This window comes from Acipenser ruthenus, chromosome 2 (genome assembly GCF_902713425.1).
Source record: "Acipenser ruthenus chromosome 2, fAciRut3.2 maternal haplotype, whole genome shotgun sequence".
In the NCBI taxonomy this organism is placed as follows: domain Eukaryota; kingdom Metazoa; phylum Chordata; class Actinopteri; order Acipenseriformes; family Acipenseridae; genus Acipenser; species Acipenser ruthenus.
The window spans coordinates 110,263,598-110,407,776 of NC_081190.1; the positions used below are offsets into that span (position 1 = coordinate 110,263,598).

At 38.6% G+C, this 144,179-nt stretch overlaps 2 protein-coding genes and 1 pseudogene across 2 annotated transcripts; 2 read left to right on the forward strand and 1 right to left on the reverse strand.

Annotated features, from left to right (window-relative positions):
• Positions 1-23,564: 23,564 nt before the first annotated feature.
• Positions 23,565-31,743, reverse strand: LOC117408342 (glucosamine-6-phosphate isomerase 2-like; annotated as a pseudogene).
• A 6,157-nt stretch (positions 31,744-37,900) lies between these two features.
• Positions 37,901-53,990, forward strand: LOC117409686 (protein YIPF7-like). Its single transcript, XM_034016009.3, has 6 exons — positions 37,901-38,448; positions 39,822-39,935; positions 42,905-43,059; positions 43,892-44,037; positions 49,971-50,152; positions 52,800-53,990. The coding sequence occupies exons 2-6, from the start codon at positions 39,823-39,825 to the stop codon at positions 52,960-52,962; spliced, it is 759 nt and encodes a 252-aa protein (XP_033871900.3). The 5' UTR covers positions 37,901-38,448; position 39,822; the 3' UTR covers positions 52,963-53,990.
• Positions 53,991-57,873: 3,883 nt separating this feature from the next.
• Positions 57,874-95,189, forward strand: LOC117408331 (BTB/POZ domain-containing protein KCTD8-like). Its single transcript, XM_034013236.3, has 2 exons — positions 57,874-58,929; positions 92,540-95,189. Exons 1-2 carry the CDS (start codon positions 58,131-58,133, stop codon positions 92,998-93,000), a joined length of 1,260 nt encoding a protein of 419 aa, XP_033869127.3. The 5' UTR covers positions 57,874-58,130; the 3' UTR covers positions 93,001-95,189.
• Positions 95,190-144,179: the final 48,990 nt, after the last annotated feature.

Below are 144,179 nucleotides of genomic sequence, written 5' to 3' on the forward strand. Positions count from 1 at the left end.
AAGGCCCAGAAAGCCTACAGTGGAATGGACATTCAAGATGCCAAAAACTATGCCAAAGTAAAGGATACCATATTGAAAAGATATGATATTAACTCTGAAACATATCGGCAGAGGTTCCGCAAATTCCGCTACAGAGATGCAGAGAGTCCTCGAGAGGTTTGCAATCGTCTGAAGGAGCTCTTCAATAAATGGATCAAACCTGAAACTCGGACTACAGTGCAGATGACGGAGATCCTCGTCTTGGAGCAGTTTTTGACAGTCCTTCCCGATGACTTACAGACCTGGGTTAAAGAGCACCGTCCCGAGACCTTGGAGAAAGCCATCTCTCTAGCAGAGGATTACACTTTGGCTCGGAAGGAATCGGATCGACGGCGACCTATGGTAAGACCCATCCAAAATACTGTTTTTTCGGAAAGAAAAGTAGTTGATCAGAGGGTACGGGAAGGGACTCATGAGAGACTGTGTTATAATTGTGGTAAATCTGGACACTTGTACCGTTTTTGCCCAAAGAACCAGACTTCTTTTAAAGGGAAACCAGATGACCTGTCCTTATTGGCAGGGAACTTTATGTTTAAAACTGTGAAATTAGACGGAAAATCAATAGAAGGCTTAGTAGACTCTGGAAGTCGCCAGACTTTGGTTAAAACGAACCTGCTCAGGAACAAAAAACCAGTAGGGGTCACCCCTATCACTTGTGTCCATGGGGATACTAGGGAATATCCTGTGACAAATGTAAAGATGAAAATTAATGAGCAGGAGTTACAGATGAACGTGGGGTTGGTTAAAAACCTACCCTACCCAGTAATACTGGGTCAAGACATTCCCATCTTTACTGACTTGCTGAATAATCCTCAGGCGAGACCTTCTGTTTCAGTTATCACACGCAGTCAGTCTCGTGCATGTAAAGACTCAGACCTGGAAGAGGATGAACTTTTTCCCTTTTCTCCAGATATCTTTGAGGGAGGTGGGAAAAAACATCTCACAAAGGGAGAAAAGAAAAGGGCTAAAAGGTTGAGATCCGCAGGATTACCATTAAGACAGGAAATAAAAAAGGTGGACATTGCTAAGCATCAACGAGAGGACACTACACTAACAAGTCTGTACAAGGGTCTGTATGATGGTGATGTTGAAAATGTTAAATTCCCTTTTTACACGATACAACATGAGATATTGTATAGAAATTGTGAACATCCCAAAACTGGGAAAAGGGTAAAACAGCTGTTGGTCCCAAAGCCTTTTAGAAAGGACATTTTGAAGGTTGCCCACCAAATTCCCCTAGCTGGTCACATGGGGAGAGACAAAACACTGGCAAAAATTTTACAAAGATTCTTTTGTCCAAACATCCATCAGGATGTGGCAGAGTATTGTCAGTCCTGTCCAGAATGTCAATTGGTTGCGCCTGATCTGCTCAGAAACAGACACAAATTGATCTCCATTCCAGTTGTAGACACCCCTTTTGAGAGGATTGCTATGGATATTGTGGGTCCATTAATATGCAGCTCCAAGGGTAACAGGTATATTTTGGTAATAAGCGATTACATGACCAGGTATCCAGAAGCAGTACCTCTAAGAAGTGCTACAGCTAAAAGAATTGCAGATGAGTTAGTCAAATTGTTCAGTCGTGTGGGAATACCCAAAGAAATACTGACTGATCAGGGCACTAATTTTACATCATCTTTGTTAAAGGAGTTATATCACCTCCTGGGTATCACTGCAATAAGAACCAGTCCCTATCATCCTCAAACGGATGGGTTGGTTGAAAGAATGAATCAGACCCTAAAACGTATGTTAAAGAAATACGTACAGTCAGAGCCTAAAGAGTGGGACAGAATGCTGCCATATCTTCTTTTTGCATATCGAGAGGTTCCCCAGGCCTCAACAGGGTTCTCACCCTTTGAGATGCTATATGGACGACAGCCTCGAGGCCCATTAGACCTCATTAAAGAGAGTTGGGAGGGGCAAACTGCTGATTCCACCAACATAATTGATTACATCGTAAATATGAGGGAAAAACTTGCTAACTTTGCAAAATTGGCAAAAGAGAATGTAATGGAAGCCCAAATCAAGCAGGGGAACTGGTATAACAAACATGCCAAAGAAAGACAGCTCAAGGTGGGGAGTAAAGTTTTGTTGTTGTTGCCTACCACAGAGAATAAGTTAATGGCAAGGTGGCAGGGTCCCTTTACTGTGCTCAGACAAATAGGTCCTGTAGATTATGAAATTGCTCTATCTGAATGAAAGAAAAAGATTTTTCACATTAACCTATTGAAACCTTGGTTTGATAGGGCACAAAGTAATCTTTCTCTCACTATCCTGCCTGAGCTAGGTAAGGATATGGCAGAAGAGGCCTATTCTAGACTAAAAGATCCTGAAACCAAGTGTGATATCCCGAGGGGTTGTAATTTGTCAATAGATCAGCATGCTGATCTGGATAAATTGTTGGAAATGTTTGAGAATGTTTTCATAGGTCTGCCTGGCAAGACCGATGTAATTCAGCATGTGATTGATACTGAACAGCATGTCCCTATCAGACAAAGACCATATCGAGTTCCCGAGAAACTAAAAGCTAAAGTGGCAGAGGAAATAGAGCAAATGCTAGCTTTAGGGGTAATTGAGCCATCAACCAGTCCGTGGTGCTCACCAGTAGTCATTGTACCCAAGAAGGATGGGCAAATTAGGTTTTGCATCGACTTTCGAAAATTGAATGCAATATCCAAATTTGATACTTACCCGATGCCAAGAGTAGATGAGCTGCTAGATCTGTTAGGGGGTGCTAAGTTTATAACCACTTTAGATTTAACCAAAGGTTATTGGCAGATTCCCTTAGAGGAAGGTTCTAGAAGTAAGATTGCTTTTTCTACTTCCCATGGCCTCTATCAGTTCCGCACAATGCCTTTTGGTTTACATGGGGCACCAGCAACGTTTCAACGTCTGATGGACCGGCTACTACAAGGTCATCTAGGCTACGCTGCTGCATACCTTGATGATGTAATTATTTACAGTCCAAACTGGGAGAGTCACCTGAAACATATAGAACTAGTGGTGAGGGAAATAGCTAAAGCAGGTTTGACCATCAATCCTCAAAAGTGTGTATTGGGCAGCTCTGAGACAAAGTATCTGGGATACATAGTGGGGAATGGACAGGTGAAGCCAGAGGTGTCAAAGGTGGAAGCAGTAGCAGAGGCAGCCATACCGACCACAAAGAAAGAAGTCAGATCTTTCCTTGGGTTAGCTGGCTACTACCGTAGATTTATCCCAAAGTTTTCACAAATTGCAGCACCTTTGACTGAGTTAATCAAGAAGTCCAAAAAGAACCAGGTAAATTGGACAGATGAATGTCAAGTAGGGTTTGAGACACTGAAAAAGGCACTATGTTCTGAACCTGTGTTAACTAGCCCTGATTTTACCAAACCCTTCATTGTGCAAACAGATGCATCGGAGGTGGGTTTACGAGCAGTACTATGTCAAGGAACTGGAGGGGAGGAACATCCAATCCTTCACATAAGTCGGAAACTATTCCCCCGAGAAACGCGATACAGTACAATTGAGAAGGAGTGCCTGGCAATCAAATGGGCCTTGGAGACTTTAAGGTACTACCTCTTAGGCAGTACATTCACACTGGTTACTGATCACCAGCCACTTACTTGGATCAATAGGATGAAAGACAAAAATGCCCGCATAGCTAGGTGGTATCTAGCATTACAACCATATCAGTTCCAGGTGAACCACAGAGCGGGAAGTAAGCATCAGAATGCAGACCACCTCTCAAGGTATGGATTTGAGGTGGGTCAGGAAAAAGAAATGTTGGAAACTATGGTTCCCTCTTAAGGGGAAGGGTATGTGACAGGGTGGCTTTTTAATTTATTTTTGTACCAAGGTATTTTTGTTGACTCCAAGAACCTTTCCTACTTCCCTTCATGTCTGAATGTGTGTGTGCTTGTGATATGCATGATTAATGAATTCTGACTTACCATTTCCCCTATTTTCCCCAAATCACTGCAGTGTATCCCCATTCTTGGAGAACAACACAAGCAAAGAGAAAATATAATTAAAAAAACAAAGTTTGTATTATTCACACCTGTGTATAAAAATCCTTGTTGCTGGTAGTAGCTGATCAGCAGTGTATAAAAGATGGCCGCCAGTGATACCTCAGCATCTAAAGATGGCTGATAGTGCCATATCAGCAGAAACAAAATGGTTGCTGAGGTTAAAGGTCATAGCTAATATTTAAAAGTGCACTTTTCTTTATGTTGTTGTCTTATATATGTGTATGATTAACCTTATGTGTGTGGATCTGGACAAAATATTTTTTTGATGATGCTAATGAAGCATTTTTGCATCTGTATTTATTTTTATTTTTTTTAAAAAAATGAGAGCTGTATCTTTAAATGAGAGTTGCCTTATGGGAAATTCATTCTATATGTAAAGGCCTTGGAATGCTCAGGGGGGAGCTCTAACCTTAAAGGTGGGTACTGGAGAGACTCATGGCGTATTACTTTCTCTTGCTTTTCTTTTGTTTCATATAAATAAATCGTTTTTTTTGCAATTTAATTCTGGTGTTTTTATCATCCTATGTATCAGATGTATTTTCATCACCTTGTCTCTCATCACTTTCTTTTTAATTTCAGTATATCTACTGAAATTAACAAACAAAATGAAACAAAATTAGGCCACATATTTTTCCCCGTTCTATAGAAATAGTCATGCAATTGTCCAGACTTAAATGATTATTTCCAAATTCAATGCACTACAGGCTCGCAGTCCCAAATTAGAAAAATAAATAAATAAATAAATAACCCTGAACCTCTGAATCTGCAGTATCTGCTTCTCTTGTTTTGTTTTTTTTTTTTATCTGCCACGCAGACAGGTTTATTCACCATGACTCACATTTCACATTGCCTAATGAGAATTATTTTTAATTGGCTAATTCATTAATCACCATGTTCAATTATCATTGTATGCAATACAACTTGTGAGGCATGTAATGAGGAACTTTCAATTTTGAATGCCAAGCCATGCAGTGGAGTGCTAATGACTTATCAGCTACTCTGCCTGTGCTTCATACCAGCTACAAAATACACTGTTTTGGGAGTTGCTGCATTGGAGGAACATCACTGTACATTCTAAATCAGCAAAAGTAATAATTGCTGATCCCTTCAGTAAGTAAACATGCGTAAAAACAATGCTGACTGTGACTGATGTAAGATCAAACAGTGGTGAATATGACTGATGTAAGATCAAAAAACACTGAATGTGACTGGTGTAAGATCAAACAATGCTGAATGTGACTGGTGTAAGATCAAACAACGCTGAATGTGACTGATGTGAGATCAAACAACGCTGAATGTGACTGATGTGAGATCAAAGAATGCTGAATGTGACTGGTGTAAGATCAAACAACGCTGAATGTGACTGATGTGAGATCAAACAATGCTGAATGTGACTGATGTGAGATCAAACAATGCTGAATGTGACTGATGTGAGATCAAACAACACTGAATGTGACTGATGTGAGATCAAACAACGGTGAATATGACTGATGTGAGATCAAACAACGCTGAATGTGACTGATGTGAGATCAAACAACGCTGAATGTGACTGATGTGAGATCAAACAACGCTGAATGTGACTGATGTGAGATCAAACAATGCTGAATGTGACTGATGTGAGATCAAACAATGCTGAATGTGACTGATGTGAGATCAAACAACGCTGAATGTGACTGATGTGAGATCAAACAATGCTGAATGTGACTGATGTGAGAGCAAACAATGCTGAATGTGACTGGTGTAAGATCAAACAATGCTGAATGTGACTGATGTGAGATCAAACAACGCTGAATGTGACTGATGTGAGAGCAAAGAATGTTGAATGTGACTGGTGTAAGATCAAACAATGCTGAATGTGACTGATGTGAGATCAAACAACGCTGAATGTGACGGATGTGAGATCAAACAACGCTGAATGTGACTGATGTGAGATCAAACAACACTGAATGTGACTGATGTGAGATCAAACAACGGTGAATATGACTGATGTGAGATCAAACAACGCTGAATGTGACTGATGTGAGATCAAACAACGCTGAATGTGACTGATGTGAGATCAAACAACGCTGAATGTGACTGATGTGAGATCAAACAATGCTGAATGTGACTGATGTGAGATCAAACAATGCTGAATGTGACTGATGTGAGATCAAACAACGCTGAATGTGACTGATGTGAGATCAAACAATGCTGAATGTGACTGATGTGAGAGCAAACAATGCTGAATGTGACTGGTGTAAGATCAAACAATGCTGAATGTGACTGATGTGAGATCAAACAACGCTGAATGTGACTGATGTGAGAGCAAAGAATGTTGAATGTGACTGGTGTAAGATCAAACAATGCTGAATGTGACTGATGTGAGATCAAACAACGCTGAATGTGACGGATGTGAGATCAAACAACGCTGAATGTGACTGATGTGAGATCAAACAATGCTGAATGTGACTGGTGTAAGATCAAACAACGCTGAATGTGACTGATGTGAGATCAAACAACGCTGAATGTGACGGATGTGAGATTAAACAACGCTGAATGTGACTGATGTAAGATCAAACAACGCTGAATGTGACGGATGTGAGATCACGTCCATTTATATTACATTTTGTTACACTTTTTTACATGTTTTTAATTGAAAATACAGTTAATCTGACTTAAATGTTAATGGAAACTAACAAGGAATAATTGAACGTAAATTTAATATCAATTGCATATCTATTCAATATAAATTTAACATTAATTTAATATGCAATTGCATATCTATTTAATATTAATTTATGCCACACAATATAACGCGTTACCCAAAATGTTTGATCAATTACAAAAAGAATGATTAATACATATTAAATAAATACATAAACTGGTGGAGCCTATTGTTTTTGTAAATTATACTTTGTAATTGAAAGACTAATGTCGATAATTTGGCAGCGAGAAACTGAAGTCTCACCATAAATAATTCTGGTTTTGTTCTGGAGTAAATAAGGCAATTATAAGTTAATAAAAATGTTTTCTATTGTGAGGCCAATCCCTGTTTGTTTGTTGAAAAATGATGTGTTGAATATCCTCTGTGAGAGCAAACATACACAGCTCATTGAATAGCACATTTCATTTATACAGCAGGATTGCAATTGAAATGAATTGGAAATACAACAGTTAGGTTTTAACATAAATAGCAGTGGTCCTCTTTTCCTAATGATGTGTTTTTTTTTTTATATTGCTTTTTTTCAAGACAGGGAAATTATGCCTTAAAATTAAACCTTGCTGTTCACCCAATTACTCTTTCGTAGGTATAATTTTGGCATGGCAAAATAATATTATTTATTTACTAATAATAGCATTACATGATGAACTTGCATCCATTTCATACTGCAACTTCAGTCAATTCTGAATGAATCACTTTGCCTTCCTGAGCCTTCCTTAGTTCTGCTATTTTGGATCGCTTTTCCCCCTGCCTGCAAACATTTTTGGGACATTCCAAAGAAATAGCCTCCATATCCACCTTTTTATTGCCACCTGATACAGTATGCAGTAAATAATTAGTAGCTTATGTTTAAACATAAGTGCTTTTATAGCCCTCTAAACAAACCACATCTGACAGTAAAGACATATTTGTTGATATAATGTGATTAGTGACCTTGAAGAATACTGAGACCGGTAAGTGTCTGGAACTAAAACAAGATTGAAAAAGGGTATAATGAAATATTACGTATGTGCTTCAAACATTAAGTACTAGTGGGAGAACTGAGATAGTTCAATAATTGTTTGCCTCAATGTGGCAAGGCAAAAGCCCTGCTTGTGTAAATAGTGTGTGTGGGAATGTAAGGTTGGCAGGGATAGGGTTAATTCTGTCCCTGCCCACAATCACAGGTGTGGCCATTCTCCAATTAGGTAATTGAGATCTAATTGGAGAATGGCTGCTTGTAAAAAAGGAAGCAAAATCTTTAGTTTGCTGGAGGAGTTTGTGCTGTCATGTTTGTACTGTTTCATAACTTGATAGTGAAGACTGATGTCCAGCCTACAAGCGTGTTGTTCTTTTGTTTGAACCTTTTATTTTGGCCCTCGTGCCATGTTTTGTTTGTTCCTGTTTGTTTCATTTAATAAAGTGCGCAACAGCGCTTTAAAACTGCAGCTTTCTGTCTCTGGGTCTAATTCCTGCTGGATTTAAGGTTGCGCTACACTGCATAGTAGGGTACTGTACACTGAACCAATGTGCTTGAGTACTGTGGGGCCATTTGTACCCTGCAAAAGTTTACCATAGTATAAACAGTGGATTTATTTATTTTAAATTCAATATGTTAAATATACAGTGAGAATCATCGGTTGTGTGTTTATTGCTTCCAGCTCTTGCACATTTTACACTACTTTTTATTTTGAAGTGTGGATTTGCTGAATAAGTTGCTTTGTCAGTTTTAATATTATTTCTCCATTCTGTACTGTTGCAAAGCTTGGACCTCGGAAAGAGGGTAAGTGGTGTTTGGACATTATTTGCATTGAATTGAACCTTGACAAGGGATGGTTGTTTGTCCATAATTAAAACATTCATGAAATAGGGTTAAATGCATCTGATGTTTATAGGTCTTTGTGACAGAGAGCGAATGAATCCGAGTCAACAATCTCAACCCCAACCTGTGAGGGTGCTGTGTAACAGGAACAGTGTGCCCCGGACTGGATGGTTTGACAGTTCATTCCAGGGTCAGTTGGAAGTCGGCTATCCAGGAAGTGGGCGGAGCCACAATATCAGAAGTCATCACCCTAATGCGGTAGGCAATGTGTCAGTCATGGATTGGAGGAGACATGATTGCACTCGCTACCAAAGGGGGCGGGACTGAAGGTATATCAGGGGATGTGGCCAAGAGATCTGGTCCTCTGTTATGGTTATGGACTGACCGTGAGGAGTAAAAGAAACTGTGAGTGTTTAGTGTTGTACTGTTTGTCTATCAACTGTTCTTGTTTGTCACTGTAGACCACTAAAGATCTGGGAGCTGTCACAGTTAAGCCAGCATCAAACCCGGACTGCACTGTACCACTGTGAAGCACTTGTTTCACATTCACAACACCACTTGCACCCAGAGCACTCACTATTGGACTGGTGATCATGTAGTTGTTTTAAAGTCTTTATTATTATTATTATTATTATTATTATTATTATTATTATTATTATTATTATTATTATTATCATTATTATTATTATTATTATTATTATTTTGGGACTAAACTCTGTGGTTTTACTGACTTTACACATCATTGTGTATAGTCAGTGTTATTATTTAAAAGCCATAAATAAAGCTTTGTTATTTACTATTGAACTGTTATTGGACTGTTGTTTCTAATCACTGCATCACCTCTACACCTGTACACTACAAACCACTTTGCCACAGTCTTTCACCATTGTGCCTTTTTTGCTTTTAGTTACATAAAATATAATAATAATTTAAGGCCCATGAAGTCTCTCAGCAGCCCTGGGGGTAGTCCTTAGCCTTTTTCCAAACAGCCGGCAGCTCATTAGTTGAAGCAGATAGTAAATTCTGCAAGGGTTTAAATGTGGGAAGGTAATTTCAAGATTGTTGGCTTTAACTCATATGTCTCCAGAGCTTTTTATTAGTTATCTTGGTGAAAGCAGAGTCCAATATTACAGTAACACAAAGTAAATAACAGCTATTCTCATGTAATAAAAATCAGGAAGATCAGAAATAAAACCAGTGGCTGCTATGAATAGTGCAGCTGGCGACGAGGGAAAGACCATGTGACATCTTGGAAGGACAGCTGACGGGAGGAACAAGACTCCATTGGGGCTGGCTAGGGTTAGCCAATTTAACTAGCAGTATCCAGCTCTGCGTTTTCAGATTGAACAAGATGCTGGAGCCACCTGCTTGAGGTTTCTAATACAGTTTGTAAAGGAAATGGACACAAGAACAAATACTCATTTATAATGGACAACCCAATTGTGCAGCTCAAAATCTGCAGCTCTGGGACATGATGTGGCACTCCAGGTTTGTACCTGTGGATGGACCAAGGTGACAATGGTCAGGGGTCTGAAGATTCATCAAGGGAGAAAGATATACTTGAGGGAGAAGGGGCAGGTGATGCAGTTTAAACCATACCATTTCACTGTGGCTACCTGCCAGGTCATAGCTCTACAATGCATATTTTTGAGACTGTACCAGGGTGATGTGTTACGTGTGTGGGTAGTCACTGGAAAATACTGAGACAGACACAGAGCACTGGTGATTTAATTTTCAACACAGAGCTGACACTAGGTTACCAGCAATGGTAGCATTAGTGTAACATTTAATAAAGAAACAAAAACAAAACAAAGCTAAAAATAAAAGTTTGCCACACAAAATGGTGAGCGCTAGTCCCGCTCCAGGAACCTGCTACTCTACGTAACCCTCTCTATACTGTGTTGGGATCAACGGACCTACTTCTGTTCTGTTGCTCCTGAAGTCCCGGTCTCCGGGGCCTTCACAGGGTTCTGTAGTAGTAGTTCCTGCAAAGCAGGCACTCCTGCCTGGATGTAAAGAAACACTCGCTTCCGCTCAACTGGTCGCTTAGCAATGCGTCTCCTATTGCGCATCCCAGCTGCTTTCCTCAAGGCGCACATACAGTCCACAAACCAGCAACAGGGTTCCCTGTCACAGAGACCAACTTATATGCTGCACCTTTTTTAAGTGGGGCTTTGCTTTCTCTGGTTTTCCGGTCAGGTGTTCATATTGATTGAATGTAATGCTCTGCGCTGTGAACTGTGGTTTGAATCTTGTTTTTTATAGGTCAGACCATGTACTCCCCTTTTTAGACCACTAAGGTCAAATCTAAATGCTGTAGTGCAGGAAACTACTGTTACTTTGCGAAACCTTGAAATTGTATTGCAGACATGGACCCATATATTCAAGATACAAAAAAACTGGATGTCCCACCCATCAGATTACAACCCACAGATCCAGCAATCAGATTTCCAGACTGGTTGGGATTTGGGTCGAGTATAGACACTGAAGTAAAAAAAAAATAAAAACATATTTTCTATAAAAGACAGTATGTTGCAAAGTCTGCTTTGAGAGTTGAGTGTAAGGGCTGGTTCATACTTCTGTCGCAGATGAATGAGCTACGCCAGGTGCAGACAGCTATAAAAGCTGTGCAGCTTCACTATTTGCTGTACGAAGGACGCATCGTGTTGCAGCCCTTTTGACTGTGTAGCTGTCGTTTATACTTTAAATACAGACTTCATTCGCATAATTGGAAAAATTGACATTTTAGGAGATGTGCTAAGTTTGTACCTCTTATACAGGAGATTTTTAAAAAATCAAAAGCGACGTTGTTGGTACATCCATCCCTGTCAACCAACAAAGAACCCGAAAGGAAGAATTTTATATATTAATTAGAGCAGGGGTTGGCAATTCCGGTCCTGGACGGCCGGTGTCCCTCCTGGCTTTTGTTCCAACTTTGCCCTAAATTACTTAATTGGATCAATTATTACCAATTATTGGTCTAATTAAGTAATTTAGAGCACAGTTGGAACAAAAGCCAGGAGGGACACTGGCCCTCCAGGACTGGAATTGCCCACCCCTGAATTAGAGAGATGCAGGTATGTGTCAGTGAAAGACATTTTTAGAATGACAGGAACAAGGTTTGACGATCTGTTAAAAAGACCATCTTTTCAACACAAAAATACACAGCGATGCAGTGACACCTGCAGAAAGACTTGCACTCACACTGCACATAGCAATTGGTAATTCCCAGCAATGTGTGGCCATGAGCTTCTGACTCCACTCTTCTAGGTTGTGGTGCCGTGTGGAACGGCAGGGGAGCACATGGAGTATGGAAACCCCCGTGGCAGGGTCTCCATATAAATATTTTAGAACTGCAGGCAGTGTTTCTAGTATTGCAGAATTTTTTACAGGAGGTTCAAGGGACACACGTGCTTGTCCAGACGGACGACACTACCGTGGTGGCTTACATAAATCACCAGGGTGGCCTCAGGTCCCCCAGTCTCCATCAGGTAGCTTGCCAAAAAGCCGCAACCTGCTCAGTCAGGCGCGGGAGACATTGTGGCATCCCGACCTATCGAGCCTGCAGCTCTGGGTCTGGCCCCTGAACGGCAACATTTAAGCCATCTGGGGTTATCTAGTAAGGTCATTGACACCTTACAGAATGCCAGAGCGGTGTCCACATGTTCACAGTATGGGTACAAGTGGGGCGTTTTGCAAACGTGGTGCCTACCTAAGGGTTTTGACCCCACGACCTGTCCCATGGAAGTCATACTGCAATTTTTACAGGACCATTACAGGTCTATTTGGTCTCCACAGGAGTGCATTTCCTGGCGAGGCAGTTTTTAAAAGGAGCTTGCGGCTTCAGCCACCTATGAAGGACATTGTCTCTCGCTGGGACATTTGTGATGCAACAGTGTGGGCTACTCCCCATAATTTTACACGGTTATATAGCTGGTTTTGGAGCGAGAGTGTTAAGGGCGGCTTCAGGGTTGACCCTTACAACATAAAAATAGAGGTTATCTTTCAAATTTTGTAGCCCTAGCTACTTGTACTGGGGTTCCTCATGGTAACGTGCAAGGTGGCCATTGGTTTAGCCTTGTAGCATTCCAGTTGGTCTGCAATATTGCTTTGCGATAGCTTTGGTATTCGTACCCATTAGGCAATGGTTACATTTTGTATTTAATAGGGAACGTTAGGTTATTATCATAACCCTGGTTCCCTGAAATAGAAATGTAACCATTAGCCTTCAAGGACACTGCGTCTATGATTGCAGGAGGCTTGAAGGAAAAATGATGATGATGTTTGTGTCAGCAGTCTTTTTATGCCCTATTCAGTTTAGATGGTATTAAAGGTTAAATACCAATTAGGTAATGGTTACATTTCTATTTCAGAGAACCAGGGTTATGATAATAACCTAACGTTATGTGACTCCATTAGATAAGTTTATTTTGGTTTTCATGGTTTGCAAATACACATAAAAACAGGTCATACACCTTCCCTGAGGGCATGTTACATCAAAACTGCCCAAACACTGCACCCAGATGCACACTGTTTTATGCATAAACAATGATCTGACTGGAGGCTGTCTCTAGTCTAATACTTGGCTTTTGATTGTGTGCCAATCAACGATTCACTGCTCAATATTTCTGGTTTAGTGGTTGCACCTGGGTGTCCTTGTTTAACCCCTATATATTCTTTATTCACACATATTTAACTACAACAAATGTTTTTATCTTTAACTGGTGAAGGTCATCCTAAAATGTAGGTAAAAAACAACATGTTAATTGTGCAAATCTTGATTTACAGCTCACACCTTATTTTATTTATTCTTACCAGTCAGACTACAGCAATAGTGTGTTCATTTAAAATAGAAGAGAGTTGACAATGAAATGTTACTGACAGTGGTATTAGTGATCTGCCACATATGTGCAGTGTAACAAATAACATTGCAATACCACATTGTTGTGTATTTTGGCTTTTTAAGATGGACTTATTGAATTTAGAGGGTTTTTTTTTCTTGTTATAAAGTAGGTGCCACAGCTTGTCCTTTGATGATGAGGTCAATGTGCAGCACCAAACTCATCCTTTAGGGTTGTTGTGTGATGAAAGTAACAACAGCTACTGTGCATGCTTTGCTGTTGTGCAAAATCAACTACAGTGGACCTGTTTACAATGTATTGTGGCTGCTGCCAAATCAGCCGCCACAACTACAGTACAGTAAAAACCACAGGGGCCCAGAGAGAATCTGATTGTGAGGCATGTCATGGTTGTTTTTCTGTTTGATATTTTCCTTTTTAAAAGCAATTAGAAGGAGAAAGTGGAATAGTTGTATGCCTTTGTCTTATGTAGGTATTCACTTCAATTTAGTCCACTAAGATTTCAATTTACAAAACCTCCCTTATTTTGAAAACTCAGTGTTGACGGGTATGGAATGCCACGGTCTCGAGAACAAGCAAACGTTTCATGTGTTTTAGGCACACGCAGCCCATTATATTCATCTCAAATCTTCACCAGAATAAATGACTTCTTAGCCATTTTACCGTTTTTTTTTATTATTATTTTTTTATAAACAGAAAAAAACACATGTTGGGGTTTAAAGCCGTGCACAAGTTTATGTCAGTATGTGCCACGTAATCATGTCACCCATGACTTAAGCTAAAAACAGTGAGACATTTAAAAATTAACTCATTTAGACACACCGTGCCAGCAACCATAAGGATTTCGTTGTGGAAGACAGCAAAGGAAAGAAGGTACAACTTAAGTGTGCAAGTACTGTCGAGTTACTACTATACATATTTTGACACACAAAAAAATAATGCTCACGCATTTTGGAAAGTAACCGAGAACACTAATTTCTACAGTATATCAAAAACGAAAGCCCCGAAAAACACGATTTACATAAAACTCGAAAATAGCTAAAAATAAGTTGCGACGGGGTGCGACGACTCTGCTACCCCAGTCCATTTTGTCACGGCACGCCACTGCTGCCAGATGCATGGTGACTCAAATAAAAAGGCTACCCATTCGGTGCTCGAAAAAGAACAAAGGAACACCGCATAATCCAACTGTAGTTGTTGCATAGATCTTCTTGTCGAGTAGTACTGTATGTGGAAACAGAGAAAAAAACAAGACTGAATTCGAGTTAGATTTACATGAATCCGCACATTGTCAATATCAAGGGAACATCATTTTTTGATTTTGTCTCTGTTCTGGGAAAATTGTTTAAATATGCATTTCTAAATTCCAACAATTTACTTTGTAAACCAAAAATAAAAAAATAAAATCACCTCTTACTATCCAGCCATGCAAACCATTGGGCACAGCCATTTTGAAGGTAAAAGATCAACTTTCTTTCCGTCAACAAATGGTAAGGAGAAAAAAAAGTAAGACAATTAAATTCACATTGTGTTTCCTGTTTATTTATTTTAAATAATGTTATAGGCATAGGTGCAGAAAGACAAATGGAGAAAGAGAAATGTATATTCAAATTTATAAAAAGTATAGGGAAATGGGAGAAATATAAGGGAAGAAACTACTATATATACAGTATATATATATATATATATATATATATATGTTAGCCTTAAGCGTAATTCGGGGGGTGCCATAGAGGGCACTCTCCCGCTTTGCGCTGCTCTTCCCTATCCTAAATCCCTTTCTTTAGCCAGTCTTACCTTCCCTCTGCGGCGTCCTGCCCCGGGATGCGCCCACCGATCTCTTCCGGGTGGAAGATTCCCAGCCAACCACACAATGCAGCGCTCGCCTCGTAAATTATTAGGGCACGGCCAGCGCAGCTCCACATTTGTTGTTGGCTGCCCCTCCTGTCTATCGCTTTCTCTTTTCTACTTTAACCCAGCACTACTTCCGCCTCTTTGTCTGTGTTTTTTATTTTTTTTGTTTTTTTCCTCCTCCCCTCTGCTCCTTTCTATATTGCACTGTCCGCACAAGGGCTCCCTCAGGGGGGGAAGTGAGTCTCACTCCCCCGGCTGTCCATGTTGGCTTCTCGTCAACCACTGCCACCCGGCTGTTCCTCGCCGGCCTGAGGGGACCCCCGGCCACATCCTATTCTTCTGCTGCTTATGCACTAAGCCTTCCAGGCCTCAAACTTTATGACCCATCTCCTCTCTTCCATTTCAGGTCCAGGACCATTTCAGCCCCCTCATGCAGTAGGCCAAGCCTCCACCTGCTGAGCGGGAGGGAGGTTCTCTGTTTTCGTCTCTCCTAAACGGACCCGAGACACTTTTCCTACGCTCTCCATGCCGTCCAACTGCCTGAGGATGCTGCACTGAGTTGCGAAGGATCTGTCCTTTTGTCCTGTTCGCCCCCTTCCTGTCTCTTGCTCCACTAAACACCCAGCAGCCAGAGGATGCTGCCTGACCAGTCGGGAGTGAGTCAGATTTGTTTTATGTTATGTGTCTAAACTTTGCTCCTTTTCTCTCACTTTTACGTGACCCAGCAGTCAGAGGATGCTGCCTGACCCGGCGGAAAGTGTATATATCTAACCCTTTGCTCTTTTCGTGGCATGTTACCCTATCTCGTCCTGCTATCAGTATCTAACCTCAATGTTACTAAGCACCATTCCCAAACTCCATCCCTCAATCTCGCCATCCCTCTCAAACTCGTCTCACTCTCAATATCACACTCCCAATCTCACCTCCTCTCAAAGCCCTTGTAGGCAACCAGTGAAATATATATATATATATAAAGGTAGAGGTCGCTCATCATCTACATTTAGATGTCATGCGCCAACAAAGAACAAACCCTAAGAAGAAGAAGCTACAGACATAACCTTTTCATCACACACCACTCTATGTAAAAAGAAAGGCCTCCTATTTCCTTTTTAAGAAATTGAAAGATTTAATCATAAAATAATGTATTTATAAAAATTAAGTGAATAATAAAGAGCTGTTCAACAACAAAAGGCTATTCACATCACTGCTGTGCAAACCAATTCCTCCCTTATTTGCACCACTCACTCAGTCATCAATTGTCATGGTTTAGCCAATAATAACTGTTAAAAATAATTAGGTTAGGATTATGATTGAGGTCTGGGTTAGAGTTTCTTGGTTTCCACATAAAAACTGTTAACAATGAAAGATAAAGGTCAGGTTGAGGCTAGTAGCTTTTTCTTTACAAAATAAACACATTTTTCTAAAAAAAGAAAAAAAAATAGTGTCAGTAGGGTGCAGAGCCACCAATAAATCAGTAATTTGAGGATCAGTAATATAAATGTGTTTCTGTTTTACAGGTAAACCTTAACATGTCGAAATGATTGTATCATAACACATGTTGATCATGGGAAAAGCACCCTTGCCGACAGACTACTGGAAATAACAGGTACAGAAAACAAAACAAAACATATTTGCCATTGTTTCTGCCTACAGACAAATAGTGGCATACTAGCGATATATACAGACATGCTCAAATTTGTTGGTACCCCTCCACAAAAAACGAAGAATGCACAATTTTCTCTGAAATAACTTGAAACTGACAAAAGTAATTGGCATCCACCATTGTTTATTCCATATTTAACAGAAATCAGACTTTGCTTTTGATTTTTTATTCAACATAATATTGTAAATAATAAAACAAATGAAAATGGCATGGACAAAAATGATGGGACCGCTAACCTAATATTTTGTTGCACAACCTCCAGAGGCAATCACTGCAATCAAATGTTTTCTGTAGCTCTCAGTGAGACTTCTGCACCTATTAACAGGTAGTTTGGCCCACTCTTCCTGAACAAACTGCTCCTGCTGTCTCAGGTTTGATGGGTGCCTTCTCCAGACTGCAAGTTTCAGCTCTTTCCATAGATGTTCGATAGGATTCAGATCAGGACTCATAGAAGGCCACTTCAGAATAGTCCAATGTTTTGTTCTTATCCATTCTCCCAGAAGGATTGTGGCTTGTCAATATGCATTTTAGCAAATTCCAGTCTGGCTTTTTTATGTTTTTCTTTCAAAAGTGGAGTCCTCCTGGGTCTTCTTCCATGGAGCCCACTTTCGCTCAAAAAGCGAAAGATGGTGCGATCAGAAACTGACATACCTTCACCTTGGAGTTCAGCTTGTATCTCTTTGGCAGTTATCCTTGGTTCTTTTTCTACCATTCGCACTATCCTTCTGTTCAATCTGCGGTCGATTTTCCTCTTGCGGCCGCGCCCAGGGAGGTTGGCTACAGTTCCATGGACCTTAAACTTCTTAATAATATTTGCAACTGTTGTCACAGGAACATCAAGCTGCTTGGAGATGGTCTTGTAGCCTTTACCTTTACCATGCTTGTCTATTATTTTCTTTCTGATCTCCTCAGACAACTCTCTCCTTTGCTTTCTCTGGTCCATGTTCAGTGTGGTGCACACAATGATACCAAACAGCACAGTAACTACTTTTCTCCATTTAAATAGGCTGAATGACTGATTACAAGATTGGAGACATGTGTGATACTAATTAAAGAAACTAATTAGTTTGAAATATCACTATAATCCAATTATTTATTATCTTTTCTAAGGGGTACCAACAAATGTGTCCAGGCCATTTTAGAATATCTTTGTAGAATAAGCAATAATTCATCTCTTTTCACAGCTTCTTTGCTTTATTCTATGACATACCAAAGGCATGCAAGTATACATGATAAAATAGCTTTTAATTTCATCACTTTTCTGGAGGAATGAAGCATTATTTCAATGAGCTGTAAGGGTACCAACAAATTTGAGCACGTCTGTATATATATATATAAAAAAAAAAATATATATATATATATATATATATATATATATATATATATATATATATATATATTTCCTGGCAAACGTAGGCAGTAGACCATAACTCAGTGGTCAATTTACCCTTAAAACTGCTCAGTGTCTGTGAAATACAGTAAGTGGGGCATAATTCATATTGTTATGCAGTTCCTACAGTATCTTTCCTACATGGAAGCCTGATAAATGACCCGTCAGTTTTGATTTTGTATTTCTTTAGTAACCAACATGCAGGATATAGAATCAACTCTTTATACATTGTGACATCCAGTAATGGTTTATATCTGTATACATATATAGGGGCAATTGCTAAAGCAGAACGCAATAAACATGTCCTGGATAAGCTACAAGTGGAGCGGGAAAGATGAGTCACGGTGAAATCACAGACTGCATCTCACGAAACAAAACCACACCTCATTGGCACACCAGTAAGTTGAAAAAACAAAATCTCACCTGTGCCATTTTTGTGATATGCATACATCATCTTATTATTATTATTATTATTATTATTATTATTATTATTATTATTATTATTATTATTATTATGTAAAAAAATGAGGGAACCTTTCCCTAGAATTTTGTTGACTTGAGTTGGAATGACATCATTTTACAGTTATTATTGTAATACGGTAGTTATTAATAGCAATTAAATATATTTATTTTAGCTGGTATATGCAAACCATCTTTTTCTCTGTGCAGGATCATGTTGATTTTAGTTATCTGATCTTCAGGTTCATTTCAGCTTGTCAAGGTATGTACTGCTGGTGGTTGATGCAAGAGGTAAGTTTTTGATTAATTTTTTTTACAACAACAAAAAAAATCCTTGTTTTAAAATGGTGTTTTAAATGCTGCACAACCCAGTTATTGAATGTGTCTTATTATTTTAGTTAATTTTAATATTGAACCCTTTTGTTGTTTGAATCATTAACATTAACATAAACTCCCAGGTGTATTTATTCTCACATATATGGAAGCTAATGTAACATTTCAACCTGCCACTCGGACCATCTTAAAAATGTGATATCTTGTAACAATAGTAAGTCGCCCTGGATAAGGGTGTCTGCTAAGAAATGAATCATAATAATAAAAGAAAAGTGGAGTCTTTGTCTTGGGTACATTGATGGGCTCCTCTCCACAAAAACATAGATTAAAACTTGTTGTTTCGTGCTTAATCACATACACTATAATGACTGAATGCAAAATGTGTGATTTATCAAATTGTAGTGGCACTACAGAATGAAGTTCCATAAATGTATGGTATAACAGCAGGCACTGTACTTTATTTGATGGTAAATTGAAAAGACTGATTGTTGCCCACTATTTTTTATGACTAGAGGTCAGAGTTGTTTATGAATGAGTACAAAAAAATGCATTTGTTTAGGATTTTTTCATAATGGTAAGCCTTTGAGGCCGTTAAGCTTTATTCGTCATTGACAAGGCAAGAGTTGCAAGATGAATGGGTCTGACTCAGACTTGTGGCAGAGCTAACCCTTTAAGGTGTACAAGCCTTCTTGCAGTACATTATGATGGGATTTAAATCAATGGCTTTTGCTGGTAACCCTAAATAAGTTATTGTGTGGGTTAGTTTATTTGTCTTTTTATATTTGATCTTGTTTTATTTTTTGTTCCAGCATCAAAGCTTACAGGAAGAATGTACTAGCAAAACATGTACGTATAAAATCACCTTATTAATAACATATTTTTGTATAGGAATATGGATAGTATGTGAGTCTGACTACATTTCTGACCTGCTTTGATAATTATTTTTTTCATTCCAGTATGGTGGTGATAGAACACATCAAATGAAACTTCTTAAGAAACAAGCAGAGGGCAAAAAGATGAGTAGATTTGGCAACATAGAAGTACCAAAAGATATATTTATAAACGTTGTAAAAATAAATGATTACAGGCATTAGATAGATAGATAGATAGATAGATAGATAGATAGATAGATAGATAGATAGATAGAGTACATTTACAATTAGGCATGCTTAAAATTCAAAGGTAGAGCACAGAGCACAGTCACGCTAAAGAATCAAGAAGAGCAATCAACATATTTATTGACTGATGAAATACAATTCAGAGTTGCTGCAGCCTGTCCACTGTTTTGTTATTTCAAATATTTTCACAAAACAAACACTGCACTTTAAAGCTACAGTGTGCAGTGCAAAAGCACATCATGAAAAACACATTTGTAGGTGAAAAACGCTAGAATAAAAGTCACTATAGATAGATAGATAGATAGATAGATAGATAGATAGATAGATAGATAAATAGATGTAGTGACTTTTATTCTAGTAAACCCATTTATTTTAGTGGACCAAAAATGTCACGTTTATATATATACAGTGCCTTGCAAAAGTATTCAGACCCCTGACCAATTCTCTCATATTACTGAATTACAAATGGTACATTGAAATTTCATTCTGTTTGATATTTTATTTTAAAACACAGAAACTCAAAATCAATTATTGTAAGGTGACATTGGTTTTATGTTGGGAAATATTTTTAAGAAAAATAAAAAACTGAAATATCTTGCTTGCAAAAGTATTCAACCCCCACACATTAATATTTGGTAGAGCCATCTTTCACTGCAATAACAGCTTTAAGTCTTTTGGGATAAGTATGTACCAGCTTTGCACACAGTGTCGGAGTGATTTTGGCCCATTCTTCTTAGCAGATTTGCTTCAGGTTGTTCAGATTGGTTGGACGACGCTTGTGGACCGCAATTTTCAAATAGTGCCACAGATTCTCAATGGGATTGAGATCAGGACTTTGACTGGGCCACTGTAGGACATTCACCTTTTTGTTCTTGAGCCACTTCAATGTTGCTTTGGCCTTGTGCTTGGGATCATTGTCCTGCTGAAAGGTGAATTTCCTCCCAAGCTTCAGTTTTTTAGCGGACTGAAGCAGGTTCTCTTGCAGTATTTCCCTGTATTTTGCTCCATCCATTCTTCCTTCAATTTTAACAAGATGCCCAGTCCCTGCTGATGAGAAGCATCCCCACAGCATGATGCTGCCACCACCATACTTCACTGTAGGGATGGTGTGTCTTGAGGCATGGGCAGTGTTAGGTTTGCGCAACACATAGCGCTTTGAGCTTTGGCCAAAAAGCTCTATCTTGGTCTCATCTGACCACAAAACCTTTTCCCACATCGCAGCTGGGTCACTCTCATGCTTTCTGGCAAACTCCAGATGTGCTTTCAGATGGTACTTTTTGAGTAACGGCTTCTTTCTTGCCACCCTCCCATATAGGTCAGTGTTATGCAGAGCTCTTGATATGGTTGACTGGTTCACCATTACTCCACTCCCAGCCACTGAACTCTGTAGCTCCTTCAAAGTGATTGTTGGCCTCTCTGTGGCTTCTCTCACAAGTCTCCTTCTTGTTTGAGCACTGAGTTTTGAGGGACGGCCTTTTCTTGGCAGTGCCTGGGTGATGTGATGCAGCTTCAACTTCCTGATTATTGAATTGTGCTCACTGGGATATTCACTGGGATATTCAAACACTTGGATATTATTTTGTACCCTTTCACTAATCTATGCATTTGTATTACTTTATCTCTAACTTCTGCAGAATGCTCTTTGGTCTTCATTTTCCTTCAGATTCACAGCCTGACCAATGATCCTTCAACAGTGGGGTTTTTATCCAGAAAATCTGACAGCAACTTTAATGGTTCACAGGTGGAGGCCAATGGTAAGGTAATTGTGTCCTCGTTAGGGCAATTTCTTTCATCGGTGTAAACTGGGAGCTTCCACAGCACAGGGGTTGAATACTTATGCAAGCAAGATTTTTCAGTTTTTTATTTTTCTTAAAAATATTTCCCAACATAAAACCAATGTCACCTTACAATAATTGATTTTGAGTTTCAGTGTTTTAAAATAAAATATCAAACAGAACAAAATTTCAATGTACCATTTGTAATTCAGTAATATGAGAGAATTGGTCAGGGGTCTGAATACTTTTGCAAGGCACTGTGTATATATATATATATATATATATATATATATATATATATATATATAAACATGTGACATTTTCGGTCCACTAAAATAAATGGCTTTACATAATCTCTGCAATTGAGAAATTGAAGTGCCCAGTGTGAAAACAACACGAAAAAATACATTAACGTAGAAAATGTTCAATACAAAAAAAATGGCTACGTTACAAGCACTTCCAGTGTCTAAATATATATATATATATATATATATATATATATATATATATATAAAATCCATAATATCAACTGTAGCGTAACAGGAACACGTAATCAATCAGACTGCAGTATGTATTATCTGATCCAAAACCGGCGAACTCCTTGTCTTCGTCATCGTAACCGTTCAAACCAGGACGTTGACTCGGCAGAATCCAGTATTTAAATAACTGGGCCAGATTCACAGTAAATGTAACAGCAGTTGTTTCATATTGAAATATATGGTACCAGCAATACAAAGGTGACTGACTGTGTTTTTTGCTTCTGTCGCCATGGTTTAATTCCATAAAAATATAAATGATATGAGCCACACATGCCGCACAAGGGTCAAACCAATGCTACTGTGAGGTGCAAAAATGTACAGATAATGGATCATACCTCAGATGGTTTTGACAGCTTTTGAAATGTTTTGTGAAACTGGGTGAATACTAGTTTTCAAACAGTTTTCACAATATATTCAAATGTGAAACTCAATGTCCAGCATATGACAATTCACAAAAACTAGTACAGTCATCTTTTTTTTTTTTTTTTTAAAAGAGAAAGAACAAAACACATTTATTTATTTCTGTTCACTACTCTTTAATAAAGTATAAGGAGATGCATCTCCAAGTACCAACATGCGACACAAATTTGGATCTGATGTATTCAAACAAAAGGCATAAATAATCACATTTTGGCACCACGTTAAGTATGATATATGATTAAGATACAGAGATTTTAATTACAAATAAGTTTTGAACATAAATGTTTGTAATGCAGTACAATTCCATAATAAGCAAATGAATAAAAAAAGAGCAGCAATTAATACATATTTAAAAACTATAGAAATAAGTTGTAAACAGAAACTTGGTCAGCGACCAATGATTTTAAAGAATTTAACAGTCTGCTAACGGTGTAACAATTTATCTTTGCATTCTGTTAACTGTGGCATATATTAAAAGGAGGCATTGCAGAAGTGCTTTGCACAGAAGTAACTGCTTCTACAAAACCAAAAAATACTGTGCAATTACATAAACAGTACTGTGACCGTATGTCCTACATGAAGATAGCAGGTTCACTGCTTGAGATTTCAACTGGAGCTGTATGCGAAAAAAAAAAAAAGACAGCTGAGCCATGAAATCTGGAACGTCTAGTTCATAAGGAAAGTCAAAGAAGTGTTTCATACTGGATACAGTACTAGACCTGTACAAGTGAAGTTTCCACAATATCAAGTTTCTCAGATTTTAAACTTGAGGTTCAGCAACTTCTTCAGTTTCTGTAGTCCTTCATACTGTGTACTGGGTCCACAAGTTTATTGTGTACATGCATTAAACCTTAAAAAAAACCCACATGTTTTACACATCAAATGACTTGATAAAACAAGACTTCGTACTGTACTTTTCTTGTGCCTGTGTTTTGCATTTGCATACAGCTTTAGCAGTAAATACTTCTGATATACAGGAGTTGGACAAAAAAATTACAAACATCTGCCGTGTAACACTAGTTGGGTGCCATTATAACCCTGATTTAACATTACAAATCTGTAAAGTTGTTGGAGGTGTAAATCAACATTAAAATATGTTCTCCGAAATGACACATACAGTATGTTTTGTGAGTCAGTGTGTTTAAAGATCAGAAAATACCCAGCTCACAACAGGGGGACGAGGAGGCTAAAAACAGTGTATTTCAGGTGGGCAGTGTATCACCATTATACCAGCAGGCAAATGGAGCAAGAACAGACCAACATAATATGTTCTATCTGCTTCTATTAAACATAGACACACTGGAAATTATAGATGGATGTATCGGTTGCAGCAAGATACATCTGGCCAGTGCTTAATTCAAAGTATTTAAAACTCACCTTTAAAGTACTTCACTGTCTTAACTCTCAGTTCTAATGTCGCATCTTCATCGCAGCCAAAGATTGTATGTGGATGCTGCTGGAATGCTGAAACTGTCCACATGTGATTGACCCCCTCCTCAATCGCCTTGTACAAAGCAAAGGCTTTATGGGCTCCTGTGATGAGAATCATCACCTGCAAGAGAGAGTAAATAAACACAAAAACACTTACAATAATGTACCTTGTTAAAGCTTTGAATGGTTTTGTTATAGTGAAACCATTTTACAAAAGATGCCTGAAGTGCTATAAACAATATTCTTGCAATAAATGTGCTAAAAATAACAAGTGACAGAGGTGTCATGGGAACAATAATATGTGACACAGATTCCAAAAATTATTAGTATTTACGCAAAACTTAACTGATGTTTAGATCCATGCAATAGACCGAGTCACATCTTGGTAGCTTAATACTGTAAACATAAATAATACAGTAATTCGTCTTGTATCCAACCGTCACATAGCCACCCTAACCGTTTAACCGCCATGATTTTAACGTGCATCTAAGAAGAAAAAAACTATCCTGTGCATTCCCTGTTGCACCTTGCACACTGAGTCCAGAATGGTAAAAAACGATCCTGTGCATTCCCTATTGCACCTTGCACACTGAGTCCAGAATGGTAAAAAAACGATCCTGTGCATTCCCTATTGCACCTTGCACACTGAGTCCAGAATGGTAAAAAACGATCCTGTGCATTCCCTATTGCACCTTGCACACTGAGTCCAGAATGGTAAAAAACGATCCTGTGCATTCCCTATTGCACCTTGCACACTGAGTCCAGAATGGTAAAAAAACGATCCTGTGCATTCCCTATTGCACCTTGCACACTGAGTCCAGAATGGTAAAAAACGATCCTGTGCATTCCCTATTGCACCTTGCACACTGAGTCCAGAATGGTAAAAAACGATCCTGTGCATTCCCTATTGCACCTTGCACACTGAGTCCAGAATGGTAAAAAACGATCCTGTGCATTCCCTATTGCACCTTGCACACTGAGTCCAGAATGGTAAAAAACGATCCTGTGCATTCCCTATTGCACCTTGCACACTGAGTCCAGAATGGTAAAAAACGATCCTGTGCATTCCCTATTGCACCTTACACACTGAGTCCGGAATTGTCGTACAGCGGTGATGCGTCAATTTTGGAATCGAAACGAGTTTGATTTGATCCGATTTAACGTGCGTTAAAAAATACATCAATGAAAAATGACTGGGAAGATTCTTAAGAATATAAGAAGAACATAAGAAAGTTTACAAACGAGAGGAGGCTATTCAGCCCATCTTGCTCGTTTGGTTGTTAGTAGCTTATTGATCCCAGAATCTCATCAAGCAGCTTCTTGAAGGATCCCAGGGTGTCAGCTTCAACAACATTACTGGGGAGATGGTTCCAAACCCTCACAATTCTCTGTGTAAAAAAGTGCCTCCTATTTCTGTTCTGAATCCCCCTTTATCTAATCTCCATTTGTGACCCCTGGTCCTTGTTTCTTTCTCAGGTCAAAAAAGTCCCCTGGGTCGACACTGTCTATACCTTTTAGGATTTTGAATGTTTGAATCAGATCGCCGCGTAGTCTTCTTTGTTCAAGACTGAATAGATTCAGTTCTTTTAGCCTGTCTGCATACGACATGCCTTTTAAACCCGGGATAATTCTGGTTGCTCTTCTTTGCACTCTTTCTAGAGCAGCAATATCCTTTTTGTAACGAGGTGACCAGAACTGAACACAATATTCTAGGTGAGGTCTTACTAATGCATTGTAAAGTTTTAACATTACTTCCCTTGATTTAAATTCAACACTTCTCACAATATATCCGAGCATCTTGTTGGCCTTTTTTATAGCTTCCCCACATTGTCTAGATGAAGACATTTCTGAATCAACATAAACTCCTAAGTCTTTTTCATAGTTCCCTTCTTCAATTTCAGTATCTCCCATATGATATTTATAATGCACATTTTTAGTGCCTGCATGCAATACACTTTTCTCTATTAAATGTCATTTGCCATGTGTCATTTGCCATGTGCAGTTCCCTGAACAAAATGGAAAAACTAATTGTGTCTGTCGTCAAACAAAAACGATGAACTAACAGCATATATAAACAAGTGGATTTTGTGCAGTATAGGTTATAACAAGCATATACTTTTTATTTCAATTGTATTTGAGGAAGTAAAGAAACAATGGCCTAACCTGGAGACACATACCAGAAACAGAAGCGTGACAGGGCAACCAAGAGCGTTCAGGGCTGAACATTCAGAAAAGAGGGGCAGTACATGAAAGGGATGGAATTTCTGGCTCCATACACAGAGAGCAGGTCATTATGATAAAGTATTTTCGGTAGCTCATTGCTAGCTTCCCAACTTTTAGATATATTTATTACAGGAGCGAGTGGTTTCTGATGCTATGACAACTGTATGCAGTTGTGTAATCATATTTTTTTTATGTATTACATAACAACATAATTATGGACCTAGTAGAAACATAATTTGGAAACATTTTAACTTCCATGTTAGTGCACTAAAGAATAAAGTGGTTTATGATCAGTGTTTGCTGATCATTAAGTTTATACTACATTTAACATTTTTTTGTGTTCAAAGTTATGTAAGAATTAACAGAATTGTATTTTTTTTTTTTTATTAAAAATACTGAAACTAGGTATATTTACTACAAAGCCTCCACTGCACACCAGCGCTCTGAAGTACGACATTAACGCATCTAGTGTGCAATGGATTGACGCACGACTTGTTCAGATGACGGATGCTAAATGACGGAGCAGATCCAGTGGGCACCAGCCTTTACTCTGGTCCCACCACAATCGGATACAGATTACTGTATTTCATAATGTGACAAAACATACCTCTCCAGCATCCATTACTGTTCCTACTCCGACTGTTAGAGCCATTGTTGGAACTTTTGACAGGTCATTACCAAAGAATCTAGCATTAGCCACAATGGTGTCCTTTGCTAAAGTTGTAAGTCTTGTCCTGGATACCAGACTGGACCCTGGTTCATTAAAAGCAATGTGTCCATCAGGGCCAATACCTGAAATGAGAATTCATAAAATAACACAGTAAATAGCCTTGTCCAAAAAAAAAAAAAAACGGCAAATGTGAACTTGGAATGATGTATACCAACTGTAAATTCTCTGAGGCTTAAGCAGGATTAGAAACTAACAATATTGTGCTACTAGTCCAAAGGACTAGTACCTTTTGAAACTTAGTCCTGATGTAAACTTACTAGACCTCATGTGAAGTGCCTAAGTTGGAATCAACAACAACAGTTGGGGTCCCAAAAAATAGGCTTAGATTTTATTTTGATAAAAAATAAACACTGTTATAAATTTGGATTTACTTTTTTTTTTAACAAAGCACCTTCACAAACGCTCGTACAGATCGATCAATCATCTGTTTGCACCTCGTTACTGAGCGATTACTGTACTGTGTGCTGAGAAACGGACACTGACAGCACCAGACAGGATGACAGAGGAAAACATTCTCTCAGCTGTGTCACCTTGCCGACCATGAAGCTGCGCCTGAAACTGACACCGATGACACAAATAAAATGTTTATTTTATTGTACATTACATGTGTTGCTATTTACAAAAATGCTTGTTGGCTATGAATTACTATCTACAATAATTAATGTACTCACGTACAGATGATTTAATATGTGCACTATGTGGGACCTTATTTTCCCCCATGCTTGAACCCCGGAGCTGTTATCGCCTGTGCACCTATTATCAGTGAATAAAGCCTGGTTTTCAAACGAACTGCTTATCGCTCACCAATACTGTATTGGTATAAGAAAAGTTTGTTTTAAAAAAGTAATTTCAGCTTCCAGTCACTTCAAATATGCTGATGATAATGTAAACAAGACCAAGCTACAGACAGCGAGTCCTAAGCTTTAAACGTGTTACTGTTTATAGATAAGAACTCAACTTTATTATGAATATATTGTGTTATTATGTTTTAAGCAACATACTACGATAATGTTCATTATGGTAATTGTTTGTTTATTAGTTTTAAAATGTTCAGTAAAATGTTGCCTGTTGTTTGACCTCGTTAGTACAACCGGCCCCCTTTGCTAATGATATCTTCAGTCAGGATCAGGGGCGGACTGGGACCAAAAATTGGCCCGGGAAGTTCGGGTCCACTGGCCCACATTTATGTCAAAATCAACATACCGAAATAATAATGAAGTCAGCGCACGCAGCGCGCCATCATGATGAAGTATCGGTAAAAAAAATAGAGTTTTAAATTGTTAGGGTAAAACTTCTTTGTACATTGTAGTCTATAGCTACTACCAGGTTTTCAAACATATTAGGGGCGATTTAGGTATGGCAAAGTGTAGGCTATGGCAGTTGCCATACCATGGCTTCATGATATAGAAGTCACAAATAATAAGCTATCCTATTGAAAATATCATAGATTTTTTCGTCTACGAAATATGTTTCTATTCATTATTCTTTGTCTCTGCACGTCTCTGTCTGCCACCGCTTTGTGGTCAGTGAATGCAACACGTAGAAAGAAACCATTCTCTGCACACCAAAACCAACCTCAGTAGGCCTAATAATAAACTGTAAAGTATAAACACATATTACACAGACTGTGGTCTCTCAATAGGCCTAATTAAAAAAAAAAAAAAATTCTGAACACATCGGCTCATATTTAGCAATTCTAGAAACCATTAGCAGCACTCAGCGCCAACAGCAACCCAAAATTACAATAGGGTTTCAGAACCCCTAATTATATCTCAAAATACAGTCAACTACTTCACCCAAATACAAGTAAACGAGACTGTCCTACCTTACGTCGCCAGCAGACGTCGCAGCAGTGCACACTTCTCTGCAATCCTGTCAATAACTCCATCACTGTCTAGGGCCATCAGTATCTCTTTCTCTGTATACATTGGCATGAACCCTTCCAAGTGGTTACTGACAAAGTCAGGAGGAATTTGTAGCCCAAAACAATTACATGATAGGCATCAGTCAATAAATTGTATCAGGATAGAATCAAATAGCAACACATTGCACAGTTTTTGCATGAAGTGCAAGTTTTGTTCTCTAGCTCCATCTCTTCTTCACATGCTCCACTGTTTCCATCCTCCTCAGGCACCTCACTTGTTGTGTTGACCCTGTATCTATCCAAAGCTGACATCTTCAGTCTGTCCCACTGTGTTTGGGTGGTAACAAAAATGTGTCCAGCTCTTTGGACTGAGGGCGTGTGAAGTAATCAAAGCTACCAGCTGACTCCCCTGCATTCACTTCATATGCCTGCATCTTGTCTCTCTCTCCTTCTCTTTCCTCAACTGTTGTTCTCTCTGCACTGGACTCTGCAACAGCATCCATTCTGTCCTTTTCTCGCTCCTCAAGCTCAGCATGTAATGGGGGAAAAAATATTAATAATAATTATAAATCAAACGTAGACAAGCGGCCCACGCAGGTCCAAACAGACCAGCCCACCGGGGAATCTCCCGCACTTCCCGATGGCCAGTCCGTGCCTGGTCAGGATCGTAACCCAGTATAAATCAACACATTTTTGAAAAATTACTTTACACTTACTTCAAAAGATGCAACGTGTTTCAGTAAATTCAAACGATAAACTTTGCATCCCGCGCAGAGGGAGAACACAAATGTAAAACGTCATTAAAGGGTTGGCATTGCAGGGGCGATGAAGGGAGGTTTCAGTTCCGAGTGAGTTTTCTAAGCATTATTTGTGAATGCTTATTCACCACTGCTACACCCCGTTAGAAAATTGACTTCCCTGCATTTTTTTAACAAGACTGAACGTGAGAGTATATGTGTACATTTGTTTTAAGTACTTGCCCAGAGGACTACCGAGACACAGACATCACTAGTCCTCATCAGATTTTAATTTGCCTCGGTGGAGCGGGCGAGCGTGAGTTTCTAACCTTGCGGCTTAAGCAATTTGAGGAACAGTTGCAATAATGTGTTAGAACTTCTTAGTCACAATGGTACAGATTTGCTTAGAAGTACAGTATATGAGAAGAGAGATTGTAGTGATAACTAAATAAGCATTTGGAATATAATTGCATATACAGGTCTTTAAAATGAGATTGTAACTGCTGACATACAAATCGCTGTTGAAAATGCACATACAGCAGTTTGCAAATATTTTGTTTAAAATGTAAAACATATTGTCATGGATCCTTGTGCTTACTGTACATTTTTTTCACTGTCTGCTTGGTTATACATTTATGTACAAATAGAGCCACGTTTTAAATAAAAAAAAACAACCGTATACAGATTTGAGATCTACAAGGGGGACAAATTATACAACATGGTGTAACTAGCGGACTCTCAATACTGTGTTTTGGAGATCTAATAAACAAATCAGTGCAATGTGCAGCTTCAGAAATGAGAATAAGCTGTCTCCCACCATATTTCACCAACCCTTTTAGAAATCTAAAACCAAAAAATTAAAATGGAATACAAGGGATTTGTTTAAAAATACATATATATTTCTGAGGTGTACAGCTGAGGTATTTGTGGAAAAACAGACCTGCTGGTCTGCCAAGAAAAAAGCTCTTTACTCACCTCCGACAAAAAGGTCAATTCCCCCAGCTTTAGCAATTTTCTGTTCAAAAGCTTCACATTCTTTCTGCAGATCGGGTGCATTGCCATCCAGAATCTAGGCATTGGCAGGATGTCAATGTGCTTGAAGAAACTGTTCCACATGTATGTGTGGTAGCTTTCAGGGTCTTTAACCATGCAAAGTTTTAAATTGCATATTGTAACCTTCCCGGTCACGTCACACATCCTGGAAAATGATGAAACTTCCTATGGAAGTAACACAGCCGATTGAGTTTCTGAACTACAACCTTCCTGTAGAAGTGCAGACTTGTTTTTTATTCTGGGAAGGAGGCATGCAGAGATTTTCAAACAGTAAATCACTCACCTATGTATTCATCCATGTTGAAGGTCTCAATCGCCACTTTTGTAGTATTCAATTAACTTTTTGTAACAACCCAAAGGTGTGCTTCCTAAATGAAAACAAAAGTAAAGATACTAGGGCAATAAATGTAATAAATGATTACAAGATCAATCAACACATTAAAGTACAGTATTATCTTTGAAATAATAATAACAATAATAATTTGCTAAAATGCATCCTGATCCAACCTTTTCAATGCTGAATTACATTTCTTTGTTTGCCTCCTTTGATTTTTGCACTTCAATTTCAGAAGAAAATGTTAAATAGATGCTGTAAGTGTATACAAAATGCACATACTTACCAGTGGTTATTCCTAATGTAAAGAACCTGTCTGGACCAGGCATAAACTCGATAATTCAATTGCGTATATATTTTGCTGCCCATTCACTGGCCAGATTATACTTATCAAGAATTACTAATCTCATTGTTCTGCAGTACTTTGGAAAATATGATGATAACTGTAAAAATAATTAGGAAAATTAATTAACTGCCCAATTTACCTATCTATCTATCATATATATATATATATATATATATATATATATATATATATATATATATATAGCTATTTATAATGCACATTTTTTTGCCTGCTTGCAGTACCTTACACTTTTCTCTATTAAATGTCATTTGCCATGTGTCTGTCCAGTTCTGAATGCTGTTTAGATCATTTTGAATGACCTTTGCTGCTGCAACAGTGTTTGCAACTCCTCCTATTTTTGTGTCGTCTGCAAATTGAAGTTTGCTTACTATACCAGTTCTTAGTTGAACTGGTGGGCATTGAATTCTAAAATTCTAATGACATGTATACACGTCAGTGATGCAACCCGCAACTCTCAAAAAATGAAGGCGACCTTTCGCCCAAACAAGCCTTTTATAAGTGGACTTGGCAACTGGTTGATCTGTACTGCTTGCAATATTGTCATCAATCAGCTGTTTCAACCAATTAGCATTGCTGTGTGAGGGCTGGCATTTAGCGTTCATCCAATTAGCACTAAGCATTGCCATGTGAGGATGGGTGCTTATTGTTTCAACCTACCAGCGTTTATTTTCTGAAAGTCTCATAGATCTGTGATAACTGAGCTCAGCAATGTCTTATGGCAAAACGTGAAAAACATTCTCTAGCATCCAACTATTAAAACAAAGCCGAGCAAGGAATATTTTAACTGTTAACACTTTTGGTACATTTTTATGAACGTTTAAATGCTATGCAGATGTGTGACAGGCTAGCTGCAGGGGTGACGTCAGGCCAGAATGAAACACACAGACAGGCAGTACTCGGTTTGAAACTGAAACGCAATGGCTGCGCTCAGAAGGTTTATTGCAAAATAAAAGGTTTAAACAGAAAACAGGACACGGGACTTGAGCCAAAAATAAATAGACAAACAAAACGGATTAACACTAAACAAACAGTGGAAACATACAAACAAACACGGTGAATACAAATCCTTATATTTTCCTTTGTTTTACTTTTTATTCTCTCCTCTCCACACCCGTTACATACTTTAAATGCACGTGAAGTGAAGTGCAATCCCCTTGCCTAAATATAATTATACACTTTAAACACTCGTGCTCATTACCCACATTATATCCTGTGTACCAACTACAATACACCAGCATTAACACATGCAACATACAACATATAACACACAAATGCACACAGGGGCGGGGCACATTGCAACAAGGTGTCAGCGTTTAAACATTTAAACCATATCTACACACACACACACACACACACTTTATATTACAGTCTGATGTATGACAGCCCTGGTTAGTATTTTCTAAGCAAAGAACCCCTAAATAAGCAAATGACATTTTAACATCACAAAGACTTAGCTACAAAGTAAAAGAAAAAAAAAGAAAAAACGTACACACCAATGTATATTGTAACAGCCGTGCGTGTGGGTCCCAGCAAGTGTAGAAGGAAAGACACTAGGCAGATTTCAAGTTGACGGCAGTTAGAATCACTGTTTATTTTCAGCTCTTTCAGGATAGAATCTCTAGCTCTTGGGAAAATGAATACTAGCTCTCACATTCACGCTCTCATTCACACAGTGCAGGATTGGCATGCTGCACTCTCTCTCGGGTCAGAGGGTCACTCTCTCTTTGGATAGGCATGTAGACTGAGAGGTAAAAGTAACAAAAAGTAAATAATATAACACAAACTCATCTAGTAACAAAAAATCTATCTATTAACAACAAAACAGCATAGCTTAAATTGAAATGCAATTCTTTATTTGAGCTGTGTACCAAAAAAACAGCTTCCCTTAAATGAAAATTTAATTCATGCAAGGGGGAGCAAGATATTAATTTGAGCTGTGTACTTTTGCTCCACAGTTTTTAAATAAATTGTACTTGAACTGTGCAAGCACAAAGTATCAATCATTCCCCTCAGCCTCGCCCACTTCCATCAAGGAAATCTGGGCTTGCTCTTGCTGTCTGCCGACACGTTCAGCCAATCACAGTTAACTTTAGTTGGAACCCAAAACTGACACTCAACAGACGAGTTTTGGATAGCTCTGTGAAGTTGGCCCCCCTACAAACAGCACAAACGTTGAGTCATCTATCATTCATTTGTGCTACATTTGTGCCGTTGAAAGAACATTTGTGCAGCTATGGTTTTTAAGATATTAGATTATTTTTTTAGGGGAGTGATGTCACTCAGGCCTCCTACAATAATGGAATTGAACCAAACTTGTTTCATTAGTTTGTGCTACATTTGTGCCGGTTTGTGCAGTTGAAAGTATATGCAGTTGAAACCGTGTCCACAATCCAATGGGACAATCGCTGCTTAGAGAGGGCATGACCTTGAGTCAGTATGCCATGACAAACGAAAGAGCTGGTCAGACTGACGCAGCGGTCTCGTTCTATTCACACAGCATCTCAATGCCCAAACTGGGCAGAGGGAATTTAATCTCCTATCTGACTCCTCCACAAAGGGAGGGGGATGGAAAGCCTCTAGTTCCACTGATTGATTCAAGTGAAACGCTGTAATCACCTTAGGGAGGTAAGCAGGGTTCATGCGCAACAATACCTTGTTTCCATCGTTCCAAACGTGCATACAGGAACAGTGCACGGACAGTGCCTGTAGCTCGCTGACCTGCTTAGCGAAGGTGATAGCTAATAGAAAGGCTGTCTTAACAGAGTGATATTTTCTGGTACCTCTGGGCTCAAACTGGGCCTTCATATGAGCCTCCAGAACCACGTCTAGACTCCATTCGGGGAGGACGTCCTTTATAGGAGGACGTAACCGCTGCTAGGTACACTTTCAATGTAGAGGGGGATTTACCCGCCTCTAGCAGACCTTGCAGAAACTGTAAAATAACTGCTGTAGGGTGCGAAATCAAGTGTTCAAGATTTAAATATATTTAATTGTAAGAATGTTAGCATGGATGAAACAGTATGTAATAAGAACATTTTCTATTCACCTACTTTATTTTATTTTGCGTACATCTTTACATCCAACACTACACTATTTTTTAATCATAAACAAACAGGTTTAATCACTAACCCTACCAGGATTCCCCAATTCTGCGATCACAGAAATTATTACAGAATTCACAATTCTGCACAGACATTTGCAGAAATTGTCTCATATAGGAAACCGTTTTTTTTTTTTAAATTATCATTATTATTTAAATCAGAAATACAGGCATGTTGATTTGTTGTAGTTTATTTTGGTACCCATAGCAGCACCCAACAGCTTCCGTCTAAACTACAGGAAGAATCGTGCACACAGAATATAACTGCAAATGTTTGTGCTGAATAGTACCCCAAAACATTCCATGAAGACGTGCTTCGTACCAGCCTCTGGGGGAAAAAAGTTTGGATAATTAAGACAATAGCGATACCTGTTGAAATGAGGGAGGATACAATCTGAATTATTGGCACCGCACACTGGCAACTACAGTTATACAAATGTGTAACATCTGCAAATATAAATATTTTTTTAACAATGATATTATCGTTGTTAAAAAAAAAATAAATCAATAAAAAAAATAAATTAAAAAAATAAAATAAAAAAAAACTTTCGAACTCCTCCGGGGCCCTCTGAGTGCGCCATGGGGATTGGAACCGTCCGGGTTACCGTGGTAACTGCCGGACGCCATCTCCTCCCCCTTCCCTGTGCCAAGGCATGGGAGGGAAGCATTGTCGTGATGCTTCTTGCTCTTTGTGAGAGCATTCCTCTACCGCTGGCCTGAAAGTATGGCAGGGGAGATCCAGTATGCACATCCAGTATTGAGGACTTGTCCGCAACCAGGACTCTCGCTTGAGACAGCCAATCCTGCCAGGCTTCTGCCCAGGGCTTGCCCTTGGAAACCCGAGATCTGTAACAGAGTGCCCAAGACAACGCGCAGCTCTGAAGCTAGCTGCTCGGGGAAGGTTATGGAGCACAGCATTCCATCAAGGTAGGCTGTTAAGAGGCCTCCTGTGTTTTCGCCAGACGCGTTACCTGGGCTTCAGTCGCGTAAACCTTTTTAAGGTGGGCTTCCGTGATCCTGCATTGGCCATTAGGGCATACAGGATCCTTGGACAGGCCTCCCACTGGAGGAGCTGGCACTAAGGCCTCTATGGTGGAGTCTACCGGAGGGAACTGTGCGAGCCCTACCGCCTCTGCTCCTTTCATGGAGGCAAGTGCGGCTGCCCTCTTGGACACACTGGGTGCTAAGGCCGGGTGTTGCCAAGAGGATTTTACCTCCTCCAGGAAGTCCGGGAACCCCGGAAAAGTCTGGGGGGTTGAAGTTTGCGCTAGTCTAAAAACCTGTGCTGCTCAGAAACTGCCTTCCAGGGCACCTGGAGGAAGTTGGTGTCCCTTTCCATCAGCGCCCGAACTGAGCTGAAGGGCGCTGGAATCTCAGGCTCTGAGGTGAGGACCGTTGCTGGGGACCGTTATCTGGGTAAAGTCTAGGTCCTGAGTCTCCGTCTGTAAGACAGACTCCTCATCCCAGGAAGCTGCTAGGGAAAGCGCATCCTGTTCCTCCTCACTCATCACCACGTACTGCTGCTGAACTGCTGCAGGAACCACTGGCGAAGCCGGGGTATGCTGTGGGGCAGACGTTGGTGGAGCTGGGGCAGGCGCGGGGGGGACCTGCTGCCTGCTTACGTGTTCGAGTATCTGGGCCATTTGGCCCTTTAACGCAGCAATATCCCTCGACTGGTCCGCGTTTCTCATTCTCTTTTTTCCCCTCGAGGGAGATCTAGAGCGATTGCGGGTGTGCTGTGGAGCCTGCGCAGAAGGAATATTTTGCATAGGGCTTGGAAGGAAGGGAGGGGAGGCCTGGGATCCTGGCTGTAAGAGTGCGCGGTCTGCTCAACAATAAGGCCAAGGCCTAAAGAAGGTAGCGCATGGTTGTCATATTCATTGTAGGGGCGCTAGGCCGCACACACCGAGTGGGCGTACCGAGGCTGCCCAAGATCTTCGAAACAACAGTGGATCACAGTACACCTGTGCCTCGCTGGAACCACGATCTACCTTCTAATATTGTTACACAGCTGCAAAGCAGAGGAAACAGAAGAAAACACATGCAGCAAGCTGCAGGGTTATAAACACTACAATCGCCGAGTGAGGTAGGCTGTTGAAGAATTTGTTTTCAATGTAACGCAGTTGCGTAGCATTAACTCCTTCGGTTGCTGAATTTCTGAAGTGGCGAGCCTACTTCCAGCAATTATGTGGAAGGGAACTCCAGAAAAACTCACAGATGGATCTCTGAAAGAGTCAATCACAACTGGAAAAAGGTTAGAGTTATACTCACCTTACCTACCTGAGACTGACGTCTCCACGCAGTGACTATTTATTACCTCGGCATTTGGTGCTACTTGTGTTTGTACTTAATAAATGCCTAGTCAGTAGTCTATATTTTATGCTGAAACACCTATCCAAAAACAGTAACTTGAAAAGGATTGAACAGTAAACATGAGGTTTACCAGAGCTTCTTAGCAAAAAATAAATGCTGATACTATTAAACAAAGTTATATATTGTGGCAGACTAGGGGGAGGAGGAGAGAAAAATGTAGTCCAGGAGGGGCTAAAGGACTACATCCCCCAGAATGCCACGGTACGGAGCCAGGATGAGGGTCACCTGACTCTAAAATTTAATGGGTGTCACCTGCCTGTAATGAGCAGGCAGGTATTTAACAAGAACAAAATGTTTGTTCAGGGCAGTCTGTCTGAAGGCAAGAGACTGTCAATAATAGAACAAGGTACTGTGTAACCTTTTGTTGTGCTGTAACAGAGTTTTGTGACTAGTACACGGCTTAGCCATCCAGTGTGACAGCTTAAGGAAAAGAAAAACAAAGTGTAGTATATATATATATATATATATATATATATATATATATATATATACTGTAACGACCCTGGGTCTGCAGTAACTGCATTTGGGGAGGTTCTGACCCAGGGTCAACAGTTCAGTGCAGCAGGTGTTCAGGGATGTAAGAGACGGGAGAATCGCCACCAATCAGGGTCTCGGCTTGCTGCTCGGGATTGGTGGCTGGTGCATCGGGGCATGCAGTGGACACAGAAATAAGTAGCGGACTGCTGTGCTGCTGAGCTGGGGAGAGAGAGAAACAGAGAGCAGAAGAAACCATGGGAAAGAGCAAGAGAGAAGCGGGACTAGAAAAGACCAGAGACTGCACTTAGTGGCTGTAGGGTCCAGGCTCAATAAACCTGGTAATCCTGTGTGAGCCTCCTTCATTTCCATGCAACACTAAATTGGTGTCAGGGTGGGATTATGGACCGTACACTGCTGGAAATGAATGGAGAAGAGAACACAGTAAACATATCCTGAGGCCTAGAATGATTACAGTTGAAGTCAGAATTCCAACATAATCACCAAATAAGAATTAAAATAATATGAATCAGGATTATTTAATTGTAAATAATACCATTTGTTATGTTATGACACGGCAGCTGGTGTCCCAGAAAAGCTGGGAGTCCTGCGATCAGGTCTATTGAAATGTAATATGGAGTGATGTGGAGTGATGGTGGTTATTGGCATCTGTGCTCAGAGCAAAATTAGAACTCTATAAATAGCACACGGTCTCACTGCTAACACATACTATCGTGGCTTAAATACAGCACCACTTCAGCTGAACAAACTCTAATAATCGACCCCTATATCCTTATGAAGGTATGGAAACAATTTATATACTTAAATAATGACTTAAATAATGACTAATGACATCTGATTGAACCTTGTTTTTGTTGTTATCATATGGTGTTTATTGACTACTGTATGTGCATCTGTTTTTATAAATAACAGTAACAGGAAAGTTTATGTAATGAATCTGAATTGCTGTATATATATATATATATATATATATATATATATATATATATATATATATATATATATATATAATATTCTTTATATTTTACTAACTTCTACAAATTGGAAATCTTAAAATGTATTTTAAGATGTAGACTAGGCCTACACAAAATCAAATGTTTCTGCATTTACAATCTGTGGTTCCAGGCTCAATGAATAAAAGACAAAATGGCCTGTCATTTTTTTAATTGTATTTTTAATGGTACTTTGTTAAATGCTTCCTACAAGGGTAATTGTATAAACAAAATAGAATAGGCATTTTACATATACATGATTTATTGATTCATTCATTCATTCTTTGGGCTACGGTGACATCAATGTAATAGAAAAATATCAGCCAACTCTGAAAAATGTCCCTAAAAATATCTTTCTGTATATTGTGGCAGCAAGAAATGAAATATTTCACTTTTCTTTTTTTTTTCTTCTTTTTTATAAGGTAAGGTAACATTGATTATAATTGAAAATAATGCATGTACAACATTATAAAAGTTAAACTATAAGACTGGGTCTTTACATCTGAATGAAAAAAAAAACAAGCACAAACAGAAAAAAAAAATGTTTCAGCTGTGTTTGTTATAAAATGAAAATACATTGTGCTATGTTTATATCAAAATGGCACATTTGAGAGACCTGTGACGCTAATGGCATGCAATGATCATTGGCACGAAATGCACTTTAATACAGATATGGTCAAATTTCACGAGACAAATTCATTTTATACAGTATGCTGCATTATACATTGAAATTCCTTATGATTTTTAACTGTACGCTATAATACATCTGCATTATGAATCCATATATTATACTCTTCCTGGGTAATGTGACCACCTACAGCAGCAGAAAGCACACCCAACATATAGCAGGACTGAGCCTTACATCTGGAGAACTGATAACTGACACCAATGTAAAATAAAAAATCACTTTAGTCCACAATGCCCATGTCTCCCCACAGAGGCTACAGAAAAGTGATATCCCTGTCTGAGCACAGTACACTATTTCACCAACAGAGGGCTCCAAGTACCTCTTTACACTGCATTAAATAACTCACTTGCATTTACATTGTGTGTATACAGCATGTCAAGTAATAATAAATAAAATGCTGGTTGCTCTGTTGGGTTTAACTTTTTTTATTTGTTATTTTTTATGCTTTGCATTTAATCAATACCTGTTTTCAGAATGGCAGGTTTTCCACAGTTTGATCAAGACTTTTACCAGTCAGGTTTTAACATTGGTGAACGAGGACATGAACCCGATAACTGCCAGACCCCAAGCCATCCCTATGAAAACATGTAAGCTATTGTCATATTCATTACATTGCTAGGTTTTACTGTTTATTATTGTGCTTCATACTGGATGCAAGTATATTTGTTCATTTTAGTGCAGTATGTCCTTGTCACAGGGACGTATTTACTTATCCATGATCTGTCTAGCAAGTCTAGTCTATTTCAGTGGTCATATTACAATTGTGTAGTAGTCGCTATATTTTACCATGTTTAAAATAAATACCATCAGGCGATTTTCTCGTTAAATACATTTCAGTAGTTCGGGACAAACACCAATCACAAAATGTTTTAGTACAAATATTTATTGTAGAGAATGCGGAGTATGCGATTTTACAGAAAAGTATGCTGTATATACACATTCATTTGGCATCAAACCTAACTTGGTTTGAGGGTTCGCTGCCTGGCCGACTGGACGAGGCTGAGACCCCCACTGATAAAACATAAAAACTGTTATTAAGAAAGGTGGAGATGGGGAGGTGGTGGGTTACGATGAAATCAAAACGCAACTGAGAGATAAGTGAAGAGGGTATTTATAGTGCTAACAATTTAAATTAGCTAATGTGTAAATTGAATGATTCAATTTGGTGATGCGGAGATTGGTGTCTGACCCTCATCCCGAACTTTAATTATAAATTTCATTTCGTGTAAGACTAGTGATTAGCGATTAGTGATATGATTAGTGTGTAGGAAACATCCCTACTGAAATTAAAAATGACAATTAATGAATGTATTATTAGAACAAAAGAACATAAGAAAAGTTAGGGCACGATAAGAAACGCTTGGGCACGAGAAGAGGCCATTCGTCAAATCAAGGCTCGTCCCTTGTTAGCACAGCATCCACCTCACCTAGGAGGATTTCATTTAACAAAAATATCGTCAAGAAAAAATTACAATTTAACCAAAATCCTAGATTCAACATTCCTATATTAACAGCAGTTCTGGCTCCTCAGAGGAGGCATGTTTCCGTTATAAACTCCCATCTGCTATAACCACACACAGTACAGTTTTAATTGGAGGAGCAACTCAAACCCTCCCGCCCCCTGCTGAAGCACTGCTGTAGGCCTGCTATGCGCGATTATGAGTGAATTGTTGAATAATTAAAATGGCATCATTCGGTTTCGAGATTTTAAAAAGTGACTAAAAAAAGAAATAAAGGTAGGAACATTTTAAAAACACTCTATATATTTAAAACAAGAAATACAGTATGTAATTGTAAAAATATTTGAAAAATATTTGTGACAGTCTGGCTCGCAGTGGTGAGGTTGATGACGTCACGGACCAGGAAGTAACTCAAACCAAAACAGTGCATGGGCGGGTGAAGCTGAATGCTATTGCACTCAGCGTGGATTTATTAAGTAAATAAACAGAAACAAAAGATTTAAACAAAACACAAAACAAAAAGGCGCGATGGCCAAACAAATAGAAACAAGTATATTTTTTGAAATATAGCAATTGTTAATTTTTTTTATGCTCTCACGCTCTCTCTCTCCGCTCTCCTGTACTCTCCTCTCTACACTTCCCTGAGTGCAGAGAGCTGCAGGTTTATATATTAATTATCTTATTACCCCTCGGCCAGAGTCTGCACGCGTTTGGTAAGGATGCATGACTGTCAGCTAGTTAAATAATCAGTAGCTGATCAGCCATGCATCCTCACGGGGTTTTTAAATATAATAATAAAAGACGCTACGCTTTTATCCGCGCCGGAAACAAAAATACAAATAATAATAAATAGGGGCGGGATACTCCGCCACAATATTACATTGAAATATACCTACGAATTCGTGCTACGTATACATGAGTCTGAGGCTAGATATAGCGCATATTTCAAAACAAATACATCAAGGAAAAGTAGGCAGAACGGAAAGTAATTCATTTAATTTCCACTTGATCTGTTTTGCGTTTTGGTGTTTTTATACTGTTTTGATGTCTAAAAAGTGCATATAATTTATAATACCGAAAGTTCACATTGAAACCATGGTAATGAATAAATTAGTATGCGCATATCTCAAAGTACACAGGCTCGATATTACTGCTCATGTGGAAATAAGGAACTGTATTTACTAACTATACAGAATGACCTGATTTCATCCATTTCATTTTCGGGTTTTATCTCAGTCAATCTGGAGCTTCATTGGTGCACTGTGAGTGTTTATGTAGTACTAGGCGTGGTATGGTAGCAATTCCACAGAGGGGTAATAACGTTAATGACAAGCATTTTTTTGCTATAGATTTGGCCGAACGGGGTGTGATCATGTTATCCCCTATGAGGACACAGTGTGTTAATCGTGAATGCAGCAGTTGCAATTACCACAGACTCGTGGACCCCATTCCCCAATCTTCCACCTCCATATAGGTGGAAGGCTTTTCTCACTTGAAATTGTTCTGTAAGCTTTTGGACCGAATGGCTGTTTATGTTTAGTACAGTTTTTATTTGTATGTTGGAACTACTGCACTAAAGTAAAGGCTTTGTGGCAATGTTTGGGAGGTTTATGTACACTAGTACAGTATGTAGAGGAGAGTGGCGTTTGATTTGAGTACTCGGAAATTGTAATGCTCAAGCACTCGTCTCGAGCAACAATAGATCTCATCCGCAAACTTTTAAATCTCTGAGGCAGACTTTTTAATATCAGTCACATTGGACAGACTGTTTTAGTTTGCTTAACTGCAACGATGTAAAGCACACAATGCTCCATCTAAGGTTTTGGTTAATTGAATAATTCTGTAACTTTAATTTGCCTCAGTCTGCTGGTCCATTTTTTGGCAACAAAATCTCATAGCCGTTTTAGCAGCAGAAGCTGTGTGCGTAATACACCACATGTAATTCATCACGTGATTACAGGTGCGTTCGGTTGATTAGACAGTAAGGTTGATTAAAGATAGGATAATTGACTCCACTGTGTGTGTGTGTATATATATATATATATATATATATATATATATATATATATATATATATATATATCCCCTCTGAACAGTGATACCAGTACAGCAAATCCAGGAGTTTATGCATCACCGGGCCAGGCCTACACAGAGCAGGCTTATACTGGACAGATCTTCCAGCCCACACACACCTCCAGCTCATCTTACACAGGAACGGACAGTTCTGATGCAGAACCACCGCTACTGGAAGGTAAAGAATCTGTATGTTCTTCACTTACAGAGAGGTGTTGAAAACATTGCACTGTCATTGGAAATTATGATTAATTCCCCTATCAAGGGATCAAAAAGTAATTACAGTGAAACCTCTATAGTACAAGGTACTGTGGACCTGAAGGTGCTGTGGAAATGTAAATATGACGTGGTTTGCCAAATTATCTTCAACAACAATGCAATGGCACTGTAATTACCATGCAATAACACACGAACAGCTACAATGTTATAAACCTATTGACACCCTGGGATCCTTCAAGAAGCTGCTTGATGAGATTCTGGGATCAATAAGCTACTAACAACCAAACGAGCAAGATGGGCCGAATGGCCTCCTCTCGTTTGTAAACTTTCTAATGTTCTTGATGAACCATGATGGCAACATTTTCAAATATTGACATACCACTGTTATCACAGTGGTATGACCATGATACTGCTTGTTAATCTAATTTAAAATGTGAAAAAGGAAAAATTGCTGTATACCAAAAGGTGCAAAGGTGAAAAAGGTAATGTAGGTAATTGATAAAAAAAAAAAAAACTATTATATCAGGATGTTTCAGACTACAAGTCCTTCAGCTGGAACAAGTGATGGTGATGGCATGATGTCTTCAGAATAGAATATGCATTCCAAGAGGTTCTAAAGTGCCTAATTTGAAAATGAATTTGCATTCTTTTTGCTTCATTCTTTTGATTCATCCCATACATTGTGATGTCTTCTGCAGTGTGGTCAATATGTGTGTGTCTTAGCTCAGCATTGAAATGGCTCTACTTGTTAATCATTATTTGTTTTGTAAAATCCTTTTTCTTTTTTGCAGAGTTGGGTATCAACTTTGATCATATCTGTCAAAAAACATTAACAGTGTTAAACCCATTCAAACCAGTAGATGGCAGCATCATGAATGAAACAGATCTTACAGGACCGGTCGTGTTTTGTTTGGCACTTGGAGCTACTCTGCTGCTGGTGGGTTCATACATCATACAGGTTTTTCTTTTTTGAGTCAAAATACCATTTTAATTTATTTTACACTGTTTAATTGTGTGCAGGACTAACTAAACAATTTTTAATCACAAGCTTTCAAGACCTCAAAGGTCTCTTCTTCAGGCGAAAGTAGGAAAGAGAGATTGATGTTTACATTCAAGAGGTGGCATCAGAACATTTTTAATCCCATTTTGAATCACTACAATTATAATGCAAGGACAAAAGCTGTGTTGAAAAAAAAGAGGAATGGCTGCATAATAAACAATGACAATAACAGACAGAATAAGTCAATAAATTATGAGAATAACAGTAAATAAGTACTAATATAGGGAAATAATAGTGAAAAAATATACAAAATAAAAAATGAATAAATAAATTAAAAAGAGTGTAAATAAATAATATAAATATATATATACATATATATACGCACACACACATACATACATATATATGCATAAACATAAACTATGCATACAGTATATAAATACATAAAAAAATAAAATAAAACAATATATATATATATATATATATATATATATATATATATATATATATATATATAATATATTGTAACACAGCAGGGAGGGGGTTAAATTCCCCCTGCAGGAAAACATGTGCATAGGCATATTTTGGGTTTGTATTGTTTAATTGTTTAATTGTTTTGTTAATTGTTTGATTGTTAATTATTACCTGCACCTGGCTATTATTGAAAATTAGAGCCAGGTGCAGGGTTTATAAGGAGAGCAGTCAGTCTGCTCTTGGCGGCTGCTGAAGAGGGTAGAAGCCCGACTGTGCTGGTGTGTGGGTACAGCCGTAATTAAAAGAAAAGGTAGTGTGAAGCCTTTTTTGTGTGTGCTGTTCTGTTTGTTTTTGTACAGGTAAACAGCTTAGCTGTCCTGTCTTTAGTTTAGGTTCCGGTTTTGTTTAGTTAGTGCTCATAAGAGAGCTAGGTGTTTGTTTTGTTATTTTTGTTTTTGTGTGTTTTCATTAAAAATAGCGCAGCTGCGCTTTCAATAATCCATTTCTGTGTGTTGGGTCGGTGTTTTTAAAGGGGCAACGAACCGCGGAGAGGGGCGATTCTTTTACAATATATATAATAATATTATATAATATATATATATATTTTTTATATATGTATGTGTGTGTGTGTGTGTGTGTGCGCGCAGTGGTCCCTCACTATAAGGCTCTTGGTTGTAACGCGCCGTGGATATGACGCTCCTACAGCATGTCCAATTCCCTATCAGGCCTGGCGGCAGCATGAACGCTGTGGGTGGGCAGCCACTTTTTTAGGACGGGCTCATTTTGGAAAAGACAAATCAATTCGCTCGTATTCTCTACTATTTTACTAAACTGTGATGACAATAAACAAACAAATAAATACATAAATCATATGGGGTACTCGGACCTAGAAAAGATACTAGGGAGAGTGATAGCAGGTTGTGGCCTCCATGAGGCTAGTGCATAAGCTGCGAAAGTATAGATGTGGTCGGGGGTCCCCTCTGACCAGCGAGGAACCACTGGGGACGACAGGGACTTGGGCAGGAGTCCGACCCGGTCATTCGGGGGAGTGAGACTCACTTTACCCCCAAAAGAAGGACCTCCGGCTCCCCGCAGAACCACACCATATAGATAGGAACGAGACTGCAGAGCTGCACACATAGATGATAGAAAAGGCTAGAAAGAGAAACAAAACAAAACAAAGAGAGGTTAGTATGATGAGCTATGGATTGAAGGCTATCCGCGCTGTGGAGAAGAACCCCCCCCCATTGGGAGGAAACCTCTGGTGGACCTGGCGGAGAGGGTGCTCCCACTCCGGGCATACTAACGAGGGACTGGTGAGCTGCTGCAACGTCCATGGGAGATGACCTGATATATGCCTCCACTGCTGAAGAGGACCAGAGCCCCAAGGTTTTAATCAGGTGCTGGTTGATTCCGGCGAGTGCTGCAGAAGTGGCTGCTCCGATCCGGAATGAGTGGGGAGAATAAAACTGAGGGGAGAGCCCGGACCAGGACAGAAGGGTGTTGAGATGGGAAGCAAATCAATGTCTTGTAATGACGGTTCTTGTAATGACGGTTCTTGTAATGACGAGTCGAAGAAGAGAGGATCTGAAGGGAGACACGAGTTCCTGGTGGCGAGTTACTTGGTTAGGGCAGAGCTGGGACAGAGAAGAGAGTCATTTTTTTGAGAACTGTACGCACTGATGTAACTGGTCTGTTTTTGAAGTCCTGATGAATAGGACAAAGTGATTTCCGAGGACTTGAGTGAGGTCGGAGCGTCGCGGGCCGATGGCTGGAAAGCTGGAGATTGAAGGGACTGAAAACTCGGAGCAGCGCAGGAACCCAAAGAAGACGACTAGGCACAGAGCTTCCATGGCTGCTATGGATTCAGAAACCGGCTGCAGGAGGGCCTTCATATCTTGAAGCATCCCCCGACAGATGCTGTCTAAGTCAGAGGCTGGTGACTGTGGAGGATGAGGCCTCTGGATCAGAGAAACCACAGCTGCTGCAGATAGTGGCTGCCTGGACCTGGTAGCTGGGCCTGGAGAGTCGAGGAGCTGGTCAGGAGGAATGAGCTCGAGGCTGAGGCGGATGGGCCTGGACGATGGGATTGGGTTGCTCTGCGCTTCCGTTTAGCAGGGAAGACAGGAACTGGTGTGGCAGTATAGCTTAAAGAGCTCTTTGCGCTCCACTCCTAGAGGAATCTGAATACCCCTATTGAACAAGGCCCTCAGAAGCTTAGGAAAAGGCCAATCCTTGAACAATTGTGTTTTGGGCCTCGGCTGAGAGGGTGTCTGCTTTGGCCTAGATGGTGCACCAATGAGCTGGGAAGATAGCAGGGGGGAGGCCTGGAGCGGGGTTAGACCACCCCGGAGGGGGGCATTCACAAAACGGCGTGGCTGCCCGGGCTGGAATTCCTCTGGATCGTCCGATTGAGGAGTGCGGCTGAGGAAAGCTAGAGTGGACTGCATAGAGAAATGAGGTAAACAGGGAAACGCAGTGAGAGGCGACCCTCTACGGCGTCCCCCGAATTACACATAAAGGCTAACATGTATAGAACTTAAAAGTGCAGCCTGTCACTTCTACACAGCTCCAAATCTCTGTCGACAGGGAGGTATTTTGGTTCATATCAATCAACATTAAAGCCTTTTCCTCACCCTTTTTTTAATTTCGTTCTGCTCACTAGATCTATCCATTTCTTTCTTATTTCGGCTACTGTTCTTTGCTGCTTCCCAACAGGGTTTACTGCAGCAGTGATCATCTGCAACTTTTTTTTTTTCTTTGTGATTTAAACTTCCAGAAAACTTGCCGAATAGAACTTATTTGTCTTGACCAGCCATTTCAATAATTGTATCTTTTTTTCTTTAAAAAAACTTGCTCTCCTTTGCAACCCTGCTGTGTATTTACCTAATTGGTCACTGTGCCTTAAAATGGATTACCGAGTTAGTGATTTCACTCATCGCAGATCGCAAAGATCGTAAGCGACGGCACTTGCGAACTGCTTTATGAAACACGCAGCGCCGACCCTCTGCATCCTCACAACCTCATCGCAAGCACATCGCAATCGCAGGGCTTTTGTGAAACAGGCTCCAGATCTCAGTTGTTTACTGTATGTAGAGCTTGACTTATTTAGGTATTTAAAACATATTAGTATCAACTAGGCTTATCATGTTTGTAGAGAGTAGCGTACTACACTTCTAAACTTTTCACACACTTTTAACACTGAACAACTTGCCATTCTTTGAGCCTGTAAATTTCTTTTAGACCATGTGACAGGGTGGCTGGGCGGTGACGTCAGGTCAGAAGCAGGAAGGTAAACACTGACACCAAGCAGTACTGCAGTTAAAGGCGACGTGCGCTGTTTTATTTTTAAATAACAAAAATAAATACAAAGTTCAAACACAAAAAGACTTGCTCACAGAGCAAAAATAAAAGGTCTAAATAAAACAAATCACGAACACAAAATAAACCATACAGGTCAGGCTGGGCAGTCGCTGTCACTGTTCCTGTATACTTAAGTTTAGTTTTCTCTCTCCTCGCTCTCTCCGCTCTCACTCCTCATACACCCACCACGAGTGCCGAGAGCTGCAGGCTTTTATATTAGTGACCGAGGGATTAACTACCTATCAATTGTTTAATAATCCCCCGGTCACATTCTGCACAGGTTTTCTAATTATTCCTGGCAGAGGACAAGTACCCACTCTCGCCTCTGCCAGAACACATTTTAAATAAAACAATAACAAAACCCATGGCGCTTCGCCATCACATAAATAAATACACTTTTTTTTTTTTTTTTTTTTTAATAAATTTAGTCGTTGCCAATTATTTTTTTATTATTTTCTCCCAATTTGGAATGGCCAATTATTTTATTATGCTCAGCTCACCGCTAACACCCCTGCGCTGACTCGGGAGGGCGAAGATGAACACACGTTGTCCTCCGAAGCGTGTGCCGACCGCTTTTTTTTCACACTGTGGACTCACCATGCAGCCACCCAAGAGCTACAGCGTCGGAGGACAACGCAGCTCTCGGGCAGCTTACAGGCAAGCCCGCAGGCGCCCGGCCAGACTACAGGGGTCGCTGGTGCGCGGTGAGCTGAGGACACCCTGGCTGACTTAACCCTCCCTCCACCCGGGCGGCGCTCGGCCAATTGAGGGCCGCCCCCTGGGAGCTCTCGTCCTCGGTCGGCAAAGGAATAGCCTGGACTCGAACTCGCGACGTCCAGACTATAGGGCGCACCCTGCACTCTACGCAAGTGCTTTTACTGGATGCGCCACTCGGGAGCCCCCATAAATACACTTCTAAATAAATACAACACCACACGGCGCCTCGCCGCCATGAATACAAATAAATCACAAAACAAACAAACACAAAACAATAATCTGCACAGGAGCGGAGGGGGAGACCCCATTCTAAAAATAAACAAATAAATACATACAGGGCTCCTCGCCCTGTTACAGACCATTTTATAATTTGAATTAGAAATAGTGCATTTTTCCCCAGCAAAAGACCCAGCAAATAATCAAAACTGATTGTAGTTTTATCCTCCTGGATGCCAAACAGTTTGAATAAATCATTACCTTCACATGTACCTGCATGCTTTGAATCATTTCAACAGAAATGGGAAAATGTTGTTCTCTTTCTTTATATGAAATTTTGCTTCACTTTTGCAAAGTTGGAATACAATAATTTGAATGGTATAAAACCTGCAAGAAACTACAATAATTGAACTGCTTATTCCTGCAAAGTGTTGCTTGTCAGTTTTATACCATTGCTGTTGTGGTATTCCACTCAGAAATTGCTTCAGGGAGGGCCCTTGATATTTATCCTTGGCAATGTGAGACTCCTGTCTCCTGTAACAGTGCTTCAAGAACTTAATCTTACAGAAAAGAGAAGGAAGTATCTCCTTGAATGCATAAATAATTCAGAAACTGTAACCTTTATTTTAGATAAAGGATTCACTTGATGTATGCAGCTTATTCTTTTTTTTACTTGATTTTCACTCTCACTTCAAAAACTAGCTCTGCATCAAAAGTGGGAATACAGAGCTAAAAATGATTCTTCTTTTTCCCTCTGGGAGGGGAATGGCATCTCTAATTGAAAGTTTGGAAAACAGTAATTCTAGTAGATATGTGGTGTATGATTTATTGGTATCATTACTATGAGCTACAATGTGGCAATGGAGAAAAGCATCTCATGTAACTGTATTGAGAATCAGAATATAACAACACATCTGTGGTGCACTGATGTTTGACCTTCTAATTACAAAAGGGTTTGCTCATTATCAAGCTTGACCGAGAGAATCATAGAATTCAGTTGTCTACAAGGCAATGTACAAGGCTGTCATTACACTTTTTAAAAGACTCCTTCCCCATCATGTTACTTTCATTAACAGTGTGATATTTATTTTGTATTGTAGGCTGGTAAAGTTCACTTCAGCTATGTGTATGGGATCAGCGTTATTGGGTGCTTTGCAATGCACGCATTGTTAAACCTGATGAGCATGTCAGAAGTCTCTTGTGGCTGTGTGGCCAGCGTCCTCGGTTACTGCCTTCTTCCAATGGTCACTCTGTCCAGCTGTGCTGTGTTCTTCTCACTGAAGTAAGTATTAATAAAACAGTCAGTGATTACTGTTGTTCAACTGTGGCGGGTGTAAATTCGTTATAGTTTGTTTTATTACTCAAAGAGCGAAGAAATAAAAAATAACTTGGCTGACTTAACTGTTATCTGTAGAGATAAGGCCCGAATGGTAACATATTAATTGACTACATTAACAAATGTATTGGCCAGTTTCTAGATGAAATAAATGAAGGCAAATATGCAAATATATATGCAGCACCTCTAAACATAATTAATTAAATATAACTGTTTAAATGACTACACTGCAGTTAATGTGCTTACTCAACTATACACAGACTACCAAAATTACAGAAGTAGAAAAACCTACACTGTAATACCTAAAGTAGACAAATAAAGGTTACTGGAGGTACCAAGGAAGCATTTCAAAAGTTGTAAGTGTTTAAGTAGAACAATATAAATTATTTTTCTTTTAGCAACATTTTCATTCAATATAGTAAGCCATTAAACATTAAAAAGGAAGGTTTTCTTTATACCATACTGTAAATTTACTATGTGGTTGCAAGAAAGATATGCAAGCATTAGAAGAATCTGTATAGTGTTACCACTGCCAATGTATTGATTTTTTGTGACACCTCGATTCATATTACAGTACAGTACACCCTCTTGATAATACTGTACAACAGTTTTTTACTAGACCCTTTAAATGCCAGGTATTCCAGAGCTCAGCCTGTATCTGGAAACCACTTACAGTGTGACAGAACACCCTGCAAAGTCTACAGAAAGACATTACGTTCTTCTGACGCGTCTCGTATTGTCCGTATCACAGCGTTATATTTTGAAACTTACTGCCAACTCTATTGAAAATTTAAATCAACATCATGTCATAAATCAACTGTGCCATACATACTTTCCTCAACATGTACTCAGGAGGAAAAAAGCAGTGTATCCATATCAGTGCTGGTTTTCAGTCTTCACAACAATACGCCACTCGTTTCAATCAGAGCACCAGTACTGGTGCAGAAGGGAGCATGAACTGGATGCACTGCAGTGTTTAGAAGAAACATGTACATCTTTCCGGAGTTCCTGTGTAAAAGCTGAGAAAGCCTAATTCCCTAGTTGAGGTACCTATGGATAACAAAAATCAAAACAATCAAGAATGTGTTGGAAAAAAGCAATGGTAATGTCATGTGTTTCTTGCGAACACTGTAGGGGGTTCTGTCACAAATCTTATTGGTGATCATTGATCGTCTTGCTTTCCTGACTATGAAAATCAGTGTTGCATTTACTTGATTATTAAGATTCAGAAATAATAGTCGCTGTCAATTATTTGTCAAAAGCCAGAAAAAACGTTCTTGCTAAACAATGGTCAGTAATGCCTAATAACTAGAGGCGGTCCAAATCTGTGGGAAAATATGCAAAAAACTGCAGACATTTGAAGTAGATATCTGAGGGGTGTTTAGTATTTGTATTAATAATGTCTTATAAAAATGTAAATCAAGTAAACATAAGCACATCAAACAATGTATGGGTTAAGTACATCCAATTTAATATATCAAGCATTTATGTCAGTAAAATCTGTCAAACAAAAACATCACATCACATGAGACTTCTTATTGGGTCACATTTTCAAAGCCTGAGCAACTCCAGTTTTTAATTAATTCCTATTTTTTGAAGGAGACCAAACCTCTGTTAATTTAACAAAACTAGAAGTGGACAACTAAGTTATACATTTTTAGGTCACTTTGGCAGTCTGTTTATGATAATTCTGCTCACGATGTAGCTGCAGAATATGGCGAATCTGTGAAAGACTGCGAATTCCGCGGGAGCCTGCAAATTCCAGGATTTCCGAGGAATTCCGTTATCCCCAGATTTTCACTGCCTGCTGAGATCCCCAGGAGCTGGAAGTAATATCCATGCACACAGAAGAAAAAAGAACCACAAGGAAATAAATATATAAAGACATACTGTGTTTACCGCTATCAAGATACCTGAACTAAAATGCAATGCAGTACTTATTTTGTGAAGGACAACCAAACTGTTAATGTAGCTAGATATCACATTTGAGCCCTTAAATTAAGCTTCAGGATTGTTTGTTACTTGTTTTGTATTAGGAACAGTTTTGTTTTATTTTTACGAGAAGCATTTTGGTGTAAAGACCTTGATAAATGTGACCCATTATGACTTCTCTATTATTCAAGCTTAATGCTATTCCATTTCTATGAAAGAGTCTGACTAGGTGATAATGTTACCAACACTCCAGCAAGGCAGCCTTGGAATTATGAAATGAATTCACTGAAGTATTTGTTTTTTACTAAACAAATAGTCAGACATTATTGTACATTTAAAAAAATGAATGGCCTTGAGATTCATCTTTTGAACTGTTTTATATATATATATATATATATATATATATATATATATATATATATATATATATATATATATATATATATATATATATATACTGTATATATATATATATATATATATATATATATATATATATATATATATATATTTATATACTATATATATATATAATCTGTCACTGTGTAGCACATAAAAACTGTGCAGGGCGAATGGAATATATGGAATAAATATTTTATGGCAGGAAACAAATACAGTATACTTGTAGAACAATTAACTCTTGTGTTTTATTTTATTACAGAGGTATCATTGGGACTATTCTGGCACTCATAATAATTGGATGGTGCAGCCTGTCAGCTTCAAAAATCTTCATCTCCACATTAGCTATGGATGGACAGCAGCTTCTCATTGCCTATCCCTGTGCTTTACTTTATGGTGTCTTTGCTCTTTTGACAGTTTTCTGAAATGAACTTTTACTTCAAATATTGTATTTACTGGAACTTAACTTTTACAATAAATAAGTGAAATGGAAGTTGAATGGTATGGCAATCTTAAAAATAGTTTTTACTCAGTTATGCCTTATACAGACCTGTACTGTGTTCAGATTACCTGAACTTTGTATGATGTTTGCACTCAGAATCAGCGTGTATCTTATTACAATTGCTCAAATATGTTTGACTTTTCTTTCTGTTTTTTTTTTTTTTACTCTGTTAAGGTGCTTTCACATGAATCCATTATCTGCTCTTCTGTTTTAGTTGCCTGTCATAGACATTTGCAACACAGGCTAGATCAGTATACAAGTAAGAGCCAGTGTCATTTAGTGAAGAGGTACAGTATTAAGGATATTTTATTGGGGTTGTCTGTGGTAATCATGTTGCTAAACCGAATTTAACAACAGGTGGAGCGTAATTTTGCAGAAAGATGGATGACCATCTGCAAAAACACTCCTTCCCATGAATGGGGTTTCTTGAAGGTTAACAAAGATTAGAATGTTCCTCTTCCAGAATGATTATCTGTTGATATTGGCACATGAGCAGCAGCTGAGATTCTTTATTCATTAAGGAGCTTACATTTGCATCAGAATAAAATTAAAGCAATAAAAAGAAATCACTGTAAAATTAAATATTTTTTTAGTGTACTATGGGTCATTGAGCAGAAAATATTTCATGAAATATGAAATAGATTTGCTGGGCTTTGGTACACAGTAGGTATGGGGGAGTAGTAGGATAAAGAGACAGGTGATGGTAATATTAATTGAGGTTCTTAAATATAAACTAGAATAAGTTGTTTAGTTTTTCAGTTATTATGTTCTGGTTTACTACACTAGGCCGAAAACTGACAATGAAAAGTCAATTCACGGCCTTAATACACCAGTATGGCAGTAAAAATATCAGCTTCCAGTGTGAGAGGAAAATAATCTTCCAGTTTTGTAAACGTGAGGGAGGACAGCTTTTCTTGTTTTATTACAAATAAAATAAAATAAAATGTTTAATATTATGTTTAATTATTAACATTTGAAAAAGATAATATTGTTATTGTGAAATACTCATGTCTTAAATTTTAAAAGTTACTGTTGATGTTGTTACCTTGCTCTCTCCCTTACCTACCACATCCCTTAAATACCATCCAGCTAAATAAATCTTTGCAATTTCTGTTATGAAGGGGAGTGAGACCAATTATAACAAAGCTATGAGAAGATGGTGTTACCACAAATCTGTTAATCAGTCTTTCTGCTTTTGATATAGTAAACACAGAACATCTGTCATTTGTACTTATTTATTGATTACCAATACATGCAAGCAACATCAACTATGATCCGATTCAGAATCCCACTGAAAATTATATTGGCAAGTCATGGTTTAGTTTGATACTGATAATACTGAATCTGAGACTACAAAGTCAGTGGCACACAAAACAGGTCTAAACCAAACATTATTCCATGCTCCCCAATTCCTAATTCTAAGTGCTGTGTTTCTGTGCTTTACACCAAATGCATTTTATTGAAAAAGAAACCTACTTCTGCCCTTAAATATTATCATAAAGGAATAGTCCGTTATGGGCTGTGCCTGAACAGATTTTAATGTCTGATAAAATTATCATTTTGCTTTCATCATCTGTGATGTTCTCAAAGGTATAAAGGAAGTTATATTTTTAAATAAGTTTAAATAATACTGTAGTTATAAGTATGTGTTTGTTCTAAGTCATTTTATTCATTCTGTGTATAGTTGTACATATTTCTGTTAATTTAAAACAGTGTTGCCTTATAATTATTATTATTATTATTTTATAAAGCTACACGTATTCTAACTTGAAATTGAAATAGTTCATGGACTAGACCTGCTTTTTTTCTTTTTTGGGTGTTTTGTAAAAACATGAGGCAACTTCAAAGCATACCCTAACCTGAAAACCCTGTAGAATAATAGAATCATCTCACATCTGCAGTACTGCACTCTAACCCCCAGTACAAACTTCACTGTTATCAACTGTGAACATAAGATACATTGTAAAGTCTAGCTTATGCCGAACAGTATACTCCAACAGCTTCATATTCTGCTGGCTTTTCAAAAAGAACCCCTGTGGCCTAATGTAGCTCTAAGAGTCATGTCTTATTTACAGTACACCAGGGTATAACCAATGATCTGCCCCCCTGCAACACTCTATAAAAAAACGCCACATTTCTTCAATGTGGTATTTCTTACTGATAGATTTCTTACACACACAATAGCCAATAAATCACTCAAAGGGGACTTTTACACAACCAACAGCTATTAAAAAAGTGTTTGCAAGTCTCTTTTTCTTTTGTTTTTTGTCTACTGGTAAAATGACAGTTAATAAAAAATGAAACTAGGCAAATCCAGCGTTCCAGTGCTCTGTGGAGATATTTTATACCTTTTAGTGGGTAATTGTACTGTTACAGTATGCTACTTTATTGCTTACAAAGTAGTTAAAGGGATATTAAAAGCTAATTGCATGGCAGTAACCTGTCACCAACGTTGTGAAGAGGTAGCACTGCTGTCTGCTTTTCATGATGCTAAAACCAAATTAAGTGGGAAAGATTAATGAAATTAATTTGCTAGGAGTTGCAGATTGTACAGTATGTGCTGTTATTTGCAGGAGGTAGACATAGTTGACATCAGGTCTGTGGTATTTAAGGAGGTGTAGTGACCTTAACTCCTTGTGATGTACATAAAATTGGGTTGAGTGAGTATAAAGACAGCATTTTGTTGTATTTTTTTCTGTTTTGCTATCTTCTAGTTAATTTCATTGTTCTTCATCCAAATTGGCATGTCTACTTACTACTTTTGGGATTTGTTTGCTGGTAATTGGTAACTCAGTTTTAAAGCTTCACTGTACAACTTTAAATTCTGTGAGGCAGCTCAGTGATTTCTAATAACGTGATGAGGTTCCAACTGTCCGTATCCATCCAATATACAAACAGCTGGAATATTCCTCAACCAATCACATTGCTTGTTTCACGTTCCATTGCCAGCCCAGGATTATAAATATATACAGTGGCTCTCAAAAGTATTCACCCCCCTTGGACTTTTCCACATTTTATTGTGTTACAACATGGAATCAAAATGGATTTAATTTGGAGTTTTTGCCCCTGATCAACACAAAAAAGTCCATAATGTCAAAGTGAAAAATAAAATCTACAAATTGTTCTAAATTAATAACAAATACAAAACAGAAAATAATTGAGTGCATAAGTATTCACCCCCGTGAGTCAATATTTGGTAGAGGCACCTTTGGCAGCAATTACAGCCATGAGTCTATTTGGATAAGTCTCTACCAGCTTTGCACATCTGGACACTGCAATTTTTGCCTATTCTTCTTTGCAAAATTGATCAAGCTCCATCAAGTTGGATGGGGACCTTTGGTGAACAGCAATTTTCAACTCTTTCCACATATTCTCAATTGGATTGATGTCCGGGCTTTGACTGGGCCACTCCAGGACATTGGCCTTTTTGTTTTTAAGCCACTCCAGTGTGGCTTTGGACCGGACCACTTCGCTCGCATTCTTGGTTTTGGAAAAATGGAAAGTTGGCAACCGTACTACTAAGGAGTCATATTGTGAAAGTTAATTCACAAACCCTGAACCTTAATTTTCATGTTACAAAAAAAAAGAAACAGATTATTTAGGTGCCTTTTCCTCTTGGGGGATTTTGGTGGAAATACAGTTGTTTCTTGATCTTTCAATTGATTCAATTGATTGTATTACTTGAAAATATACTTAAGACTACATAAACACCCTTTTATATGAAGTTCCCTTTAGTCTCACATGTGTTTCATTTTGTCACTTAAATGTATTATGCTGTGATAGATCTTGACACTTTAAAAGTTGCAGGCTAAGGTCCTTTGAATTCAGTGAATGAAATGGGGTGTATGTCTAATGTTTTGCCATATGATGGTGCTGTTCATGCTTCTTTGACACGCGAGTAAGCTGTTCTCTGTCCCTCTGTTCCTCTATCTCGGTGGTTTTAAGGTGCTAGGTTTTTTCCTACAGTATGATAAAACTACAGAGATACAAAATTAATTATTAAAGTGTGCAATCATGATCACTATTGCATCATACTTTACATTCCTTATAGTGTTTAAAACAAATCACTAACATATGTTAGAAAGAACAAATACAAAACCCTGAGAGGCATAATCAACTATACAAAGAGAATAAAGTGTTAGGCAGAGATATAATGTTTGTTTCTCATTTGGTATCATAAACATGGCATTTACTTCTTAATTAACTGGAGCAAATGCTTTTAAAATGTGTAACTTTTGGATTTACTGAACTAAGAAATGTGTGCGACATGTTCACATTTGTGGATCTGTTCTAAAGAAAAATTAACAGATCTGGATTAAACATTTCATTTTTAAATGAAACTATCCAGGTGTTGCATATGACAAATTATATATATATACACACACACACACACACACACACACAAATTATAAAGTAGATCATTATAATGCAGTTAAATTGATGATGATGATGATTATTATTATTATTATTATTATTATTATTATTATTATTATTATTATTATTATTATTATTATTATTATTGTTGTTGGCTCTGTCTATGTGGTTAAAAAAAGCTATTTACAGAAGATTGTTAAGTAAATAAGGTTAACTAAAGAACTTTAGCAGGTGTTAACATCATGAAGGTTTTAGTTAATAAGGTTAAAAGGTTTTCTGGGGACCTTAAGCATAAACAACATAATTTGCTCTGGTATGTAAGTAGCATTAAAGCTGCCAGCAATTACACACAAATGACAAGCAAGTGATCCCGCCCCTAGGCACCGTATGCTGTCCCTTTAAATGACTGATGTGTAAATTTCAAACAGTATTATTCCCTGCAGTCAGTTAATGACATCACTGTGGCTTCCCCGTCTCTAATCTAATGATGTTGGGAGTTGCACAGCAGTGATTTTGTTGCCTCCGTGAGCCTGTTTCACTCTCCTCTTTTCCTTACACTCTGTTAGTCTGATTGCAGTCCTGGGCAACCTGATCCTATTTTTTCCGAAAGCAGTAATGTAGTCTCTCTAAACAGAAACTTCTGATCTGCCGGCAGCAACCTCCAGTTTTCCCTGAAGCAGCCTTTCTTTCTTTCTTTCTTTTTTTTCTTCATCTGAAATGGCTCTAAAAGAAAGCATATTGCCCATCAGTGAGATGCTGAGTCCTTTCCCAGAGGTGATGGAGCTGAACGTGGGAGGTCAGGTGTATGTAACTAAACACTGCACCCTCATCAGCATCCCCGAAACTACTCTACATAGCATGTTCACCAAGAACCAGGTGAGAGATTTACCCAGGGACAACAGGGGTCGTTTCTTCATAGACCGAGACGGTTTCCTCTTCAGGTATGTTCTGGACTTCCTTAGGGACAAGCAGCTGGTCCTTCCAGACCACTTCCCTGAAAAGGAGAGGCTTTTAAGAGAGGCAGAGTACTTTCAGCTCAATGATCTTCTTAAATTGCTGACACCCAAGGTCACCAAGCAAAGCTCTATGAACGATGAAGGATGCCAGAGTGATATAGAAGACAATTCCCAAAGTAGTGACCTGGCCAGGACTGCTGCATTGGACAAGAGGTCTGGTTTCATCACCATAGGCTACCGAGGCTCTTATACCATGATCAGAGACAGCCAGGCAGATGCCAAATTCCGCCGGGTGGCCAGGATTATGGTGTGCGGCAGGATCGCCCTGGCCAAAGAAGTTTTTGGGGAAACATTGAATGAGAGCAGAGACCCTGACCGACCTCCTGAGAAGTATACATCACGCTTTTACCTGAAGTTTACCTACTTGGAGCAGGCTTTTGACAGGCTGTCTGAAGCCGGGTTTCACATGGTGGCTTGTAATTCCACGGGCACTGCTGCCTTCATTAACCAATACAGGGATGACAAAATCTGGAGCAGCTACACTGAATACATCTTTTTCAGTAAGTTCCAAAAACATTTGAAAGTTATTTTGTACATTTGCAGTTACTTTGTTTATTGCAACACATGTTGCCAGCAGTACATAAGTCCCAGAGCAGTTCAATGTGAATTGTTTAAAAACGGTTTTGGTTAATGCTTTTTAGGAATAATATGTGTGGACAGTAATTTATGTGCATTGCAAATGCATCTAAAAAATATGTAAAAAGGGAATCATTTATATACATTTTTTTCTAAAAATAAATTTGCAGCGAACCAGTCCATTCTATAACCCAATCTGAATAGTGCTTTTCTCACGTGAGTGCAGATGACATTGTTAAAATATTTGTGCCGGGTGCATGGTTGTCCGCTTCCCAAGATCATCACAAAGTTTTGCAAAGCCAACAGCTGCTTCTTATTTTGGATGGTTTGAGGTCAGGGTTGTGCACACGAGAAGCAGTGTAGAGAAGGGAGACACCACACTTAAGTGCTGCTATCTGGGGTGTGGACAGATAGGGGCTTCATTTTCCTACCTGAATTTGGGTAAAGAGCCCTATGCTGTATTGAAAGTCAGTGGTGTGAATGAGCTGCCACCACCTTTGATTACCGGGTCCATCTAAGGGAAACTGTAGGACAAAGAGCAGTCCAGGGGAGTGAGCAACAGATGAATTGGTATGATAACCAATAGCATAGTAGAAATTACAGCTATTATTGCCATACTATTAAAATGCAAATTAATACAATACCCCAAAGAATATAAATGAATATATATGAATATATACTGAAACAGCATTTTTTTTTCATCTCTGTCACTAAGAATTACAGAAAAATTGGCAAATGTACTGTGGTATTTATTTAGTCAGAGAAGAGACCAGTAGTCGCAGTAGCAGTAACACTATTCAAAAGCCATCTGAGAAATCACCAAGCAAGTCTCACTCAACATAATATACTGTATATGCATCAGCGGCATCTACTTATTAAACTAAATATCACCTTATAAAACTGACTAGTGAGTATGCAGTGTTCAAACTCGACACCACAGATACATCTCACCACTACCCTCCGATTTCAGAAACATATTTAAAACAAAATTAAAATCTCTCCTGCCCTCTGCTGACACAACCGTTGGGCTTTTAAACAAGTTCGGGTTCGACATAGAATTGTGATCGCCGCGGACAGAAAGGACTGCAGCACTGCTCAAACTGACACAGAAGTAATTTAGCCCACATATCTTCTAATGCTGGTTTACAATCTAGGGAAATTATGCTGGTTACCAGCCATCGATGTGAAAACAGCCTCTGAATTATTGGTCAGCTTCTCTTGAACACTGCAAAACCTAGGATCATTTCCTGCACACACACACACACAAAAAAAAAAAAAGCTGCTCCCTTGATGTCAAGTGCCAGTGCAGATGTGGGACATCAGTCTGCTTTCAATTTCCAAATGCCATTTTATCTCGAAAATTTTACTATAAATGGGAATGTTCAATGTATTGTTTATGGCAAATAAAATGACAAAATATATGTATTCAGGGAAGGATACATTTCTATTTTTTTCCATAAAAAATCTAATTTGTGTAATTATTAAAAAAAAAAAAATGTAGACATTTTATAAGTGAAATAAATAACCCACTCGTGCGGCCTCGTGCCATGCAACGCACCCAGGGCATGTGGTAAGAATTGTCTTACCACACACCGTTGTGGGTTATTTCTTACACATTCACACCCTCAATTAAGTAAACGTAAATCCTCGTTGAACCTCAATCTCTTCACAGGGTACTATAGAGAAACACGGGTGGGGTGACAAGCAGTGTCTAGTAGTCAGCGAGTAATCCCATTAGAAACTGCTGTAACAGAGCATATCGTGTTCAAGTCAAATCTGTTCAGAGATTCATAGAAGCAAATAGAAATCAGGGTAGGCAGATCCATGTCTGCAGACAGGTTTGTGGAGCTATCTATCTAATTCTGGAGTTATTAATACAGTTATCCAAAAGTTCATTTAGAGATTCTACTCACAGGAGATAAGAAAAAAATTGTGGAGCCCCACATGCTCCAAAAATCTTATTTAAAAAAATAATATAAATAAAACCCCATTCAAAAATAACTTGAAAGTTATTTTTGACAGTGTCCTTGTCCTGGTTTTGCAAGACCTTACACAGTTTTTGTGATCAGCCTTTAGTGTAAAAAAAAACTAAACAGATAGCCAGTTACCAAAACATGTTACTTATAGATTTGTTATTATTTATTATGTATTTATTTACATATATAATGTATGTTTTAAATAACCAGACAGCCAAGTTGGCAGATAAAGTTCCATGGGGCTAATACATTCAAAAGGTTTTATGCTCTCACAACTTATTCTTCCTGTGTTACTATGTTACTCTTCCCTGGCACTTGCTTCAAAATAATGCCAATAGACAGTACACAGATAACTTACCATATTTTAACATGTATTTTCTAAGATTTATCAGAGTTGTCTTTATATATAGTATACAGGTGTTTTTTTCTAAAGAGTTAGTCTTCAATACAGGTGTTACACAAAGCAGATTCCTTCTCAAATGGAAACAACATTCATATTGGTGTTGGAATAAGCTTAATTTTCTATATTTTAATAATAACTTTATATTATATAATGATGTCTGTGTGTATTTTAAAACACATTTCTGTCATTTGTAGAAGCAGGTTTGGGTGCAGTCCTTTGTCATTATATATATATATATATAATTTGGGAGAAGGGGAATGGGGTCTGTGTAAACTAGCAGGGCGCTGGCTTTGTGCAGAAACTGGCATGACCATATATGGAAATGAGGAGTTGTGTGGACAGAACAGGAATCCACACCCAGCAGTGGAGACAGGGGCTATTGTGAAGGATTTCACTTAATTTAAGGTTCGTTTGCCCCTTTTCAGCAGACCCAGACACAGAAATTAAATCAAAACAAAACAAAAACCTAACTCCCATATGGAGCACTAAACTATATATATTTTTCTCTAAAGTCTCGAACTAGATTGGACAGCTAAGCTGTTTACCGATTAAAAACTCTGTTACACACTAATACACAAATGTTTCACACATGACCTCGTTTTCAGGCTTCACACACAGCCTTTTCTTTTACACCGATGTTCATACTCTGGCAGCTTCTTGCCTTCACACAGACTGCCCCCTACAAACATTTAGTTGCTGTTTATATACCTGCCTGCTAATTACAGGCAAGTGATATTCATTAAATATTAGAGCCAGGTGAATCTCATCCTGGCTCCCTCCCGTGGCATTCTGGGGGATGTAGTCCTTTAGCCCCTCCTGGACTACATTTTTCTCTCCTCCTCCCCCTAGTCTGCCAAAGCAAAGTGAGAGATTAGTTAATTGCTTAATTAATTAATTGATAACCAATAGGTAACAACAAATCTGGCAAGGGAAATGTCCAGAATATTGCTCTGTATTAGGCTACCAAATGTAAACAAATGATTTTAAGTTGTCAATTTTAAATATCGGTCTACAATATAATATGATTAACATTAATTGTTGGAATAAAGTTGCATGAACCTTGAACACTAAGTAATGTGTATTTCCTTGTTTGATATGCTGATATGTTATTGTTTAATCTTAATTATCTCATATTAAATAACGGGTTGGGAGATATCTGCATCCTGATTGGCTGATAGGCATTCCAAGCCACTGAAGTATTATAGTACAACCAACAGGTAAAAATTAGTCCCAGCAACTAAGACTTTTTACAAACAGATATTACTGCGCCGAGCGTTTAAGAACGTTTAAAAAAATAATTTTGAATTGGCCGCAAATTTGTAAAAAATCAGGAAAAAAATGAAACCGTGAGTACTACAAGACAGCTCTCTCAGTACTGCTGAAATTATAATACAACTGAAGCCAATAAAGAATGGAATACTAAAAAAGTAACCACTTGGGCTGTGTCAGTTTTTAATGATTGGTCAGCACAAACAAAAAATAATATATACTGTAAAACTGCACCTAAGACTGAAATAAATCATTGATTCTCAGGATGCAGATATCTCCCAACCCATTGTATAAACAAGTAGCAAACAAGTAAACAAAAGGCAGAAACTCCCCTAGTCACCAAACAGTGCCACTTAGAAAATTACATTCCCTGGTACAGTCAACTTCACGAGACAAATACTGAAAATATTCGTATAATTCATTTGAATTTATTTAATTTATTATTAAAAATAATTCAAAGTCATTGGAACTATTACATTTATTGGAACCATTTTTCTAGTGTAGTAATATCTTTAGGAAAAAATAAACCTATATTAATTTTTAAACAAAAATAAAAAAGTGTCTATATCTTTATTTCTAAAAAATAGGAACCCATTTTATAAGCGCAATAAGACACTGTTGTATCTTATTGCTTTCATATTATTATTATTTATTTCTTAGCAGAAGCCATTTCCAGGGTGACTTACAATTGTTACAAGATATCACATTATTTTTATATACAATTACATTATGTTTTTTTTTGTACATTATTTTTTTTTACATACAATTACCCATTTATACAGTTGTTTTTTTGGTTTTTTTTTTTTTTACTGGAGCAATCTAGGTAAAGTACCTTGCTCAAGGGTATAGCAGCGTCCCCCACCTGGGATTGAACCCACAACCTTCCGGTCAAGAGTCCAGAGTCCTAACCACTACTCCACACTGCTGCCCTACATAATGTTATAATGGTGGTAGAATAAAATTTGATGAAAGTTAAATTACTGTTTACCATATGTGTTTGCTGTATAAGAGTTTATAAGTGTTACACATACATTAGAACATAAGACCTGCACATATCAAGAGGGAATAATTATTACAGTGAATAAGAACACATTATCATATTAATAAGATCCAACAATTGGTTTATATTGGTAGTTTTTAAAATAATACAGTACAACCAGTATCAGTATGAACATATTCAGGATGTAGTTGGTTCATGTTTTCAGGTAAATGGAGCAATTATAAACGGATTATTACAACTGACCTTTTAAATCTCCATGTGGGCAATCTGTCATAATAGTGTTTTCATTGGGTCATTGCTTCTAGCATGCAAGTTAACTGTAGAGTCACCCCTTTGGCAGCCACTGAAATAGCAGTGTATGCAAGTGAGTAGTGACTCAGGGTGCTGACAGACATTTTCTCTTTTTAACCATGCTACAGCAAGCAAAATTCAATTAGTGGTGTCTTCTTGTCTTCTTCAGCTGTTAAAGCGGAATGGAATGTGTGCTTCAGTCAATAAGGATGTCATTCAAAATCAGATTTACTCTTGCACAAAACATATACAGTATGGTGCACAATGCTGCTGATGTATTTCTCAATATTTTTCGATCCATGCTGAAGTTACAATACAGTGCTGCAGTTGTTTCAGGTTTCATTCTTTTGGATGAATGTGGTCTATGAGATAATTCCCAGTGAATTCATATTCCAGTAACATACAACTGCACTGCTGCATTATTAAAACAGACTGATGCTCCTGCCCATACACCTCAGGCGCTGCTACTGCCTGAGTTTTCATATTATGTTGCTGCGGTTGCACATGTTTTAAGTCAATTTTATGTTTTGCTTTTGGTATTTTAATGTTCAAAAGCTTCAGACATATTTGAGTAAAACACACTGTGGCCAAAATACATCAACAATTAGTGTTGTTGAGGCTTTATTTTAAAATATGTCAGTGTTAACTTCTCAAACCTGGGTTTGTTATATAACACCACTTATTTATAGGGTTTTATTTTAGCAATTTTGATAACTGCGTAAGATCTGTATGTATATTATTATGACAGTTCGCCTCATTATAATGCATTGCTCCACCTATAAATCTTTAGTAATATTAAATTACTAGTACAGTGTGTCTATAGACATTAGAGACAGGTACTGCAAACAGAATAAAAAAACAGATATGCCAATATTGTATTTTATTACTTCATTAACACTAAAGCAACATGCCAGGTTTATGGTGCTATCACACACACTATATATATATATATATATATATATATATATATATATATATATATATATATATATATATATATATAGTTGAAACACAAATTTGTAAAGTAGTACTTGAACAAGCTGATGAAATATGCATGCCAACCACTATACAAGTGGTTCCCCGCTTCAGTCCATGGGATCCTGTGGCAAAAGCCCTGCTGGTGTATATAGTGTGTGTGGGAATGTATTGTTGGCAGGGACAGAATTAACCCCATCGCTGCCATCCTTACATTCTCACACACACACACAATATAACAAGCTGTGTTTTAGTTTCAACAAGGACATAAAAACTCAGTTTTAAAACTTCACTCCTTTCCAGTGCACCTAACACAGCACGTATCCGTGACTTTAGATGGTTTTGTCTACATCAGCAAACTACATATTATTAAGAACTTATTTAAGCTGAAAAACAATTATTTGTTGGAGTCCGAGGACCAGCTTAGTAAATGTTGCTATGAAACTATATCTTGTAAATGATAGCTGGCTGACAGATATAAAATTCAAAATAATCAGACATCTTTCAGTGACCTTCATGGATTTCCAGTTGGGTATGAGGAAACAGATACCTTTGGGACAAGAAAATGTGTGAAAAATTAAACCAAACACTGATATGAATCAGTCACTAATACGGTTAAAGCCTTTGAAATTACCCAGATGAGCAGGAGAGAAAAAGTCTGTTACACCTTGTGGCAGAATGAGGGTACTGGCCTGTGTATATATGTGTTTTGTAGTGGTGGTGGGTAATTAAAGGGTTAATTCACCAGCACTTTAAAAACATGTGAGAATGTGGTGGAGGGTTTAATTGATTAAGTGGGTGTAAATTGCTGCACAGGTGTGTGTATATAAGGGAGCACTGAGAGCACAGGTTTAGTTGGTGTTCGGATTCTGGAGAGGGTAGATCTCTGATCCTGTGTGTGCGAGATCTGTTTTTGTTTAAACTGTTTATTTTGTTTGTTTTATTTAATAAATACGTGCTGTAGCGCTTTTCCCTGCACATCCTGACTCTGAGTCTCCTTACCCCGGTCAGCCTGTCACATTTGGTGTTAGCAGTGGGATAGCGCCTCTGGAGACTTGGAGCAGGAGTGCAGGATTTTTTTTTTGTTTTGTTAAAAAAAAAAAAAAAAGGAAAAAAAGGAAGAGAAGATGAGGTGGAAGAAGGACCGGGAAGTGAGGGACAGGGAGGAGGAGGAGTACATCAGGGCCAGGTACCCGAGGAGCTGTAGGTCACCACTGTTGTGCCCCCTCTGTAACCAGCTGCCTGTCCCTTCCGGTACTATGAGGAGCCTGAACGTCCACAGCCTTGAGTGGGAGGAGCCCAAACATCCACAGCCCTAGTGGGAGGAGCCCGAACATCCACAGCCCGAGTGGGAGGAGCCCGAACGTCCACAGCCCGAGTGGGAGGAGCCCGAATGTCCACAGCCCGAGTGGGAGGAGCCCGAACGTCCACAGCCCGAGTGGGAGGAGCCCGAATGTCCACAGCCCGAGTGGGAGGAGCCCGAGCATCCACGGCCAGAGAGGGAGGAGTCGGTGCGTCCACGGCCCAAGAGGGAGGAATCGGTGCGTCCACGGCCCGAGAGGGAGGAATCGGTGCCACCTCCACCAGCAGGGGAAGATTACCTGCTGTCTCTTCCTCCATCGCCGCCACCAGCAGAGGGAGCATGCCTGCTGGTTCACCTGCTGCTGCCGTCCCGAGAGCTAGAGGGGGAGGAGCCATCGCTGCCGTCCCAAGAGCCAGAAGGGGAGGAGCCATTACTGCCGTCTCCAGGGCCAGAAGGGGAGGGGTTACAGGCTCAACCCCCTGGATTTTTCTGGGGGGGAGAAGGGCAGGATGCTGGTGTCCCCCAGCAGCCTCTATTTATGCTGCTGAAGGGAGCACGGCGCACACCAGCCCAGCCGCCACGACAGAGGGAGCCAGCACCACCACAGCCTCCCTCTGAGTGGCCAGCATCAGCCCCATCACCACTGCCGAAGGAGCTAGGAACAGAGCAGCAGGAGCTGCCTCTGTCTCCACCACCGCCAGGAGCAGAGCAGCAGGAGCTGCCTCTGTCTCCACCACCGCCAGGAGCAGAGCAGCAGGAGCTGCCTCTGTCTCCACCACCGCCAGGAGCAGAGCAGCAGGAGCTGTCTCTGTCTCCACCACCGCTAGGAGCACAGCAGCAGGAGCTGTCTCTGTCTCCACCACCGCTAGGAACAGAGCAGCAGGAGCTGTTCCCGCCTCTGCCACCAGAGGGAGACGAGCTGCTGTTCCCGCCTCCGCCACCAGAGGGAGACGAGCTGCTGTTCCCGCCTCCTCCACCAGAGGGAGACGAGCTGCTGTTTCCGCCTCCTCCACCAGAGGGAGACGAGCTGCTGTTCCCGCCTCTGCCACCAGAGGGAGACGAGCTGCTGTTCCCGCCTCCGCCACCAGAGGGAGACGAGCTGATGTTCCCGCCTCCGCCACCAGAGGGAGACGAGCTGCTGTTCCCGCTTCCGCCATCAGAGGAGCTGGCGCGGGCTCTACCTCCTGTTGCCAACAGGGAAGAGGAACTCTGGCCGCTGCCACCCTGGCCGGAGGTTCCTGCACTGTTGGCCACGCCCGAGGTTGCCGTGCTGTCTGCTGCTCCACCTGAGGTTGCCGTGCTGTCTGCTGCTCCACCGGAGGGTCCAGGGCCAGTGTTTCCGGAGGGTCCAGTGCCAGTGTTTCCGGAGGGTCCAGTGCCAGTGGTTCAGGAGGATCAAGCGTCAGCGCCAGTAATTCCAGTGCCAGCGGAGGGACCCAATCCAGTGCCTATGCCGCTAGGGGCGGCCAACCTGCCTGGGCCAACTGATGGGTATCCAGGAGGGACCCGAGAAGGGGCAATAAAGACATTGGGTTTATGGGGTAGGCCGGGGGTTAAACGGGCACCCCCTTACATAAGCCCAGGGGTCACCACGGGGGTTAAACGGGCGCCCCTTTACAGAAGCCCAGGGGTAGTCACGGGGATTAAACGGGCACCCCCTTACAAAAGCCCCATGGAGGTGAAGGAGTGCTGGGGAGTGTTGGGGCCAGCGGACTCCAGACGGCAGGGTGCACAAGGGGGGAGGACTGGCCCTGCCCGTCTGGTGTTTGACAGGGGTCGGCTGGTCCCCAACATTTCCTCCCACCCTCCCTCCCAAATCTGGTGGAAGGGGGGGGGGGGGCGGCCGTTGAGGGCCTGTATGTGCTACGTACATAAGGGGGGAGGAATGTGGCAGAATGAGGGTACTGGCCTGTGTATATGTGTGTTTTGTAGTGGTGGTGGGTAATTAAAGGGTTAATTCACCAGCACTTTAAAAACATGTGAGAATGTGGTGGAGGGTTTAATTGATTAAGTGGGTGTAAATTGCTGCACAGGTGTGTATATAAGGGAGCACTGAGAGCACAGGTTTAGTTGGTGTTAGGATTCTGGAGAGGGTAGATCTCTGATCCTGTGTGTGCGAGATCTGTTTTTGTTTAAACTGTTTATTTTGTTTGTTTTATTTAATAAATACGTGCCGTAGCGCTTTTCCCTGCACATCCTGACTCTGAGTCTCCTTACCCCGGTCAGCCTGTCACACACCTCTAAAAGCTTTTTCAGATGTCTGAGAATGTTTATGCTAAACATATTTCTATAACAAAGCTGTTAAATCATGTCACTGCCAATTCCGTAATAAATATTCGGAGAGTGAGAAAATGACCATAAAACAATAAAAATCTGCTACATCACCAGCATCTGCATTATGCTAGCTACAAGAAACCTGATGTCAGTTTAAAATTAATCTGGTTAATCAAAGGCAAGTGCTCTGCTTGAAGTGTGTGCCTTCTCTAGTGATGATGTGTTCCTGGAGACGAATCATAGCTATTCTTAAACCAACAGATTATCTAACATGATTTTCAATCATTTTCTCATATATATATATATATATATATATATATATATATATATATATATATATATATATATATATATATATATATATAAATTAGGGCTGCTCTGATTAACAGATTAATTGGACTGATTAATCAACTAAAGCAGGGGTTCTCAAACTTTTTTTGCTGGGCCCCTGTGGCGTAGCGTCCCGGCCCTATGTATATTTCTGCGCCGTTATTTTGACTTATGTAAATATGCGAAAAGTCTTATTGTTATAAATGTGTATTGTTATTATTTGCGGCGCAGACGAAAAGTCGCCACCATTATTTGTTATTGTTTTGTATTTGAATTACCTCATGAGAATGCGTGACTGCCAGCTACTGATTATTCAAAGAGCTGACAGTCACGCAGACTTACTAAACTCGTGCAGACTATGGCCGAGGGGAAATAAGATAATTAATAGCTAGTTAACCCCTCATAAAAGATCTGCAGTTTGGCTGAACAGAGGAGAGAGTTCAGAGTGGAGACAGGAGGTAAAAAGATAAGTCATAAGAGAAATAACAATTGCTATGCGTGCTGGGTCAAAACCAGGACGATACTTGTTCTGTTTCATTATTGTTTGTTTGTTTGGCCAATGTGCCTTTTTGTTTGAGTGTTTTGTTCTGTTTAATTATTTTGTTTGATAAAAGCACTGAGCGCCGTAGCGTCTCAGTTTCGGCCGTAGTACTGCCTTGTTGTGGATTCATTTCCTGGTCTGACAAAGTCGAGTGCCTTCAACCCCCGAGAAGTCTGTCTATTCAGTGTATACGGACGCCCTAAAGGGCCTTATTGCATTTATAACACAGGTAAAACAGTGGATTTGAAGAAAAAAAAGCATAAATCATGTTTAAGGCAAAAAATTATTTGTGTTTTTTTTTATTAAATATCCTTACACCAAATAAAGTAGTTCCATGTATAACTTTGAACTACACACTAAGTTAAAATGAGTAAATTAATTCAATTAAAACATGTAAAAGAAAGTAAATCATTTTTTTGATAGCGAGCACATTGCCATTGAAAAAATATTTTTTTGCTTCCTGTCAGTGCAGACACACTGAGTAGAACAGACGTGAGGAATAAAAATTAATTCAACGGCATCTCGGATTTCAATAATTTATTCAAGATCTGTGTCAGAGAGGGCTGGATAATGTGTGTCTTTTTGTGTTTTTTGTTAGTGTTTACAAACTGCCAAAAATACATTTTTTGAAGTGACAAAGTGAGCATAAAGACAGCAATTTTTTAATTTTTTTTTTTTTTAATTTTTTTTTGGTATTTTTTCTGTTTTGCTATTTTCCAGTTAATTTAATTGTTCTTCTTGTGTCTACTTACTACTTTGTTTTTTTTTTGCAGGTAGTTGGTCACTCAGTTTCATAGTTACAGCAATACAGCTGTAAGTGAGTGTAAGCAAGCTGGCTACCGATACTTAGTTTAAATTCTGTGAGGCAGCGCAGTGATTTAGAATATGTGACAAGGCCTCAGCTGTCTGTATCCATCCAATATACGGACAGGTGTAACCTTGCTCGACCAATCACATTGCTTGTTTTGTGTTCCATTACGAGCCCTGGATTATATATATATATATATATATATATATATATATATATATATATATATATATATATATATAACCTCTCTGCAGAAAAAATATGTGCGGAATGCACATTTGTCTTGTTTAATTGTTTTGTTAATTGTTTCGTTTAATTGTTTTATTGATTAATCATTACCTGCACCTGGCTACTATTGAAAATTGGAGCCAGGTGCAGGGTATTTAACCCTTTGCGGTCCATTTATTAATCGCGCGTCAGGCACGCCCGGTCTAATTTATTTTCACACGTGCAGTTAATTTTATACGCGCTGTTTAAAAGTATTTTTTTTCACAGTCAAACGGGTTTAAATGGCCCTGCATATCAACAAAGCACACACTAGGCATCTCCAGCCCCGCCCCAGCCTTTTGTTTGCTATAGCTTTCAGCTATGTAAGAAATAAATAACAATAATAATAATAGTCGTACATACCGATCGATCATCTCCAGATCACTCGTTTTATCACCAAACTCCTCAATAATGCGATCCAAGTCATTATTTTATTACTATAACATCTGAAAAAAGCTCTGCAAATGTCCATGATAGTCTCAGTGCGCTGACGCACTTAGCCAGCTTGTTTACTATGGACGCCCATTATCTGATACCTGATACCATGAATGACTATTCATGAAATACGCCTTTTTTTTTTTTTTTTTTTTTCGACTTGTCTCGGGTCCTGTCGCTCCCACTCGGCAATTGAATGGTTTTCTCAGCTTTTTCCGGAGAAAAAACGACTAAACACCCGTTTATTGCGTTGCTATAATGATGTCGGACCCAGTCCGACAAAGGACCTGTGAGGAATAATTGCAATGTCGGACCCAGTCCGACAATGGACCGCAAAGGGTTAAGGAGAGCAGTCAGTCTGCTCTGGGCAGCTGCTGAAGAGGGTAGAAGCCCGACTGTGCTGGTGTGTGGGTACAGCCGTAATTAAAAGAAAAAGGTAGTGTGAAGCCTTTTTTGTGTGTTTTGTTTTGTTTGTACAGGTAAACAGCTTAGCTGTCCTGTTTTAGTTTAGGTTCCTGTTCTGTTTAGTTATTGCTCAAAGAGAGCTAGGTGTTTGTTTTGTTTATTTTTGTTTCTGTGTTTATTAAAAAATTGCGCAACCGCGCATAAAAAAATCAATTTCTGTGTGTTGGGTCGTGTTTTTAAAGGGGCAACGAACGGTGGTGAGTTTGATTCTTTCACATATGGTGGCAGCGAGTGTGGGCGCCCCTGGAGACCCAAATGGATTTTAAAGAATTAATTGAGATGTTCAATAAAAACACCGCTGCTCAGGTGGAGCAGATAAAGAAGATGGAGAGGCAGAGACAGGATCTGGGCGGGGCCCCGTTGATAATACAAGAGCGGGAGCCAACGGAACTGGAGCGGCTGCTACAAAAGTGGGAGCTGCCGTCCCGAGAGCCAGAGGGGGTGGAGCTACCATCCCGAGAGCCAGAGGGGGTGGAGTTACAGTCCTGAGAGCCAGAGGAGGTGGAGCTGCCGTTACCAGAGCCCAGAGGGGAGGAGCCGCCTCTCCCAGAACCATGATCCATGCAAGTGAGTCCGGCGTTGCCGAGGGAGGTCCCCAGTCCCGTCATCGTGGACACCTGGCCGGAATGCCTAGACCTCCCTGCGCTGGACCTTGCTCCCAGGTCGCAGCACTGCCAGGCACAGTCGCTTACCTGGTCCCTTACTCCACTCCCCCTGGAATCCCAGACGTCGCTGCACAAGAGGCAGACGTCGCTACGCAAGGGGCAGAGGTCACTAGCGTTCCCCCTGCTGATTGCTCCGCTCCCCTTGCATCGTGCTGCACTCCACCTGGAATTCCAGAGGTCGCTGCGCAGGTCCACAGGCGCACGCCTCTGCCTGTCAGTCCTGGCTCCCGGTCACCGGTCCGCGCTATGGTCGCCCTGGACAAGCCGTCTGGGTCACTCCTCGCCGGTCCTGGGTCCCTCCCTGGAAACACCGGAGGGACCAACCCACCCTCAAGCCCGCCCGTGGAAGAGGGCGAAAATAGACATTTGTGGACTTGAGGGTGGGTGGTCTTTCAAGGGTGGAGGGAGGTGGCCGTTGTATGGCCGGTGTCTTGAAAAGACATGTGGGGGGATGTGTGAAATGGCAGAGAGGGGGTTAAAACCTCTCTGCAGAAAAAACATATTCGGAATGCACATTTGTCTTGTTTAATTGTTTTGTTAATTGTTTCGTTTAATTGTTTTATTGATTAATCATTACCTGCACCTGGCTACTATTGAAAATTGGAGCCAGGTGCAGGGTATTTAAGGAGAGCAGTCAGTCTGCTCTGGGCAGCTGCTGAAGAGGGTAGAAGCCCGACTGTGCTGGTGTGTGGGTACAGCCGTAATTAAAAGAAAAAGGTAGTGTGAAGCCTTTTTTGTGTGTTTTGTTTTGTTTGTACAGGTAAACAGCTTAGCTGTCCTGTTTTAGTTTAGGTTCCTGTTCTGTTTAGTTATTGCTCAAAGAGAGCTAGGTGTTTGTTTTGTTTATTTTTGTTTCTGTGTTTATTAAAAAATTGCGCAACCGCGCATAAAAAAATCAATTTCTGTGTGTTGGGTCGTGTTTTTAAAGGGGCAACGAACCGCGGTGAGGGCGATTCTTTTACAATATATATATATATATATATATATATATATATATATATATATACATACACACTGTGTATATATATATTTAGTCTGTTTCTTTAATTCGAAATTAAAGAATCTAATGTATGTGGACATTGCTATGTTTTCCAAATTGTTTCTCAGTAACCCAAGGCTATATTTTTTTGTAAAATTAGACTAAAACAGGGCAGTCTGATTACAGCTCAGTATCTCAAACTGCTGTTTGGTAAGTAGGTGCTTGGACCCACTACCTTCATGAAGACCTTAGGTTTATGTTCAGTTTGGCCCCGGTGTTAGCAGTGGATAGCACTGGGCATGGCAATATACAAGGACAAGTGAAGGGGCAGACAGCGTCGACAGCACGTGAGTGTTGAGTGGATTAAGGCTAGATCTCTTGCCCGCTCTGTAATTTGGGTCTTTCTTTGAGGCTGTGCTTTAACCTTGTCTACACTGCTTTCTTTTTATTCTCCAGCTACTTTGATAACAAAATAATTGAAAAAATAAATAAGAATTTCTAGACAGTTGTTAAACCGACACAGATAAGGCGCAATGCACGTGGAATTAAACCATTTCTAAATTGAGAAATTCCGGGGTGCTTATGATGAAGCCTAATCTTCTTATTTTACTTTCTCATCTACCAGTACTAAAATGATTTGCATTCAGGTCAAGAAAACAAGTCTGTTTTCCATCAATTCAATATTGATGTTTTGTTTTGTGTAAATCAAGACTAACTTGACTAATGTCAATTCCGCTACTTCTCTTGGTCGGCAGTGGAGCAGATTTGCATAATGATTCAATCATTCAAGTGTTAATCCTCCGGTCTCTTGAGAGAGGTTTCTGATAACAGGCCGCCAGCTGTTACTGACATTATCACGATGCTAAGGGGCAATCTAAAATCCTATTGTGGTTGCAATAAAAAACCAGAACGATAGTAAGCACTTTGCATTCTGTTCAAACAAATAAAAAAAAATAATAAAACAGATCGGCTTAAGGTTGAAAAATGAAATATCTTTATAAGTGCCAATATTGACAACGCCTGTGGATCCCACCAATCAGACAGTGCACTTGTTACAGTCTGTAGCACATCTCAGGCATGCTCAATAGGGTTCAGGTCAGGAGATATCGATAGCCAATCCATCCTTGTTTGTGAAAGGTTGTCGATGTGACTTGGTTTTGAATATGACAATTTTCCCTAGGGGTTGTAACTCCCAACCTCCCCACCACCACCATGTTATGTGCTGTCATTGCCACTGATTGGGTATTGACTTCACATACTGAAGACCATACTTTGGAACACATTCAATAACTGAACAACATGACATTGTGTTGCCCTATTTGCAAGCATCCAGATTCCCCTCTTCATGCCCTCATTACTTAACTGACATCAAATTTGTCACCTAATGTTAAGACAGTTTTTATCTGTCCCCATTGCAAAAATCTCTGAATTCCCTTTGGAAATCAGGAAAATGAGGTAGCTTTGGTACAGAAATATTTACCAACATTATAAATAGATGTTAGATGTGGTACCAAGATAAATATGCAAACTATAAAACCCTCATTTGTGGTCTGAAAAGGTTTAAAAATAAATCATATTAAAACATAGTTAAATGCAGGTTTTGTATTACATGCATAAAGCAATGTGCATAGCATCAGGTTTATTAATTTATGATTTAAAAGAATAAAGGAAAATAATAATTAAAATACAATATTTCCTTGTCAGGACTCATATGAATGCAAATTGTGATTTAAAATGTGTGTGGAAAATTGATTGAAGAGGGAATTATACATTGGTAAGATAACACTGGGCAAGTAATTGCATTTGTTCAAGCCTCTCCAACTCAGAAAATCTTTACCTCCAAGTAGCTGCACTGCTGTGAAAGTGTACCACATTAACATTGGGAACCTTAAATTTTCTGTCAAAAAGACCAAGTAATTCCCTTGTGCCTACTGTATTAGTGATGGAGAATGTGCACAGGATTTCGCAAGGACTTAATACTGTTTTATCTAGGAGAGAATGGCAATGCTGGCATCCAAAACTTTGCTTTCGCCTTACCTAGTCTTTAAATTGAAAGTTCACCCGAGGAAGGGATTCTGTGCTGGTGCTTAATTTACTCCTATTGCAGTCTGATGGGACAGTGCACAGCCAAACCATCCGGGCACAGACAAGCCATCCCATTTAATACGACACACAAAAGGCACTGAAGATTCAGAAGTTGAGAATATTAGCTACCAATTTCAGAGGGCCTTGTTAGCAAGATTGAAAATGTAACACTCCAAAGGTCTGACTGTCAGGTGTAAGCAGATTTTATGTGGGATTGTGACAGAAAGACAATGATTCTTGGTGGTAAATCTCCCTCCCAACCTGTGAGGGCGCTAAATAAAGGGAACAGAGTACTCTGGACTACTTGGCCTGACACTTCGTTCTGAGGGTTAAAAGAAAGTCAGTCATGTATAAAAGGGGCGGAGCATCAGTACACTAACTCATTGACCCGGAAGGGAAATGATGTGGCAGCCGCGGATTGGAGGAGCGGCTGCAATCGTTTACCAAGGGTTCATGAGTGACGGTATAAATAGGGGTCGAAGCGATGTTATCTGTTCCTTCAGTTATGGTTACGGAACGACCCGGAAGGACCAGTGTTATGAAATATATAGTGAGTGTTTTGTTTTGTACTGTCTATTTGTTACTTGTATCACTAGACAGCTATATATATATATGCTATGTTTTAAACACAATATTGAATTGGGAAAAAGAATACGCAGCGCTACCTCAAAGTTATCTGTATCCAACATGGAAGAGACACCATTGCAACATGAAGCACACGAGCAACTCACAGACAACGAAAGGAACGCTTCATGCCACAGGACTAGATATGTTTGCAGATTAAAGCAAGGAGAACAATATTATATGGCACAAAATATTGAGTACCCAGTGCAAATAAGGTGAAAGAGGCATGGGAAAACATAGCTGCATCTATGAATGCTTCTTTGTCCGGCACCCGAAGAACAACACAAGAGGAAGACCAACACCTCTGTCATACTGTGGTTGTTTTAGTGCAGTATTAATACACTCAAACAGTTGCTGCGCATTAACTAACCGATCTCGCTACTTGTTCCGAACAGGATTAACTAGTGTGGTTGTCGCTGCCTTTTGCAACCAAACTATGTGTGTGTACCGTATTACGAGCAAAAGGTGAACTTGCAACTGTGTGTACGAGGCCTAAGATCACTATTTCTTTTAGCTAAAACTGTTTTTGCAAATCAATTTTGTCTGAGTTTTGCTTCTGGGGCAGATTTGATGAAGGCGCTAATAGATTAATGATATTACACAGAGGCAGAACCCCTGACAGTTATTGTTGTCTTTGCTTCTGTAATAGGAAGGATTTTGCGTACTATGAAAAGACAGCAACCTTGGAACTGTAGTGATGTAACTTTTTTGTAAACCTATTGTTCTGTGTTTCTTTCTCTCTGTGTCTTTTTTTAATTAATATATTTACAAAGAAATTGCATTTTAACACATGTGTATGCTTTTGAATCACATATTTTCTAATGTCTTTTAAAAATTGTATTCCACTCCAGGAAAATACAAATTTAAAGCCAACTGTACTTTTTGCTAAAAACAAGAAAACAAACAAACTTCCTGGTGTGTGAAAAATGACCAGTTTTAACAGCCCTGACCATGTACATCCTGGATTTAATCTACATGCACTTTCATCAAGTCTTTGAGGCAGACCCTGGAGACAAAATTGATTAAAAAAAAAAAAAACAGTATGTGCTTGTTGATGCAACTCAGGATACAAGAACAGCCACTTCCTACGGTGTAGTAACATGCATTCCAAGACCATATTACATATATGTTCTATTATTATTATTATTATTATTATTTTTTATTTCTTAGCAGACGCACTTATCCAGGGCGACTTACAATTGTTACAAGATATCACATTATTTTGTACATTCAATTACATTATTTTTTACACATTATTTTTTACATACAATTATCCATTTATACAGCTGGGTTTTTACTGGAGCAATCTGGGTAAAGTACCTTGCTCAAGGGTACAGCAGCAGTGTCCTCCACCGGGGATTGAACCCACGACCCTCCAGTCAAGAGCCCTAACCACTACTCCACACTGCTGCCCTACTGATGACTACAATATGTTACTATTCGTTAATAATGTTTTTGATACATTTGACCGGTAAGATTGAAAGAAGCATCATTTTCTTGGTAGCCATGGTTCTTTAGAATGCACTGGTGATGTATATCCAAAAAAGTGCGCTTGTTTTAATATAATACCTAACTCTTTGAAATCCCTTCTGACTTAAAGCTATTTCTTTTGAAATTGTTGTTATCAGTTTCAAACCCCACTTATAGATCTCTGAAGCTTGCCATTTTTGTCTCATTTTATCTGGCAAAAAGCCTGTAAACTATTGACCTCAGTGTTTGTGTGTGTGTTTTCTGCACAGTTCTTCCTGCGCATGGAGCTTAATGGATCAATTACAGATCATTATCGTGTTCAGCTTGTGGATACAGGACTTCCTTTTATTTCTGATATCCTCAGTTTGAGAAATCCAAATAGATAATTCATTATTAAATGACCCGCTGTTTCCTTTGGCTCTAAACTAGAGCTGTACATGCTTTTTAGTGTTCCACCCACAAGCAGGTAGGTCTTATCCTCAAAAGCTCAATACAGTTGGCAAAGAGGCTGCTTTCGATCCCTTAGACCGTCTATGCGATTCGACTGTTCCCCCCACTCCTGACACTATATGGCTGCCAGCCACTAAAACATAGTGTCAAGTGGAGGCCTCAGCCCTGCCATAATACCCATTCATTTAACCCTTTGTGGTCCAATTTTTCCTTTCCGACCCCAGCACATTCCTTTTCATCAAAAAGGCGGCATACACAGGTCCCTAGCCATTTTTTCTCCTGAAGCCGAGAAAAACTTTCAATGGCCGAGAGAGGCCGATAGAAGCCGGAAAAAAAAAAAAACAGAGGCGGATCTGAGCAATATGTATAGTCCCTTCACCACAGACATAAACAAACAATATAACTGCTTCCGCATCCAACGCTCAAAGAAAATCGTGGACATTTGCCAGGCTTTTGGGGATGTTATAGTAATAAAATAATAACTTGGATCGCATTATTGAGGAGTTTGGTGATAAATCGAGTGATCAGGAGATGATTTATCAGTATGCACTACTATGAAGAGATATGTGATAAATACAGCAAGCAAGGAGTGGGGCAGGGCTGGAGATGCAGTACTGTGTCATGTTGATATGCAGTGCCTTTTAAACCTGTTTTACTGTGAATAAAATTACTTTTAAATAGCACGTGTAAAATAAACAGCTTGTGTGAAATTAAATTATACCTGACGCGCATGACAAGTGCTGAATAAATGGACTGCAAAGGGTTAAGACCAGTTTTTACAATGAGAATTTTAATGCATTACAGTTAAATTAAGTGTAGCTAACAAAATAATTTCATAAATCTTTCCTGTTTCTCACTCCTGTTGGCTAAATAGCTATCAAATGTGCAATTATTGGCACACATGTATTTTCATTTTCAAATATGATATCTGATACTACTTTCAGGTTAAAGGAAGCTCTCAATTTCTATGCCTTATTCACAGGTTATCTGCACTTCTTGGATCATTTTACCTCAGCAGTGTATTCTGGGTAATAGTATGTTACTGGTTGAAAGCCTGTCAGTCAATAGGGGAAGCAGCTGATTGGTTATTTACAGGAAAGAAGCCATTGAAGGGGTGGGGACAGTTTCAACCTCCAGGTGAAATGATCAAGGAAGTACAAGATAGTATAAACGCATAGCTTACACACATAGATTTCTTTAACCTAGAGTAGTACCAGCTATCCAGTTTTTACCGTAAATGTAAATACAAGTTTGCTTAAGCATGTGTATCTTTCAAAACTGCACATTTGAGACCTATATTATTGGCTATGTTTATGATGTTCAGCATCCAAAATAGAACAATCATTTTCTACAATGTCAACATGTCGTCATCATACTATATTTTTTGAGATTTTGGAAATGAGCATTCTAAGTGTGGAGAGCCCGGAGGGGGTAAACCTGTGCCAGTTTGGTTTCTTTTACATTGTATCCATATACCATAATATATATATATATATATATATATATATATATATATATATATATATATATATATATATATATATATATAAAGTACTGTGCAAAAGTTTTAGGCAGGTGTGAAAAAATGCTGTAAAGTAAGAATGCTTTCAAAAATAGACATGTTAATAGTTTATATTTATCAATTAACTAAATGCAAAGTGAGTGAACAGAAGAAAAATCTACATCAAATCAATATTTGGTGTGACCACCATTTGCCTTCAAAACAGCATCAATTCTTCTAGGTACACTTGCACACAGTTTTTGAAGGAAATCGGCAGGTAGGTTGGCCCAAACATCTTGGAGAACTAACCACAGTTCTTCTGTGGATTTAGGCAGCCTCAGTTGCTCCTCTCTCTTCATGTAATCCCAGACAGACTCAATGATGTTGAGATCAGGGCTCTGTGGGGGCCATACCATCACTTCCAGGACTCCTTGTTCTTCTTTACGCTGAAGATAGTTCTTAATGACTTTCGCTGTATGTTTGGGGTCGTTGTCATGCTGCAGAATAAATTTGGGGCCAATCAGATGCCTCCCTAATGGTACTGCATGATGGATAAGTATCTGCCTGTACTTCTCACCATTGAGGAGACCATTAATTCTGACCAAATCCACAACTCCATTTGCAGAAATGCAGCCCCAAACTTGCAAGGAACCTCCACCATGCTTCACTGTTGCCTGTAGACACTCATTCGTGTACCGCTCTCCAGCCCTTCGGCGAACAAACTGCCTTCTGCTACAGCCAAATATTTCAAATTTTGACTCATCAGTCCAGAGCACCTGCTGCCATTTTTCTGCACCCCAGTTCCTGTGTTTTTGTGCATAGTTGAGTCGCTTGGCCTTGTTTCCACGTCGGAGGTATGGCTTTTTGGCCGCAAGTCTTCCATGAAGGCCACTTCTGACCAGACTTCTCCGGACAGTAGATGGGTGTACCAGGGTCCCACTGTTTTCTGCCAATTCTGAGCTGATGGCACTGCTGGACATCTTCCGATTGCGAAGGGAAGTAAGCATGATGTGTCTTTCATCTGCTGCAGTAAGTTTCCTTGGCCGACCACTGCGTCTACGGTCCTCAACGTTGCCCGTTTCTTTGTGCTTCTTCAAAAGAGCTTGGACAGCACATCTGGAAACCCCTGTCTGCCTTGAAATTTCTGCCTGGGAGAGACCTTGCTGATGCAGTATAAATACCTTGTGTCTTGTTGCTGTGCTCAGTCTTGCCATGGTGTATGACTTTTGACAGTAAACTGTCTTCAGCAACCTCACCTTGTTAGCTGAGTTTGGCTGTTCCTCACCCAGTTTTATTCCTCCTACACAGCTGTTTCTGTTTCAGTTAATGATTGAGTTTCAACCTACATATTGAATTGATGATTATTAGCACCTGTTTGGTATAATTGTTTCATCATACACCTGACTATATGCCTACAAAATCCCTGACTTTGTGCAAGTGTACCTAGAAGAATTGATGCTGTTTTGAAGGCAAAGGGTGGTCACACCAAATATGGATTTGATTTAGATTTTTCTTCTGTTCACTCACTTTGCATTTAGTTAATTGATAAATATAATAACTATATGTATTTGTATTTGCTTGTGATTGTAAGTTGCCCTGGATAAGGGCGTCTGCTAAGAAATAAATAAATAATAATATTAACATGTCTATTTTTGAAAGCATTCTTATTTACAGCATTTTTTCACACCTGCCTAAAACTTTTGCACAGTACTATATATATATATATATATATACAGTGCCTTGCGAAAGTATTCGGCCCCCTTGAACTTTGCGACCTTTTGCCACATTTCAGGCTTCAAACATAAAGATATGAAACTGTAATTTTTTGTGAAGAATCAACAACAAGTGGGACACAATCATGAAGTGGAACGAAATTTATTGGATATTTCAAACTTTTTTAACAAATAAAAAACTGAAAAATTGGGCGTGCAAAATTATTCAGCCCCTTTACTTTCAGTGCAGCAAACTCTCTCCAGAAGTTCAGTGAGGATCTCTGAATGATCCAATGTTGACCTAAATGACTAATGATGATAAATAGAATCCACCTGTGTGTAATCAAGTCTCCGTATAAATGCACCTGCACTGTGATAGTCTCAGAGGTCCGTTTAAAGCGCAGAGAGCATCATGAAGAACAAGGAACACACCAGGCAGGTCCGAGATACTGTTGTGGAGAAGTTTAAAGCCGGATTTGGATACAAAAAGATTTCCCAAGCTTTAAACATCCCAAGGAGCACTGTGCAAGCGATAATATTGAAATGGAAGGAGTATCAGACCACTGCAAATCTACCAAGACCTGGCCGTCCCTCTAAACTTTCAGCTCATACAAGGAGAAGACTGATCAGAGATGCAGCCAAGAGGCCCATGATCACTCTGGATGAACTGCAGAGATCTACAGCTGAGGTGGGAGACTCTGTCCATAGGACAACAATCAGTCGTATACTGCACAAATCTGGCCTTTATGGAAGAGTGGCAAGAAGAAAGCCATTTCTTAAAGATATCCATAAAAAGTGTCGTTTACAGTTTGCCACAAGCCACCTGGGAGACACACCAAACATGTGGAAGAAGGTGCTCTGGTCAGATGAAACCAAAATCGAACTTTTTGGCAACAATGCAAAACGTTATGTTTGGCGTAAAAGCAACACAGCTCATCACCCTGAACACACCATCCCCACTGTCAAACATGGTGGTGGCAGCATCATGGTTTGGGCCTGCTTTTCTTCAGCAGGGACAGGGAAGATGGTTAAAATTGATGGGAAGATTGATGGAGCCAAATACTGGACCATTCTGGAAGAAAACCTGATGGAGTCTGCAAAAGACCTGAGACTGGGACGGAGATTTGTCTTCCAACAAGACAATGATCCAAAACATAAAGCAAAATCTACAAAGGAATGGTTCACAAATAAACATATCCAGGTGTTAAAATGGCCAAGTCAAAGTCCAGACCTGAATCCAATTGAGAATCTGTGGAAAGAACTGAAAACTGCTGTTCACAAATGCTCTCCATCCAACCTCACTGAGCTCGAGCTGTTTTGCAAGGAGGAATGGGCAAAAATTTCAGTCTCTCGATGTGCAAAACTGATAGAGACATACCCCAAGCGACTTACAGCAGTAATCGCAGCAAAAGGTGGCGCTACAAAGTATTAACTTAAGGGGGCTGAATAATTTTGCACGCCCATTTTTTCAGTTTTTTATTTGTTAAAAAAGTTTGAAATATCCAATAAATTTCGTTCCACTTCATGATTGTGTCCCACTTGTTGTTGATTCTTCACAAAAAATTACAGTTTCATATCTTTATGTTTGAAGCCTGAAATGTGGCAAAAGGTCGCAAAGTTCAAGGGGGCCGAATACTTTCGCAAGGCACTGTATATATATATATATATATATATATATATATTAGTGACAGAGTAGGGGGAGGATGTATGCAGAGCAGAGGCTCTGCATATGGGTGTAACGAGTGGGTGGGTGGCTGTGGGTGTTTGTGGGGGTGGGGGTGTGTGTGTGTGGGTGGGTGGGTGTGTGTAGTGTGTGCGTGGGTGTGGGTGGTGATGGAAATTGTGTTCAATTGTTTAAATTATGTTGTGACAGGGTAGCATCGTGGGCCCAGATGGTATTGGGCAGGCAGAGAGACTCAGAGACAAGGAACTGCAGTTAACGCGCTTCTGCGCCAGTTTAATAAACAACAGTATATCAAAAAGTTGAACAAAACACTGCTCACTGAGCAAAAATAAAAGGTCAAACAAAAACAAATCTCGCACACAATAAACCAATTACAAAATAACTGGCGCAAGGGCCAAAACAAAAAGGTTTAAACAAAATACAAAAATGTAGGCTGGGCATTAGCCTTCACTACACCTTTTTCCTTTTTCACAAATATACAGCGAGAACAAACAAACAAACAAACAAACAAACAAACAAACAAACAAACAAACAAACAAACAAACAAACACCTCCACCAAACAAAGGATTTTCCCCTTTTTTATAGCATGTGGCTGGAGCCTAATTATCAATGATTCAATTAGCTCCAGCCACATTCTCACATGTATTTTGGCAGGGATAGGAAATTAACCCCATCCCTGCCAGCCACCACCAAATCACCACATAACAATATTATTTACAGGCAGGGCCCTGCCCTGCTACAGATGTATTGTTAATTTTTTTATTGAAAAGTGGCATGTGGCCAGGTGGTAATTGAATGATTGATTGTCCATTGCTTGTCCTAAGAACTAGCTGAAGCATTATTAGATATAGTTTTGGATTATTAGTAAACAAGCTCAATCTGCTTATCTTTTTGCCAGAAAGGCTTGCAAGTAAACCCTTTTCTTTAATTTGTCAATATCAAGCTGTGATTTAGAGAATTCTTCATTCAGCAGCACGTGGCATGCTGGATCTCAGCAGGCTTATGTAGCTGACAACTCCTTTATCCTACCTAGCAATCGCAATGGGACACAGCGGCTGGTTTTAGTCTCTATTGCTATTTTTTTCAAAACCAAGTACAGTAGGATTCATTTACTCTCCTGATGGGCAGCCAATTTGCACCAAAGTACTTTTAAGCTATACATCTAATGTAAAAAACAAAAGTGTTAATCTTTAACGGAATGTAAGATAAACCTGTGACCATTACCATTTAGTTCTTAGCTGAATTTACATTTAGTACATTCGGAAAAAAACAGCTTAAAAAAAAAAAAAAAAAACACTTGGCCCATGATTATTAGTTCACTCAGGGAACCCATTATTTTCTACAGCTGTAGCTTTTAGCCTGCCAAAAAGCCCTTAACAAGCTGTGCAACCCCTTAACTAATACCGCCTACTAACAGTTTTCAGCAGATGTATTAATGCTCTGAATTAATTTTCTTTCTCATCTAGTGTGTTGGGAGATGAGTACACCCCAGAATCCTAATAGCAGAGGAATAGTGCCCCCAGCACATTATGAAGTAAATAATAACAGACCCCAAGGTGTCCACTCATGCTGATTATACTCGGAAACCTCACTATGTTGAGGCAAAACATAACAAAAAATGGAAGAAACAAAAAGTTTTAAATTGAAAAACATAAATACAGTTTGATTATATTCAGTGAAATTAGGACTCGACAACAGGAGTACCATATATTTTTATGTGGCTGAAGGTTTTTTTTTAGCATTTGAATGTTGTCCTTTCTCTATCTTCATTTGTGGTTCCAGACATGCTAGTCATACAGGCAGTTGCAAGCACAAGAATCGCCTTCAGACTCAATTACCCGTTTCAAATGGATTCACCCATCACTAGTGCCTAAAGTGGTCCTACTTCTGAGTTTCACCAGTATCCACAGAGGACCCTCATTGAATTAAATTCACATCGTCTACACTGTGAATTCCTTTGGACATTCCGAGCCCATAATGGCAAATTATCTGCTACTTGTGGTGGTGTTGTAATGTGGATTCAAGCCCCATAGGAAGTGTAGACACACTCTTTTAAAAAGCAGAATGTCATCACTTACATTCTCTATTCAAAATATTAACACTACCCACCGCATACTGGGAAAAAAAATTACAATTACAATGTATTGTCTTATTTAGTTTCCTAATGAATTAATTTCCCTTGGTAAAAGCTAACAGACAGCACAGGAGATAATTACTTATTTCATGCTGCCAGGAAGTACAACACACCTCATATGCACTATTATACTGGATAGTGTTGTAGATATAGAGATACACCATGAACATCCACAAATGAGGAATAGTAACCAACATGCCCCCCATACATGGAGTATAATGCTTTTGTATAACAAGCACAATGTATATATGGGAAAAAGCCTGTATTTATACGTGGATTAATAGAACAAAATAGAAGCCCGCTAGATCTGGAAGCTGATTGGCTGTTCGCACTCAATCGTTTTCTAATACTACTTAATAACAATAATACACAGCTTGTGGTTTATTTTTTTTATATGCCATCCAACTCTAAAGGTTTATGGGCTGACACATTTTAGGTATGTGATGCTGCCACCAACCTCCATTATTAATTAGCCCACTCTACACAACCATTAGTTAAATTTAAAAATGGTCACATAACATACTTGTTAAAGTATTTAAGAAAACAAGTTTAATACAGTTATTTAAATACAATGGTTTCTTGAATATTAAATAATTAAAAATAGTGTCTTGATTACATTACGTCATCTTAATTTAAAATCCAATACATTGGACGATCTTGCAGTGAAATAATGATTTAAATGTTTTATTTAATTATTTTACCAGCAATGTTAAAGTCTTTAAGAACAGCTATATGCTATTAAAAAGGACAATCTTCTAACCCCTATGATTTTTTTTTTTTCTAATTGTGTAATTCAACGTGCTTGTGTTTTGAATTCTGCAACTTGCTGTATCAACATAGTACCATAGAAATGTATTAGCTCCTCCCAAATATCTTAATGGTGTTTTACTCAGTTTCAAATGCAATAATGAAATGGACAATATATATATATACATACTTTCTGACGCTGGTCTAGAGACAAGCGAAATTATGTCTGTGACAGGACACCATAATGAAGGCTCAATTCGCAGCTACTGGACAGCAAATCAACAGGAAAGACACGATTGGTCCACAATTCTGAAATTAGTTGGATCCAAACACCCTCCCTCAAAACCAGCCAGTCAAACAGTTCTTTCTGCACCCGCCAATCCACTCTCTGCCAGCTTGAATGGCGCCCCGCCTCCAACCACCTTCGACTCAATACTACAGAGACTATTCAACAATTGTCCAGATAAATTATAATAAGAAAGAGTAAGACCCCAATAAATAAAAATGTTAGCCAAATAATAATTTTAATAATAACATTTTCTCTACGTGTATGTCGTTTTTCTATTCTAATTATGTTAGGGACTCTTCCTCAGCGGAAGGTTACCCGGCGAAATATCAGAAGTTCAAGGTAAATATAGGTTTTAATTTTTTTTATTTTTTTATTTTTTAAAGAGGAAATAAAGAAACAAATTGTTTTCTAATAGCGATAGAGCCCTCTCGATACGGGCTCTATGGTGTGGTAGATGACCTTGACTTTCGTTAGAGCCCTCGCCTACGGCTCGGGACACAACTCGAGTCGCGGTCATCTACCTGTAGAGACCGTTTCGACGGGCTCTACTGCTTAAATAGTAGTAGTTGTGGTCGTAGTAGTATGTACATGTTTGTAGTTTTAGTATTTGAGCATTTTTTAATAATTCACATCAATAATCTATGCTGTTAAAACATCAGTCTATGTGTTTGTAAAAGGCTGTCTCTTAAGACATTATTCCTTTTGATATAAGCCTGTACAGTGATTGTCAGGAAAAAATAACTGAAGTCACCAAAAGCGACTACACGGTTAAACACTCTCTCCATATGACTGCTTCACCCTACTGACAGTCCTAGTTCCTTGCTAAAGCCATATTTAATAAAGATGTCAAAAGGGGGGGGGGCATTCTAACCACAAGTTGCCAGTATTTCATATTGTTTATACAGTTCCGTAACCTATGGATTCTTAAAACCACTACCACAGCACAACAAGAGTCCATTTAGATCAAATGTCTGTTTGAGCTTAGCCAGCATTCAATGCCCATGTCTGTCTGCCAGCTATATCATGTGCTTATGATTTAGTCTGCCTGAAGTTCTTCCATTCCTAAGACATAAGCATGTTTCACAGTGGTCAGCTGATTTCCCTAGCATGCTGTCTTTAACATGATTGATGTCTTGCTGAGCGGCAAGTCTCATAAAATCTAATGGAGTGCTGGTACAGTTTTATTGGGATACTGACATTTTATCACCAATTAAACTGGGTTCTTTATCTCATTACCCTGATAGCATGGAATTTATCACTGGTGCTTTTCAACATTAATAATGATTCTACTGTAATTGCTTCTGCATAAATGTTTCCCAAACATTTACTGAAAAATACCATTAGTGATTAAAGCCTGAAATATATTTGATTAAAAATCTGAAAACAAGATTGTTATTTGCGTAATGGAGAAAGATGGAACAATGTATGGCTATTAATTCTAAATACTGAATCTTTCTCGCTCTATAAATTTGAACCACTTGAATGATGGTATCAATAAAGTAAATAAAACTGACACTATAATTAATTCAATTTCAAGATTAAGAGGTTAAATTGAAAAAGCTTACATGCACCAAATGTTTTCTTGCCAGTTCTGTAGCAGTCGTAGTTTGATGCAAACTTAAACCTGTGGTAAATGCCTTTTTGTAATGCAGAAGCAGAACACAACAGTAACACTCACAGCCAGAGGAGCATAGATTTGATGTTACTACAGTACAAGGTGTTGACATTTTTTGTTGTGGTTCATGTGAGCACATTCCTCAGTAAAACAGTTACTACACCATTCATTCCTACAGGGAAATGATTCTATAGGGTGATGCCAAACCTTTGGCCATAGCTGTCGAATATCTATGTTTAGTTGTGCCACTACTACCAAGCAATGTCTAAAGGTGAAATAGAACTTAAATTGCAAAGTACATATTTTATATGCAAAGGAAGTACCACATTACTAACTGTTTTAACTGCTAAATACATCATTTTATTCCTGTCTAATATTTCTCAACTTTTCAAAGATAAATATCTTGTAAGACACAGTTTGATGTCTATCCAGAGTCAGAAAGACAAGCTCTCTTTATAGGGAATAGTCAGAAATCAGGGAATCTTAATACAGCTCTATTAAAGGAAATATCTTCCCTAAGGGTTGTTTAAACAGGGATTTAAAAAGAGAAAACATTTGTGAATAAAAAACAAACACAGCAAACGAGTTACACAAAGCCATAGCTTTGAGGATAATTAAATGAACAAGGTACCACACTTATAGTCTTTGTTTTCAGAGTTGTTTAATACAATTCAAAAGAGTCCCTATTGTTTATATAAGCTCTTCAGTTGTATGAAGTGTATTTAGTAGTCACACTGCACATCATTTAAAAAACCTGTCACTTTCAATGGACCATTATTTGAAACAAAATCCTTTAATTGCTCTTGAGAATCTGCTCTTGCAAGAAATGTATTTGGGATGTGTTGGCACTTTTCAGCCAGAACTAGAACACTTAGAAATACAAGATAAACTGCATCATGATAAAAACATAGAAAATGACAAATAAAACAAAAATGGTGATGAGATATATTGCTCATTAAAATATTTTATATATCTTTTCAGGAATACCAAGACATTTCGCAAGCAAGGGGGTTGAGTGGGTTCCAATGGGCAATAAAATAAATTTACAAATTCCTGGAGAGTTAGGCATTTGTTCCAAATGGACGCCTACATATGAATTACTTATGCATTCCCATTTTTGTATAACATACAGTACATGAGCCTATTTCGCTTTAAAATGAGCCTTCACAAAACAGTGGGTCTTGCGTAAAGAAAATGACATGCTGTCAAAGGGGCTTGTAAGAGTAAAATGAAGAGGAACTAGGCATGATACAATTCTTATTTGGTAGATTAGCTAAATCTCCAAATCCTCTTTTAAAACCACAGATTAAAGAATGTAACAGACATAACATTGTAATGTTTTCATTAACATGAACATCACTGTATGCTTTGTCAGTGGTGTGTTATAAAATCTAATTTACAAATTTGTGTTTTAAGTTTTTTTAAAATTGGATTGCAGGTATGCAAAGCATCCATTCCTCAATTCTACCACAGACGTGCAGTATGTAATGTAGGCTATATCAGTCACGGTTTTATATTAGCAAGCTCCAGCGCCATGTAGTGTGTAGCAGTATTTTGCTAGCAAAACAAAACTTGATCCAAAGTAGCTTGTTACTAGATGGCACTGGCCCTTACACCTATGATGACTGTTAGTCTGATCTAGCCAAGCTGATCAATGACAGTGTAACAGGGCGTATTGCATTGTTTTGTATGTGTTTGTTTTATGATTTATTTAGAAATATATATGACGGCGTAGCCGTGCGTTGTTTTGTTATTGTTTTGTTTAGTAGCGTGTATGGGAAGCCCCATCCACAGTAATTAAAAACCTTGTGCAGAAGGTGACAATCTCCCGAGTTTAATTAGTTGTGTAATTGTTGCTAACGGGAGATGGTCACCTGAATAAAAGCCTGCAGCTCTCTGCATTCATGGTGGGTGTTTGAGAGGAGGAACGAGAGCGAGAGGGAGCAAGGAGAAAAGTAAAAAGAAAGTAAACGAAACTTAAGGGATCCGTGAAGGCTACTGCCCAGCCGGACCTTTAAGACTGTTATTTTGTGTTCTGGATTTGTTTTGTTTATCTTTTTTATTTCCCTCTGTGAGCAAGTGTTTTTGTGTTTAAACCTTTTATTTATTTTTGTTATTTGAATAAACGGCGCCGCAGTGTCTTTCTCACTGCAGTACTGGTGTCAGTTTTCTGTTCCTGCATCTGGCCTGACGTCTCCACAGATAGATACATATGAAGCATCTTACTCTTAGTCCAGAGTCTTGTTTGAACCAGCCTAACTGTTTTATTAAATGTTACATATTCGTAAAAAAAAAGTGTTTAATAGCATAAAAGTCTAACATACATTTTCGTGTCTAATATATATCTTCTTTGGTAAAGAATCACTTCTTGGTTTGGCTCCATTTGCAAAGGGTCTATTAGATGATTTTCCAGCTTCATGTATATGTCAGGATATACAAGCTGACAGAACAAGAGACACATCTATGGTTTTAAATCATAACAGGCATGGCACCACATAGGGAACAACACTCCTAAGAGACACTTTCATAAGCATTCTCATTTAAACCCTGCAGTAATGGAGACAGGTGCTTATACCATTACCCATAGCACTACAAGCTTGAAACAGTTTCTATTTTCACATAGACAACCTGGTCTTTGCAGAACATCTATTTTAATCAACCAGGATTTATGTAAATTCTCAAAGGAGTTACATTAACAATTTTCAATATTTTTTAATTCACAATTTATAGCAGATGCTGAACCTATAGGCATTATGCAAAAAAGTTAGATTTGTTATAGTGAGGTGTGACAGGGTAGCGTCGTGGGCCCAGATGGTATTGGGCAGGCAGAGAGACTCAGAGACAAGGAATTGCAGTTAACGCGCTTCTGCGCCGTTTAATAAACAAAAATAAATCAAAAGGTTGCACAAAACACTGCTCACAGAGCAAAAATAAAAGGTCAAACAAAAACAAATCTCGCACACAATAAACAAGAACAAAATAACCAGCGCAAGGGCCAAAACAAAAAGTTTAAACAAAATACAAAAAAAGGTAGGCTGGGCATTAGCCTTCACTACACTTCTTTTTTCCCAAAAATATACAGAGACCAAACAAACACTCACCCAAAACACCTCCCCCAAACAAAGGATTTTTCCCCTTTTTATAGCATGTGGCTGGAGCCTAATTATCAATGATTCAATTAGCTCCAGCCACATTCTCACATGTATTTTGGCAGGGATAGGAAATTAACCCCATCCCTGCCAGCCACCACCAAATCACCACATAACAATATTATTTACAGGCAGGGCTCTGCCCTGCTACATGAGGCATGTTTACAGAATTAATATTTGAGTGCATTTATTTAAAATGTTAATGTTAGTTGTAAATTTTTGTTTAATCTCTTATAGGCCGTGATTAAATGATTATATGATGGCATCCAAGTACGCCACTCTTCTCGCAAAGCATAAAGCAACTTTGGAGTTTTTACTTCAGATGTAATTTCTTGGTGCACCAGAAAGGGTCCCCTAAAGAAATGGTGTACTTGCTCAGAGCAGAAAGTATTCTATGTAGCCTGGGGTGTTGTGCAGAGCTCTGCAAGACACATCCAATTTGGAATAGCATTTTGATATAGTTATATAAAGCTTAGTGAAAGTGGCCCTGTAGCAGGGCGGTAGTAAGCCCTGCTGTTTAAATGTGTTTCTTTATTTTAGAACAGGGTTTCCCCCTCTGCCCCTGTGTTATTTTGTGTTTGTTTATGTATTTATTATTTATGGCGGCGAGGCGCTGTGTGTTCTGTTATTATTTCTGTATTTAGTTTTTGTATTTAAATGGTGTATGATTTATTTGTATGTTATCGTTGTGTAAATGACGGCGAGCGCCGTGTGTTTGTTATTGTTTTTATTTTAAAATGTGTTCTGGCAGAGGCGAGAGTGGGTACTCGTCCTCTGCCAGGAATAATTAGAAAACTCATGCAGAAGGTGGCCATCTACCAAATTCATTAAGTGATTAATTTTGTTGCTAATCAGGAGATGGTCACCTGCATAAAAGCCTGCAGCTCGCTGCATTCGTGGTGGGAGTTCAGAGGAGGAACGAGACAGCGAGTGGAGAATCAAAGAGCTAAAACTAAAACTAAAACGAAACTGAACTTACCGTAGGTTCAGTGAAGGCGATTGCCCAGACTGACCAGTTTGTTTGGTGTCCGTGATTATTTTTGTTTAACATTTTTATTTTGCTCTGTGAGCAAGTGTTTTTGTGTTTGAATATTTTATTTATTTTTGTTACTTAAAAATAAAACGGCACCCAGCCGCGTCTTTCTTTTGCAACTGCAGTTGCCTGTGTTTGTTCTTCCTGTCACAGGCCCTATACTGTATGTGGTCATTTTATGCTCTGGATTTCTCAAACGGAATGAAAGTTGGCCTCCTGTGCAGCATTACTATGTCACTTTTTGTGTGCCTCTTTTGTCAGATGATACCCACAACACCTTTCACAATAGCACTACCTCATCAGTGTCCATACTGTACTTATTTGCCTCCAGCTCTTAAAACATTCTGAGATCATGTGACTTCCACAGCCGTTAAATGACTGTTCTGTTGAGTAATTTGATATTCTATTGTCTGTGCAGTTCACAAGGAAAATGATTAAACAGGGAAATAATAAATGAAAAAGATCTAAAAGTAATTCTGATTTTCGGTTTTAACCGATAAAACCAGATAAAATAAATAAATAAATAAATCGGTGGATAGCCAATAAACACTGAAAAACACATGAAAAACTGTGGAAATGGTTAATCTATTCACGTTGACTTTACCCATTTAAAAAAATAAAACCTACTACAAAAATAATAATACATTTCCCTGTGCTGCTGGGCAATGTCCTGCCTTCCTGTCTTATCTTTCATTGATTTGTTCTGAGTACTTTAAACCCGCCCCAATTACTGAGTGATATCACATTCCTACATTTCTATTGGAGACTCCGCTTATGAGATTTAAAACAAGATTACAATCAGGATGGAGGCTTTCTAGCAGGAATTAAAACTGTATTACAGTTAAGATATGGAGAATTTAAAACAGAATTGTGGCTAAGTGTACAAAAATGCCTACACATGTTTTCTTCTGCTGCAGAGAAGTTGTGCACAAGCATCTTTAGGTCTGGTGGGACACTGAGTATTGAGTTCGGTTCATTGTTGTGTGTGTGTGTGTGTGTGTGTGTGTGTGTGTGTATAGAAGTAAAGTTTTCATTTTATGCTGATTTTGTTTCTGGCAGGGCCAGCCCAGAGGACGATATCTCCAAAACAGGAATGTGAAGAGAGGAAACAAGAGAAGCTCCCAGACAAAGGAAGCGAAAGTGGAACGTCGCTTAATGAGCTGTCTACCTCCAGCTCTGAGACCCATTCAGAAATCACCAGTCCACAAGACAACATCTCCTGTGCCCCACAGGCCTCCTCACACCAGCCAAGCACACTCACCTTGGATCGGCCTTCCAAGAAGGTCTCTGTGCAGTGGATGCCACAACCGGACAAGCGCAGGAACAGTGAGCTCTTTCAGACTCTGATAAGTGCCCCTCGAGAGACGAACCTGAAAAAAAAGAAAGCTTCAGAAAAGTTAAGCGTGGAAGAAGAAATGAAAAAGTGCATACAGGATTTTAAACAAATTAAAATACCTGCCGATTTTCCAGAACGCAAACGTCAGTGGCAATCTGAACTGTTACAAAAGTATGGGCTATAGGTTTTTTTTTTCCTCCTAAGCTGTGTTACTGAACAAATGAGACCGTTTGTTAACTAGTGCTTCAACATCCAGCTATCACTGTCATAATCACTTGGCATTGGTTCAATCAAAATACTGTATGCTTACAAAATGAATATAGATGTGACTCAAAAAAGAGGGTGACTTCTGAAACTAAATGGCTTACAGGAAAGTGAATAATGTATGATTAAGCTAAATAGTGTGTGTTTAAAGCTATTTGTTTTTAGTTGCTATGTTCCCCGTTGACTATCACAAGAAGCTTCATTAAAACAATGAAACACATCTAGGCTGTGGTACAGTAGCTAGGCTCCAAATGTTCATGTCAAAATCTATCAAATAGACTAAATCAAGTTAGTTAATTACTGTGTGCTTGCATGAATGGACAGGTAATCATGGAATGGATCCAGATTCCTAAATAAAGGTGTTTATCTGCACATGTGAAGTTAAATATAAATGGAGGTTTTCCTTGATTATTCAAATGTAACACAACATTTAGACTGTATTGTTAGTTTATGGTCAGTATGTTCATTGATAAAATATGTTTTCAAATATATACACTACCGGTCAAAGGTTTTAGAACACCTCCATTTTTCCAGTTTTTATTGAAATTTACACAGTTTAATGTCTCAATGTACTCTGAAATTAAAGCATAGAACAAATAAACAATTCGAGATAAAAAAGAAATCATGGAATCGTTTTGCTTAACTAAATTTAATCTAAATTTTTGACTTATCAAAGTAGCCACCTTTTGCAGATATAACAGCCGAACACACTCGTGGCATTCTTTCTACAATGGAAATCAAATATTGTTCGGAAAGTTCTTCCCAACACTGTTGCAGAAGTTCCCACAAATGTGTTGCACTTGTAGGTTGCTTTGCTTTCACCCTTCTGTCCAGTTCATCCCAAACCAGCTCGATGGGGTTTAAGTCTGGAGACTGTGCTGGCCATTCCATGATTTGAAGCCTACCGTCTTGTTCTTTTCTTCTAAGGTAGTTCTGACATAGCCTGGAGGTATGTTTTGGGTCATTATCTTGCTGTAGGATGAACCCCTGACCAACTAGGCGTATACCAGAGGGTATTGCATGGCGCTGCAAAATGCTGTGGTAGCAGTTTTGGTTCAGGGTGCCACTCACTCTGTGCAAGTCGCCGACTCTGGATCCAGCAAAAGAGCCCCAGACCATCACGCTTCCTCCTCCATGTTTGACAGTTGGTGTCACACACCGAGGAACCATCCTTTCGCCTACTCGACGGCATACAAAAATCCTGCGTGATGAACCGAAGATTTCAAATTTTGATTCATCGGTCCATAAGACCTTCTTCCAGTCTTCAGTAGTCCACTGGCGGTGCTTCATGGCCCAGGCAAGCCTCTTTTTCTTATTTTGCCATCTTAGCAATGGCTTTCTTACTGCCACTTGACCTGTCAAACCTGCAGCTCGAAGTCTTCTCTTCACAGTTGAAACTGAGACTTGCTTACTTCGACCAGTGTTAAGCTGTGCTTGAAGCTGTTGTCCTGTGAGCCGCCTATCACGCAAGCTGTTGACTCTCAGAAACTTGTCTTCTGATTCTGTTGTGGCTTTGGGTCTGCCAGACCTCTTCCTGTCAGAGTTTCCTCCAGTTTCCAAGTGCCTTTTGATGGTGTAGGAAACTGTACTCACTGACACCTTGGCTTTCTTTGCAATTTCTCTAAAGGAAAGACCTACACTTTTAAGGGTTATAATGGTCTGTCTGTCTTCCTTTGTTAATTGCCTTTCTCTCACCATTATGAGAGCAATATACTACTTCCTGCAGTACAATACTGTCCAAATAATGCTTAAGATGGTGTAGTAACACAGTCTGTTCCAACACTGCTTTTATACAGACAGAGGGTTTGTAAGTAATCAACAAAAGTTGTGACACCTGTAGGAATTGTTAGCATTAACTTTCAAGGCTTAATTTACTTCCATTGCTGCAGAACAGCTGTAAGTTGTTAACCCATTACTTGTTCCCTGAAAAAGGCCTTTTTGTATAACTCAAATGTACATTATTTTTCAGTTTTTGGTAACCTAAACTTTTTTTTTTTAAACCTCTGGCAGTTTACCGCTTACCTTTGTACCATTTCATGTTATTCACTGGACTTGAACTGCTTAAATTTCAATAAAAACTGGAAAAATGGGGGTGTTGTAAAACTTTTGACCGGTAGTGTATATATATATATATATATATATATATATATATATATATATATATAATTGTGCTGTGCTTTATGGCATCTTACTTTAGCACTGTTCCAGTAACTGTTAAACCATGAAAGTGGCATTGTAAAGTACTACTTTGTGTCTGGGTGTTTAGTATTGGCATATTTTATAACTAGCCAAACATAATAGAAGTAGTTTATCAGATAAAAGTCCTGGGCTATTGAAAAGTGTTTTCTAAATTGTCTCATTAATGTAAATGTGTCATACATAAAAACTTAATGTATGAATGATAAACATGTATGTTTGAAATGTACATAAGAAAATACTGAATTCTGATCGGCACTTGCTTATGAACCCTTTAATACGTGTCACGTTTTTCTTTATGACAAGTACATGTGATGTTAAAGAGCAGTTAGACTGCCCAGTCACCAGACCAATCACTGCTTGGCAATCCTCACTCAGTTTCAACCAAGACATCAGGAATCCCAACAGCATTCATATTAATAAATAAAACATACTTTTACCTGTTATTAGCTTGAGCAACATTAGCACTGGTTTTCCCTTTTCTTATGTTGAAATTTTTTTTTTTCCTTTTTACATACTTACCTTTGTAATTTCAAATACATACTGATTCATATTCACTTTATATGCTCCATTTATTTATTAATTTTATTGATTGATTTGGCAGATGTCTTTTGCACATGGCGACTTACAAGTGTTACAGGGCAATACAAAGTTATAATGCAAAACAATAATTAAATACAGTAGTTAACAGTAAGTGCAAATTATACTACTAAAGTACAGTTTAAGATAAGATGCAACAGGTTAGGTTTAAAACAATTTATTATACAAGGACATAACAGTACTGCAATAGTGAAAGTGTAGTGCTTCAGCTGAGAATCCAGTGACATGGTGCTCGTGTTTGAATTTATTAAAATACAAGTTAGAAATCTATATACACCAGAAACTGGGGTTCAAAAACACGATTATAAGAAGTGATTTTCAAGCCTTGGTTGTCGCTTCTTTAATACAGTATTAATGTATTGAAATGTCAAAGACACAGTCCCACTGCATTACTGTTCTCACCAGGTCTCTCAATGACATGCATATTGAATTAACTGTATACCTTTTCCAGCCATTAGTGCCATTAAGTGGTAACAGTATTGACATTCATTTTGAAAGTGCAAATGTCACAGTTTCATAGAAGCTGCGTTTCGAAGCCTAATGCTTTCCAGCTAATAAGAATGGTTTTAGTCTCAGTAATGCTGGTGCATCTACATTGGCTACAGGGACATTTAACTGGGATTAAAACAGAGACAAAAAGACCCTGCCAAAATCTTCTTTAAAAACACTCTAATTATAAATAATCTCGTAAATTGTAGATAGTGGTGAGGTTTTACATGTCGTGATCATTTCTCACACTATTATCGTGCTGTTCTACTATAGAATGAGTTTACATGGCAGTTGGAGATTGCAGCATGAAAATGTGACGTGAGCCTAGCTGATTGCCTCAATTTACATAGATGCATATCATGTTAATTAAACACCCTGACAAAACACAACATTTTACATTGTTAAAAAGCATTTATTTTTTGCCAATTACATTGTATGAGGCATCTTCAGGCTAAAGTACTGAAAACTTGACAATAGCATGATAAACTTCAAAATTCACGCAACTTGAAAGCTTTGCTGTTATCAGGGGCTTTAATAGCATTGCTGATGGTCCAACCACACTGTATAAGCAATATTGTATTGTTGATAACTGCAGTTCATACTGTTATTACACATATCAACTGCTGGAAAACATTGTGTTAAAAATAATAATAATTTTCTGATTTGATGAAGAGACAGCAATCACAACGCAATAGTAAATTCCATTTTAGTTTTGACGAAAAAAAAATCCATAGTCTTGCTTTTAATATTGGGTAATAATGTATGGAGGCAATTAAATAATACGTTGCCCCCAAACTGCAACAACACCGAATAGAATCCAGTACACAAGTGCATCCTTGGAGTCTTATATATCCACACTGTAATCTGATGGTTTATAAAACTGGTGGCTCTGAGCATTGTTACAATAAATGAAAACTGCGACCTGCTTTTAATGTTGTAAGTTTTTATTTATTTATTATTTTGATTAGTTCACTCCTTTAAGATCTCAGAGAACACACATCTATAATAGTTTTTTTGCGACATTGCAATGACTCACAAACTGTTTCTCACACATCAACCGTTGTCAGCATCTTTTATTTCATTTTGTACCTTAGGAAGGAAATTAGACAGCATAGTTAGCATGTTCAAATGAATGCAACTTTATACTCACAGGTGGCTTAACCTCTAGACAATTGATAATTCATTCACAGCCAATTTCCACTGCATGTTTCAATCCCTGAGACTTTTAAAAGAGGCATATTTTATTTTTCAAATAAATTAAACCAAATCACTGTTTGCTCAACCCAGAAAAATAATTCATAAATTGTTGCACCTTTTATTACCTATTCATTTTAAGACTACCAACATCGCAGTTATAGATGCTTGTATCATGATCTTTTTTAAAATTGTTAATTTTTTTAGTATACATTTTAAAATACTGCTTTTCATTGATCATTGTGTAAATACAGATATTATTATTTATTTTGAGTGGCCAATCATTTTTTACCCTCATTTTTCCCCAGTTTGAAATGCCACCTCGCCTGGACACAGTAAAGTGATCCAACCTCAACCTTTTTTTTATTTTATTTTTCCTCTTTAACCCATGGGAGTGCAAAAGCCAAGGCAGTGGTTTTGTTATTAATATGTGTGGCAAAGTGGCTGCTGAGTAGAAACAGGTGCAGAGGTGATGCAGTGCAGGAATAATCACACAAAAGGAAAGTAATCCGGTTTGGAAAAGGGGTCTTATTTGTAAAAACTCCCGGTCTGACGACCAAACAATAATCCTTGGCAATACACACCAATGTGTAAGGCATGAAAGGAAACGATAATAATGGTTTGCAAACCAAATAATAATTACACGTTATCCGCCCCACAATAATACTTGACACGGTCACCAGTCTGGGTGCGTGCACTAGTGCTCGAGGTGGGGGATAACAAAATAGAACAGTGACTGTAGTGTTGTTTTTCCGGGTAGTGCTGGCCCAAGGCGACAGCTCCAGAGACATGTTAGCCGTCTTAGTAATTGTCTTTTTTGTAAATTCACTACAGTGCTGTAAACAAACAAAACACTCACAAACTCTTTTCTTTGAAATACAATACAAGTGGGAAACTCCCGGTCCTTCCAGTTCCTTGTCATTCTGAACCAAGCAAAGGAAAAGATTTACGATCCTCCGTCCCCTTTATGCTATCACGCATGACCCCATGGTAAATGAGTGCAGTTGTCTCTACTGTCTGCAGCTGCTATGTCGTTTCCCTTCCGGGTCAATACCTAGGACTATATAAAGGGTAGGAAATTGATGTCACAAGTGGGCGGAGTTAGTAAACAGTGGCGCATTTCTGGAGCCCGTCGAGCACTTTCACAGCGCACTCGCAATGCTTTTAACTTATTTGCTCTTGCCCTGGCAAAATGTTTCTTGACATAATCAAGCATTAATTCCCATAAATAACAGTCAGTCGTTTTATATTAACGATATTTTGTATTGTTATTAAAAAAAATACTGGTATATCCTTGCGCTGCAACACAGCATCGCCGCAATGTATTCTGTACTGAGTGTAATGCCGCCTGTAATTGAGTATCAAACTGCATCACGGGGTTGACTGTCCTATCCTTCTTTATATAGTCCTAGATCAATATGTTCCTGCAACAGAGTCTCGCCTTCTTCCAGACTGACCGACTTCCCGGCCCGGGGAAAGAACTGTCAGTTCAGCCCGTCCAAAGACTTCCCCCTTCGCTGTTTAGCGCCCTCACAGGTCGGGAGGGAGATTTACAACCAAAACTCATATTTTTGTCACAGTCTGTCTGTGTGTTTTTCTACAGGGCACTCCACGTGCTTATATACCAGCTTCCCACTTCTTCAGATTGTATGGTAGAAATAGCAAGGCAGACTGACGATGTTTCAGTTTGAAAGTTGCACAGTGACTTACAGGCGAATGTTCTTAAGAACACTCTGACACAGACATATAGTTATGAAGTGCAGTTACAATCCTAAAAGGATACATTGTCTTCAAGGATTTCTTTCAAAAGTCTTAGACATGTTGCATTTTTCTTCTCTGATGCATTATGAGCATCAACAATTTACTCAAAGCCCACACTAGTGTTTTCTACTATTATAACAACCTTGACTTGCATAAAGAAGGAAAAACATTTAGTGAAATAGCTTGCATCACTCAATTTTCAAGGTGTGGTATCTGAAGCATAATCAACAAGTACAGAGAAACATCATCTGTAATTGACAAACCCAGGACTGGAAGTCCCAAAAAGCTGTCTAACAAGAATGAGCAACACGAAGATAATATCCTTAAGGAATAGAAAGAAGACAAGCGTTGAATTGACAACACAACTGGCAGAAGGCACAGGTGTCGTTGTCCATCAAATAAACAGTACAAAGGTGTAGCATCAGAGTGGGTCATAATATCATTCTGTGTATGAAATTAACATAATTTAAATATATAGAGGGGGGTCCTAAGCCATTCTCTGTGTCTACTTGGTTTCTGGTCACAAACTTCCCCACTGACAAAGAATGCTTTTAATAAACTAACTGCTCAACAAGTGTTTTATCTTCCCCCATCGCTGAATAAATCATTTGGCGCCGTCAGTACCTTGCACAAGGCAAGCCAGACAGTTTTGACAGAAAACAGTCCATCTCAATCAATCCAGACGACAGGGGTCGAAACAGCAGACCAATTGAGAACAAGGGGCCGTCTCTGAATGAGAACAACCAATGAGAATCACAAAAGCAGCCGCTCGACTTTCCAAGGACATGCTTCCCATACACACTTCCCACACTAAGCAAGCTCCTCACAGGAGAAACAGGGCTCCAGGCAAGAGAAAGAAGGTCGTGCTGAGAGGAAGTGGCTTGGAGTTTGGAGGAACAAAATGGAAGCTAAACTGCTCTGAAGAAAGTTTCTTAAGTCATGGGAGCATAAGTGCTCGAATTAACAGAAGGCAAGGAAGAACCAATGTTCTGAAGAGTGGCTTAAATCATGTTCTGAGAAGGCTAAAATCAGCTTTGATTAGCTCTTTGCGCTACGAGAGACTGAAATAGCAAACGGGACACTGCCTTGATCTGAAAGCGGGTCTTGGTTTCCATGTCGCTCCACGAAACGGACGGAAGCATAGTCAGCAGCTGGGCCTAAGGTCATCTACTAGCCGTACAGAAGAATTGCAATGAGAACACCTCTACGAACGACATAACTTTTCAATTGCAATGCATTATCTGAACCGAGTCTGATCAACAGAACCATTTCCAGTTGGAAAGCTGCCGGCAAGTCAAAGATAATGCTGCCAGACTATTGGAAACAAGCTGGTCTCCATTTGAAAATAAATATTTGTTTATTGCGAGCCAATGCAATACAATGCGTACTTCAAGCACGTACCGTCTTCTTTCATTGGAACTTCAGATCCAGAGAGGGAAGCTGCAGTATTCATCAACAAAGATTGTCTTCTTTGTTGAAAATTGATTCAGTATATTAGATACTTTATGACTCGAGAAATTAACTGTAGCAACAGCTATCAAGTTAGTGGATAAACTGTTCTAGGAATAGAATATAACTTCCTGTTTTAGAGTGTGTAAGAAATGTATTTTGTTTGTTGAAATGTGTAACTCAAAGGAGTTGCCTTGTAAATGCAGAGAATTTGATCTTTGCCCCATTTCTGAGTTAATTTGAATATGTAATCAATTGAGGTTGATAACATATTAGTTTGGTAGATCATGTGTAAACTAAATTAACATGGTAAAACAAATTTGCTAAATTAGGTACTGGAATGTTGAATTCCGTTCTGAATGGGAAGTTGAATTAATTCTCGTGCGTTTTGATTTGATTACAACGAGAAATGAGTATTGAAAATACTAATGCAAAGTAGACACTTTGTGTGATCAGCATAATTATTATTAGTATATTAACCATGTTTGCTAATAATGTTATGGTTGTTGTAATCATTTGACTATGAAATCAATGAACTGTATACTATTCACGCATATCTCTAACCAATAGCCTTTCCTTTCTGTAATATTAGATTAGTTGCATCTTCCTATATAATTAAATAATTTTGCTTCACTGAGTTGAATGAAGCCTGTGGAATAATGCTACATTAACATACTGAATTACATACCGCTTTATAATTTTCCATACTTAACAAAAAACTTTGACATTTAAAAATGTGACATTTCAAAATCCAGCATGCCTTAAATACTACTGTACAACTATTATGGCTTCCGGTAGACTTTTGCGATATGGTTCTGTAGTTTCTTTGATTACATGATCTTAAATAAAACATCTAAATTGTTAATCTAAGCTCTTTTTTTTCTTTAATTGTCTCAGTCCAAAAAAAATAATGTAAGTGATACAAAAGTTGTGGCCATAGCTGTACCATCTCTCTCAGCAAAACGTAATAGTTGATTGTTTACAAGTGAGGACATTTCATTTTACTATGACCACTAAAATATTTAATATATAAAACATAATACACTGTTAGCATTTTGGGTGTTCGCACTCATGAACATAAACTATGTTCGTATAAAAGTATAATTAATATAAAAAAAAGTTTTCGATCCACCTATCTTTGGCGTGCTATCAAACATGATAACCTCTACACCATGGGTTCTTAAACTATGGGTTGCGACCCAAAGTGGGTTCCTAACACCTTTTTGGTGGATTGCAGCGTGTGGAAAATAAATGCAGCTTTAACAGGTTCCAGAGGGTGCGAACCTGTGTTTCCCCAGAAAGTCTCAACTCACCCAGTGTGCGCGCTACCACCGCTAATCAGAGTGCACAAGAATATTATAAATTACTGCTGTACAGCGGTCTAGAATTTAATAGATTAAGCAAATATAATGATAGCTTCTTGAGTTTAGGATTGATAAAAAAAAACTGTTCAGAATACAGAGGAGCGTCTGCAGTGTATGCTTTGTGGCAATTGTGTTTTCAAATAAAAGCGTTAACAAACTGAGACGACATTTGGAAAAGCATTCACAATGACTGAAGATCTCCTGAGTTTTTCAAGATTAGAGTGGCCAACTTCTGAAAACAGTGCTTCGATAGTGGAAAAGTAAGTTAAAATGTCATTGTATTATTTTATTTAAAATGCTGTGATGGCATTTGAAAGCTCTGCAGTTTTAAACATACCGGATTAAAACAAATAGCAAGCTACAACCCTGTACTCAGTGGTGGTGGAGCATGTAGTTTTCTGTAGAAACGGCGCTTTTTGAAAAACATTGAAGTGGCCGAGTAATAGACACGAAGCGAAACTCAGGGGAGCTGACTCGTGTCACATGAGTGACATGACCGATATGTGACATGAACATTACACTATATAAAATAATAAAAAATAAAAAGATATGCTGGTTTGTACTGGTATCAATGCAATCCAATGGCAGCAGCAAAATGCTTTTTGTAGCAAAGACAATCATTGAGTTGTGGATTTCCTATCTGCAGCAGGAAAACTTAATGCTAAAAAAGTCAAAGGCCAGAGCATGAGACTGAGCCCAGTATAGACATGCTGGCAGTACATTTCCAAGAACCTTATCACTCTCTTTGATTTGAATTTTTACTTAATTTCTATTATAGGAAAAGTAAAAATAAATCCACATTTTTATTTTCATTTCCAAATATAAACTGGGTCTCGAGAAGACAGCGAGTTACTGTTTTGGGTCTTAACAAACGCTTAAGAACCCATGCTCTACACTATAGTGACGTTATCACCCCACACACAGAACTGACAGGCAGGCAGGGACAATGAGCCAGTGTAGTGAGAGATACAGAGCGAGCAGTAACACAAGCACAACCAAACACATTCAGCAAAAAAAACAACAAGCCCCTAGGTTCTCCCACCCCCTTTCCCTCCCCAAGTCAATCAGTATAGTTCATTGTCCATGGTCTCCTTCTGCATGGCCTCCCAGCCGCTACACTATAATGCTTTTATTATTAGCCAAGGACCCAGTGGTGATTTATGGTTGTTTTTCGGTGTTGTTTTTTCAGTTCCATATTCCAGTAGAGGGAGAGCAGGGGAACAAAATGAGGGGTCTCTTGTCTTTCTAACTTGAATAGAAGCTGAGATATCACAAAGTATAATGTAAGGGAGGTACCTCGCTCTGCTGCCCCGGGAAGTGCTGTCTGTCTCAGGCAAACCTCCCGAGGACTCGGCGGTGGCTGTCCACATTCTTTTTTCACCAGAACAGCGGGTTTTTTTTTTCGTGAGAACAATTCCTTTTTCATAAGACGTGTGGCAAAAAAAAGTTTTAAAATAAAACACACATTTCCCACTCACAAATTGAAAAGACAATGTTACAGTCAATCTTATGGAGTCCCAATTATATACAGACATGTCATGGTTTACTAAAGATATAGGATTTGCAGGCATTTTTTTTTTATTTTATTTTTTTTAAAACTGAACACAAAATGTGCGCCTCACGAACAAAGATTTTTATCTGACGCAAAAAGTTTAGACCCTTACAAAAAAGGATATTTTGTCATGAGGCCAATTCCTTTTTCGAGATCAAACATCTAACTGCAAGAGCTGTACTGAGCATACTCAGAACCAAAATTTCAAATCCTATAACTCAGGAACAGATTAATAGTTTTTCACCAAACCAGAAAAAGGCATTATTTTGGGCCAATCCCCTTGTACCCTAAAATTGTCAACCAAAAATTCCATAATTTGTTAATATCTGGATCTTAGAATCCGCATATCCGAGCACAATGAAATGGCCCACATCAAAACATCTAACCAAATCCATTAAACAGGGTCAAAGTTATTGAAGCACAGAAATTGGGATTTAACAATAAAACTGCCTACTCAACCCTAGTGGCAATACTGTGTCACATTATATATATATATATATATATTTCTATTTACATATATATATATATATATATATATATATATATATATATATATATATATATATATATATGTATATATTTCTATTTACATATATATATATATATATATATATATATATATATATATATATATAGTAGCAACGTGGAGTGTTATTTACCCTGGTACTCAGCAGGTCTTTTCACATTGGTCCTCTAGTGTGGTGTTGCAATTACTCTTAGAAAACAGAAATAAGGTCTATACAGGGCAGGATCTGTGTGTTTATTTAGTTTTATTGTGTCCTGTTATGGGGACACAGAGTTACCAATTTTTGAACAAAAATTACAAAACAAAATAAAACTATCTCCTCTTTGGAGAACTTACTCACACAAAAGCCATTTACCCTAACTATCACACTGCCAGAGAAACCCTCAGGTGGGACGTTTAAATACCCATCATTAATTAAGCACAGGTGCAACCCATTCTCCTGTACTCTAGCCACTCAAATTTCCTTGGGAAATGTAGTCACTTAGCCCGCCGCCATTTCTCCCTGAACTACATTTCTTATCTCAGTGGTCAGAATGCTTCTTTCCAGGCATGGCCCTATGTACCTGCCCTCCATCACTTTACCCCCCCCCCACACACACACATATATATATATATATATATATATATATATATATATATATATATATATACAGACATGCTCAAATTTGTTGGTACTCCTCCACAAAAAACAAAGAATGCACAATTTTCTCTGAAATAACTTGAAACTGACAAATGTAATTGGCATCCACCATTGTTTATTCCATATTTAATAGAAATCAGACTTTGCTTTTGATTTTTTATTCAACATAATATTGTAAATAAGAAAACAAATGAAAATGGCATGGACAAAAATGATGGGACCGCTAACCTAATATTTTGTTGCACAACCTTTAGAGGCAATCACTGCAATCAAACGTTTTCTGTAGCTCACAATGAGACTTCTGCACCTATTAACATGTAGTTTGGCCCACTCTTCCTGAGCAAACTGCTCCAGCTGTCTCAGGTTTGATGGGTGCCTTCTCCAGACTGCAAGTTTCAGCTCTTTCCATAGATGTTCGATAGGATTCAGATCAGGACTCATAGAAGGCCACTTCAGAATAGTCCAATGTTTTGTTCTTATCCATTCTTGGGTGCTTTTAGCTGCGTGTTTTAGGTCATTATCCTGTTGGAGGACCCATGACCTGCGACTGAGACAGAGCTTTCTGACACTGGGCAGTACATTTCGCTCCAGAATGCCTTGACAGTCTTGAGATTTCATTGTGCCCTGCACAGATTCAAGGCACCCTGTGCCAGGCGCAGCAAAGCAGCCCCAAAACATAACCGAGCCTCCTCCATGTTTCACTGTAGGTATGGTGTTCTTTTCTTTGAAAGCTTCATTTTTTCATCTGTGAACATAGAGCTGATGTGACTTGCCAAAAAGCTCCAGTTTTGACTCATCTGTCCAAAGGACATTCTCCCAGAAGGATTGTGGCTTGTCAGTATGCATTTTAGCAAATTCCAGTCTGGCTTTTTTTATGTTTTTCTGTCAAAAGTGGAGTCCTCCTGGGTCTTCTTCCATGGAGCCCACTTTCGCTCAAAAAGCAATGGATGGTGCGATCAGAAACTGACGTACCTTCACCTTGGAGTTCAGCTTGTATCTCTTTGGCAGTTATCCTTGGTTCTTTTTCTACCATTCGCACTATCCTTCTGTTCAATCTGGGGTTGATTTTCCTCTTGCGGCCGCGCCCAGGGAGGTTGGCTACAGTTCCATGGACCTTAAACTTCTTAATAATATTTGCAACTGTTGTCACAGGAACATCAAGCTGCTTGGAGATGGTCTTGTAGCCTTTACCTTTACCATGCTTGTCTATTATTTTCTTTCTGATCTCCTCAGACAACTCTCTCCTTTGCTTTCTCTGGTCCATGTTCAGTGTGGTGCACACAATGATACCAAACAGCACAGTGACTACTTTTCTCCATTTAAATAGGCTGAATGACTGATTACAAGATTGGAGACATGTGTGATACTAATTAAAGAAACTAATTTAAATAAATATCACTATAATCCAATTATTTATTATCTTTTCTAAGGGGTACCAACAAATGTATCCAGGCCATTTTAGAATATCTTTGTAGAATAAGCAATAATTCATCTCTTTTCACAGCTTCTTTGCTTTATTCTATGACATACCAAAGGCATGCAAGTATACATGATAAAATAGCTTTTAATTTCATCACTTTTCAGGAGGAATGAAGCATTATTTCAATGAGCTGTAAGGGTACCAACAAATTTGAGCACGTCTGTATATATATATATATATATATATATTGTGAGGCAGCTCACAGCCGGACCAATAGGGGGCACTCGTAGCAGGCTGGGACTGCAAAAGGCCATTGGAAAGATCAGTGGAACCAACCTGCCATGACCTCAAGGAGCTAGGGGGTGGAAGGAAAGGATTAAGCTTGAGATCAATTAGCCTAATTAGGCCTGCACCTGTAGCCTCCTCACCCCAGGCTAACTTACAATTAGGTGTATGTATCCATGGAAACCATTAAATGTCATTAATTAAACCATGGCCTCCCATCGCATGCTTTGGAAATATGAACACTGTCTGAGGAAAGAAAGAGGGAAAAAATCCATTGGAAGTTTACTCAGATATTGAGGTAATTGAAAGGCTTTGTTTACCAAGGCAAACAATCATAAAATTAGCAGATGATTTAAAGGATAAATTGAGGCCGGCTACAGGCAGAAACCATAGTGTACCTGAAGTGCTACAGGTTTGCTCGGCACTTAGATTTTATGCAACGGGTTGTATTTTAATGTTAACTTTAGTGCAAGTTCGGGGGGCATGAGCCAGGGCTTCGCTTCTTCCTAATTTCACCTGTCTAACATCATTAACTCCCTATTTAAAAACAGTCACAGCTCAACTCTTGCGTTTTGCTTTTTGCATACGCTGCAGCCCATTCTCTGTGCAAAAATAAACTATTGATTTTCCGCAGACCTGCTGCCCTGGCACTACGGAGATCAAAACGCCCTTGCCAGCAGGCTCTGCCTCCGAAGCAGCTATTTTATAAGGATCGGCCACTCGCCAAAATCTTAAAAACCCTGTATGACAACAATATCAACATCCCGGCTGGAAGCGATAGTATGGTGTTGTTCAATAATAATCGTACCTTTATATCTGCTACACCCACGTTGCCTCCTGTCCCAGGACAGGCCGCAGCACAGCCCCTCCTCTCCAGTCAAGATCGTCCCCGCCTCTCCAGCACAGCACAGCAGAACAAATCCCATCCTTCAGCTTCATAACAACATTTCCAAGGACATGTAGTCCCTCATTCACCCAATTGCCATCTTCAATTAATACACAGCTCAACGATATGGACAAATGGGTTGCTTCCAACACTGCAGCAATCTCCATTACTTCAAGCCCAGTATTCGCCACTTCAATCATGGCCGTCATCTCTTCGGGTTCACACTTCCGGTCCCCACAGCTGACGTTCCCACCTACAACCGGGCATCAGCCACCCTCAATGGTCCACAGCAAACGCCTGTAGTCAGAAATCAAGTCCTTTGACCACATATGGTTTCTACTTTTGATATTTGTGCAACAGGGCTAAATTCTCAAAGCTATTTTCCAAGCTCATTTCGTTTTTCTGAAAGGGAACATTTTCAAGTACAGTTCTAATTTAGACTTCTTGCAAGTACTAAGAAATGGCTGAGTTTGGAAACAGGCTTCATACTGCTATTTTACTGGACTTTCCCATCCTGTACACTTCCAGTTTTCACTTTTTCACTCGCCGCCTCTCCCCTGCTAGCTCAGCAGCACCAGCAACACCTTGTCAGCAATAAACACTCGTTTAGATGGCTTAGACAATTGCTCCAGCACCATTGCAGTTCCTCCTTCAGCCTCTCGTGCCAATCTAAATCATTAATGTAGATTAGGAATAGCAGAAGACCTAATACTGATCCCTGTGGTAGACCACTGGTTACCTCACTCCATTTTGCGGTTTCTCCTCTATTCAGTACTTTCTGTTTTCTGCATGTTAACCACTCCCTAATCCATGTGCATACATTTCCTTGAATCCCTACTGCATTCAGTTTGAGAATTAATCTTTTATGCGGGACTTTGTCAAAAACTTTCTGGAAATCTAAATAAGCCATGTCGTATGCTTTGCAATTATCCATTGTCAACATTGCATCCTCAAAACATACGCTCAGCACCGCCCCGCGGTCACAGACACACATACGTTCTGCTCCGCCCCTCGGTCACAGACACACATACGCTCTACACCGCCCCACGGTCACAGACACACATACGCTCTGCACCGCCCCTCGGTCACAGACACACATACGCTCTACACCGCCCCACGGTCACAGACACACATACGCTCTGCACCGCCCCTCGGTCACAGACACACATACGCTCTACACCGCCCCTCGGTCACAGACACACATACGCTCTACACCGCCCCACGGTCACAGACACACATACGCTCTGCACCGCCCCTCGGTCACAGACACACATACGCTCTGCACCGCCCCTCGGTCACAGACACACATACGCTCTACACCGCCCCTCGGTCACAGACACACATACGCTCTGCACCGCCCCTCGGTCACAGACACACATACGCTCTACACCGCCCCTCGGTCACAGACACACATACGCTCTACACCGCCCCACGGTCACAAACACACATACGCTCTACACCGCCCCTCGGTCACAGACACACATACGCTCTACACCGCCCCTCGGTCACAGACACACATGCACAGTAAGAGCAAATGTGCATTCATATTAACCCTCTCTTTATAATAGGTCTAACTTTATTATATCACACTTACCACATTTTCAGACATTTAAAGTTAGATATCCCTGACTCATGCATTGTGAGTGAGCTTGGGGTATTGTGCAAATTACTTTCAGTTGTTTTGAAAATTACCAAAAATTGTTACAAATTGACTGATTTAATGTGATACTGTTAGTGTTACCCTGTCTACATACCTTCGTCATTTATCACTATTTGTCACAAAAAACTGCACTGCAGCTTGCTTCAGGGACAACCACCGATACTGTGTCAGTCACCTGCTGGCTGACTCCACTCTCCCTCCCACCGGCAATCCCCCACAATAATGGAGACTCCTCCCCAAAAATAATCCCCTAGAATAACAGAGACTCCTCCCCAAAGATGTACGTTTCGAGGGAGATCCTCCTCCAGTATGCAGGTGTTTCCTCTTAAAATTTCCTTTTTCGCATCCTGAACCATATTTTTCCATCTTTTCTATACATCTTTCACAGACCGTACAGTTAACACTGTTGACTATTTCCGTTATTTTTTCCCATGCCTTGTGTTTGCCAACATTTGAGCACCTTTCAGAAAATGTCCCTAAAAGCATGCCCTTCTTAGTATTAAACTCCTCTAAGAGGCACACATTTTCAGTTGTTGTGAACTGCGTACATCGCTGTTTGAGGGACTCGTCAGCCATGTTTGTTTGTTTGTTTTATTGAGTGTCTTAAATTTCCCAGAATAGATTGTGAGATTGACTAGGTAAGGCCAGTTTAACGAAAGACTATTTTATGCAACCGTTTTATCTGCGTGTCTTTCGGTTGTCTGACTTAACATTAGACTAAGCCAAAGACGTTAGTCTATCTTTATGCAACCAGCCCCAGGTTTTTTTTTTTTTTTAAACCTGAAGAGTACTCTAAAACTGTCTTGACCTTTCCTGCCTTCATCATCTATATTCTATGTTCAAACCTATATTCAACCGCTAAATCCTTCAATCAAGCACCATTATTCACACTACTGTCAGTGGTTTGCATATGGTGAGCAGTACAATGGCAATTGAGCTTAATCAAACAGAAACCATAGGCTGCCTGTTCTTTGGGCTGACCAATTAGAAACCACTGGTTGCTCACTGCTGACGGTACATTGAATACATTTCTCCTTTCCGCCTGTCTATGTGAGTTTGTCAAAAAGCTGAACACTCTAGGTTTATGTAAATGCATTTTAGAGCAGTGGTATTAAGATATATTAGTCTCAGTAAAGAATATAGCATGGAATAAGCACTTTAACTGCCCTGGCTTGGGTAAGCTGTTCTCGCTGGTGGACTTTTTTGTGTGTGTGTGTCTCAAAGACTAATTTCAGGCAAAAATAAACATATCGTTTTAATTTATTTTTTTTAAGAACCTTGATAAATGAGACTGCTTCACATGACTGTCAGGCTCTTTCCCTAAAAAGGGGCTTAACGGCTACACACTATTCATTCATCATCCGTCTTTTCATTGAACGTGTTCACTGATGGAAAACATCTGTAGTGGGGATAAAGTGTGTTAACTAGACCCTAGACTATTACAATACAATTATGAATGGCATTATTATTGCCTGAACATTTACCAGCTGGTAATATGTTTTAGTTGATTATAACAAATATAAACACCTCCTTTTATTAGCATAAAGGGAACATTGACTATGTTCTTGGATTTTTTCCCCCACGAAGACATTGTTAATTTTGGTGGGAACATTAATAAAGCAAAATATGTAGCAAAACTTGCAAATTAGTCTTGTGCCCATTTTAGTGGTGTTTTATTTTCTTAGTCAACTGGGTACCCTATTTAAACAGAGGCTACCAGACGTGAAAATAGGAAAGGATGAGACTGCCTGCTGTACCAACCAGGCCCTGTTTTTTCACTACTGTTTTCCATTTAATTAATAATAGAATATGTACATTTGTTGCAGTTAATAATAATTTACACACATATGCTTTAGTGCGAGAGGTCCCGGGTTTGCACCAGCCCTCCGCCAGTGTGTGGATTGCCTTGCCCTGTGTGATGCGCCTGCCTGCGTTAACGGAGAATGTAGCGATCTCGGTTAACGCAGGTACCCCGGCACGCACTCGTCGGACTGTAGCCTGGTAAGCAAGTCTGGGGTGGACTTGAGGCTGGCAGGGGAGAGTGTAGCGTGCATGGGGGAAGGCAGCAGCAGGGCTGGTAGGTAATCACACACGAAGACATAAGCCAAATATAAGCCTACCCTCCGTCTGTGTGTGGATTGCCTCGCCCTGTGTGATGCGCCTGCCTGCGTTAACCGAGATTGCTACAATATATAACCGAGATTGCTACTATATGTATATATATATATATATATATATATATATATATATATATATATATATATATATATATATATATATACACTACCGGTCAAAAGTTTTAGAACACCCCATTTTTCCAGTTTTTATTGAAATTTAAGCAGTTCAAGTCCAGTGAATAACCTGAAATGGTACAAAGGTAAGCGGTAAACTGCCAGAGGTTAAAAAAAAAAGTTTAGGTTACCAAAAACTGAAAAATAATGTACATTTCAGAGTTATACAAAAAGGCCTTTTTCAGGGAACAAGTAATGGGTTAACAACTTACAGCTGTTCTGCAGCAATGGAAGTAAATTAAGCCTTGAAAGTTGATGCTAACAATTCCTACAGGTGTCCCAATTTTTGTGATTACTTACAAACCCTCTGTCTGTATAAAAGCAGTGTTGGAACAGACTGTGTTACTACACCCTCTTAAGCATTATTTGGACAGTATTGTACTGCAGGAAGTAGTATATTGCTCTCATAATGGCGAGAAAAAGGCAATTAACAAAGGAAGACAGACAGACCATTATAACCCTTAAAAGTGTAGGTCTTTCCTTTAGAGAAATTGCAAAGAAAGCCAAGGTGTCAGTGAGTACAGTTTCCTACACCATCAAAAGGCACTTGGAAACTGGAGGAAACTCTGACAGGAAGAGGTCTGGCAGACCCAAAGCCACAACAGAATCAGAAGACAAGTTTCTGAGAGTCAACAGCTTGTGTGATAGGCGGCTCACAGGACAACAGCTTCAAGCACAGCTTAACACTGGTCGAAGTAAGCAAGTCTCAGTTTCAATTGTGAAGAGAAGACTTCGAGCTGCAGGTTTGACAGGTCAAGTGGCAGTAAGAAAGCCATTGCTAAGATGGTAAAATAAGAAAAAGAGGCTTGCCTGGGCCATGAAGCACCGCCAGTGGACTACTGAAAACTGGAAGAAGGTCTTATGGACCGATGAATCAAAATTTGAAATCTTCGGTTCATCACGCAGGATTTTTGTATGCCGTCGAGTAGGCGAAAGGATGGTTCCTCGGTGTGTGACACCAACTGTCAAACATGGAGGAGGAAGCGTGATGGTCTGGGGCTCTTTTGCTGGATCCAGAGTCGGCAACTTGCACAGAGTGAGTGGCACCCTGAACCAAAACTGCTACCACAGCATTTTGCAGCGCCATGCAATACCCTCTGGTATACGCCTAGTTGGTCAGGGGTTCATCCTACAGCAAGATAATGACCCAAAACATACCTCCAGGCTATGTCAGAACTACCTTAGAAGAAAAGAACAAGACGGTAGGCTTCAAATCATGGAATGGCCAGCGCAGTCTCCAGACTTAAACCCCATCGAGCTGGTTTGGGATGAACTGGACAGAAGGGTGAAAGCAAAGCAACCTACAAGTGCAACACATTTGTGGGAACTTCTGCAACAGTGTTGGGAAGAACTTTCCGAACAATATTTGATTTCCATTGTAGGAAGAATGCCACGAGTGTGTTCGGCTGTTATATCTGCAAAAGGTGGCTACTTTGATGAGTCCAAAATTTAGATTAAATTTTGTTAAACAAAACAATTCCATGATTTCTTTTTTATCTCCAATTGTTTATTTGTTCTATGCTTTAATTTCAGAGTACATTGAGACATTAAACTGCGTAAATTTCTATGAAAACTGGAAAAATGGAGGTGTTCTAAAACTTTTGACCGGTAGTGTGTATATATATATATATATATATATATATATATATATATATATATATATATATACAGTGCCTTGCAAAAGTATTCAGACCCCTGACCAATTCTCTCATATTACTGAATTACAAATGGTACATTGAAATTTGTTCTGTTTGATATTTTATTTTAAAACACTAAAACTCAAAATCAATTATTGTAAGGTGACATTGGTTTTATGTTGGGAAATATTTTTAAGAAAAATAAAAAACTGAAATATCTTGCTTGCATAAGTATTCAACCCCTGTGCTATGTAAGCTCCCAGTTTACACCGATGAAAGAAATTGCCCTAACAAGGACACAATTACCTTACCATTGGCCTCCACCTGTGAACCATTAAAGTTGCTGTCACATTTTCTGGATAAAAACCCCACTGTTGAAGGATCATTGGTCAGGCTGTGAATCTGAAGGAAAATGAAGACCAAAGAGCATTCTACAGAAGTCAGAGATAAAGTAATACAAATGCATAAATTAGGGAAAGGGTACAAAATAATATCCAAGTGTTTGGATATCCTAGTGAGCACAGTTGGATCAATAATCAGGAAGTGGAAGCTGCATCACACCACCCAGGCACTGCCAAGAAAAGGCCGTCCCTCAAAACTCAGCGCTCAAACAAGAAGGAGACTTGTGAGAGAAGCCACAGAGAGGCCAACAATCACTTTGAAGGAGCTACAGAGTTCAGTGGCTGGGAGTGGAGTAATGGTGCACCAGTCAACCGTATCAAGAGCTCTGCATAACACTGGCCTGTATGGGAGGATGGCAAGAAAGAAGCCGTTACTCAAAAAGTACCATCTGAAAGCACATCTGGAGTTTGCCAGAAAGCATGAGAGTGACCCAGCTGCAATGTGGGAAAAGGTTTTGTGGTCAGATGAGACCAAGATGGAGCTTTTTGGCCAAAACTCAAAGCGCTATGTGTGACGCAAACCTAACACTGCCCATGCCTCAAGACACACCATCCCTACAGTTAAGTATGGTGGTGGTAGCATCATGCTGTGGGGATGCTTCTCATCAGCAGGGACTGGGCATCTTATTAAAACTGAAGGAAGAATGGATGGAGCAAATACTGCAAGAGAACCTGCTTCAGTCCGCTAAAAAACTGAAGCTTGGGAGGAAATTCACCTTTCAGCAGGACAATGATCCCAAGCACAAGGCCAAAGCAACATTGGAGTGGCTCAAAAACAAAAAGGTGAATGTCCTACAGTGGCCCAGTCAAAGTCCTGATCTCAATCCCATTGAGAATCTGTGGCACTATTTGAAAATTGCGGTCCACAAGCGTCGTCCAACCAACCTGAACAACCTGGAGCAAATCTGCCAAGAAGAATGGGCCAAAATCACTCCAACACTGTGTGCAAAGCTGGTACATACTTACCCCAAAAGACTTAAAGCTGTTATTGCAGCGAAAGGTGGCTCTACCAAATATTAATGTGTGGGGGTTGAATACTTATGGAAGCAAGATATTTCAGTTTTTTATTTTTCTTAAAAATATTTCCCAACATAAAACTAATGTCACCTTACAGTAATTGATTTTGAGTTTCAGTGTTTTAAAATAAAATATCAAACAGAATGAAATTTCAATGTACCATTTGTAATTCAGTAATATGAGAGAATTGGTCAGGGGTCTGAATACTTTTGCAAGGCACTGTATATATACTGTATATATATATATATATATATATATATATATATATATATATATATATATATGTGGCGGAGTGTCCCGCCCCTATGTATTTATTTATTATTATTTGTATTTGTTTGCAGCGCGGATAAAAGCGCCACGTCTTTTGTTATTGTTTTTTATATTTATATTTAAAAACCCTGTGAGGATGCATGACTGATCAGCTACTGATTATTTAACTAGCTGACAGTCATGCATCCTTACCAAACGCGTGCAGGCTGTGGCAGAGGGGTAATAAGATAATTAACAGCTAGTTAACCCCTCAGCCAGAGTATAAGAACCTGCAGCTGTCCGTACTGCAGGGTGGAGTGTACAGAGGAGAGTACGGGGAGCGGAGAGAGAGAGAGAGAGAGCGTGAGGAGAAATAACGGCATTTAAAAAAACGACTGCTAAACAGTATTTGTTTATTCGTTTGGCCCTTGTGCCTTTTTGTTTTGTGTTTGGTTGTTTGTTTAAATCTTTTGTTTTGTTTATTTATTCATTAAAAACGCTGAGTGCAGTAGCATTCAGCTTCACCCGCCCATCCACTGTTTTGGTTTCAGTTACTTCCTGGCCTGTGACGTCACCACACCTCACCACTGCAAGCCATCCTGCCACAATATATAATAACAACTTGTTTAGTAGATACATTTCAACATATGTAGACAAATGTCTGTGTGCTACATATTTAACAACTTTTAGATATTTTGGAGCTATGGATGAAAGCAGTGCTGGAAGTGTCAATGTGACAGAGAGACCCCAAATATGAAAAAAGAGGCTTTTCAAAGAATCATGATGGCAATCCAAGATTTTACGTTGCATTCCCTACTGAGCCCCTTGCATTACTATACCTAATACCAAAGTCACATTGTAGGCATTTGTATGTATTCCCCAATGCAATGGGAACTATACTGTTACTCAATCAAATTACATCAAGAGCTCTGTAACATACTCTTTGTAATGCAAATAATCATACAGTATATGACTGACAAATAGATTCACAGTCTTTCATTTCATAGCAATGCTGGAGGGTAGCTGGGCATGTCTGGCTTGTGGGAAAGTAATATGTGATGGTAGCATCGACTGCTACGCTAATAAAGAAACACATTGCACTGAACTGAACTGAAATGAAAGCTAAATTAGAAGATAAGTTTAAGAATCCCCTGTCAAATAAATCTGAAACACAGTTTAGTTTAGGAATGTAACTTCGTTTGAGAATCAAACTCTATGTCTGTCTACAGAAGTGGTAAAGAGAAAGTATAAACAGCTTTGGCCATGAATATTGCATCATCTTAACATTTTCAACCAATTTCTAATGAGTTTTAACAACAAAGTATGGTTGAACTGCTACAATTTATGTATGTGTTGAATGAACAGCATGAAGAGTGAACATTTATTTAAATACAATTCCATGCATTTGCCATATGATCCACTTAATTTAAAGTTTCAACATTAAACACAATAATATTACCAATTATAACATGGGACATTATTCCACTTGGCTTTGATCACAGCTTGACACAGTGTTAGTGGCAAAATTAACATTGTTGGATGTTATTTATGCATAGTTAATGTTTCCATACTTAAATTATAGAACATAGGCTTACCACCAGTGTCGGTGGTGGACGAGGGTGGACGCTGTTCACTAACTTTTTTGGAAGGGTGGACGTTGTACACCCACTATTTTATTGTGTCTGCACCTGCGTGTGCTCTCTGAAACTGACAAGTGGCACCGGGAACTGAATTTGAAGTGACAGCTGTTTTTTTAAAGGGCGATTCCATTTAATTTTTTAAAAAGAATGTTATCACATAATAATAACACGTGTTGATTCAGTTAAGAGATTTCTAAAATAAACTAAGTGAAAACTGACAAATGAAACTGTCTGGCAGACTGGATGAAAAGCAGCATGCTTCACAACAGACACACTGCCTCCCACATCAATCCTGCGTTCATAGCAAGATCTCTCAATTTAATGAAAATAATTGTGAAAGCTTATAATATTATAATACAAAGCAAAGGTTATTTAATATCATATTGGTGCTTACAGACACCACACACCTGTTTTTACTAGGCTATAATATAAAGCCTTCCGTTCTCTATTTTATTGCACACATTTTGTTGTTTTATTTTTTATGTGTGACCTGCTATTTTGTCCGATTTTTAATGTCTGTTTTGTTTTTCATTCTTTTTCTTAAATGTCATGCATTCTGTTTGCTTGTTTCTCATTTCTGTGATCTGTGTATGGTCTTTATAGTTTTTTTGTTAAGCAAATATTGGACTAATGTCCGATTTTTTATTCTTTAGTTTTCATTTGTGACCTGCAATTGCAAGGTCTTTTATTTACAGTTTAGCATGCAGCAATAATATTTTTTCAATTGGATGTATGCTATTAGTGTATAGGCTAGATTGTGGTCATTTTGAGGACGTGTCTTATTTGAAAGAACTGACAGAGTTCCTTTGCTATATTGCATTGTGCCTGACTGTGCTGTGTCAAAGGATAACAGTGTGCCATTTTGAGAGATGTCCTGCAGTGTGTTGATGCCAATTTTTTTCTATTTTGTAGACGGAATATCTTTGTTCCCCAGTTTTAAATAATCTAATCCTGACATTTTTTAAACATTATACCAGACATTAAGTGTATGTAAAATAAATGATTTTTATTTGTTAAACAGTTAAACAATTTTTGGGGGGACCAGTTAGGAGTGAATAGTCAGATTGTTTTCCAAATGGTTTCATGTGGGTACATCTGACATTAACGTTTTTGAAAATCCAGTATTGCACTGAATGTAGTCTTGCAGCCAAATAATATTTCTCAAGAACAGGTAAGTGTCATAAGTGACCCTCAAACCCCTTCTCTCCTGTATAAGGTATTAGTTCATTTTGAATGGAAGGCCTATGCAGCCAGAATATATGGTCCTTCGATAGAACCAACTTCATTTCTCATGGGGAAGAAACTGAGGCTTGAGAAACCTCTGACATGAAACACAGTGAGTTCCGGCTCACCCAGATATATTGGCTGGAAGAGATACCTAATAAAATAGCCCTTTGTGATCAAATTAAAATGCATGAATGAAATAGTTATCAGTTCAGAACCATTACTCCCTGTGGGAAACGCTAAAAAGAGGGACATATTTCCATACACCCAGATTAATATGTGGATGTCAGAGGTATAGAACTGGGCTGTCACAAGCAGAACCAAAACCGTGTCCTGCATGTTCCCATATCGTAAAGCATTGTAGAATAATGTTTGAATGTAATGATCCACAAGAATGATCCTTTTCTCATTTAAATGTTAAATCAGACAGTATAAGGAGAATTGAATGTATGGGATGTAATGAGACTCACCAGGTGAAATTGACTCATCTGGGAAAACTAGAATGCAAAGATGGGAGACGTGCTACCAGAGTTCAGGTCTCCTGCAGGTATCAGGTACTTGAGACTGTAACACATCCTTGTGATGCTCAGCGATGGATTCCTGACCCCGTGCATGCTTTTAAGGTGCCTTTCAAGCAGAACCAGAAAGGATTTTTGGACCTGCTGGGAGCACCCCGATATCTGGGAAGAAAACTGTATACTGTGGTGAAGAGACTATTGGAAAAAGAGTAACTGCAATATTATTGCAAAGAACTCTGTGTTAGCTTAGTGATGTGTTTAGTGAACCAAAAAACACTGACATGATTCAACAACCTTGTAAGGCTCCTTATAATGCTCATGTAGCCAAATTCCTTATCAGTAACTTAGGACAAGAGTCCCCTGCTTTTATATTCTCTGGGAGTACTAGGATTCTCATGGTAAAAGAAAATATGTTTTAGCAACTAAGACGGAACTTGCTGAAAAAATAAGTGGTTTAATTTAAAGACAGGCAAGCTGTTTATATTATTATCGTATTGGGGAGTGACAGGATTCTCATGGTACCGGAGAATATGTTATTAGCTTTCAGAAAAACCTCATATATCATTGTCTTAAAAATTATGGGGGTAGCCTGGTACCAAAAAGTATATTATTAATTTTAGATGATAAAGGTTGTCTAACAAACCAGATGTTTAGGCTTAATTAAGCTTGATGCACGAAGGGAGAGAAAAAGTCCTATAAATATGGTAGCAAAATTACAGTTATCAGACCGGTTTGGTATCGCAGGGTATCTCATCTGTGAGCCAGTACATGAGCAATGCACTGTAGGAGTTTATTCAATCTTATCTGATTCTACTAGAGAATTAAAGAAGTGCATGAATGTGACACAAGGATAGTCTTAATTTAGAGAGTGAGTCTCCTTTTCTTTATTCTGGGCTGGGAATATTCCATAGAAAATCTACCTAACAGTGAGATGTTCAGCATGTTCTACTATTAATTATACTGATTATTGGTAGCTTAAAACTTAGTTCCAGTCTTCACATCATATAATTATTAACACGTTTCTCTTCCAACTAAAAGTGGTGATTTTTCACTGATCAATTTCTTTATCTTTTAGGTGTAAAATTGACTGCACTGGCCTGATGGGTCCCAAAACCCCTTGTGCATAGGAAAACACTCTGCATTGGTCCACATTGTGTAACCCTATAGAATCAACTCACTATTTTCTGTAGGAGTCTAACCCTGCTTACCACCACTACTGTAAATTGTACAAAGTAATTATGCAGGCTTTTCCTGTTGGCGGTAAGTGAAACAGATCATTTACAACTAAATTAACTGGGTTCAAATAAAGGGCTTGCCCAGGGCTTTATATATTAATAAATGCTGTTCTTTTTAGCAATTCATGCAATACTTAAAAGAACATATTTATAGAATAATAATAAATAAGACCCATTGCTGTATATTGTCCCTCTATGTCAAATTTATGAATATCAGTTCTGAATAATTCATGTTTTCTTCTACTGCTCATTGCCTACCAGTTTGTTATGGACTGAATCATAAAGATCCAAATTTCACCCAAAGTGCCCAACTAAATTGCATTGTTTAAGTAACTTCTGATGCTAAAGTATGTGTCCCATGTTGCCATGGCTTTAACTGAGATCCAGCAGTATACTCACTTCCCTTTATAGCTCATGATTCAGTGTTTAAAGTTATGTTGTTGTTGTTTTTTGTCAGCCTTGCTTTCGTAGTGTGACGCTCCCATGCATCATCAGTAGATTTGTTATTTATCAATGCTGGGTCTGCACAATCAATAGCCCTGTTGTAAAGGTTTCTCATGTGGAAGACTGCTTATTAGCACTGAGGCCTTTGCATCCAGGTGAATGACCTTCATGTGGTATGTACTGTATGTGTAATACAGTACATAGCACAGTGTGCATAGTACAGTGCGCTACTTACAACAGCCTGAATTATCTAAAGCAATTTGAACATTTAGCATCAGATGTACTTTTTTAACCTTCCCTTTTTTATGACATGTATTATCTTTCGGAGTGGTTCTGTTGCTTGTATATTCTATATTGTTCTATATCAGAATCCATCTTACATTGTCTGAACCTTTCAAATTCTGGTCGTCTTGCAAAAAAAAAAAAACTGTGGAAAGAAAATCACAGTCCTTTTTACGCACTCCTTAAAAACAGTTTGTGTGTCTAATAATCCTAATGCATTTGTTGTTGTTAATTACTTTAGTTGCCATTCTGTTGTCTGTTTTACAGTATAACACATTCTGTATTCAATACAGGCAACAAATTGCAGGACCAATTGAAATAAAAACCAAGAACACATAATTATGTGTTGAGGAAGAAAGAACCACAGATGACTGATAACAGTACCTAGCTGTGTCAGAAAGCAGCTGCCACCACTAGATACAAAACTAAAATACCCCGTCAACAGCAATAAAAAGAACATCTATGATGTTTGGAAGAGTAGTCAGACAAGAGGTTGAGGGTTGAGCAACAGGCAGAACTAATATGTGCCTCCTAGCAGTGATGCAGCTGTGTTTATAACCCTGCCTAAAGCAAAGCTAGAGTATTGTAGCTTTCATATTAGGCACTGGGAATATTTCATTTGTATCTTTGGAAATACTTTAAAGGAAGGTGGTTTGCTACAGTGTATTACATCCATGGAAGTTTACTTTTGTGATGATATTTAATGTGCATTATTATCCAAAATTATATATGTTTAATTTAACATGTTCTTCTCAATTAACACATACAAACAGAATACAGTATAAAATATATTAGATTCATGTCAATTGTGTGCATGTAGGATGATGTATAACAAGTCTCTGGTTTCAGTATTGCAACATTTAGTATACAAAAATAACTAAAAACAATATATAAACAAAGAAATATTGTATGATGTGTCAGTGTGGTGTGAGAGTAACCGGGTCGACGAAGTTAAGAGTTCAATAACACTTGGAGCTTTATTGTTTCTGTTTATCAAAACTAACAAGTCAGGAGTGCTGTTCAAAATTATAATGTCCACAAAGAAATAAAATAAATTAAACAAAGTTCACAAACAAGAGGGATTCTTCCCTTTTCTTCTTGGTCCTCAGAGGCTGTATAAACCTTGCCGTTACTCAGGCCATCCAGCTGACAGGACGATTGTCGCTCCGTCTTTCTGTGGAAACCGGCAACAGCTTTCAGCACATGGACAGCTCCGCATCAGTTCCAGCACTCTAACCACAGGAATTAATTCAGACAGCACCTCCGGCATCCTCGCGGTTCACCAACCCTGCTTGAAATTAACATAAAGCTTTTATACACACTGGGTAGCCAATTTACACCCCACATTCTTGGGATTTTCATGTGGCTATCCAGCCTGTAGCACTGCCTCACTGTTAGATCTAGAGTTTTACTTCAATGTGGATATTTTAATACAGAAATTCAAAAAGACTTTACAAAACACCAGATTTGAAGAATGCAGTGGAAGGGTAACAAGCTCACCCAAAGGCTTGTTTGCTATGGCCACGTCTGCCCAGGACATCAATACCATATGTCATGGTTTTTCATGACATGGCCTCTATTTACAGTGCAAGTACAGTGCAATTACAAAAGAAGCTAGTAACTGACAATATCTTTCATTTTGTAAATACCCACTTAAAATGTTTCTTTTTTGAAGGGCTAACAATGTGGAAGACAAAGCCAATAAAATGAAATGAAAGTAATATTAGTATGTTTTGTCAATTTGACCACATTTACATAGTACCTTCCCATGCCCAGTGTTTGGGAAGTTACTTAGTTATTTGAAAAAAATGGTAATTAGTTACAGTAACAGTAACATATAGTACTACTACAAATAATTACTTCTCATACAGTTTACATTTTTTGTGCATTCATGTGTCATGCGATATCTCACTTGCTCTGTTGAAGCACTTTGTGATTGCCATGTTTTGCATTAGCCATAGTCCTTTTTTTAAAAAATGTCACTAGTAATGTGTTACTTGCAATGTGTTATTCCCCAACACTGACCATGCCTAATGGTGTTATCCAGCATTGATCCAGGAAGTGCTCTTCATCTGTGGCTGTGGCCCTGCCCTGTTTTTTTTTTAAAGAATGGAGGAGACATTTTTTGGTTTTGGGGTCCCTCGTTCCCTGTTAGGCTTGACAGTGATTGAGGTGAGGTACTGTATGTCACAGACAACCTGAAGAGGAACTACACCCACACCACCAATGCAAATAACACTATGTAACACACTATGTAACAAGTGTTATTTCCTAATTGCTTATGCCTCAAAAGTATAGAAAATGGCTATTATTCCCCACAAACTTTGCTTTTGTGACCATGTGGGAGGGTGTGGGTATTCACTGACACGGGAGACAGAAATGGTATTTGATAACACCACACAGGTGCTCGGTTTTATTATTTTTCTTTTGTTCTCTGGTGCCCTGATTTCTTTGAGCCCGTAGAGGGCGCTTGTGGTCCGTGGTCTGGCTACCAGCTATGGTATCCAGAACCAACGGAGAATACCACAGCAGGGTACTCAGGTACAGTCCGGCACTCGCAGGTGCTCACAAATTATAAAAAACGAAAAGGCAAAAAGAAACAGGGAAAATAAAACACAGTAAGGAAAAACTACAAAATAAATGTGCTGCACTTCGCAGCGTGAATCTCCCCAGTCGCCGCTACCCGTACGACCCGGGACTCCGTCCTACACTCTGCTGTCTCCCTGTACAACAAACACTGGGGCTGCCCAACGATCCCCCACTTTTCCCTTTCTTTCTTTAAAATTATTTTCTTTGATTTTTCTTTCCGGGCGTTTGTTATCCTCCCGTCTTTCAGTAGTCAAAGCGAGACCGCCTTGCTCGCTGTTCCAGTTTAAAGGGGCAGATCTGAGGAAAGAACAGAGTGTTACTTTATAGGTTAACAATCCCATTAAAGTCCGCCTCCCAGCCACTCAGAGAGGGGAAAAGCACACACACCCTCTTCCCCACCTCTCCGTGTCACCGCCATGACTGGCAGGCAGACCCCACGGGACTGCCGCCCTCTTCCTGCAGCATCGTGCATGCGTCAGACGGCCAGTCCAGGTCTCTCCCTGTTACAGACCAGGACAGTGATATTTTGAAATTTACCTATTTCCAATGAGAAAACGGGCGAATTTGTGTCTTTTCGTTCACATAAAATCCGAAAAAAACAACATATGAATCCAAATTAACATGTATTTATACTAAAGTAATACAAAAATGACTACAGAAGATTTAGAAGTGAGTAGTTTTTCGAGATTTACGATTATACTGTAAATCACTTTCACGAATCAGCCCCCAAATGTAGTCTCCCATCATGTTCTCGTTATACTGTCCTTGGTAGCGGCGTTCAAAGTCCAGTATATCCTGGTGGAAGCGCTTGCCTTGCTCCTCCGAGTACGCTCCCATGTTCTCCTTGAATTTATCAAGATGAGCATCAAGGATATGGACTTTGAGGGACATCCTACAGCCCATTGTGCCGTAGTTCTTCACCAGAGTCTCAACCAGCTCCACATAGTTTTTGGCCTTGTGATTGCCCAGGAAGCCCCGAACCACTGCAACAAAGCTGTTCCAAGCCGCTTTCTCCTTACTAGTGAGCTTCTTGGGGAATTCATTGCACTCCAGGATCTTCTTTATCTGTGGTCCGACGAAGACACCGGCTTTGACCTTTGCCTCAGACAGCTTAGGGAAGAAGTCTTGAAAGTACTTGAAGGCTGCCGACTCCTTATCTAGAGCTCTGACAAATTGTTTCATAAGGCCCAATTTGATGTGCAGTGGTGGCATCAGCACCTTCCGGGGGTCCACCAGTGTCTCCCACTTGACGTTGTTCCTCCCCACAGAGAACTCGGTCCGCTGTGGCCAGTCCCACCTGTGGTAGTGCGCCTTGGTGTCCCTGCTGTCCCAAAGATAGCAGGGAAACTTGGTAAAACCGCCTTGGAGACCCATCAGGAATGCCACCATTTTGAAGTCTCCTATGACCTTGATGCCATCTCAGAAAAATGCAGATATGTATCCACTTAGGCAGCTGGAACTAAACTGAACTGGTGGGCTTAAGGCCCCTGTAGTTATACTACTATTTATATTACTGGAAAGTTCTAGAAAGTTCTAGAAGTTACTCCAAGTTTACTCAGCACTGAATCTATCTGGAATGTTCTGGAAAATAGGTACATTTCCAAATATCACTGTCCTGGTCACAAAAGCAAAGTTTGTGGGGAATAATAGCCATTTTCTATACTTTTGAGGCATAAGCAATTAGGAAATAACACTTACTACCCAGGAACCAAAAAAAAAAAAAAAAAAATGTTACACAGTGTAATAACTACATCTCACTGCTCTGTGCAGAGGCACAGCTTCTGTGTGAGCTGACGTCTCTGGTGGTCCCACCTGAGAGAAAGCCCCCACGGATATGAGAAAAAAATATTTTGTAATGAAAATGCATAGACTGTTCATGACTGCTTAATCAGAGTGTGATAAATGCATGAGAAACTTCATTTTAATGCTGCCGGTAAAGCTTCAGGCAGGCAATCATCTCGCTCACTCAATGAATATACATGAAGCAAATACTCGGCTGGCTTGTGGAGTGAAAATTGTCTTGCTTGTTTATCATGATGCACTGTCAACACTTTAAAATAGATCTTCTCTCTATGTGGAACAGGAATGAGTATAGGATAAAGACAGAAGTTCAATTGGAGTTGTTGTTTCAAATGATGACATTTAACTAACCTCCCATACGACTGCTAACAACGAAACAATTTAAAAATAAGCCTTTTGTTGGTAAATCTAAACCAGTTTTATTGGCAAATAATATTTGAATTTATTTCTATTCTTAGTTTCCTTGTGTATGTTACCTGTAGATTTGCAGAATGTCTTATAAAAGTGAAACTTAATGGGCAGCTGGTGTGTGCTCAAGATTGGGCTTTAAGGTTTTCTGAATGTTCTGTATTCACCCCACAGAAGTATATGTGTGCAAATGATTTTGCCTTATGTATTTTATTGTTTTCTACAAAACACTATATATACCGTATTACTTCGAATTAACGCCTCACTCAGATATCAGCTTTTTAATAGACGCCGCCCTCAAATAAACGCCGCTCTCAATAAAGAAACATAAAGGTATTTTTTTCTACCCCTGCTCAAAAAATAAAGAAAAGCACAACTCTAGCTATGTACATGTGACGACCCCTAAGAGACTGCAGCCTCAATCCACCATGTAACACAAACTAATGTACACCCACCTTAGTAAGCAAATGTTATTTTATATTACAGTCCCGACAGACAACCCAAGATGAACTACTTACAGCACAGCACAGTCCTTTTTCTCCAGCAGAGTTGCCAACACAGCAGGGGATAAAACAAGGGCTGTCTGTTTATCTCTTCCTCAGCTTGGATGGTGAAAAGTTAAAACTCAGAGGAACTGAGAGCTTTGCCAGTCACTCTAAGCACTATCTGAAAGCTGGTTGAAGATATCTTTTTGTAGGGGGTTTAGTTGTTTTGTTTTTTATTCAATTGTAATTTTACTCAGTCCTGTACAATTATTAAAAAAAAAAAAAAAAAAAAAAACTTGCTTACTATCTAGAGAAGATTTAGTTTCGGTTTCTCTTACAGAAGCAGGTAAATTACAGTGAGAAAAAAAAAAAAAAAAACCGAGAAGGATATATTAGGATATAATAACTGAGCAGGATATATATTTAGTTTTAACAGAAATCAAACCGATATTCAGAGGTAATATTATTAAGTTAAAAAAAAAAAAAAAAAAAAAAAAAACTGCATCACACTCAACTACAGTTCTCTCTCCTCTTTTTGTCACGCCTCATAGCGACCAATACACACTCCTGATTCGCTGGTACAGTGCTCCCCTGACCTCCCAACTCCCACCTAATAGGCTCTCGTTAACTGTCAGGAAATGTACGGTATATAATGATTTAAATAATGATTATAATCATTATTTAAATCATTATATATATATATATATATATATATATATATATATATATATATATATATATATATATATATATATATATTTAAATATAACTCCAGCACAGAAGTCTGTATGGCTATTTTTCACTATATCATGAATTGTGCCATGTAACTTTTAAATTATATTAACTAAAACCATATATATATATATATATATATAATCGTATTACTTCAATTTGGCGCCGCAGTGTTTATTTTAAATTGATCAAAATGACTGCGGCCCTTAAACGAGGGTGGTAATTATACGAGAGTGGCCTTTATTAATAATACTATGCTTTACAAACACGGCAATATTTTATTACATGATTTAAGGCATTTTAGAAGCAGTGTCATGTGAGGCTCCGATCTGCAGCACTATACTCTTCTGTGTTTTGGGGGCTTGAATACAGTACATTTCCTGACAGTTAACGAGAGCCTATTAGGTGGGAGTTGGGAGGTCAGGGGAGTACTGTACCAGCGAATCAGGAGTGTGTATTGGTCGCTATGAGGCGTGACAAAAAGAGGAGAGAGAACTGTAGTTGAGTGTGATGCAGTTCTTTTTTTTTTTTTTTTTAACTTAATAATATTACCTCTGAATATCGGTTTGATTTCTGTTAAAACTAAATATATATCCTGCTCGGTTCTTTTGGCTTAATTTTGATTCTGCAATTTCCATGTGAAGCCCACCAAAAACTGTAAATTAATAAAACTAGTAAACAAAGAAGTCAGAACGTTCATTTAAATACATCTACCTAATCCAAGTTTTTTTCTTGCTAGTTTTATTTTTTTTATAACATACTTTTTTTGTGTATCTCATTGTACTAAAACTTGCTTTGTGTCTGATGTGATTAACATAAAACATGAACACAAGGCGAGATGAGAAACAATTAATTAACCTTAAGAAATGAATATGCATGCTTAATGTGCAACACAAGTTTACCCGAGTCAATGAGTGTTTTGTTTTGTTTTAATGTTTTATTTATAATTAAACTCGCGCATCAGCGCTTTCATTTACCTCAGTGCTGCCTGTGTGTGCTACTCGTTCCTGGCCTGACGTCACCACACAAGCCAGACTGTTACAAATAGTCATACGGCACACTGTCCCCTCATTGTTCTGTTCTAGAGAACACAACCTTGAACAGTAATACTGAATAGACCAAACTATATCTACAGTATTCTTTACTTTATAAGCAACAATAATCCCTCATAAAGCTGTGCATCTTACTCTCAGGAAAAGCAAAACAATGGCGAGATTAACATATGAGGGAGAATTCTGTGTTTATGAAATCATCAACACATGATAAAACCTAAATTTAATGCATCGGCTTTATTTCCCAAGAGATAGCACAAGATGTTATTCATGGCTGGTTTCCCACAACTCAATAGAGAAATGACACACTGGTACTACACCAAAATACATGTGTTAGATTTGAGTTGGCTCTTTTGAGGAAAAAACGTGGAAGTCCATTTAACCGCAAGCTTGGGGGGACATAGGTCCACAGATGTGTGAAATCCACTGATAAATGAGGTGACTAGAATGCATGAATAAAATACAGAAACTAGTAATGTAAACCAAATTACCGTTTACTGGAGATGTATGCATTACAATATATTACAAAGACAAAGAATGTTTTAGCACTAGAAGGGCCAGAAGTTCAAACTACCTAGACGCGCCAAACCAGTCATTTTAACTGGTAGCTTTTTAAACAGCTGTAATATGGTAATGAAACCATATTACAGCTGTTTAAACCATTGCATAAAACTCAAAAGTTTTATTTATGAACAGCAAATCAAACATTTGCATTTAAATGGAAAACAAACCATTTTGTTTTTCAAAAGGAGCAGTACAAAACAAGAAAAACTTAAATAAAACATAAATAAAATAAACATTTCACTAGTAACTATTTTTTAATGGGTTTCTGTACATACAAAATTGTATAAACATTTTATTTGTTTGTAAAAATAACTTCAAAGGGTCTTTTAAAAAAAAATAGTATACAATGCACTACTTCAAAACATAAATACCTATAATACAATAAACTATTTACATAACATACAGTATTTATTTGGGCTACATACCTGGCAGCTTTCTAACCTGTACAGTCCACACACAATACACGCTTCTCCACTTTCCCTGAGCTCTGTTTCCTCTTACATGTGGGTGCAGCGGCTGCAGCACTGCCAGAAGGGGCATCTGTCTCTGCCCTTTTCTGATCCATGTGTGCTTGCCGAAGCTCCATGACTAACTGCAAGATGAAGTCCCTCCTGTTGCAGTTTTCCCCGGTACATTCCTTGTACAAAACATACACATTGATGGCTGCCAGGTCCAGAATGTTATAAAATACAGCCACAGGCCACCGATGAGATCCGCCTGTGACTGAATCCTGCCGTGCTATCTGGTCCAGAACATCCACACCGAACTTTGAGGCATTGCAGTATTCCACTGTCTCAGGCTTTTTTTTGCTATCGGTTCCGATTACACTGTTTTGTGCATAGAGCTGAGAATGAACCTGCAATGTTATACACAGGGGGGTACCTATGACACAGAGAGGCATGGTTTTCAAGCACTCAAAGAATGTAGACAGGTAGACGCCACTTGATCACGGGACTGATTGTATTGAAAAGGACAGGTGATTGTATTGATAAGGACAGGCAGGATTATAGGCTATATTTGATAAATAAATATTTACTGAAATAACCGGTTAAAATGACCGGTTTTGGTGCTTCTAGGTAAACATGCTTATAATTATCAATTTCTTGCGATTAAACCCCGTCAGCATATCTAAAGCATATATTTAGGAAAAGTCATGAATGGGCATGCGCATTTCATTCCGGAACGCAGAGTAATTTAAATTTTAAAACCCAAAACGGTCAAATTGACCGGTTTGGTGCTTCTGGTGTTAAAATGAGTTTACTTTGACAGTGATACTCCTAGCAAAATCTTTTCAAAATGCTATACACCTCCAACCCCGTTTCCCTAGCTTTTTCTGTTACCAATATATATATATATATATATATATATATATATATATATATATATATATATATATATATATATATATATACTACAAAGCTACAAGATCATAAGACATTAAGAGATTTTATGACAGGAATAAGCTATTCAGCCCATCAGAGCTCATAATTTTCCTGTAAACTAAGTCGTGTGGCTAGCAGCTAGAATTATCACAAGGTATTATCGCTAATTTATTCTACACATTAATATTAAATAATGGTACCTAAGTGTTGCTAGTTTTCTGGGATTTCAAACAAAAAAAATACAATTCTATTAATTTTGTTTAACTTTAAAACTAAATAAACAAGCCTGCTATGTAATTTAAACTTGTCTTAGATTTCAACAAAATAATTACCAATAGAAAAGTTGTTCTTTTGAACCTTGATAAAGTCCATCATAGTCTTTTGTTTTCAGTGAGGCAAAATATGTTTGCTGGGCTTCACTAAGTAACTGTCTCAGGAGAACGTTAGGTTATGGATGTAACCCTGGTTCCCTGAAAGAATACTTTTAGGATATGCCTGCCACAGGTCAGGTATTTGCTGAGAATTTTATGTCAGAGCTGCCGATAGACCCCTCCGGGGAGTGACATCCTTGGTCCCGCCTCCCAAGGGCACAAACAGTCACTCCACAGAGCTCACTTCCTCATTTGCATCGAACCCATGGAAGCCTTGTTAGTTTGGTGGTCGTCTTCTCTTTCAATTCGAAGACGAACACCAACCAATACTTTTAGGATATGCCTGCCACAGGTCAGGTATTTGCTGAGCATTTTATGTCAGAACTGCCGAAAGCCGTCAGCATGAGCAGAGATAGCAGATGAGGGACGTCTCGCTGCCGCAAAACTAGTGTTTGTGGTGGGAGTGTGCAACCTCAAGGACCCTTGCGCCTAAATAAGGCATAGAGGGATCTACCACATTAAGTCGGTAGAACCTGGTGAAAGTATGCAGAGTAGCCCAGCTAGCAGCAGTACATATATCAGTCAATGAGGCTCCTCTAAAGAGGACCCATGATGTTACCACTCCTCGGGTAGAGTGTGCGGCCACCCACCCAGGTATATATTAGTATACGCAGTCAAAACTGTGTCTACAATCCAGTAAGACAGCTGCTGCTTCAAGGGGGTTTGACCCAGGGTCCTTACACCATAACACACGAAGAGCTGCTCTTACTGACGCAGAGCTCTCATTCTGCTAACATATCTTCTCAATGCCCGAACCAGGCAGAGGGAGTTTAGTCTCCGATCCTCCTCCAAAGAAAATGGAGGGGTTGGAAAGCCTCTAGTTCCACTGACTGATTCAAGTGGAAAATCTTAGGGAGGAAAGTAGGGTTTGTTCATAACGTCACCCTGTTTCGATCGTCCCAAACACACATACAGGAGCTGTGCACCGACAGAGCCTGTAGCTCACTGACCCGCTTAGCAGAGGAGATGGCTAACAAAAAGAGAAGAAACCTCAAAATGGAGTGAGAAACCAGTGGAGTACCACAGGGATCAGTATTAGGTTCTCTGCTCTTCCTAATCTACATTAATGACTTAGATTCTGGTATAGTAAGCAAACTTGTTAAATTTGCAGGTGACACAAAAATAGGAGGAGTGGCAAACACTGTTGCAACAGCAAAAGTCATTCAAAATGATCTAGACAGCATTCAGAACTGGGCAAACACATGGCAAATGACATTTAATAGAGACAAGTGTAAGGTACTGCACGCAGGCAATAAAAAATTGCATTATAAATACAATATGGGAGATACTGAAATTGAGGATGGAACATAAAGGTTTATGTTGACTCAGAAATGTCTTCATCTAGACAATGTGGGGAAGCTATAAAAAAGGCCAACACAATGCTCAGATATATAGTGAAAAGTGCTGTATTTAAATCAAGGGAAGTAATCCTAAAATTTTACAATGCATTAGTAAGACCTCATCTAGAATGTTGTGTTCAGTTCTGGTCACCTCTCTACAAAAAGGATATTGCTGCTGTAGAAAGAGTGCAAAGAAGAGCAAACAGAATTATTCTGGGTTTAAAAGGCATGTTGTATGCAGACAGGCTAAAAGAATTGAATCTATTCAGTCTTGAACAAAGAAGACTACGCGGCGATCTGATTCAAACATTCAAAATCCTAAAAGGTATAGACAGTGTCGACCCAGGGGACTTTTTTGACCTGAGAAAGAAACAAGGACCAGGGGTCACAAATGGAGATTAGATAAAGGGGCATTCAGAACAGAAAATAGGAGGCACTTTTTTACATAGAGAATTGTGAGGGTCTGGAACCAACTCCCCAGTAATGTTGTTGAAGCTGACACCCTGGGATTCTTCAAGAAGCTGCTTGATAAGATTCTAGGATCAATAAGCTACTAACAACCAAACGAGCAGGATGGGCTGAATGGCCTCCTCTCGTTTGTAAACTTTCTTATGTTCTTCTTAGGTTCTTATATATATTAATGAGCCTTTGGACATACAGTACAAACATATAGGAACAATGTTTAATAAATAGCAAACAGGCCTACATTTAAAAAAACCATTAACATTATTATGACTTTCAAAAATATTATAATGGTTACATCTAGTAATACAAATCTATTAACATTCGTAAGACTTTATAAAATATTATAATGGTTACATCTAGTAATACAAATCTATTAACATTCGTATGACTTTATAAAATATTATAATGGTTACATCTAGTAATACAAATCTATTAACATTCGTATGACTTTCAAAAATATTATAATGGTTACATCTAGTAATACAAATCTATTAACATTCGTAAGACTTTATAAAATATTATAATGGTTACATCTAGTAATACAAATCTATTAACATTCGTATGACTTTATAAAATATTATAATGGTTACATCTAGTAATACAAATCTATTAACATTCGTATGACTTTATAAAATATTATAATGGTTACATCTAGTAATACAAATCTATTAACATTCGTATGACTTTATAAAATATTATAATGGTTACATCTAGTAATACAAATCTATTAACATTCGTATGACTTTATAAAATATTATAATGGTTACATCTAGTAATACAAATCTATTAACATTCGTAAGACTTTATAAAATATTATAATAGTTACATCTAGTAATACAAATCTATTAACATTCGTATGACTTTATAAAATATTATAATGGTTACATCTAGTAATACAAATCTATTAACATTCGTAAGACTTTCAAAAATATTATAATGGTTACATCTAGTAATACAAATCTATTAACATTCGTAAGACTTTATAAAATATTATAATGGTTACATCTAGTAATACAAATCTATTAACATTCGTATGACTTTATAAAATATTATAATAGTTACATCTAGTAATACAAATCTATTAACATTCGTATGACTTTATAAAATATTATAATGGTTAAATCTAGTAATAAAAATATCATTAATTGAAATTAAATTTTAATCAAATAGTCAACCATTTGTTGTTTTTCTTATAAATATCACTTAAAACAGACCACATGGGAATAAAAGAAAAAAGACACATTACTGCAATAATACCCAGCTGTTTATAATCTATTTAATAATTACTGCCTGAGGAGAAACGAACTATGATAATGACACATTTTAGATAATTATTTATTTGTTAACCATTTACTCAGAAACCAGAATCTGCTGGCTTGGTATTTTCTTGAGAATCAAAAAACTCAAGGGAACAAAATGTTATTGGACTTTCCTTACACTTTGCTTTATCGCAATAATTGAATATTAATTGATTCTGTCACTCATAATCAGTAATCGTATTCTTAGTCTGACAGCTGTATTCCTACTCCAAATGGAATATAGACATCTAATTATTTTTAACACATGGAGTATATTTATTTTGGTGGATGCTCTGGACTGTGGAGAAAACTTGCAGCAGCATATTTTATTATTATAGTATTTCACAACATTACCTCAGATGCTAATATTTCTGAATGTGTCACTGGTCTTCCAGTGTAGTGTCCATTAAAACTGGTTCCTGATTGGTGGAGAAGGCTTCGGAACGTATGGTAGAATGTTCATTTACATTCAGCATGTTTCCATCCAAATGCTTATTGTGATAAGACCAAAAACGGAAAAGTTTTTTTTTTTTTTTACCAAGACTGAAAATTTTCTTAACTGGCCTAAACTCAGGATTATATTTAATTATGGCGTAGCTATATTTTCACTATCAAATAACAAAACAAACCAGTGCTGTGTTAAAAATAATAATACTTCGTGTTTTCTGACATTGTATTGTGTAATATGAATTGTTTTCTGGTACTTTTTAAACGCTTCCATTAGGATAGCTGCGATGTTAATACAATTTGAAACAAAAACACTTTGGAAATGTGAAAAAATGCCAAGTTATCAAAAGTGCCCAGCCATTCAAAGTGGAGATATCAAAAACACAAGCCAAGTTTCAAGAAACCATTGGGGCAACCATGGCCAGCACCAAGCAAATAGGCACAAATGTAAAACCGGTGGGGATCAAGGTTGCCCCAATTGTTTCTACTAACTTGGCTTGTGTTTTTCAGGCACAATAAAAGCAGATCGAAATTGCATCAAAAACACAAGCCAACCGCAGTCCCCACCGGTTTTACAGTTGTGCCTATTTGCTTTGTGCTGGGCAAGGTTGCTTCAATGGTTTCTTGAAACTTGGCTTGTGTTTTTGATACCTCCTCTTTAAATGGCTGGGCACTTTTGATAACTTGGCGTTTTGACTTTTGTTCTACATTTCACCTAAGAGTGTTGGGAACTATAAATGGAAACTATAATAAGATCCAAAATGGAAAATTACCTGTATGGTAACAGTATCCTGGGAGACAATCAGCAATGGTTTTAGGAAAGGGAGATCGTGTCTAACTAATAACCTGCTTGATTCTTTTGAGGATGCAACATTGACAATGGATAATTGCAAAGCATATGACATGGTTTATTTAGATTTCAAGAAAGCTTTTGACAAAGTCCTGCATAAAAGATTAATTCTCAAACTGAACGCAGTAGGGATTCATGCACATGGATTAGGGAGTAGTTAACATGTAGAAAACAGAAAGTACTGATTAAAGAAGAAACCTTAAAATGGAGCAAGGTATCCAATGGAGTACCACATGGATCAGTATGAGGTCCTCTGCTCTTCCTAATCTACATTATTGACTTAGATTCTGGTATAGTAAGCAAACTTGTTAAATTTGCAGATGACACAAAAATAGGAGGAGTGGCAAACAATGTTGCAGCAGCAAAGGTCATTCAAAATGATCTAGACAGCATTCAGAACTGGGCAGACACATGACAAATGACATGTAATATAGAAAAGTGTAAGGTACTGCACGCAGGCAATAAAAATGTGCATTATAAATATCATATGGGAGATACTGAAATTGAAGACGGAGTCTAGGAAAAAGACCTAGGAGTTTATGTTGACTCAGAAATGTCTTCATCTAGACAATGTGGGGAAGATATAAAAAAGCCCAAAAAAATGCTTGGATATATAGTGATCTGATTCAAGCATTCAAAATTCTAAAAGGGTCACAAAAGGAGATTAGATAAAGGGGCATTCAGAATAGAAAATAGCTCCGGCCTGGCTCTGGAGCCACACAAAATAGTGCAAACTAGGATGGTATCATTATTTATAAAGTCTTTTTTTTTAATTGATGTTGCTTGGCTATAAATATTCCAAGATGATTAAATATATTTCTGAGTAAAAAGAGATAAGAATATAGAAATCTGGTTTTAAAGCTTCACTGTCTTATTTTCTCGTGCAACTTTTTTAGGTACATGTTTGACAAAATTAACATATTTACAACATAAAAACATCTGTTTAACCGTTCAAACATAACAAAGTAGAAAATAGTATAATAAATAAAGAGAAACAAAAAACAGAGAAATATTTTTCCTGTTAAAAGTTAGGAGTAAGTAAAATATTAAATACTAGAGAAAGGAACATATTTATATGAGATTATTAATTGGAAATAGTAACACAACACATTAAACATAAATATTTTTTTCCATTTAGTTTGACCTTTGCAATTTTTCCAATAAGGCAAAGGGCAGGAGTCCAAAGGCTCCCTCTTCTTTGCTGCATACACCTTCAGCCCATTGTGCAAAGCAGATTCTTCCATGTTATCATCATCTTCAGGGCTGCTGTCAGAAAGCTCACAGATGCTTTCAGATGTACTGCTCTCTTGGGTGGAAATTAATCACTTTCAAGAGGTCCACATAGAACAGACAAGCCTTTAGTCACAGCTTCTTTTTGCTCATTGTCGAAATCGTGGATCATGGAAGGTTGATATCTGACAATCAAGGTCATTCTCTAAGCATGATAACCTTCTTGAGATTTGGCTCAAAAGATAGTCTTTCATCTTCAAGCCAGATTCAGATTTAGTTTCAAGCTTTCTAATTTCTCTGCAAATTCCAACCACTGTAGGGACAATGAGAGATGCAGTTGGATACTTTGCTCCAGAGAGCGTTGTGGTGGCTTCCTGGAATGGCTTGAGCATCTCACACACTTCTGGGAGCATCTTATGTTCAGCAGTAATGTTTAGTGCTGGTCTCTTCAGTTTCACAGCTGCAATCTCTAATTGTTCTGCTTGCTGGACCACTTTTTCAATCATTGGCAAGCTTGAGTTCCATTTTGTAACACAGTCCCTTGGAATTTTCTGTGGTTCAGATCCAGTTTCAGTCATATACACCTTAGCATAAGCATGCCAAGCACTCAGTGACTTCTTAAAAAGGGGAACATGGACCGACATCTTCCAATCACTGAAGATATTTATTTTACTGAAACTTGCTTTCTTCCCCTAGGAAAAATAATTTGCTGTAGGCAGGGGTGTAAGCTGTGTGCCAAACAAGAGCACCGTTTCAACTTCAAGAGACTGCAGCACGTACAACACTGGCTGCACTGTCAGTGACAGCACATACCACCTGCTTTAAGTTAAGGAGTGCAGCACATTTTGCACAGAGGAGGCAATGTTCTCCCCAGTATGGGACTCATCAGCAGGAATGCAGCCAATGTATTTCACAGTTAAATTCCACTCCTGGTCAACAAAGTGGCATGTCATTGCAAGAAACTGCATCTGATTTTTGGTACCGATCTACAGATCAAAAGCAATGGCAGCATGTGTTGTAGACATTAGTTCTTTTTTTAAAGTACCCACAATGCCTGAGTATGCATTGCTCAACAGTGTTCTGGAAACTGTTTTTCTTGAGGGTGCTTGGTATCCTGGACAAAGCAGGTTCCGGATCTTTTTGAAAAGATTAAAGTTCCAATCAAACACTTTCTACAAAATCTCTTATGCAAAATGAAAGTTAGAAAAGTGTCCTTTAAAAACAATGCTTTCATAAGTAACAGTAATACATTAAATATGAAGGTGATGCTTCCAATTGTTTTATGTAATATAACTATGCTAAACAATACTGTAATTACTATTGAAAAGCTTTGTAAATTTTATTTTTAAAAAAATGGGATTATCAAATATTCAATAACAGTCTAGTTCTATCATTCTAAAATAAACACAAAAGAGATAATAAACTAAAAATATCTTAATTTCATCTAAAGATGAACATGACAAATGAGAATTACTTATTCACAATTAATATTTATGGATAATTTTCTGTTAACAACTAGTTAATAATAGGGCTGAAAGTCTATTTTTTGTTTCAGTAATCCTTTAAAAAAATACTTATATTCCCAAAGTACTGATTAGTTACAGAAATAACTCTTAAAGTATTGGTAAAGAGATTGTTTTGCAGAACATGAAGCCAGTATCTGCACTGGTGTGTTTTACATCTTCAATAAAGTAGGTATGTTCTAAGTTCAAATGTAAAATTAAACTACTTACACAATACTTGCAGTAAATTGTGAGCATATTGGTTTCCTCTTCATATTGACAAACACAGTGTTGTTTTGTATTTTTCAGTTGGTTTACTTTTACTAATGTACAATGTTTAGAATCAGGTTTCATACATTTAAAGACTTTTAAAGTAATAAAATTCCATTATTAAATAAATAAGCTTTGGAGACTTGTTCACAATTAATATACTAATGTAACAATACTATGTACAGTAATAATAAAGTAACAATACTGTAGATTGAGTATTTCAATATTAATTCATATTATAATACAATAATTAATATTTATTTCTATATAACAATATGTATTTCTCCAAACTGGGCATATTTACTACATTTAAATAAAGATCTTTAACATAATAAAGTGAGATGATTTACAATTTCTTACCTACATGAAGGTGTTTTCTACAGCACAAAATGGTTGCAGATGAAGAGTAATCCACTCCAGTATAGCTTTGTCAACATCTCGTTGTTTTTCTGATGACTTTTCAAACTCCCAGATGGCATTCCAAAAAAAATCTTTGAGCTGAAGTTGCTGTTTTTTTTCTTTTTTTCTTGCTAATGAAGTTTTTTTTGTAAACAGTTGAGTGATGTTTTTCCAGGTGCCTTTTCTGATTGAAAGGCTTCTCACTCAGATTCTCATGGCACAACTTGCATTGTGTTTTGCCCTGCTATAAATGTTGAAAACTACTGGCAACATCTTTATAACATTCCTCAGTTTGCTCTTAGCCATGTTGATATGGAGAATAACAAAGTGGTACTGATGCAAAATGTTAAACTGGAGCTCTGGGGGGTGGGGCTAATGGGATTGTCTACGCAAAAGTTGAAAGACAGGTTTCTCATTTTAAATAAATAAGTAGTGAAGTTGTGTGTGGAGTCAGGTGATATTTGGGGTTGGTAGAAAGAGGCCTTATCTTTATTTCTGTGGCAATTCAGGTGCAGGGGGCCCCATATCCAGCATATGATATTAACTCCCTGGCAACCAACTTTTGACCAATCAAAAGTCAGGACTTCATTTCTGAAAACAGATTGCTGTAAAATGAGATGATTTCAGGCAGAGCAAGGGTTTGGTTAAAATTACATCATTTTAAAATACTTAGAAGAATGTAGAGTGTAGAGTGAAAATACACTTGCCTTCTTCTGCAAGTGTTTTACAAGAGATGTGCACTGAGATGATAGAATCAGTTCTGGAACTAAGAAAGGGAAGGTGTCATAGGATTAAAATAAATAAAAAATAATGTGCTAGTTACTAATAGCTGGTGTGAGAACTGCTTTTATTTCATCACCCCAACACATAACAATACCTATGAAGTTACATATTCTGTTAATTCAAGTGAACTGGACTTAATATATCAGAGTGTTTAATGTAAGGTAGGAGAGAGTGGAGCAGCTCCAGGACCCTAGCTCCGGCTCCAGTACTCCAGCTCCAGGACCTCTGCTCAGGCTCCAGGCTCCGGAGCACTCTGGCGAGTCTGAATCCAGCTCCGCTCCGGCTCCGGGTCTTGAAGCAGGCTCTGGGCTCCGGAGCTGGAGCACGGCCAGCACTACTCCAGAGTACTGACGGGCCATATGTCCTGCCTCTTACACATACAATATGCTTGAAAGAACCTGCTTAAATAGATTAGAGTGGTTGGTTCATTACATTGTCTGTGGTTCATTTGCTATATAATCTAATTTAGGCTAAACTCAGTGATTGCTGATAATGGATATTGATCCATTGTCTTAGCAACGGGATAACAGCTTCACTTTTAATGAATGTGGAATAACATCATGGCCAAAGCTGTAAATAGAATATGTCCATTATTTTATAAGGTGAATACCCATCCATACAGCTATTATGGAAATATCAAGGAAATATCAATATTAAGGGTGGATGTTTTTCTTTTTAAGAATTGACTTATTTTCTAATGATGTAAACAGTGGCAGATCTAAATGCATTCATCTTAAAACTCTTAAACCCAGTGTAATAAGTGCCTGTTTTCCCTGTATCTGTATTGTATTAACTGATTTTAACACAGGGGTCAATATATTGCCCAGGGTAAAACAGCAGCTGGATTGATATACTTATAGAGTGAAAGGATGGGACCAATTTAATCTGTTTGGAACATCTTCTGGAGGTAACAGGCATAAGACTACTAGCAAAAGTCCAAAAGACATTTGATACATGAAATTGATTAAATAGTAGGCTTTATGATGTCATAAGACTGGAGTATGACATTGGGAAATAATTTGTAATGGAAACAAGCTGGGAAATAGTTATTTAGTAATATTCAGAAATGCAGAACTGTACTATACAAACACATTCATACCAAAATGTAGGGGCCTAAAAAGAACAAATATCTCCCCAGAAACCATGCAGCTGAACATCATCAAATGAAGTCTACTGTAAAGTAACCCAACTTTTTCTTCTTGATAATATATAGCTATGCTTGTGGTACTAAGATACACTCTTTAGGATTGTCTTGCAAACGTGTTTAACTCTGGCAGGTATTTAAAGATATGATAGGCAATAATAATTACTATTCTGCATAAACAAATCTATCTACTATATATATATATATATATATATATATATATATATATATATATATATATATATATATATATATATATATAATGTAATGCATGTATTTGTATGTATTTGTATGTATTTATTAGGATGAAGTATTAACCACATGGAATCCTGATGTAATATACAGCCCGTATTTTTATTTTTACTTTTGTAAATACTGCACACAGGCACTGTGGCAATTCCTATTCAATAACCTACTTAATAATAACGTTAGTTTATTGGATAATAATTGCCACAGTGCCCGCATGCCTTCTTGTGATGCATGCTGAATTCTCTATAAATTTGAGGTAATAAAGAGAGCTAACACTAATTATATTAAAATATGTTTTTTGTCTCAAATATACTGTACCAGTGTTGATTCTTCTGCATTGTATGCGGATATTCAGAGTGTCTATGTTAAATTACATTTCACTCTTTTTATTCCTGTTCTGGATTCAGAGCATCGCACTGTGGCCCTGGTATTTGTAACGTTAATTCTGTTGCACTGCTGGCTGAAATATTTGATAATAAATGGTTATCATTTGTACTACACAGTACTATTTAAAATTATTGTGGAACACTGCAGCTTTTTTCGAAATTGATTAGACATTGTTCAAGTGTACTGATTAATTAGTACCATTTTCCACTTATCATTTTGAACTCTTCGTTTTTCCCCATAATCACGCAGCGCTAAAGGCTTCTGTAATGCACTGAAAAGTAGAAGTGCTGAAAGGTGAACAATTCAATTCATGCTGTGAAATTGCAATAGCTTATCTGAGCTTTTGTCACAGTATCCTGACTATTAATATTCACATCATGTTCTTCTGATCCAGCGATCTGCTTCCTAAAGTAACTGCTCCCACAGACTATCACTTACCGGAGGATGATTCTGAGGCATAACGGACACATATGTATCAATAATCACAATAATACAAACCTTTAAAAACCTCTTCTAAAAGCTGAAACTATACGCTAAGCATGGTGTCTTGAGATATTTCAAAGCACTATGGCTTTAGGGTAAACCCAAGCTACTAGATTTTACTACACAAGCTAACTAAAATCAGTACACAGTGTCTTGAGGGTTAGATCAGTTGAGAGAGACAAGCTGGAAAAGTAGAGCTACAGACTAGTTTCCACTTGACTTGCATAAACAAGGAAAAACATTGAGTGATATAGCTCGCATCACTCTATTTTCAAGGTGTGGTATCCGAAGCATAATCAACAAGCTGTCTAACAAGGATGAGAAATACTTGAAGATAATATCCTTAAGGAATAGAAAGAAGACAAGTGTTGTATTGACAACAGAACTGGCAGAAGGCTGAGGTGTCGTTGTCCATCAAATCAACAGTACGAAGGTCTCTTTTGCAATCAGGACTTAAAGGATGTGTTGCAGTAAGAATACCTCCGTTAAGAAAAGACTAAAAGGCTAAAATATGCACAAGAACACAGAAATTAGACTAAGGAACAATGGTGTATATATACACACACACACTCTGTATATATAAAAACCCAACTCCCTTACAACGTGCCTCTTCTGTGTGTGTGTCAAGTGACCAGCTGCCACTGCTGGATTTCTGCCTTTCTCTTTAGGTGAATACTTGAATCTAAATGCCTGTCAACAGACGATTTTTGATAGTGAGCTACAGTAACATTGCAGGACGTACAGAAGAGCTTACCTTCATCGCTGTGCAAAACTGCTGGATACTGCTTTACGCGATTTGCTGCAGACACATTTTTAGACTTTTTGGAGACATGAAAATAAATAATAATTCATCATTATTAAAATAAATAAATAAAAATACTTTCGAGAAAGTTATTTGGGGTTATATTTATTCATGAAGGAACAGGAACCTGTTTGCTAAGCCAATCTTATTGGGTCAATTACAATGAACATTCAGAGTTAGTACGCATCAAGCATACTAAGTTGCGGACTAGCTAGTATGGTGCTTTCCTGGGGATCATCCCCAGCTGCGGATTAAGTTAGTTCCAATTGCAATGAACAAAGGAGTTGGGGATCAGCTGATCCTCAGGTTTAGTACGCAACAAAGGAAGAAGACTATTTCCAAACCCCAAGTGCGTGTGCACACAAATAGATTGATTCCAGTTTCTGATAGGATTTATGTGATTAAGGTAATTGTTTTCAGCAAAAAATAAAAATACAATAACAATTAAAAAGTCATATATATATATATGTAAAACATAAAAGTAATACTACACTAAAGTAATTGCATAGGCCTACGAATTCATTGTCATTCCATTAAAACACATTAGTATTTTGGGATGATCTTGTAAAAAGTTTTGTGTAGTATATACAAAACATATCTATTTGCATCATTTTATTAACAAAGACAGTTAATCAGAGAAAGTGTCAAAGCTGTCAATGTAATTACATATGCAAATCAAGTCATTCAAGTATTTAAAGGTGTTCTATTTATTGCATTCATACCAAATAAATCACAGCTGGCGGTCATGCTCAGAATTACTCGACAGCAGAAACTTATAAAAAATAAGTTGGTAGAAAACACACCACAGCGGTTTTGCAACGCTCAAATGTCTGGAGTGAAATAGCAACCAGATTTAATGCTGTGTTTCCTGAAAGGCATCCATGAACAATATCACTTTTAAAAAAAGTGTGGAAAAGGCAGAAACTGGAGAACAGAAATGCTGTTGCGAAGCAACGCCAAGAGCGACTGAGCGCAGTGCCTGACCATCATTTTCCCCAGATATACAGGCTTATTACATTGATGATACCCAATTTGCTTGCATCAATAGGAGGAATTATTGATGGTGATAGCATTGGGGTTGATGCACAAGAATCTGGGAAATCAGGTAATATTAACTGCAGTTTCATCAGCATATTCCTGGCGGACTTGCTGGATTGAACGTGCTCTGCTGATGTCTGAACCTGCTGTCTTTCAAAACACCAGCTTTATCAAGTAAGACTGAATCTGCTGTCTTTCAATACAACAACTTTATCAAGTAAGACTGAATCTGCTGTCTTTCAATACAACAACTTTATCAAGTAAGACTGAATCTGCTGTCTTTCAATACAACAACTTTATCAAGTAAGACTGAATCTGCTGTCTTTCAATACAACAACTTTATCAAGTAAGACTGATTCTGCTGTCTTTCAATACAACAACTTTATCAAGTAAGACTTAATCTGCTGTCTTTCAATACAACAACTTTATCAAGTAAGACTGAATCTGCTGTCTTTCAATACAACTTTATCAAGTAAGACTTAATCTGCTGTCTTTCAATACAACAACTTTATCAAGTAAGACTGAATATGCTGTCTTTCAATACAACAACTTTATCAAGTAAGACTGAATATGCTGTCTTTCAATACAACAACTTTATCAAGTAAGAGTGAACCTGCTGTCTTTCAATACAACAACTTTATCAAGTAAGACTGTGCCAAAGTGGCACACAGCAGAGCTGTACAGTCTAGTTAATGTGTTTTTTTGGATTAAATACAAATAATAATTATGACATTTATTTTTACTTCTTAAGAATATTGAAAATATCTTGGTACTTTTCTGACTGTACTTTAGTTATTTTTTGTTTTAAACTTTTGGTTAGCTATAAAGGGAGAGAAACAAATGCTGTGGACTTAAACCCTTCTTGCCAGCTGCAGAAGGACAGCCTCGTTTACCTTTACCTGCCTTTTCTTCTCCAAAATTCCAACCCTCTAATTAAAAAGGAATGTTTCTAAAATGTAGAGGCATACTGTGCACATTTGAGACAGGACAGGTTTTTGAATTGGCCCTAAAACTGAAATAAATGAATACGCAAATTGAGCCTGATTCATACATTTTATCCTGCAGACTGATGCCTCTGACTTAGCACTAGGGACGGATCTCTCCCAGGAGGTAGAGGGCGTGGAGCATTTGGTATTGTACATTAGCAGGAAGCTGCTCACGTGAGATACTCAGACCAGGTGTGCTGTAATTGAGAAGGAATGCCTAGCCATCATAAAAGAAAAAAAAGAACTGCAAGCAAGCTTTTGTGCGCCTCTCTTCATGTGTGAGTGGGCCCGGCCGCCCACATGCAGTTTTTCTATGTCCCAAAAATGGCGACCTCGTTTGGGCCCCAGTTCTGCTGGGGGCCCTACGCTATAGCGTAATTTGTGTATAGGTTAATCCGGCCATGCCTATGTGCTCCTTCAGCCATCCCTGAGATTGCTTTACTACCCATATTTACTCCTATCTTTTGAAAGGAGCAGAACGACTAGGCGCTGTAATTCAACAACTGAGATGAGCTGCGAACTGCTCAAGCTCTTAAGTATTTATAGTAATTGTGTATGAAATTAATGTTTTGTTAACAATGGTGACTAGGTGTTTATTGAGCCAAGTTTTGATTCAATAAAACAAAACTGGGAAGTCAGCATGGCTTTCCAGTCTAAGGATAGTATCTATAAACAGTAGATTGGCCTAACTTGACCACCGCTTTTTATTCATGTTGGTAGGAGTTCATGATGCAAATAAAATCTTTATATAGATGGTCCCTTTACATGTAAAATGGCATACATGTATACATACTGTGGACAACTGGGTGATTGACAAGAACTGGAACCGCTTTGTAGCTCTGAATACACAGACATAGTAGAGATTGTGCCACAACATACTATGTTACAGCTTTGTATGATATTCGGTTTAGAAGAAAATAAAAACTTTCACTATTGTACGTGTCACAGGGTGGGCTGACATTGTACTTTAAAAGCAATCACTTTGCTGTCCTTAGTGCTGCTGCCTGGCTCTGCTCTCATTGG

Coding starts and splice junctions, on each gene's coding strand:
- LOC117409686 (XM_034016009.3), top strand. CDS start 39,823: ATGGCAGGTTTTCCACAGTTTGATCAAGACTTTTACCAGTCAGGTTTT. Junction 44,038..49,970: donor TTGGAGCTACTCTGCTGCTG/GTGGGTTCATAC, acceptor TTTGTATTGTAG/GCTGGTAAAGTTCACTTCAG. Junction 50,153..52,799: donor GCTGTGTTCTTCTCACTGAA/GTAAGTATTAAT, acceptor ATTTTATTACAG/AGGTATCATTGGGACTATTC.
- LOC117408331 (XM_034013236.3), top strand. CDS start 58,131: ATGGCTCTAAAAGAAAGCATATTGCCCATCAGTGAGATGCTGAGTCCT. Junction 58,930..92,539: donor CACTGAATACATCTTTTTCA/GTAAGTTCCAAA, acceptor TGTTTCTGGCAG/GGCCAGCCCAGAGGACGATA.